Source organism: Podarcis cretensis (assembly GCF_951804945.1).
Source record: "Podarcis cretensis genome assembly, chromosome: 8".
Lineage (NCBI taxonomy): Eukaryota > Metazoa > Chordata > Lepidosauria > Squamata > Lacertidae > Podarcis > Podarcis cretensis.
In genome coordinates, this window is record NC_137177.1 from 88,320,077 (window position 1) to 88,441,818 (window position 121,742).

Sequence of the window (121,742 nt, forward strand, 5' to 3'; positions counted from 1 at the left end):
CTGATTTCCTTCAGAATGGATAGGTTTGATCTTCTTGCAGTCCATGGGACTCTCAAGAGTCTCATCCAGCACCATAATTCAAAAGCATCAATTCTTCGGCGATCAGCCTTCTTTATGGTCCAGCTCTCACTTCCATACATCACTACTGGGAAAACCATAGCTTTAACTATACGGACCTTTGTTGGCAAGGTGATGCCTCTGCTTTTTAAGATGCTGTCTGTCATTGCTTTTCTCCCAAGAAGCAGGCATCTTTTAATTTCGTGTCACCATCTGCAGTGATCATGGAACCCAAGAAAGTAAAATCTCTCACTGCCTCTATTTCTTTCCCCTTCTGTTTGCCAGGAGGTGATGGGACCAGTGGCCATGATCTTAATTTTTTTGATGTTCAGCTTCAGACCATATTTTCTGCTCTCTCCTTTCACCCTCATTAGGAGGTTCTTTAATTCAAAGAGGCTGTATGTATAACTAAACCATACATCATAAAGACACCACCGTCTCCGCTGTGTCTCATTTCCAAAAAGAAATACAGACCTTGGTATGTGTTCCTAGTACCCCTGGAATGTCGCACTGCTCCGAGATTAGGGTGGCGTGTAACAATATTCTTCCCCACCGCTCCTGCTTGCATCTCCCTTACTTTCTGCTGTCGTCTCCTATGCCAATGTTTAAATTGTAAGCTCCTCGGGACTGGGATTGCACATTGTGAAACACACGAGAAATGCTGATGTGAACACAGGAAGCTGTTATCACCTACAAAATATTTCCCAGATCTGCCTAGAAATGCAAATCAGGGGTTTGATTATAGAGCTAGACTTTTTCTCTGTGGCAACATCTCCAAAAAGGGTTTTGTGGTCCTAGGCTCACAGGTGTTGGCTGTCCGCAGGGAATCCAGTGCCTCAAACCCCTCAAAAGTCAAGCCCTGAAGCAAAGTTTGCTAGTTTCTGATAAAGGCTCTGGAAAGTAGGTCAAGTGGTCAGGGTAAGGGATTTCTTCAGAGCAGCCTGTCCTCCTTTGTGGCCCTGATTCTTCCATTTCCCCTTGCCATGTTATCGACAAAAATCAAGAACCCTTCATATTGCTTAGAAGATGACATTAAATCAAGGTAGAATATTGTATGTTTTTATTTATATTAATTACATATTCTGCAAGCACAAATTAAAATCTCATTGCATACATCCTCTTTTGCATTCTAAAAGCTGTGTAAACCTAGCGTGGAATCCAGACTTAAGCAGAGGTTTAGACAAAACAAAAGGAACTCTTATTGTGCAGACTAGGATTTTTCTATGTATACAGTTCAGGAACACTGCATAGCATTTAGACCAGCCTCCTCTAAAGGTAGCACTTTTTCCTACAGCTCTCATCAACCTTGCATGGACTGGCTGGGGCTGATGGACATTGTAGTCCAAAACATCCAGAGGGCACCAGGTTGAGGAAAGCTGATTTAGACAGTGGACAGAACGGACAAGTACAGCATCTTTGAATAGTTGTGTCCCACTTGACAACAGTTTTTGAATTCTGCCGGGTGGGGGGAGAGATGTAATAGGAAACCTTTTGGCATGGTACCTGGGAAAGAGACTTTAGCAGGGGTTGGAACTGATCTAATCTGGGTCAGCCAGACAGAGGTGTGTCAACTTTGGTGTACTTTGGATCACCCACAAAAGTGAGAGACTTTGTCGGACATGGCTTACAAAAGTGTGTGCATGTGTTATTTTTTTAAAATGCCTTCTTATACTGTTTCTTTTTTGCTCTTGAACTCATTGTTTGAGAGGAAACAGTGTGTGTATGCCATGGAGCACATGCTTTTTCTGGGTTTTCAGTCTTTTCTCTATTTTTATGTATCGCTTAGTTTTATGTTGAACCACCCCGGGGCCAGTTCCCAGGAGTGAATGGCAGCATCTTGCAGCCCGAGTCACGACAGCTACACACCACTTCCAGATTTGTGCTCTCGGGATTCTACAACAGATTTCACAAGAGTTTAGCAAAGTATCATCAAGGACTAGTAATTGGGCTTCTTGGTAAATGTCGTGTTCTAGGTGGTGTTAAAAGCCACCGTCTATTTTCCTTAAATTCTGACCGGCTCCTTAAAAGGTTAAATTGCTAGACTGCCTGAACAGATTTCTTGGTCGCACAATCATTAGCCACTACTTCCAGTTCTCGCTTTGCAGATGTTCAGCTCTAGATAAAAAGTCAACTCAGAAGAAATACCAACAGACTTGGAAAAAACCGAAACAAAAACACCTGAGTTTCTTCCTCCCCCTTAAGCTCACGTGTCTCCATATGGAACTGGGCTAAGAGACACAGCTGCATTTGCTGCCCAGAAATAACTTCCCATCTCAAAGAAAACATGTTTCCCCTGACAGCTGCTCACATGATTTGCTTTGCATGATGTGGCAACATTCTCCGCTAAATCAAAGGGAAATTCTGCAGAAACCCCCATTTTCATTTTGTGGTTTTTGGTTTTTTTTTGCAAAAGTTGCAAAAACTCTTCCTAAGAAAAAGCTGTGTTCTGCCATCTTCTAGTCATCAAAATCAGGAATGTCGTCATAGGAATAGCCCCTGTAGCCTTTGGAAGCAAAATACGCAATACGCAAATGATAGAAGCCAGGAAGGAACACCAGGATTCCGATGATCAGGACAGGGATCGCTCGATCGGTTCCCTGGAAAACAAAAGAGAATAAGGGCTTTTTCACACCTTGGCCTGGAACAGCTAGCCTTCTCTATACCAGGCAACATGCAGCTAGATGTGCAGACTGAGGTGAGGAGATGTGAAAGTTCTGCCTGCAATGGCCCATTCACCTATTCAAAGTTGCAGCCATCATCTGACAAAATATTGCACAGGAAAACCAGCACTAAGGCGGTGAAAGCCAGAGGGGGCAGAAGGCCACCCAGTCCAAACTGGGACCATTCACACCAGCCCCCTTTCTTGCTTCCTCCCACATCACCCCAACCACAATGTACTTTAAGTGGGTACAGGTACAGTACTTAAAACATTGCAAGGGGTTAGACTAGATGACCCTTGGGGTCATTTCCAGTTCTGTAATCCTGGATGTTTCCTGAAGGAATGATCGCTGGGTGTGGAGCACACTTCCCACAGACAGGCCTCAGCTGTCTGACCGCGTGACCTTCGGGTGTGAAGCACGCTTCCACCCACAGACAAGCCACAGCTGTCTGAACATCATGCCCTCTATCTAACCTTTGCTCTCTTAGTGGCCTGCCGTGCCCTGTCTGTGACCTTTGTCTCCTTCGTCATACATTGTTCAAGGGGAAAATGGTGGAAACAGGTGCCAAAATAATTTTGTACCACCCCTAAATCTCGGGATTGGAAGATGTGTAAAGGTCACAGTCCAAAATGTATCTGACTGGTTTTGCATATTGTGCTAATAAAAGGAGCTTCTATAGAGCTAGCTGGCAGCTTGCTCCCTTGCCAGCTTGCTTATGCACAGCTCACCTGATGAACAAAACCTGACTCGTGTCCTTTACTTCAGTTTCCAACACCACACACATATATTAGAAAGGAACACAAACTCTCTCCAAGGTCACTACCAAATCAAATTTGGGGGTGAGGGTATTCCAGTATGCAGAGATCAGCTAAAGACTCTGGACAGACTCTATACGGCCTAGGACCCACGTACCTACGGGACCGCCTCTCCTGGTACAGTGGTGCCTCGCAAGACAAAATTAATCCGTTCCGTGAGGCTCTTCGTATAGCGGTTTTTTCGTCTTGCGAAGGAAGCCCATTGACAGCTCAGCGGATTAGCGCTATTAGCAGTTTAGCGGCTTTTAGCGGATCAGCTGATAAGCGGCTTAGGGCTTAGGAAAAGGGGGGGGGGAAAGGGAAAAAACCCAGCAGGAACTCGCAAGACATTTTCGTCTTGCAAAGCGCCTCCAAAACGGAAAACCCTTTCGTCTAGCGGGTTTTCCATCTTGCGAGGCGTTCGTCTTACGGGGCACCACTGTATGTCCCACTGAGGACCTTACTGTCTTCAGACAAAAACATCTTAGAGGTCCCGGGCCACAGAGAGGTTAGGCTGGCCTCAACCAGAGCCAGGGCTTTTTCGGCTGTGGCTCCAATCTGGTGGAACGCTCTGTCACAAGAGACTAGGGCCCTGCGGGACTTAACATCTTTCCGCAGGGCCTGCAAGACAGAACTGTTCCACCAGGCCTTTGGCCAAGGTACAGCCTGACCCCCCCCCCTTTGGTAATTCTTCACAGAACTCTAGCCCAGTGATTGCCATCTATTTGATTTGAACTGATTTTATAATGAATTGATTTTAGAATGCTGTGTTATTTCACTGTTGTTAGCTGCTCTGAGCCCAGCTTCAGCTGGGGAGGGCGGAATAGAAATAAAATATTTATTATTATTAATTATTATTATTATTATTATTGACAAAAGCCACTCACTCCAATATCCCCAAAGAAAAAATGACGTTGTCTGGAAATCCATGCCACTAAGTAGCCCAGCTCTTGATGCCGATGTCATGAAAGAAATGCAAGGGAGAGAACCCCCAAGATCAGCCAATGACATTCTAAAGGAGTGTGGGGCAGCACCAGTGTGTGGTCAATGCCATGGCACTTATGTGCTGCTTTCTGGCTTTCAACTGAGGCATCTGGTTTGCCACTGTGAGAACAAAGTGCTGGATCAGTTGCAGGAAAGAGAACTCTCCTCATGTGCTCAAGTGCCTGAAGCGGAGCGCTGCATTCCTTCCTCCATGAGGAAATGTGGATGGCGCAATGTCTCCACATGTGGAATGTGCCCATCCTCAGCTCTGGGCTTTCAAAAAAGTGTGAGAAAAGGAAGCAAAACTCACTTGGATTCCCCCTCTGCTTCACCTTAGTTCATAACATCCAAACTGTTGTCAGGCCCATGGAACGGCCTGAAGGAACACGACACACACCAACTTCTAAAGGCTAGCAAGTTAACAACTTGACACCTGTATAACTACAAGATCACCTTCCCCCTGTATGTGCCCATTGGGCTGCTCGATCAGCGGAACTGGCATTGCTATAAGTGCCACATAATGCCTTTCTTGTATTTGTAAAAATTCAATCTTTTAGTGTGGCAGTACCTACACTCTGGAACCCCCTGCCTATTGACACCAGGCAACTGCCTTCGCTGTACCCTGTTCAGTGCCTGCTAAGAACATTCCTGTTTAGGCAAGCCTAGCCAGATGTTTAGAAATTTACGCAATGTGCTGTCACTTTATTGTTGTTAATTTTTCCTATTGATAATTTTATCGTTTTATCTTTTCTGTAAACTGCTTTGAGGTCTTTTTGCTTTTTACAATTAAGCGATGCACAAATTTTGTGAAATAAATACCTAAGTCTAGTCCCAGGATGGGAGACCTCTTGGTGGGTGAGGAAGCCACTATTTGCAAGCGCTGTAACAGGTCACCAACTATCACTTTTTCAAAGCACACATAGATACCCTACTGGTCAAAACTGAGACAAAATGGCAGCCCCTCCGTTACCATGCCCCCAAAGTCCCTTCCAAATCCTGCATCCAAAATAAATGACTCCTATGTACAGCTGCGCAAGAATGCAATTTTGATGTCTTGTATCTCAGTTAGCTTATGATCGTTCCAAGGCCAGGTCAGCCCTGGCAGAAGTGCTGAGCCACTTACTCCTTTGCTGATGTATCCTGCCAGGAGCAGAGCCCCAATGATAATTAGAAGGGTGCCAATCAGGAACAGCACAGTGGCCAGAGCAATGGCCTTGTAGGGGATCTTGGGGGGGCTCCTCTTGAACTAAAGGAGGAAGAAGAGACAGGTCAGCATTCAAAAGCATCAGTGGCCACTTTCAACCCGGTTATGAAAGCATCACACTTCCATGGAACCACTAGAGCCGCCAGCATGGATGGCTTTGGCAGGAGTAGACAAACGTGTAGAAGTCTTTTTAAATAATATTAAGAGTTTAAAGATTACAAAAAAAGAAAAGAAAAAGAATTAAACAAATCAATATAATACAATACAAAAACAAAAACACTACACAGAACATTGAATTAACAAAACAAAACAAAAACAATTAAAAACACTTCCAATATTTTCAATCTTAGCTTTCATTCACTTGTTTCATTGACTTCCTCACGCCTCCCTTTTTGTATTCCACTTCAATTAACTGTTTCAGCAATTCCTTTCCATCTTCCTCTGTTTTCTGTCCTGTAATTAATCTTAACATATTCTAACTTTGTTTTTTCCCTTTAATACATTAACAATCTATCTGTACCTAGTTCCTTATGACATTTCTGCCAAAGCCATATAACTTCATTCCACCATTTTTCTAAAGCTCATTAATTTTACAATATTTCTGTAAATAATCTTTAAATTTTTTCCAATCTTCTTCCACCGACTCTTCTCCCTGGTCTCGGATTCTGCCAGTCATCCCCGCCAATTCCATACAGTCCATCAACCTCATCTGCCACTCGACAAACGTGTAGAAGTCAGGCTGATCAGTGGCAGATGAGAGGAACCTGCATGTTCACACATAGGATGATTCTCAAGGATCTGATGACGGGGTTAGTCCATCAGCATCAAACTCCACTGAGAGTTTCAGAACAATGGGCTAGACATACTCTGGGCCAGATCCAAACAAGGTCACTGAGAGGGGCAATTACAGCTCCCCCCCCCCAAAAAAAGTGCTACGTACCTTAGCTGCAGGTAAACAATGGGGATACAAGTTGGAACCCAACTCCTTCAGATAAATGTTGAATAGTACTCCAGTGCCAGTGATGTAACCAGGCAATGGAGCCATTGGTATGGGTGGGTGGCTTTCGGGCTTCATCTAAGCAGTCCAAATCAACTCTGTTTTTAGCACTGGAACAGCCCAGCAAAAAATACCCCCCCAAAATTAAAAAACCCCTCCTTGCATGGGAAAGGGAGCAACCTCTTCCACTGGTAGGAGGAGTACATTCAGATTCGATTATCCTGGAGTTCTCCCAACACAGGTGCTGCCCATCCAGGAGGGCTTTGCTGCACTGGCTGAAAGTGTCACTGCCAATAGGGGGTGATGGTAGAAGAACAGGTAAAAAGCATAACCTAAGGACACAGGCAGGGACGCGGGTGGCGCTGTGGGTTAAACCACAGAGCCTAGGACTTGCTGATCAGAAGGTTGGCGGTTCGAATCCCCGTGATGGGGTGAGCTCCCGTTCCTCGGTCCCTGCTCCTGCCAACCTAGCAGTTCGAAAGCACGTCAAAGTGCAAGTAGATAAATAGGTACCGCTCCAGCGGGAAGGTAAAAGGCGTTTCTGTGCGCTGCTCTGGTTTGCTTAGTCATGCCGGCCACATGACCTGGAAGCTGTCTGTGGACAAACGCCGGCTCCCTCGGCCTATAGAGCGAGATGAGCGTGCAACCCCAGAGTCGGTCACGACTGGACCTAATGGTCAGGGTTACCTTTACCTTTAAGGACACAGGCAATTGCCAGGTCTCCAAGGAAAAGCCTCCTAGGGAGCAAATGTTACAGAAAACTCTGCATGAAACCTGGGATAAATGCTGCCAGCCTGGGCTGGACAGCCCAGCGGCCTGCCTTCAGTACAAAGCTACTTTGTACGTTCAGCCAATATAGCAGGCAATTCCAGGTCTGCTTTAATGCTACAACCAGCCAGCGTGACAATGCTGCCTCCAAGTGGCCCACTTTTAATGCATCTTCATAAACACACAAAACACAGGAAGAGCGAAAACCCCAACCGACCCTGGAACAGAAATGAAACGTTCTGGGTGTGTTTGCCACCCTCTCACCCCAAAACCCAACTATCTCCATTTGGGACTGGCTTGCTTTTCATCCCTTTTCTGAAATTATCACCTGCAAATATCAGCTCCCCATTTAGACCTGAATCTCCTCCTCTGGTCTTGGCAAACCAGGATGCTTGAGGGAGGAAGGTGCCCACCCACAGTGAAGTTACAGGGAAAGCTTCCTCCTCTGGAGCCAACACCCCACCCCCAAGAAAGAAAGAAAGAAAGAAAGAAAGAAAGAAACCCACCTTTGTCCATCTTACCTACAGGACCGCCTCTCCTGGTATGCCGCGTGGAGGACCTTAAGGTCCACAAAAGACAACATTTTGGAGCTCCCAAGTTGCAAGGTGGTTAGATTGGTCTCAACTAGGGCCAGGGCCTTTTCAGTACTGGCCCCAACATGGTGGAATGCTCTGTCGTAAGAAACTAGGGCCCTGCAGGACTTGACATCTTTTCGCAGGGCCTGCAAGACAGAGCTGTTCCACCTGGCCTTTGGTTTGGACTTAGTCTGACCCTTATGTTTCCCTCCCCTTATGGTTTTGATCTATGGGCTACTTTTAAAATGAGGCTGCATTTTAAATTGCATTTTAACCTGTATTTTAAATTGGTCCCCCCCATTATGATTTTACTGTAATTTTACTGGTGTTATCCACCCTGAGCTCGGCTCCGGCCAGGGTATAAATTATTATTATTATTATTATTATTATTATTATTATTATTATTATTATTAGACACTGAAGGAACAGTGTGAACAGTTGTGCATTTGCACCAGTGCCCACAAATCTTGGCTTGGCTTGGAATGGTGGGGTCATCTACCCCTCTACTCTCCTGAGCCTTCTGTGAAGAGGAATCAGGAGAGCCAGGTGGGCTGTCTCTCTTACGCTGAAGTTTTGAGAAGAGAAGGCACAGCAGAAGAGGCTCCTGCTAACGCTTACATCCTCTAAGCTGCCGTGGAAATGCAACCTTTTGGAATGGAGGAAGAGGCAGGCATGTCTGAGCTCTCAGGAAATGAGCAAGGAGGCCAGGCTTAAGCGTACAGGAATTGCTCAGTCTTTAACCTTTCAATAGCAACCCCAAGATGTTGACTGGGTTAACACTAAAGTTCCCAAAGTACAAAACCCCTTTGGGTTATACAGAATGCTCCAGTCCCAGTAAATGGCTAAATGTAATAGCAGGAGGATACTGCCGCCTTGTAAGGAATATCTGAACTCAAGTGAGGATCACGACACAAGTGGTGCTTCTGAAATGCAAGGAATTCATTTTGTCCTGGTTCTCCCCACCCCCCCACCCCCCATTTTACCTGAAGGTCAATGTAGCCTTCATCTGTGCTCGCAAGCTTGGAATATTTCACTTTGCTGCTGGGGATCGAAGCTGCCAGGTTAGTTCGGGATGGCATCTTTACCAGTAGGAAGCATCAGCATCTACAGCCTGGGAGAGAGAGAAAAAGATCTTGAGGGGACGGGAAGAGAGTGGGAACAGCGGATTTTAATGCAGGAGAGGAACTGAGACAACAAAGAAAAGCAGCCTATGTTACTAAGGGCTTGTTTACATTTGAGCATTAGTTTAATTGTTAATCCGTAAGAACAGCGTGCTGGATCAGGCCAACGGCCCATCTAGTCCACCCTCCTGTTCTCACAGTGGCCAACCAGATGTCTGCAGGAAACCCATATGCAGGATTTGAGCTTAAGCCCTCAAACAGAGAAGTCCCCATCTGCATTGGCCCACAATTTAAGTCACAAAGAGGCTTCAAACGAAAGGAACCCAAAGAAAATTCAGACCATATAAAGGAAGGTCTGGACTACTTTCAGCCATAGATGAGGACCTACAAGGTGTAGAAATGCAGTTGTTTTAAAGCATGCATGGAGAATGCAGGGCAGACAATCCTGCTTAAAATCAGAGTTGCTCCTGGCATAGATATGCCGCTAGAAGCCAGAATGGCCCTGATGGAAAGGCTGAGCCAGTCGCCTGGGGAAATGGCCAAGGAGGTTTGGGGGTGAATAAGTCCTAGCCCTCCACCTGCTGTGCTATTTTAACACTGCAAACCACTTTGACCTTGGACTTTTATAAAGCCCTGTAATTTCTTCCTGCTGGGGATCGAAGCCCTGTGGTTTTTATGCCATTAGCAAGTTACATTGTAAGCTATATCCACAGAGCTTGAATCAGCAGCTTTTGTTTTCGGGGTGTGGGGCAAGGCTTCCAGGGAGCAAAAACATCCAAGGAGTGAAAACATCTCACCCAGTGCATTCATCTGATGCCATTACAGCCGCAATGCACTCTCTCTCTCTCTCTCTCTCTCTCTCTCTCTCTCTCTCTGTGTGTGTGTGTGTGTATATAGGAGGTTCTTCCTGATGTGTCAAACGGTGTTTCTCAAACTTGGGTCCCTAGCTGTTGTTGGACAATAACTCCTATCATTCTTAGCTAGCAGGATCAGTGGTCAGGGTGATGGAAATTGTAGTGTGTTAACAGAACACAAGCTGACACCACCCCAATCCCTGTGAACAGGGGAATTACATTTGAAAAAACAGGGGAAAATACATCAGGTATTCTGGCCAGGGCTAGGCTAACACGCTCATCAAGAATATATTGTTTTGTTACTTCTAGCTCACCCTTCCTCTTGATAGCTATCCATGAAAGCTAACAACTGTAGTTAAACGTAACTCATAAAAACAATAATTAAAATGCATCAAAAATTAGCAAGAAAAATAAATTAAGATCTGGAAGGCACAAGGAAGGTGTTTGTTCAAGTACCTTTGCCCCAATGTGAATGGAGCCTGGTAGCTTTAAGGCAGCCAACATTAACCGAAGCATTTCCCTTTCTCACTGCGCAAGAAGCCCTCAGATCAGTTTAAATCCCACTTCAGCCGCAATGATCACTGAGGTAACAAATATGACCTTAAAATCAGTTTGATCATTCAAAGCAATCACACACAGTTTCATTTTTTAGTTACTTACACAACGGTCCTATATCTCTACAGACACAAGAATAATTCTGCTCCAATGTGAGAAGCAGCATTGTCCCCTCTCCTTACCACTCCCTGCCACACACACACACACACACACACACACACACACACAGAGATTCCATGAGACTCCAGCCATTTCAGACCCAGAGCGGACCTTTTTCTGCAGCCAGCAACATCTCAAGTGGTGTCAGGTATCCAGCTTCCACTCTGCTAGCTTAAGGAAAAGCTCGAATTTCTCCCTGCTTAAAAAAAAAACTCGGAAAAAACTACTAAGATGACAGCTTCCTAGAAACAGGTAGCCAGCCGTGTTGGTCTGCCGTAGTCAAAACAAAATTAAAAAATTCCTTCCAGTAGCACCTTAGAGACCAACTAAGCTTCTTAGAAGTCACTGAAGTGGCAAATTCTCTTTTTATAGGTTCTATTTCTGAAAATCACAATTTATATTAGGGAGGCTAACAGCTGCAGAAACATATATTGAAAGGCACTACAGAAATGACATTACTACAGTGGTGCCCCGCAAGATGAACGCCTCGCAAGACGGAAAAACCACTAGACGAAAGGGTTTTCCGTTTTGGAGGCACTTCGCAAAACGAATTTCCCTATGGGCTTGCTTCGCAAGACGAAAATGTCTTGCGAGTTCCTGCGGGGTTTTTTCCCTCCCCCCCTTTTCCTAAGCCCTAAGCCGCTTATCAGCTGATCCGCTAAAAGCTGCTAAACCGCTAATAGCGCTAATCCACTAAGCTGTCAATGGGCTTCCTTCGCAAGACGAAAAAACCGCTAGACGAAGAGCCTCACGGAACGGATTAATTTTGTCTTGCGAGGCACCACTGTAAATGAAACAAACTAGTATTACTAAGCACTGGATTCTAATTCCTCTTACTGTGCATTTATGGAACACAACTCTCCACATTCACTTTAGGAACAATGTATTAAAGGCCATTGTCTCTTGAGAAGGTGACCCCCAACCCATTGCAATATTAATTCGAGATCAGATTTCACACACAGATCCACATAAGAAAAAGATGAAAATATAGAAGGGCTTTGCCTTTCTTCCAAGGGCAGTGCTTTTATTCTCTCAACAGTCACGTGAGAGAAGGTGGTGACTGACCGCAAACCAACTGACAATTTCCATAGATGAATTTGGGAGGGGGGCCCCCATCTTAATACTCTATCCACCACACCTCTCCCCCTCTCTCTGGATCAACTTATCCTAGTCATCCGTGTCACACTAAGGAGTTAACAGAGCTTTGCTTTTGGAGTTAAGCTTTAAGAAAGCTGGAGGGCTTGATCCATTCAGTCCCGTTTTGGAGTCAGGAAGGTGTTCCTGGAAAAGTGTGCCCACTTTCAAAATCCCTTTAGAGCACCACACCAGCAGTTTAGCACCCAAAAGCACCTTGGAAGTACCTCCCAGGGCAGAGGAATGCAGAACCTGCATGCAGCAGATCCTAGTCTGACCCAAACCACAACACTATGCGCCTACGCACCTCACCTCTATGTGACTCAAGGCAGCAAAATAGAGGAGAAAGCTTTGCCAGAGCTTCTGCTGTTGTTCACACTAGGAAGGAGAAGTTCAAAGAGGCATTTGTGGGTGGTGAAGCCAGTGATCCTGGTCCTTCAGCCCCACCCTGGTGCAGTTTTAAAGGGCAGCCCCTGTTTTCACTGCTGCTCCAGTGCACAACAACTCAGTTATTTCTATTCTGGCCAAGTTAAGAGCATAAGACAGGCCTACAAGAGCCCATCTAGTCCAGCATCCTGTTCTCATATGGTGAACCAAATATCTGTGGGAAACGCACAAGCAGGATTCGAGCACAAGAGCACTCTCCCCAGTTGGGAAAAATCTTGCTCCAAAATGCCCCACTTCTAAAACGATATGCACTGGGGTTCTTTTAAACTTCTTTCTGCAATTATAAGCCTACACCCAATTTTAAAACCAGTAACAAAAATCAAGATACCATTATCATCCAAAGCTACATCGTTTTGTCAATGGCTGAAGACTGCATGGAACTTTAGAAAGAAAAACTGGAGCAAAACACGCTTCCAAACGACGAGTCAAAACAAATGAGAGATGCCTACAACTTAAGCAACACCAGGCAGCAGAAGAGCCCCCACATGGATTCCATTTACAAAAATGCTCTCACCCTTGTGGAGCTTTAGGCTGCTCTTTTCCCTTTTTAAAATCATTATTTTTATTCTACAAGCCACCTAGATAATTTTATGTACAAAGGTGACCATAGCATCAACTTAATAGTAAGTAAATGCACCAGCAGCAACAGTAGCCCTTTTGGAGCTACTGTTCAAGTTCCACAATGATAAATAATAATAATAGTAATAATAGTAATAGTAATAATAGTAATAGTAATAGTAATAATAATAATAATAATAATAATAATACTTTATTTATACCCCGCCCACCTGGCTGGGTTTCCCCAGCCACTCTGGGTGGCTTCCAACAAAATATTAAAATACAATAGTCTATACATTAAAAGCTTCCCTAAACAGGGCTGCCTTCAGATGTCTTCTAAAAGTCTGGTGGTTGTTTGTCTCTGACATCTGGTGGGAGGGCGTTCCACAGGGTGGGTGCCACTACCGAGATGTTCAGCACCTTAAATTGTTTTAAAACCCACTCCTGCAATCCGGTGCCCCCAGATGCTTTGAATGACATCTAGAGAGGACTGGGGTAGAGTGCCAAACTAGGATCTGCGTAAACTAAGGGGTCAAATCACAACTTCACCATGAAGCTCTCTGGGTGACACAGGGCCAGTCACACTCTCTCACAGGGTTGTTTTGGGGATAAAATGGAGATGAGGAGAACTATGTAGGTCACCTTGAGCTCCTTGGGGGCGGTATAAATATAGTAAGCAAGTGAATTTTGATTTATTTTATTTATTTATTTTTGTTGTGGGTGCTGTTTTTAAGCAGCAAATCAAGGATCCTGGCGCCAGATGCAGAATGCAAACAGGCACAGACAATGGCTTCTGAGAGAAGAGCAGCTTTTTCCCAAGAAATAAGCAACACCCCCCCCCCAAGAATATGAATATATATATATATATATATTAAAAATTAAAACAAAACATATTATCCAGAAACATATCATCCTTATTTCCCCCGCATTCTTCCTCCCTCCCCCCGCAGAACCCACCCCCAACTTCCCTCAGTTCCAGTCTTTGATTTCTCTAAAAATGCTGTTTTCTGCATGTTACACAGTTGTATAGATCCTCAAACTATTTAGCTGATTATTATCAATAAAATGTGAATGTTTATTCACAATGTTTATTCACAGCCAAGGAGTCCAGTCCCAAGAAAATAAATAAAGGAAAACCCCACGGCTTCTGCACCACTGGGCGGGCATTTTGCTTTCAGCCCGCCTCTTTGGGACCAGGGTTCAAATCACCCCCCTCGGCCACGGAGCTCTCTGAGTGACGCAGGGCCACACTCTCACAGGGTTGTTTTGGAGATGAGGAGAACTATGTAGTTCACCTTGAGCTCCTTGGGGGGAAGGCGGGGGTATAAATGTAGTAAGCAAATTAATTTTGATTTATTTTATTTATTTATTTTTGTTGTGGGTGCTGTTTTTAAGTAGGGGGGAGGCGGGGGTATAAATGTAGCAAAGCAAGTGAATTTTGATTTATTTATTTTTGTTGTGGGTGCTGTTTTTAAGTAGGGGGGAGGTGGGGGTATAAATGTAGTAAAGCAAGTGAATTTTGATTTATTTATTTTTGTTGTGGGTGCTGTTTTTAAGTAGGGGGGAGGTGGGGGTATAAATGTAGCAAAGCAAGTGAATTTTGATTTATTTATTTTTGTTGTGGGTGCTGTTTTTAAGTAGGGGGGAGGTGGGGGTATAAATGTAGTAAAGCAAGTGAATTTTGATTTATTTATTTTTGTTGTGGGTGCTGTTTTTAAGTAGGGGGGAGGCCGGGGTATAAATGTAGCAAAGCAAGTGAATTTTGATTTATTTATTTTTGTTGTGGGTGCTGTTTTCAATTAGCAAATCAGGGATCCTGGCGCCAGATGCAGAATGCAAACAGGCACAGACAATGGCTTCTGAGAGAAGAGAAGCTTTTCCCCAAGAAATAAGCAACACCCCCAAGAAAATATATATATAAGCAAGTGAATTTTGATTTATTTATTTTTGTTGTGGGTGCTGTTTTCAATTAGCAAATCAGGGATCCTGGCTCCAGATGCAGAATGCAAACAGGCACAGACAATGGCTTCTGAGAGAAGAGAAGCTTTTCCCCAAGAAATAAGCAACACCCCCAAGAAAATATATATATAAGCAAATGAATTTTGATTTATTTATTTTTGTTGTGGGTGCTGTTTTTAAGTAGGGGGGAGGTGGGGGTATAAATGTAGCAAAGCAAGTGAATTTTGATTTATTTATTTTTGTTGTGGGTGCTGTTTTCAATTAGCAAATCAGGGATCCTGGCGCCAGATGCAGAATGCAAACAGGCGCAGACAATGGCTTCTGAGAGAAGAGAAGCTTTTCCCCAAGAAATAAGCAACACCCCCAAGAATATATATATATAAGCAAATGAATTTTGATTTATTTGATTTATTATTATTATTTTTGGTTGTGGGTGTTGTTTTCAATTAGCAAATCAGGGATCCTGGCACCAGATGCAGAATGCAAACAGGCACAGACAATGGCTTCTGAGAGAAGAGAAGCTTTTCCCCAAGAAATAAGCAACACCCCCAAGAAAATATATATATAAGCAAATGAATTTTGATTTATTTATTTTTGTTGTGGGTGCTGTTTTTAAGTAGGGGGGAGGTGGGGGTATAAATGTAGCAAAGCAAGTGAATTTTGATTTATTTATTTTTGTTGTGGGTGCTGTTTTCAATTAGCAAATCAGGGATCCTGGCGCCAGATGCAGAATGCAAACAGGCACAGACAATGGCTTCTGAGAGAAGAGAAGCTTTTCCCCAAGAAATAAGCAACACCCCCAAGAAAATATATATATAAGCAAATGAATTTTGATTTATTTATTTTTGTTGTGGGTGCTGTTTTTAAGTAGGGGGGAGGTGGGGGTATAAATGTAGCAAAGCAAGTGAATTTTGATTTATTTATTTTTGTTGTGGGTGCTGTTTTTAAGTAGGGGGGAGGTGGGGGTATAAATGTAGCAAAGCAAGTGAATTTTGATTTATTTATTTTTGTTGTGGGTGCTGTTTTTAAGTAGGGGGGAGGTGGGGGTATAAATGTAGCAAAGCAAGTGAATTTTGATTTATTACTATTTTTGGTTGTGGGTGTTGTTTTCAATTAGCAAACCAGGGATCCTGGCGCTAGATGCAGAATGCAAACAGGCACAGACAATGGCTTCTGAAAGAAGAGAAGCTTTTCCCCAAGAAATAAGCAACACCCCCAAGAAAATATATATATAAGCAAATGAATTTTGATTTATTTATTTTTGTTGTGGGTGCTGTTTTTAAGTAGGGGGGAGGTGGGGGTATAAATGTAGCAAAGCAAGTGAATTTTGATTTATTTATTTTTGTTGTGGGTGCTGTTTTCAATTAGCAAATCAGGGATCCTGGCGCCAGATGCAGAATGCAAACAGGCACAGACAATGGCTTCTGAGAGAAGAGAAGCTTTTCCCCAAGAAATAAGCAACACCCCCAAGAAAATATATATATAAGCAAATGAATTTTGATTTATTTATTTTTGTTGTGGGTGCTGTTTTTAAGTAGGGGGGAGGTGGGGGTATAAATGTAGTAAAGCAAGTGAATTTTGATTTATTTATTTTTGTTGTGGGTGCTGTTTTTAAGTAGGGGGGAGGTGGGGGTATAAATGTAGCAAAGCAAGTGAATTTTGATTTATTTATTTTTGTTGTGGGTGCTGTTTTTAAGTAGGGGGGAGGCGGGGGTATAAATGTAGCAAAGCAAGTGAATTTTGATTTATTTATTTTTGTTGTGGGTGCTGTTTTTAAGTAGGGGGGAGGTGGGGGTATAAATGTAGTAAAGCAAGTGAATTTTGATTTATTTTATTTATTTATTTTTGTTGTGGGTGCTGTTTTTAAGCAGCAAATCAAGGATCCTGGCGCCAGATGCAGAATGCAAACAGGCACAGACAATGGCTTCTGAGAGAAGAGAAGCTTTTCCCCAAGAAATAAGCAACACCCCCAAGAAAATATATATATATAAGCAAATGAATTTTGATTTATTTGATTTATTATTATTATTTTTGGTTGTGGGTGTTGTTTTCAATTAGCAAATCAGGGATCCTGGCGCCAGATGCAGAATGCAAACAGGCACAGACAATGGCTTCTGAGAGAAGAGAAGCTTTTCCACAAGAAATAAGCAACACCCCCAAGAAAATATATATAAAAGCAAATGAATTTTGATTTATTTGATTTATTATTATTTTTGGTTGTGGGTGTTGTTTTCAATTAGCAAACCAGGAATCCTGTGGCCAGATGCAGAATGCAAACAGGCACAGACAATGGCTTCTGAGAGAAGAGAAGCTTTTCCCCAAGAAATAAGCAACACCCCCAAGAAAATATATATATAAGCAAATGAATTTTGATTTATTTATTTTTGTTGTGGGTGCTGTTTTTAAGTAGGGGGGAGGTGGGGGTATAAATGTAGCAAAGCAAGTGAATGTTGATTTATTTATTTTTGTTGTGGGTGCTGTTTTTAAGTAGGGGGGAGGCGGGGGTATAAATGTAGCAAAGCAAGTGAATTTTGATTTATTTATTTTTGTTGTGGGTGCTGTTTTCAATTAGCAAACCAGGGATCCTGGCGCCAGATGCAGAATGCAAACAGGCACAGACAATGGCTTCTGAGAGAAGAGAAGCTTTTCCCCAAGAAATAAGCAACACCCCCCCAAGAATATATATATATATATATATATATATATATATATATATATATATATATATAAGCAAGTGAATTTTGATTTATTTATTTTTGCTGTGGGTGCTGTTTTCAATTAGCAAATCAGGGATCCTGTGGCCAGATGCAGAATGCAAACAGGCACAGACAATGGCTTCTGAGAGAAGAGAAGCTTTTCCCCAAGAAATAAGCAACACCCCCAAGAAAATATATATATAAGCAAATGAATTTTGATTTATTTATTTTTGTTGTGGGTGCTGTTTTTAAGTAGGGGGGAGGCGGGGGTATAAATGTAGCAAAGCAAGTGAATTTTGATTTATTTATTTTTGTTGTGGGTGCTGTTTTCAATTAGCAAACCAGGGATCCTGGCGCCAGACGCAGAATGCAAAGAGGAGCAGACAAGGGCAGCTTTCCCCCCTAGAAATAATCACCCCCCCCCCCTCGGCCTGGCCCGCCTCGCAGGGTTGCTGTGCGGATTCAGCCTGGAAGCCGCCCGCCCCCCCCCCGAGCTCCTTGGGCCCAAGGCCTGCCGGCCCCCGAGGCCAGCCTCCCCTCCCTCCCTCCCTCCCTACCTGCAGGCCAGCGCCATCTCTCCGCTCCCTCAGGCAGCCAGACCCGCTTCCGTCGCGCCGATTCTGCCGACTGTCCCCCGACACCCCGGCCGGAAGTTTACGGTCCTCGCGCCAGAGCTGCTTCCGGGTCAAGGCGCCTCCGTCTTGATTGGACGGTGCCGAAGCTTGGCCCCCGCCCTCGCACGCCACAAGGGGGCGCTCCACGCCCAGGGATTTGCCTCGCCTCGTTTGCGCCGCTTTTAGGAACTACCGTATTTATGGATGCTTTTGATACCGTATTGCGCTGTAATAATGATAATAATATTCCACAGCCACTCTGGGCGGCTTCTGACAGAACACTAAAATACAATAACCTGTAATGATGTAAATGTATTATTATTAAAACAAAAAAAATTCCTTCCAGTAGCACCTTAAAGACCAACTAAGTTAGTTCTTGGTATGAGCTTTCGTGTGCATGCACACGAAAGCTCATACCAAGAACTAACTTAGTTGGTCTTTAAGGTGCTACTGGAAGGAATTTTTTTTGTTTTGACTATGGCAGACCAACACGGCTACCTATCTGTAACTGTATTATTATTATTAATGGTTGCTTTTGATACCATATTGCGCTGTAATAATAATAATATTCCCCAGCCACTCTGGGCCGCTTCCGACAGAACACTAAAATACAATAAGCTGTAATGATGCAATTGTATTTTTTAAAAAATTAATTATTATTATACCATATTTATGGATGCTTTTGATCCCATATTGCGCTATAGTAGTAATAATAATTTATTATTAATACCCCGCCTTTCTGGCTAGGTTTCCCCAGCCACTCTTGAGGACTCAAAGGTGAAGGGTTGATAACAAGTAAATGATTCAATTTGCTTTTTTGTTTAAAATTCAGCCGCTGAACCCAATTCAAAAAACAAAGGCTCTTCATTTCTTTGCTTTGATAAGAGTTATGAGCTTGGGGGATGGGGGGGGGATGCAGCAGATGTAGAGTATATCTTGATTTCACTGAGGCTTTTTGCAAATTCCCCCATGAAATTCTCTTCCAACTCCACAATTCTGATTCTGTAATTTATCAGCGGTCCCTGCAGCTCAGCACACTGCCACATCATAAGGTTATTTTTAAAAGACCAATAAATAATCCCCTACAGGGCAGATAGGACTGATTTATGGAGCAGTTAAAAACTATGAAATTCTGTCCTCCAGAAGGGAGCGATAGCCACCAACTTGAATGGCTTTAAAACACAAATGCATGGAGGGCTAGTAATCATGATGGCTAATGCTCTACCTCCTTTGAAGGAATAGTTTCAGAGTGGTAGTTGCCAGAAGCCGCAGGAGGGGCTCATGTTCACATCCTGCTTGCGGGCTGGCCACTGTGAGAACAGGATACTGGAACAGATGAACCACTGGCCTGATGCAGCCAGCTCTTCTTATGTTCTTCAAATACAAACGTTACAACCCTATGCCTGCGGTTCAGGTGCGTCATTTAACTCAGTGGGACTTCTGGGTAGGCATGCATAAGATTCAGTGTTTTAGGGCAGAACCCAATGCAATTTTATATTGTGATATTCTTCACAGGTCATGGAAAGTATTGATGTCATTCCATTTGAGTTGCATTTGAGAGTTCTGCAGACCAGAAATTGAGATCTAAAATTGACATTGTCCAGAGGATGGCACATAGGAGACAGCCATAGGAAGTGTAAGAAGAGTTGGGACTAGTCATACCTTGGTTACAGATAGGTAGCCGTGTTGGTCTGTCATAGTCAAAACAAAATAAATAAATTCCTTCCAGTAGCACCTTAAAGACCAACTAAGTTAGTTCTTGGTATGAGCTTTTGTGTGCATGCACACTTCTTCAGATACCTTGGGTTACAGATGCTTCAGGTTTCGTTTTTTCGGGTTACGGACCCGCTGAAACCCGGAATGGGTTACTTCTGGGTTTCAGGGGTCACGCATGCACAGAAGCACTAAATTGTGCTTTGCGCAAAAGTGCCAAATCACAACCCGTGTGTGCATCCCGGATCACGTTTGCAACCCAAGCGTCCACTGTATTTAGCTTGGAAAAACTAAAGGGCTGTCACAAGTACAATGAACATTTTTTTTTACTTATTATTGGGGGGGGGGAGAGATCTGGACCAATGAATTCATTCAAATCCTTATGTTAGGAAAGCTTCGTTTTCTTCAAGTGAAACAAATTGCTTCAGGAGATGGAGGGCTCTCCTTTCCCAAGGTTTTTTAAGACGCTGGACAGCTACCAGAAAGTTCCCATATTCCCTGTAGCAGCCATGGCTGATGAACCAACTTGAGGCCCGTGGTAAAGTTCACAAAGTCCACTTAACACCCACTGCACAGCAACACATCTAGTCCTCTGCTGGCTATCCCACAGCTTTGAGTATGAGGTTGCGGTCCAATTAAAGCAAATTATTTTCAGCATTGTAAGTTAAATCTGAGAATTGTCGGATATAGTTGGTTTTATTTCAAGCAGTAGTTTTGGCTGCTGTCACCCACCCTGCAACATTATGGTGAAGGACAGATAAGAGATGTGGGCAGTGCTGGACTAGGAACTGCAAGACTTAGGTTCAAATCCCCACTCAGCACAAAACTCACTGGGTTGATCTTGGGCCAGTCGCTGCCCCTCAGAGGGTTGTAAGAATAAAATGGAGAGTGGGGAAAGAGCCATGAACACCACCATGAGCTCTTCAAAGGAAAAGTGATAGAACGGTAATTTTTTAAAAAAAGTATTAAGGGAATGTTTAAGGTACAGGTATCAATTAACAAGGCACATTCAAAAGTTCAGAAAGACAAGCAATAAGTTGTCTTGAAACCATTCTGGAGCATGGCTTACACATACATTTGAAATTTGTGGAAATGCCACTGGCAGACTATAGCAAAGTGGCAGCATGCTGGAATTTTCTGGATAAAATATTGCCATACTGTAGCTCTAAGTTTGGGCTCCAGGACAAAGCAGGCTACGTTTCATCACTGTGGCGTTAACTTGCTTTCTAAAGATGGAAAGGGGGACAAAATCAGTCATCCAGCTACCACAATTGGCCTTCAAACAATAGAACCATTAAAAAAAAAAAAAAGGCACCCAACATTCATACACTGACCCCAAAACTTCCAAGTATGTAGGTAAGACTTCACCTGCTAGATAGGAATGGGCTGTCATCACTGCCTGCACTGGCGGAAACTGCTCAGTTTTGAGTAGCCACCTATCATCACACATTTTCCATAATGCCCTGGCATGTACAGCACAGCACCTCTGGACGTGTAACAAATTAAAATGGCACTGCTTCCCAGGACCAGATCTTGGGTAACCCACCCCCCTGCCCCACAACATGGAACCAGACACAGCTTTAAGCCTCCTTAAACTCCCTCCCTCTCTCTGTTCAAAGCCAGGCAGACACAAGTTAACAAACTGAATATTCTTTATTGACAAGTTTTCAGCTCCAAGGATTCCTGCTTCAAGACAAATAATTAAAATCCAATTTCTCTAATCATTATTACTTTTAGAAATCGAACAGCAGCCTTACTGTGAAGAGATTGCCACAGAACCTCCTTGTCTTTTTAAATACTGTACTCCCTTTCTGGAGTAAAGGGTTAGCTATAAAAACAAGGTATAAAAGATAGGGGGAGGGAGAGAGAGGAATTTTCAAAACAAGTGAAAAAAGTATTTACACAGATATCTACAATTGGACCTAAGTGCATATATGACAATTCCATGCACCAAGACGGAATGGTGAACAGGCTTCCAGCAGAGGTTCTTCTTTCACAAAACCCTGATTCTTTCCATCAAATTCTTAAGATTCTTCTTGATCTTCAATCTTTGGAGCCAAATAATATTTCAAATGTCCCATGTCTGCTATCTTATATTCAACAACTGCAGGAGACAAATAAACAAAACTTAGATTTAAATTGAAACCAAAGTTAAAACCAAGTTAGTTTTCAGAGATGAATGAAACTTACCTAGTGGGACACCTGCAGACATACTGAGGGTAACTGTAGAAGACAATGGTGTGGCTTTGGTGAAGAAGTTCAAGTATCTCAAAGCAAAAGTCAGCTGGACTGCCTCATTCATCTCTATTGTAACCTACAACAAATTAAATTTGAATTAAATATTCTATAACACACTGTTTTAGAAGTCCAACAAGCTTAACAACTGCATTAGAAACAGCTTTATCACAAGCAAGGTAGGCAAACTGTTCTGCAAGTTTATGGAGGGGAGAGAAGAGATAGTAAAGGACAATTAACATCTCTACAACCTGCAGTTAAAACTTCACCAACTTACAGATTCTTCCTCTTTATCCACATCACTGGTTTGTGACAGTTTTATATTTCCACTTCCTAGCTCTCCAGTAGCAGAAAATTTAACACCGTCTTTTGCACAAGAGATTACAACAGCATCTCCAATGTGGCTAAGATCTCTGCAGATGCGAGCAAATTCACCAGAAGGCATTTTCACCACACAGCTGTACTCTTGTTCCTGAAAGAGCAACACATCGCCTTACTTTGAGGAGCATTTTCAGAATGTTTGCAGGAGCAATTCAAACCAAAATATTCACTAAAGCAAAACACAAATAGTTCTGTTATTCATTAAGATCAGACGAGCAATAAAAATGTGCCTTCCTATGAAAAAATAATAATCACTTGCTTCAATCCTCCTTGCAAGTCTCCTTCAATTCAGTTTAACAATTCCTTATGCAATCAGATGGAAATTATTCATGAAGATGGAAATACTATAATCCAACAAACGCTTGCTTAAATAGGAAGACAATGAAGTTCTGTAAGCAAGGAATAGTTTTGTTAACTATTTTCACAGCACAAGCTTATATTTAAGCTCAGTTAATTACAATAAATTTGAATCCAAAGTGCACTTACTGGAATTCCAAGCTGTTCTACGTCCAAGTCCATTAATTTCATTTCATAGTCAGACACCTTCTCCTGATCTATGGGGAAAATGGGAGTATTAGTCAAGTATCTAATTATGATGCTTAACTTAAGAGATGATCTCAGCCTAAATAGTTTTACAGGAAGTGCTTACTGGCCAACCTTTCCCATAATATTTTAAAACCTTCTTTCCAAGGAGAGACATTATGACGTTAAACCCAATGACAAGACCACAAGGCTCCTTCTATAGTGTTACTAGCAGAATTCATGTTGATTTTGCTTCTGGTGCTCCTATAGTGGTGACAATTCTAACAAGTTGTGTGTGTGTGTGTGTGCGCGCCAGGAATCTACTTTTTCAAGAAATTATGATCACTTCATCTGTGATCCTAAAGTAGCTTAGGTAGTTCATGTAGGCAAGAATTTTATGGCAGTGGCAACTGATCTGCTCAGATAATCATCAAGTAGCCATCCTTGTTAGGAAGCTGAAGTTACATCTTATTGGCCAGCTCCAGAATTAGAAGTTTAAAACAAAACATATTTGCAGCAGCCACTTGCACAAGTTTCTGTGGATCATTCTGCATGCATGGGCACTGGACAGGGATGGCTGTGAAGAGCCTGCTTCATTTTCCTGTGGGGCACTTAGCAGCTTATTACATTGTCTCAGAAAGAAAGGAAGCAATTCTGCAAGTCAAATTTGTTAATGTCTCTCATCTCTCTCTCTCTCACTTTGCATGGCTGCAGACTGACAGAGGCACACTCTGCAAATGTTCAGAAGCAAAGAGAAGCATCACAATTTCCCATTAGCCTGAACAATAAGACAACTCAAGAGCCGTCTGATTTGGGCAAGTGCCCTAAATAAATAATACCTCCAGATCAAAACTTAGCTATTTTGCATCCGTGAAGTTTCAGTTACTTACTTGGTGTCTCAAACACCAAAACCAGTGTGTCTGCACTGTCTTCTGCTCTCAGGGTGATGATATCATCATTACCTGCACACTTCAGTATTTTGGACATACTAGGAAAGGGAAAAAAAGGACACATTCTTATCTTAAGAAAGCATCACCACTGGAAGCATATGAAGATCTTACAAAGGGGAATGAAGGGAATGACTGCTCACGCCAAAACACCAGCAAGAAGCACTATGAGATGGTTGTTTTCAGATTTGTGTGAATATCAGGCAAGGACGTCCCAATCAAGAGCGTGTATATGTATACATTACTGTATATGTATATGAATCAATAGCAAACGCCTTTTGTGCCGGATTTTTCTTTCATCCACATTGTAAAACAGGGAACACCAACAAGGCAGATGCAAACCTACTTGAATACAGTGGTACCTCGGGCTAAGTACTTAATTCGTTCCGGAGGTCCGTTCTTAACCTGAAGCACCACTTTAGCTAATGGGGCCTCCCGCTACCACCGCAGCACGATTTCTGTTCTCATTCTGAAGCAAAGTTCTTAACCTGAAGCACTATTTCTGGGTTAGCAGAGTCTGTAACCTGAAGCGTATGTAACCCGAGGTACCACTGTATTTGCCCGCTTAGGTGCTGTCAATGGGGGGGGGGGGTTTGCTACTCAGGGGCAGGAGAAAAAAAGCTTGGCAAATGCGCCAGTCAAATTTTAAGGGGCCAGGAGCCTCATTGCCGGCAATGAAGAGGCCTGCCTCCTTCGCGACCATTCAAGGACCACGAGGTCCCGCCAAATCTCTTTTCAAGGAGCAGCAGCAGCAGCAGGCTACGCCCGCCTGTATTAACTAGAGGGGGAAACAAGCCACGCCCAACGACAGGCCGCATCAACCAATCAGGGGAAGACCTTGAGGACGGAACCAGCCAATCGGCCCCGAGATTCCAGCGCGCGCCAAACGGCTTTCTCCCCCCCCCCCCCCGCCCTTTTAACAGAGGCAGACCCCGCCCCCTCCCGCGCGCTTTTCCCGCCAATGTCAAGAATGGCGGGACGCTTCTATTACACGTCACGCGACCGGCGACGCCGCCGCTGCCGCCTGAGAGGATTTGGCGCGCGGGGCCTAAGCCTCCCCCAACCCAAGTGTGAGGGAAACTCCCGCCTTTTACGCGGCCGCCATCCTCCTCGTGAAGGGAGGGAGGACCGGCCGGCCGGCCGTCTGACAGGCGCGGCGCTTCTCTTCACCTGGTGAGATTGACCCCCATGGCGATGTTCCGGTCGCAGCGGTAGGTGTCGAAGCCTTCGGAGCGGAGCGTGAGCTGCACCAGGGAGACGTGCGAGGAGTCCATGCTCTGCAGGCTGATGCCGCCCGAGCCCAGGTCCCAGCAGGCCTCGGTGATGAGGTCCTTGAGGGCCTCCAGCACCTTCTTCAGGACGGAGCCCTGGATGAGCCGAGCCTCGAACATCTCGTCGCCGGCGGCGGAAGAAGACAACGGAGAGGCAAAGAAGCGCGCGCGCGGCCCTCCCAGCAAAAGCAGCGAGCGCAAAGGAAGGCGAACGCAGTTTGGCGCCGGCGGGTCCCGCACGGCCGCTTTTATACCTCCCCCCGCCCACACGCGCCACGCTCCGCCCACCCGAGACTGGCCCCGCCTTCTCGCGAGCCGCTCTTCCGCCGTAGGCCAATCCGGAGCATCCCTGCAAACGGAAGGCGGGCGCGAAAGGAGCTCCGGCGCGCACGCGCCGCCTGTGCAACGCCCCCAAGAGTTCTCCCGCGAACAAGCGCTTTTGAGCGGGAGATCGGCGGTGACGTCGTTAAGCGGAGGAGCCAATCGCATTTCACAGGAGTTGGTCCGCCCTCCCTTAATCGGCCAATTAGAGGGAGGAGGAGGAGGAGAAGGAGGTGGGAGCTCCAGTTTCCCTGCGCGCTTTGCCCAGGCTTGTCCGTGCCTGGGCGCAGGATCCCTAGCCGACAGAGGGGTGTATGCGCGTGTTGACTTGCTGCGATTTTATGCACATATTGGAAAGCACTTTGAGGGGTTTAAAGAAAAAAGGAAACAATCAAGCAGTGTCTAAATGTTATGAAATAAATTTAAAAAATATATTTATGCATAGAGATGTGAAAGCCTGGGTGGGGGTGTAGGGAAAAACTGGATTCCTCCACTTTTCCCCATCACATTAAATTATTTTTCACAGCGATTTGTAAAGCGGACCTACAAAGAACCACTGATGAGACACTCTGGAATGGTCTCTGGACGAAGCTTTCCTTAAAGCCTGTATCAAACCAGGATCCAGGAGCCCACTCTCAAAATTGTTTTGAGATTGCACTGGACTCTCGAGAGACTTTACCAAGCAATGAAGTCCATGCCCCCTTACTGCTTAAGAAAATGTGGGGAGTGAGGCTCGTTTCTGCATATGTGGTGGGAATGCAAGGTGTTTAACTAATTTTCTTTTTTTAACATCAAAGCCTCAGTGCCTAGGGCTTGCTGATCGAAAGGTCGGCGGTTCGAATCCCTGCGGCGGGGTGCGCTCCCGCTGCTCGGTCCCAGCGCCTGCCAACCTAGCAGTTCGAAAGCACCTCCGGGTGCAAGTAGATAAATAGGGACCGCTTACCAGCGGGAAGGTAAACGGCGTTTCCGTGTGCGGCTCTGGCTCTGGCTCTGGCTCTGGCTCTGGCCAGAGCAGCGATGTCACGCTGGCCACGTGACCCGGAAGTGTCTCCGGACAGCGCTGGCCCCTGGCCTCTTAAGTGAGATGGGCGTACAACCCCAGAGTCTGTCAAGACTGGCCCGTACGGGCAGGGGTACCTTTACCTTTTTACTACTCAGCAAAACATGCTTCCTGACTCCTCTTAGCTGTTCTCTCATTGGAGAGCGATGCCAATCCCTCCAATACACAATAATTTTAATGTTACTAGCGGCCGCCGGATTAGTTATTGTCCACCATTGGCAGTCTCCTGGCTCTTTGCCGTGCGATGCATGTTTCACCGATCATCACTTTGTCAGAACGCTTGACCAGGCACAGTCTATGTTAGGGGAGGCTGCTGCAGCCGAAGAGGCCAGTCGCCAAGGCAGGTGAGAGGAGGAAGGTGCACTGCTGGTGGCAGCCTTTGCAAAGGCAATCAGCCCAGCCCAGGCAGGCAGCGCACCCACATCCGGGTATCCGCGGGGCGGGGCTAGAGGAGGCTTAGGAAAGTGGCAGCAAGAGCATGCATTCAGAATAGGAAGAGTCGCACTGTGCGCGGCAGCTTCCGAGTTAGCTTTTTTTAAAAAAAAAAAAAATTATTCAGAGTTTTGAAGATTACAAAAAGAAAAAAGGAAAATACAAAATACAGAAAAAATACAGCAACAAAAAAGAAAATACAATCATTTTAAAAAAAGAAAAAAAAACAGATTAAACCTTTACATAACTTTCTTCCTTTACTTATTTCCTTGACCTCCTCACACCTCCCATTTTTGTATTCTAATTCAAGTTGTTATTTCAGCAAATCCTTGCAACCTTGTTTTTATCTTAATAATTTGTTTTAATATATTGTAGTTTTATGTTCTCTCTTTCATCAATTTCATCAATGCAATTTTACTTAATCCTTTATATCATTTCTACCAAAACCACATAGTTTTCTTTTTCCAACATCTTTCTAACAATCCTTAATTTTACAATATTTTTGAAGATATACTTTAAATTTTTTCCAATCTTCGTCTACCAACTCTTCTCCTTGGTCCCGGATCCTGCCAATCATCTCAGCCAATTCCATCACCTTCGTCTGCCATTCTTCCCGGGTGGGTAGATCTTGTTTCTTCCAATACTTTGCGATGAGTATTCTTGCTGCTGTTGTGGCATACATAAAGAAAGTTCTATCTTCCCTTCTCACCAATTGGCCGAGTTAGCTTTGTGCGTCTTCTCCTGAAGCATTCCATAGAATGTCCATAGACATTCAGGATTACAGCGCAGCTGAGGTTTGGTTATTATTTTGTTGCATTTATACCGCACCTTTCCACCCAGGAGCTCTGGGGAACATACATAGTTCTCCTTCTTCCCATCTTATCCTCACAACAACCCTGTGAGGTAGGCTAGACTAAGAGACAGTAACTGGCGCAAACTGGTGCAAGGTCACCCAGGGAGTTTTATGGCCATGAGGATTCCAACCTTGGTTTCTCCCAGGTCATAGTCCAACACTCTAACCCAGGGGTGCACAACCTGTGGCCCTCCAGATGTTTCTGGACTATAACTCCCATCAGCCCCAGACAGCGATCAGGGATGATGCGAGGTGTAGTCCAGCAACGTCTGGGAGAATAATGACCAATACCAAGATGGTCTATGAAACTTGTGTGTTGAGCGCACTGCTTTATGGAAGTGAGTCATGGGCAACTGACACCTGCCAGAAGCAACACCTCAGTGTATACGGTTTCAGGAAGGTTTGGGGCATCACATGTCTCAAAGAAAGATATGCTCTCCCAAGCCCACATTGGCAGCATGCTGGTGTGGTGTAGTGGTTAAGAGCGGTGGACTCGTAATCTGGTGAACCGGGTTCGATTCCCCGCTCCTCCACATGCAGCTGCTGGGTGACCTTGGGCCAGTCACACTTAAGGCTCCTTTGGGTAGTGATAAAGCATGATATCAAATCCAAACTCTTCTCTTCTTCTTCTACAGGGAGCTTCCTTCAGGTACCAGGCCAGCTGGCAAACCCTGTGTTACAGAGATGTCTGCAAACATGATGCAAAGGCTGGCGGCATCAACCCCACCATGTGGGAATCCCTTGCAGATGACCCCAGTGCCTGGAGATAGTATCCACTCCACAGCAGGGACCGGTGAATGAATGACTGTGGGGAGGAGACTGCAGAGAGCATCTGCAGCAGCACAGAATATGCCTACATCTGCCCCAGCTGCAACCAAACATGTCTCTCTACAACCACAGCAGGCGCTGTAACTTCCCAGCGGGTTGACTTCATTCCCAAAGGTGCACTCGTCTCTGGGAGACAGAAACGAAATAGCGCCTGAAGAAACCAGGAAGTTGCACCTCCCTATAATGGACTCGCCCCTCTACACTTTTTTTTTTTTTTATTGAAAGATCTATGGGTAGAAGAGCGAACGGGAGCTTCCTATTGGCCCCGGCCGCCTTGGCCCCGCCTTAATCCCCGGGCCCGGCCATCTCGCTGGGCGGCTCGCGCTGCGCTCGCTGCTGTTGCTGCTGTTGCTGCTGCTGCTTCACTGCGCGGTGGGAAGCGGAGCGGAAGGCGAGGGTGGAGGAGGCGCAAGGGGAGTGCAAGATGAGCGAGCTCCGGCAGAGGCTGGGCCGGGATGCCGACGGGCAGCAGCAGGACTCGGAGGGGAAGGTGAGCGGGCTGGCGGGCGGCGGCAGTGGGTGGGATAGGATCCCGGCATAGGATCCCGGCCGCGCGCGGCGCCGCTTACTAAGCTTGCACGAGTAGCCTCCGGGGGTGCAGCGCTGTCTCGTGGGGAGGGGGCGCTGCTCCTGCTTCCCATTGTTGCAATGCTGAGGAGTTGTTTTGTAACGAGGAGGGCCGGGGGTCCTTCCTTCCTGCCCGCTTCTCCTCTCGGCAATGCTTATAAGTTTAAAAATAACGTGCGTAGGATAACGGATGCTTTAGCCTTCATCGTGCGTTCAGCAGCTTCCGAGATCGGTGTCCCCGGGGATGGGGGAGGGCCGTGCAAACAGGCGTGCCTTCGGTTGGGGGAGCTGCTGTGCAATGTGACAAACGCCAAGCCCCTTGGAAGCTGCTGCTCTCGCCAAACTTGTGTCAAGGCCTCGAAGAAAACTTGATGATTATATATATATATATATATATATATATATATATATATATATGTGTGTGTGTGTGTGTATACTGTATATATGTGCATGCAAAAGTGGTCTGAATTTTTCCATGTTTCCGCCACCCCAGGAGCTTCTCTGTTTACAGTTCATGAGGGCTAGAAACATGGAGAGCTCAAATGCACATTGTTCCATTTTGAGATGAAGTTTTCATGCCACATGCCATGAACCAATGCAATATATTGGGAAATTTAAATGTCTGAGCAGCGTGTGGTCATCTGTGTGTTTTGCTCAACATTTGCCGTGCTTTCAGTTCCCATTTCTAACCTGTTCATGGTTTAAATGGTTTTTGAGGGCAAGGTTATATATATATATATATATATATATATATATATATATATATATATAGTGCTTATATACCACCTTCTTGCTTCCAAGAAGCTCAAGGCAGAGTGCATCGTTGGCCTCATCACAACAACCCTGTGAAGTAGGTCAGGTTGAGAGGCAGCTACTGGCTCAAGGTCACCCAGTGAGCTTCATGGCTGAGTGGGGATTTGAACCCATGGTCCCAGGGCCCAGTCCAGCACTCTTAAGCACTACTGGTTGTTGTTTTTTCCCCCCAATGCAAAATTACAACAAAAATTACAAACATTGAATCCAAAATAAAACTATACAAACAAGAAAGAAAAACGAAACACAAAAAGGAAAAAAACAACAAGAAAAACACACACATCTACAAACACTACTGTTTTTATATTGAGTCAGACTTCCAGCACAATATCATCTACACTGCCAGTTCTCAAACTCCATGGTTTCAGAAACCACTCACTGAACATTTTTTCTTTAATAGTATTTATTCAAATTTTAAAGATTACAAAGAGAAAAAAGAAAAATAAAAAAGACAGAAAAAATACGAACAATTAAAGAAGCACAAATCAAACCTTTACATAGCTTTCTTTCCTTTGCTTGTTTCCTTGACCTCCTCACACCTCCCATTTTTGTATTCTAATTCAATTTGATATTTCAGCAAATCCTTCCAACCTTGTTTTTATCTTAATAATTTGTCTTAATATACTATAATTTTACATTCTCTCTTTCACCAATTCATTTTTACTTAATCCTTTATATCATTTCTGCTAAAGCCACATAATTTTCTTTCACTCACTGAACATTTTTTCCCTTCACTGCTGGCATCATGGCCTAAAAGTGGCATTTTGGGAGAGTCACAGACTCTAGAGTTGGTTGCTAGGAAGTGCCCCATTTAAATGGTCGGCCTTTGGCCGGGGGGGGGGGGGACGGGGACATCACCAGCACCATACTATGAAAATTATGGCCCCCAACTGGGAGATTGTTAGCGTATTTAGTATTCTGTTCTGGTGAAGGTGGCTTTTATGTCAGTCGTCAGGAAAACACATCAACTGTAGGGCCAAGTAGAGATGTTCCTGACAGACCCACAACTTTTTCGTGGCCTAAATGGAAATCCTGGGCCTGTTTAAGAAACCTGTTTATGAAACACCTCAGCTTTCTAAAGATGGCTTACACCTCGCTAAAGGTCTGGTTTGAAAAGTGTGACTCCAAGAACTGGCCTTGCTCTTCCAGGTTTGTGAAGCTTGCCTGGAGATGCTCTAGTGTACAGTGGTAACTTGGTTTAAGAACAGTCCGGTTTAAGAATGATTTGGTTTACAAACTCCACAAAACCAGAAGTAGTGTCCCGGTTTGTGAACTTTACCTCGGTCTAAGAACAGAATCCGAACGGTGGAAGGTAACTGGTAGCGCGAGGCCTCATTAGGGAAAACATGCCTTGATTTAAGAACGGTTTTGGTTTAAGAACGGACTTCCGGAACAGATTAAGTTGGGGCTCTTGCGTTTTTTTACCACTGAGGTTGCATACCTTTAAAGCGCACGCGCACGCGCGCACACACACACACACACACACTGGAACCGCAAGGAATTCTGGGCACTGTAGTTTGCTAAGGGTTGCTGGGAATAGTAGCTCTGCTCACAATTCTCTGAGGGAAAGAATGTGATGTAAAAGTTATTGTGTGATTGCAGCCTGAGCCAGAGGCCTCCCTTCCCTGCAGTCTGATGAAGTGTAATCTACACTGATGGCTGTGATTTATTCAGAGTAAACATGCGTAGGACTGGACATAATGGGTTGTATCCAGTGCTAGTCCTACTCAGAATAGACCTGTTGAAGTTAGTGGACGTGACTGAGTTTATGTTCAGTGGTTTCGAGTTGCCTACTCTGAGTAGGACTAGTGTTGGATACCAGCCTGTGTCTTGATTCCTCCCCTGGCTGAGGATGCTCTTTGCTCAAGGCCGGTCTTACCTGCAGTGTTGCAAGTAACCCAACTGCACCAGTGCAGCCAAGAAGTGTGTGATCCCGAGTAAGCAATGCTCTCTGCTGCTCCAGAGAAGCGGACACGGAGCAATGGTTCCAAACTACAAGAAAGAAGATTCCACCTAAACATTAGGAAGAACTTCCTGACAGTAAGAGCTGTTTGACAGTGGAATTTGCTGCCAAGGAGTGTGGTGGAGTCTCCTTCTTTGGAGGTCTTGAAGCAGAGGCTTGACAACCATATGTCAGGAGTGCTCTGATGGTGTTTCCTGCTTGGCAGGGGGTTGGACTCGATGGCCCTTGTGGTCTCTTCCAACTCTATGATTCTATGATTCTAGGGGCATAGGAAAAGCAGTGGTATTATTTATGACTATTTATTGCCTTTATATCCCTCCTTTTCCATCCAAGGTGTTCAAGGTGGCATATGTAGTTCTCCCCCTTGTCAGTTAATCACCACAACAACCCTGTGAGGTAGGTTGGGCTGAGAGGCAGTGACCGGCCCAAGGTCACCCAGGGAGCTTCATGGCTCAGTGGGGGTTTGAACCCAGGTCTCCCAGATCCTAGCCTGATACTCTAACCACTGCACCATACTGCCATTCAGCATCTAATTAACAGTGCCATGATTGGGAGACGCACACATGCACCATTTAACCCACAAAAGGGGGCGTGCTGGGACCTCAAAAGCGCCACGCAGCTTGCAGGAAGGCCTTAGGTAGCTCATTCACCACCTTCTGGCTTTTTTTCTCACCTAGTGCTGTTCAGGTGAACAAGAATCCTGGCGCCTTGCGCCTCTGGGAATGAAAGGGAGACCGTGTGAAATGTTGGTTAACAATGAATTTCTGCAAACATTTTCAGGTCTGTGGTGCCTCATCTTTCCCAAACTCAGCTGTGAATCTTATAAGAGCGAGCAGAAGCCGAACATCAACTTGCTTATCTTTAAGAAAAGTGTTTCTGGTGCAATTTAAGGTCTGGTTTGGTGGAAGAGACTCTGCTGCTACTGCTCTGGTACAGTGTGGTGTCCAGAACACAGATGTAGGCTGGTGTCTGCCCAGAGCAGTGAGGCCACAGCTAGAGCAACCACAGGATTCAACCAGGGCTGGTTTGAGGGCAAGCTGTCTGTTTGCACTGGGCTCTCCTCTGTTTAGGGGGGCGAGCTCAGTGCCTGGTGATCTGAGAGGTGCTGCTTTTGGAATGCAACTCTGCGTCTCCTCCCTGCCGGCCTGATCGAAGGCTGAGCAACAGTTGGAAGTTATATTCCAGCCTTCATGCAGCGCAGAGTTAAGATATAGAAGTCTCCCCAATGGGAGGCAGTGATGGCCACCAACCCAAGATGGTTTTCAAAGAGGATTGCACAAATTCATGAGGAGAGGGCTATTGATGACTACTAACCATGATCGAATCCCCGTGATGGGGTGAGCTCCCATTGCTCGGTCCTTGCTCCTGCCAACCTAGCAGTTGGAAAGCACATCAAAGTGCAAGTAGATAAATAGGTACCACTCAGGTGGGAAGGTAAACGGTGTTTCCGTGCGCTGCTCTGGTTTCGCCAGAAGCGGCTTAGTCATGCTGGCCACATGACCCGGAAGCTGTACACCGGCTCCCTCGGCCAATAAAGCGAGATGAGCGCCGCAACCCCAGAGTCGGCCACGACTGGATCTAATGGTCAGGGGTCCCTTTACCTTTAACCATGATCGCTATGGTCTGTCTCCACAGTCAGAGGCAGCAGTGCTTCTGAATAGCAGTTGCTGGAAACCACAGGAGCGAAGAGTCGCTCTTGTGCTCAGAACCTGTTTTTGGGTTTCCCACTGAGGCATCTGATTGGCCACTGTGAGAACAGGATGCTGGCCTGGACGGGTCGTTGTCCTGATCCAACTTCCTTGGCATATCAGTGGATACAGAAAGGATCCATTGAAGGTGGAAAATCTGAAATCTGTGGTAGCTCAGGACGGAATAGCAAAAACAAGCCAAGCAAACGCATGGCTTATGCATTGTTATTTTTAAGTTATTTTGGGGAAAGCTATGCCCTATAAAGGCCAGCTTTTTCTAAAAAGAGGTCAGATGCTACATTACTCAAAGTTCACAGCAGTCCATCTTGAATAAAAACAACGGCCTGTAGCTGGCAAGCTAAATATTTTCCCCTTCTCTCTCTCTCTTTCTCTCTCTCTCTCTCTCTTTAAAAAAGCATAGCAATTTCCCCACAAACATACTGCAGGTTACTAAAGCCCAAGTAGATGGAGGATCTGCACCAGAGATCCTTCCAGTTAAGTCAGGCTCAGCAGCAGTAAAATTTTGCCAAAGCATTATAACTTAAATCATAGGGCATCAGTAAAGCAGTTATTTTAATTCCATCAGTTGGGAAACTGCTTTTTAATAAGAATAAAAAACAGATCTCTGGGTTGTATCCAAATGAATTATACTCAGAGCAGAACCACTGAGTTTAGCTGTGTCTGTTAACTTAAATGAGCTTACTCTGAGTAGGACTAGCATTGACCATCCCCCTTTAGTCTCTCTCTCCCTTTCCTTTAAAGAATAGCAATGATGAGTTCAAGTCAGCAAACATTGAGTCATCATTTAACTTTGCACAAGCTGCCAAGTGCCAAAGCTGGTCTTAGCAATGCCATCACGAGAAGATGTCACAGTAACATTGTTAATTGCCAGACTGTGTGATTTTATAAGCTGCATATGCGCACCTAAACTGGGAAACAAAACCCCTCTGCGCTTGCTAGAACTTATGCCCAAGTAAACATGTGTAGGACAGAGGCATAAAGGGATTTGAATATCATTTCCTGCAATTCCTGGCATGTCTTGGAGCCAGAGATCGTGAAGTAGCCAGCCCCATGTGACCCACAGGCTCAGGCCCACAACTTCACAGGCAATTCACTGGGCTCCAACAGGGGCAGGGGGAGGACTAACATAAGACTGGTCTTAAAAGACCTACATTGGCTCCCAGTACGTTTCCAAGCACAATTCAAAGTGTTGGTGCTGACCTTTAAAGCCCTAAACGGCCTCGGTCCTGTATACCTGAAGGAGCATCTCCACCCCCATCGTTCTGCCTGGACACTGAGGTCCAGCGCCGAGGGCCTTCTGGCGGTTCCCTCACTGCGAGAAGCCACGTTACAGGGAACCAGGCAGAGGGCCTTCTCAGTAGTGGCACCCGCCCTGTGGAACACCCTCCCACCAGATGTCAAAGAGAACAACAACTACCAGACTTTTAGAAGACATCTGAAGGCAGCCCTGCTTAGGGAAGCTTTTAATGTTTGATGCATTACGGTATTTTAATATTTTGTTGGAAGCCGCCCAGAGTGGCTGGGGAAGCCCAGCCAGATGTGCGGGGTATAAATAAATTATTATGATTGTTGTTGTTGTTGTTATTATTGTTGTTGTTGTTATTATTATTATTATTACTAATCAGCCTCTCTTGGAATCCACCTGCCTTGAGGGACAACAGAGTCTTGGGCACGCTTCTTGCTCAGGGTTTAACAAATCTTGTTTTGCTCTAAGATTGGCTTACTCGGGTTCTGCCATTCTAATCTGCTTTGCGGCCAACTAAAATTAGCCAGGTTTAAACTGAAATAAGGATGACAACTTGCGAAAAGAAGTGTCCATGCGGTGAGCTTTTGTGCCTCTGTTTATGGGTTGGTTTGGAGTCGGATGGGACACTTCAGAGGCGATATATGGAGTGCTCTGTGGCTGTTCACATTCGCTCCAAAAGGGTTCAAACCAGCACAGCGCCTTAAGGATTGTGCAAATGCCCTCTCAAAACCACAGGCTTTATGAGGCATTATGAGCAGGGCTTGGGGGCGAAAGTGTGGGTTCCACCAAGCCCTGCTGAGGCTTTGAGATGCCCCACTGAATACCTCTTTCCAAGGAGTCTGTAGTCAGGCTGGTGTGAGTGCCAAGCAGGGCAGCTCCAGTAATTGCAGGAGCTTATCTTCTTGGGTACAGATTAGAATAGCTTGTCCTGTTCTTCCTGAAAGACGCACTCTGCGAAGGCAGCCGAGAGCCCAGTAGGCTACAGATTGGCCATTAGTCTAGGCTGCAAATCCTAAGATTTTAGAATACGCGAGATGGTTGGCTTCAAGGCCCGGAAGGCTGTTTCCCGCACCAAAGACCTCTTGAGCTTGCACTTCTTCCCTGTGGGGCATCAGAAAAACGTTTCCATCCATTGGTGGAGTGCTTGCACCCCATTAACATCTCCCCCTCCGGAGATCTGTTGGCTCTGCTTCACGCTTGTGTCTCCTTGTCCTTGCAGCTGGGTAAAGGCAAACAGGACAATGCATACACACCCTAGACAGGCTTTGGAGTCTCCCCATGGCACAGAGTAGATTTCTCCAGGGGAACAGCAGCTCAGCAGACTTGGGCATCAAGGACCCTGAGGCAGGAGACCCTTTGGGGGTGGGAGCTATTCCTCTCGCTCCCTTTACAACTCTGTGCACGGAATCACTGGTGGGGTGGATCTCTGTAGTAACAGCACCCTCCACATTCAAGGCACGTCTTCTGGCCACAAGCCCCCCTCCCTCCTTGCCAAACCCTGACAGGGAGCTTAGAAGAGGAGGGAAGGAAGAGACAAGGTTAATGAGGGCTGCAAACGGAGTTACTTGTTCGGAGACTTATTTTAATCTGAGGATGCAGGGACAGGCTCTCAGCGGGCATTTAAATCTTCATACTTCTTTTTAAGGTTGCTGTAAACCGCTTTGCTCTTTAGACATGTTCTATGTATGTAATTACAAGGGACGCGGGTGGCGCTGTGGGTTAAACCACAGAGCCTAGGGCTTCCTGATCGGAAGGTCGGCAGTTCGAATCCCCGCAATGGGGTGAGCTCCTGTTGCTCGGTCCCTGCTCCTGCCCACCTAGCAGTTTGAAAGCACGTCAGAGTGCAAGCAGATAAATAGGTACCGCTCTGGCGGGAAGGGAAACAGTTCGTCATGCTCCAGTTCGTCATGCTGGCCACATGACCCGGAAGCTGTACGCCGGCTCCCTCGGCCAGTAAAGTGAAATGAGCACTGCAACCCCGGAGTCAGCCACAACTGGACCTAATGGTCAGGGGTCCCTTTACCTTTAACTTTACCTTTATGTATGTAATCAACATGTTAGCTGCTGATAAAAGGCCTTGTAAGCTGGTCGTTTTCCCTGATCTCTTCTCTCTTTGCAGCAGTCTGCATCTGCCCCTCTAGTTCAGACTTTCTGTTTAGCTTCTGCAGTCAGAATTGGTAAGGAACACGTTTCCTTTTAAGGGCTTGTGCTTTTGTTCCTGATCTTGTGTTTGTGAAAATAAAGCCAGGAGCTCGAGTCTTCCTTCCGCTACAAATGTCGTGAGTTTCTGCACACAATGAAAGGATGCGCGTCAGGCGTGGTGCAGCAAAAATGGAAATGATTATCTGTCTCTGTATGTCGTCCCCCCCCCCCCTACTTGTTAGACAAGGGGGCAGGTGGTAGTCGGAAACCAGATGTGGCCAGCCTGGGCATCCATGCAGCACTTGGCTTTTCCGTGGTCCTGGATTGTTTGAAGCAAGCTTTCCAGAAAGGCTCTCTCTCTATTGGGGAAGGCTGCTTTAGATGGTGGTGATTTATTTAATTTTTGCTTTATTTATCACCTGCTTGTTGTTGAATATTTTCAATGGAAAACAAAGTAATAAAAATAAACAGAAAAGCAACAATATATTTAAAAAAACCACTTATAATATAAGGCAGTCCAATAAACAAGAAATTAACCATTCTGTCGTAAGGCAAACATACGTGGTGGCGATGTGCCTGTGTGGCAGTTCATAATCAAAGCTTCCAACGTGTCCAGAATTGAGTAACAGCTTTCAAAGGTCTACAGGATTGGCTTTTGAGTCGCTATACCCGTGCCTCTGATGAGATAAGCAAGTCACCGGGTTATCTTTTTTTTGTTTTCTTTGAGCTGATGGGAACTGCAGTCCAAAAGGTTTGGTTGACCTGGGCACCCAGAGTGGCAAAGCCTGGCCTGTGTACGGCTCTGAGCTGTTAAAAGGAGTGTGAGAGCTTGCAGGGTAATGAAAACAAGCTGCTGGGAAAAGACAAATCTTCAGTATATTCTTCCTTAGTATAGCAATGAAAGCAGCCTCAGTATATTCATCTTGAAGCTGCACTTCTAGACTCAAGGTGGCCAGCGTGATACTCTCCATACTCCTGCCCCATCCTCCCTGACCATTGGCCATGCTGGATGGGAACTGCAGTGTCTGGAGAGCACCACACTGGCTCTCCCTGTTGCAAATGGTCCCACAAATATCCCCACCAGTGGTAAGTGTCGATTCTGGCCCTGCCAAGCCCCCAGCTCCTGGTGGAGTACAGGGTCAGGTTTAAGGTGCTGGTTTTGACCTTTAAAGCCCTATGCGGCCTAGGACCCACATGCCTACGGGACCGCCTCTCCTGGTATGCCCTGCGGAGGACCTTAAAGTCCACAAATGACAACATTTTGGAGGTCACAAGGATGTTAGATTGGTCTCAGCTAGGGCCAGGGCCTTTTCAGTACTGGCCCCAACTTGGTGGAACGCTCTGTCACAAGAGACTAGGGCCCTGCAGGACTTGACATCTTTCCGCAGGGCCTGCAAGACAGAGCTGTTCCGCCTAGCCTTTGGTTTGGACTCAGTCTGACCCTTATGTTTTCCCTCCCTTTAGGGTTTTGACTTTTAAACTGAGGCTGCATTTTAAATTGCATTTTAACCTGTATTTTAAATTGCTGTTTTTTTTTCTTTTTATGTTTTTACTGAAATTTTATTGGTGTTAGCCGCCCTGAGCCCGGCTCTGGCCGGGAGGGCGGAGTATAAATAAAATTTTTTTATTATTATTATTATTATTATTATTATTATTATTATTATTATTATCATCATCATCATCATCATTATCATTATCCTGCTTGGCTTTTTGCTGTTGAGGCAAGGTGCACCTCAACAAACTAGCCTTTCAGAGGTGTTGAATTACAAGTTCCTAATGCTTTGCACAGGCATTGTTTTTCAAAAGCATGGCAGGCAGGAGAAAAGAGGGTCCATTCTTTACGAGGTGCTGAGTTCATGCAGCTCTCCTGGAATTCTGCTGAAGACTGCAGAAGCATTTGAGCTTTCAAGCTCTCTTTTTTAGCGATTGTGAAATGGCTAGAGGCAATGGTTTTAGGGCAGTTGCGGTTTCCTAGTTAAGTGCTACCACTTGAGACTGCACTGGAGTGTGAGGCTGCCTTGCATGACTTAAATGTTGCTCCATAGCTAAGAAAATAAAGCAAGCACAGTACGTTTCCGAGCACAATTCAAAGTGCTGGTGTTGACCTTTAAAGCCCTAAACGGCCTCGGCCCAGTATACCTGAAGGAGCGTCTCCACCCCCATCGTTCTGCCCGGACGCTGAGATCCAGCGCCGAGGGCCTTCTGGCGGTTCCCTCATTGTGAGAAGCAAAGCTACAGGGAACCAGGCAGAGGGCCTTCTTGGTAGTGGCGCCTGCCCTGTGGAACGCCCTCCCATCAGATGTCAAAGCGATAAACAACTACCTGACATTCAGAAGACATCTTAAGGCAGCCCTGTTCAGGGAAGTTTTTAATCTGTGATATTTTAGTGTATTTTTGGTTTCTATGGAAGCCGCCCAGAGTGGCTGGGGAAACCCACCAGATGGGCGGGGTACAAATAATAATTAATAATAATAATAATAATAATAATAAGCTTGTCAGGGTCCTTGGCTAGCCTGTTCCCCAATGTGTTCATTTTCTGCAAGCAGGGAGTGCTTCTTGTGTTGTGCAACAATCCTTGCTGTGAGCCCTGATGAGGCACAGCCCAGGTGGGCTGCCTTGGGGAGAACTTGGCTGGTGTCACCTGCTGCTCTGAGTAAGTCTACAGGTGGATGCTCAGCACTGTTCACCAACCTCACCATGGCAAGTGCTTTCTACCAGCTTTTCCTGGTTCAGCAACTATGGCCGTTCCTGGACAAGGATAGCCTGATCATTGCGGTCCATGTGTTGATAACTTCGAGGATGGATTGCTGCAGTGTGCTCCAAGTGGGGGCTGCCCTTGGTTCTTGTTTGAAAGCTCCAGGTGGTGCAGAATGTGGTGGCCAGGTTGCTGATCAGAGCTTCTGGCTGAGAACATGTGGCGCTCTTGTTGAAGCATCTTCTGTTGAGCCAGGTTCATGGTCCCTGCATTACTTTACAAAGCCCTGAACAACTTGAGTCCAGGGCACCTGAGGAATCTCCTGAACTCTCATATTGCAGCTCAATCACCGTGATCATCTGCAGGAGCATCGTTCGTTGTTCCCAGAGTCTCTGAGGCTCCTTTCACAGCAAGAGAGGGAGCCTTAAGCCAGTGTTACCGTCCCTGTCCTGTGGAACACTCTGCAAGTAGAGATTCAGCAGGTGTCTTTTCTGCCAACTTCTAAATGCCTGCTGAAAATCGTCCTGTTTAATCAGGCCTATGCTGGCAATCCAAGAGTGAATCTTTCCACAGTGCTTAATTGATGCCTGTTTTAAACTTTTTTATGGGTTTTATTGTACGGTTTTTATTGTTGTAAACCACATTGATGTAGGTTTTATGACATGGTGGTAAAAAAATACTATTTTTTTAAAAAAATATTTTTTAAAAAATAATAATACATAAATGATCTGGCCACCCTTTTTCTCTTTGGCTTTGCTGCCATTTAGAGGCTCCTCCTGTAGCAAACATCTGTATCCACCTTCGAACTTGGGGTTTCTGTTTGGGCTGTAGGTTTTAGCATTGCCTTAAGGGTAAAGGGACCCCTGACCATTAGGTCCAGTCGTGACTGACTCTGGGGTTGCGGCACTCATCTCGCTTTATTGGCCGAGGGAGCCGGTGTACAGCTTCCGGGTCATGTGGCCAGCATGACTAAGCCGCTTCTGGCGAATCAGAGCAGCGCATGAAAACACCATTTACCTTCCCTCCAGAGTGGTACTTATTTATCTACTTGCACTTTGATGTGCTTTCGAGCTGCTAGGTTGGCAGGAGCAGGGACCGAGCAACGGGAGCTTATCCCATCGCGGGGATTCGAACCGCCGACCTTCTGATCAGCAAGTCCTAGGCTCTGTAGTTTAACCCACAGCACCACCCATGTCCCTTTAGCTTTGCCTTACTGGCAGCAATGGTCATCAATTTGGTGTTAGGGTATAATTCCGTTCCACCTTAAAAGGGTACAGGCATGACTATTGTGTGTCACATGCCTGTTTACTTCCAGCACAGATCTGCTGGGAACTTCCGTTTGTATATAGCTTTTGTGTTGCTGCTGTTTTGCTGGAGACGAAGGGAAGCAGACATGTTTTCCTCTGTTCCTGAACTATGCTGAATAAAATGCTGTACATTATGCTTACACATTTCTCTGTCCGCCTCTTCTGCTGTGAGAAGATTTACACACTCTGCTGACAGTGTGTGCATGGGTCTCTAAACGTATCTGAGGCTCGTGTTGCTGATTGATGTTTTCCAAGGGAGACCGGTGATCGGCCAGCTGCCGGCCGGTGGCTGAAGCCAGCTGGGGGCGTCTCCCCGGCAGTATCCCAACACTTGGATGGCTTTACTAAAGGATTGGACAAATTCAAGGAGGAGGAGCAGGTTATTGATGGGTACTAGCCACAATAGCAATGCTCTGCCTTCATGGTAAGAGGCAGCAATGCTTCTGAATATCAGTTGCTGGAAACTGCAGGAGGGAAGCGTTGCTTTTGTGTTTGGTACCTGCTTGCTGGCTTCCTATAAGAGGCATCTATTGGCCACTGTGAGAACAGGATGCTGGACTAGATGGGCCATTGGCCTGATCCAACCACCTCTTCTTAAGTTCTTATGTAGTCCTGCATCATCTGGAGGGCCAAAGGTTAGCCACCCCGGTCTACTAGCATAGTAATGATTCTCAGGTCAGCTCTGCTCAGCTCTGAACTCACTTCGAAATTTTGGATTTCATGAGGGTTACTGTGGTGAATCAGGCTTGAGTCACCTGTTTGTAGTTTCTCGTGGAACGTTGGAATCTAGAAACAGCACTGTTCCAGACCATTGGTCTATCCATCTCTGCAAATTCTCTCCATCTTTCCCTCCCTCCAGGTGATGAGGATGGAATCGGGCACCCTTTGCAAAGCAGCTGCTCTTCCACCAAGCTGCTTCTCTTTCTCTCCCCGTAGGCTGCTGGTGAAAGCACAACTGTTTGCGCGCATGATTTTAATAACAAATCACCATAATTCAAATTCTCTGGATTGATAATATTGACATTCCTCCTGGGTCCAATCAGAGGGGTTTTTTTTGTGCGTGTGTGGGATTATAATGCTTCGTGTTTGTGCATTGACCCAGTTGTGTAAGAATTGCCAGGAGCAACGGAGCCATTTTCATCCTGGCGCGTGAGAGCAGGAGGTGGTTGCCATAGAAACTTCTGGGATGGACCAGAGCACAGCACATCAGAAAGCAGCCAGCTTGGTTCCCTGATCAGCTGCTTGAGCCAGCGATTTGCAGAGGGACAGCTGCGATTTGCATGGTGATGGAAAGGTTGGCAATTAGCAAGCCCCTCCACTTCCGAATTTTTACTCCTCCCACCCACCTCTCCCAGTCCTATATTAAGCACAGCTCTGAGTAATTAGCAACAGCTTTCTAAGTCAAGAAATCAATCCTGACATCTTTTGTTTGGGTTTGTGATTCTTCTTTATTCAGTTCCATTTCCCCCACCCACTGTTGATTTTATGTATCTACCGTATATTTCGCCCCATAGGACGCACCGGCCCATAGGACGCACCAAGTTTTTTTGGGGGGAAATAAAGAAAAAAATTTTTATTTTCCCCCCAGGCACTTGTGGGGCCGGCAGCGGGGAGAAGCGCTCTTCTCCCTGCCGCCCGCCTGCAGACCAGGTCCGGGGACAGCGGGAAGACGCGCTGCGCCTCCCCGCTGTCCCCGGAGCTTGCGGGGCTGGCAGCGGGGAGAAGCACGCGTCTCCCCACCGTCAGCCTCCTAACCACATCGGGAGACAGCAGGATGGCGGCGTTCCGCCTCCCCGCTGTCCCCCGACCTTGTGGGGCTGGCGCTGCGGCTCTCCTGAAGCCTGGAGAGCGAGAGGGGTCGGTGCGCACCGACCCCTCTCACTCTCCAGGCTTCAGTGAAAGCCTGCATTCGCCCCATAGGATGCACACGCATTTCCCCTTCATTTTGGAGGGGAAAAAGTGCGTCCTATAGGGCGAAAAATACGGTATATCTTATGTCTCCCACCTTTCCCCCCAAGGTGATGTACACAAATTAAATCAACACAGATGCCATGCATACTGCAATTCTGAATAATCCTTTTTAGAGAGGAGGGGAGGGGGCAGTGGGGATGAGCCCATGAAACCAAGGAGGCCCCCCCCCCCCCCGAAAAAACCTTGGGAACCGCTGGCTTAAACTGTGGTTTACGTGACATGCAAACTGGACCAGTGTTTGTCCTTTGCTTTCAGTTGTGAAGTTTTTATTGATTGCTCCTTTTTATGTCAGCACAAATTTATATTTTGGGGGATGGAATGTTCCTTTGGATTCTGGATTATCTTTGCGCGGTCGGTCAGTGGCGTAGCGTGGGTTGTCAGCACCCGGGGCAAGGCAAGTAATTTGCGCCCCCTAACCCGTGGATTTTAGAGTGAGTGAGCCAGGTAGGGGCAGAGAGCTGCGAGTGCGAGCGCGCGCCCCCCCAGATGTTGCGCCCGGTGCGGCCAGCCCCCCCTGCAACCCCCACGCTACGCCACTGCGGTCGGTTCGGAAACGACTTCTTTTTGCAGCCAAGACATTGGATAGTGGGAACTTGGCTGTCCTTGTCCATTCCAGATAGAATACCTCAGAAGATAGTGATCTCTCCTTTCTTGAAGGATTTTAAGCGGAGGTTTGGGTCGCCACAAGGGATTCTTGAGCTGGGCTGCCTGCATTGTCAGCGATTGGATGAGATGGCACTTGGGGGTCCATTCCAATTTTACTTATCTAATAATAATAATAATAATTTATACCTTGCCCTCCCCAGCCAAAGCTGGACTCAGGGCGGCTAACACCAGTAAAATTACAGCAAAATCATAATAGGGGGTGGAAAAAACAATTTAAAATACAGGTTAAAATGCAATTTAAAATGCAGCCTCATTTTAATAGTAGCCCATAAATCAAGACCATTAGGGGAGGGAAACATAAAGGTCAGACTGAGTCCAAACCAAAGGCCAGGCGGAACAGCTCTGTCTTGCAGGCCCTGCGGAAAGATGTCAAGTCCCGCAGGGCCCTAGTCTCTTGTGACAGAGCGTTCCACCAAGTCAGGGCCACTACTGAAAAGGCCCTGGCCCTAGTTGAGGCCAATCTAACCACCTTGCGACCTGGGACCTCTAAAATGTTGTCATTTGTGGACCTTAAGGTCCTCCGCGGGCCATACCAGGAGATATGATTATGGCTGCTGTTGCAATTCCCTGATGGCTTGAGGCCATCTTTGCACTTTGGGAAGCTGGTACAATGACTCTTTCCGTTGCTGATACGAAGGAGAACTGTGGCTTTTAAATGAGTACATAATATACAGTGCCAATGCCAGCATATATATTATATCTCATTTTCTGTTGATGTTATCAATTTTCTACCTGGCGAGGGCCTCCTGAGGTAAATGCATCTACATAATAATGCAGTTTAAACCTTGCTGGAAGGAAGAGCGGCTGATTCCTTCCTCCCTCTGGTCCTGATCTCCTCTCAGCATTTGAGTTGGTGCTGAGGTCTTGTACATTTGCATGCACCCATCTCGCTCTGGGACGAACCCCTTTTCTTCCTCCTTCCCATGACTTGCTTTAACCTAAACAAGGTTTGAAGAGGGTCATTGCGGCGATCACACAGGGTCCCCGGACGTTTAACGGTCTATTGATCCCTTTGCCACCACTGTGCTCGCTTCCCTGCTTCCACCAACCAGTTACTCTCTGGTAAAACACTGAGTCCAGTCAGTTGTTAAAAGCGAACCAAAAAAACCACCAAGTTTACAGTGGTACCTCAGGTTACATACGCTTCAGGTTACAGACTCAACAATAGAAAATGTCCTTTCATACTGCAACACGGTGTGGGACGCTGGTTTGACATCAACTGATAGGAAGTGCCCACAGAGGGTGGTGAATACAGCACAAGATATTATGGGCTGTCCCATGAATCCGCTGGATAACATCGCGGAAGAACGTTGCCTCAGGAGAGTGAGGAAAATTCTCAGGGATGATTCACACCTTGGCCGGCACTTTCTTGATCTCCTGTCCTCGGGCCGAAGATATAGAAGCATGACTAGTCACACCAACAGGGTAAAGAACAGCTTCTATCCATGGGCTGTTAGGCTGCTGAATGAAAAGATAACAACAGGGCAACTGACTTTTGGGTTTGGTGTGTGTGTGTCAGTAAACAAGTGGAAATTAAGACTAAGAGAGCTGAGTGGGGGCTGCTCGTGTAATCTCACTGTATACAAGTTGTACAATAAAGTATTTAAATTTAAATAACAGCCTTTGCATGTGTGCAGATGGAAGTCCTTCACCCTGACCCCCCTTGCTTCTTTGCATTAAACCTTTGCCTCTCTCGTCCTGCAGGAATCAGAGTTTGAAAGCAAGCTGGATGGAGAAACGGCGTCGGACAGCGAATGCAAATCGGAGATTGCCCAAGCAGCGCCGGTGGATGACACCCCAGAGGTCCTTAACAGGGCTCTCTCCAACCTGTCCTCCAGGTAAATGCTGATGTCAAAACACACTCAGGCATTTTGCAGCAAAGCCCACTTTTTATTTATTTTATAAAATTTATATACTGCTTGATATTGAAAAAAATCACAAAAAGCATGGTTTACAAAGAAAGGCAAAATAATAAAAGGATGAATAAGAAGAATCAATAATGATTTAAGACATTCAAAAACTTAAAATTGCAGTGGGCTGAAAACAGATTAAAACTCGCACCAGCTTCCTTAGCATCTGGGTAGGCTTGTTGGAACAAAAAAAGCATTTAGCCGCCACCAGAAAGAGTACAGCTCTATGATATCCATAGGCAGGGAGTTCCAAAGTGTAGGTGCTGCCACATTAAAAGATTAAAGTTCTTACAAATGTGGAACAGGCGTCATGGGGCACCTGTGGGACTGCCAGCTCCGTAGACTGGTCAAATGGAGTAGAGTGACCTTGCAAGCATTTCTCCCTCCCAAAGGGGGAGCTGAAAGGGTGCTTTATCTAATAGTTGTGGTGTCATAGCTCAGCTGAGGAGCGGGTGCCAAAATGGCAGTGGCCTGTATGCAACCAGGACACCCCACCCCACCAACGTCCCCATATTTTATTTCAGAAATCCTACAGACGTGTTATGAGAGGCTGGGCCCCCACAAACAGCACAGGCATATAGGAAGCTGCTTTATACAGAGTCAGACCATTGGTCCATCTTGCTGAGTATTGCCAACACTGACTGGCAGCTGCTCTCCAGGGTTTCCAGCAGCCATCTCTCCCAACCTTGCCTGGAGGTGCAACTGGGGGTTGACCAGGGGCCTTTTGTTCGCAAGGCAGATGCTGTACCACTGAGCTCTGGCCCTCCCCAACAAATACTGCTTGGTCCCCACTCCCATCAAGGCTGGCCCAAGATGCTTTGGGGGTGCCGGAGGCAAGAAATTGATGTGGCACCTCTCTGCCCACCCCCTGCCCCGTCTACTAAGGAGCAGGGGGCATAATCTGCCTGGGCTCTCCATTGCTCATGGCTTGTGTCTACAGAAGAGGTGTATCCATGCGACGGTCACCTCCAGGCTTGATCATTGAAATACTTTATTGTCCCTTGTACAACTTGTATACAGTGAGATTACACGAGCACCCCTCCCCCCAATCAGCTCTCTTAGTCTTAATTTCCCTCATTTACTGACGCACACCCACCAAACCCGAAAGTCAGTTGCCCTGTTGTTATCTTTTCATTCAGCAGCCTAGCAGCCCACGGATAGAAGCTGTTCTTTACCCTGTTGGTGTGACTAATCATGTTTCTGTATCTTCTGCCCAAGGGCAGGAGATCAAGAAAGTGCGGCCACGGTGTGAATCATCCCTGAGAATTTTCCTCACTCTCTTGAGGCAACGTTCTTCCGCTATTTCAGCCAGCAGATTCACAGGACAGCCCATAATATCTTGTGCTGTATTCACCACCCTCTGTAGGCACTTCCTATCAGATGATGTCAAACCACCATACCACACTGTGATGCAGTATGATTATTGTAACTCACTCTACGTGGGGCTGCCCTTGAGACTGACCCAGAAACTCCAGCGGGTGCAAAATGCCGCGGCGAGACTCCTTACGGGGTCCTCGCCCCGGGATCACATTCACCCGGTGCTATACCAGCTGCACTGGCTCCCAGTGGAGTACAGGATCAGGTGCTGGTTTTAACCTTTAAAGCTCTATACGGCCTAGGACCTTCGTACCTACGGGACCGCCTCTCCTGGTATGCCCTTACGGTCTACAAATAATGACACCTTGGAGATCCCGGGCCATAGGGAAGTTAGGCTGGCCTCAACCAGAGCCAGGGCTTTTTCGGCCGTGGCCCCAATCTGGTGGAATGCTCTGTCACAAGAGACTAGGGCCCTGCGGGACTTGACATCTTTCCGCAGGGCCTGCAAGACAGAGCTGTTCCACCAGGCCTTTGGCCAAGGCACAGCCTGACCCCTTCCTTTGGTAATCCTCACAGAACTCTAGCCCAATGGTTGCCATTAATTTGATTTTAGAATGCTGTGTTACTTTTATTGTTGTTAGCCGCTCTGAGCCCAGCTTTGACTGGGGAGCGCGGGATAGAAATAAAATTATGATCTAGATCAATGGAAGTAATAGTGCCACTGTATTCTGCTCTGGTCAGACCTCACCTGGAGTACTGTGTCCAGTTCTGGGCACCACAGTTCAAGAAGGACACTGACAAACTGGAGCGTGTCCAGAGGAGGGCAACCAAAATGGTCAAAGGCCTGGAAACGATGCCTTATGAGGAACGGCTAAGGGAGCTGGGCATGTTTAGCCTGGAGAAGAGGAGGTTAAGGGGTGATATGATAGCCATGTTCCAATATATAAAAGGATGTCACATAGAGGAGGGAGAAAGGTTGTTTTCTGCTGCTCCAGAGAAGCGGACACGGAGCAATGGCTCCAAACTACAAGAAAGAAGATTCCACCTAAACATTAGGAAGAACTTCCTGACAGTAAGAGCTGTTCGACAGTGGAATTTGCTGCCAAGGAGTGTGGTGGAGTCTCCTTCTTTGGAGGTCTTTAAGCAGAGGCTTGACAACCATATGTCAGGAGTGCTCTGATGGTGTTTCCTGCTTGGCAGGGGATTGGACTCGATGGCCCTTGTGGTCTCTTCCAACTCTATGATCCTATGATTCTATGATTCTATATTATTTATATTATTATTATTACCCAGTGGGATGGGCCTCTTCCTGCATGAGCCTGCCTGTGCCCCCGGGGTGTCAACAGATGCTGTTCTCCATCGGCCACTTCACTCTGGAGTGCAGAGGGTGACTGCGATGGAGAGGGCCTGGAGTGGTTTGCCTGGCGCCTTCTGTGATGGCCCCTCTCTGCCAATAAAACCTCTTTTTTGTTGTTCTTCTCTTAGGCCTGCTCTCATTAGCCTCATGCAAGACTGATCTTGACATTTGGCACGTCTTCTGCAGTGGCTCATATGCTTTTAATGAAAACCCTTTAAGAGAGTTTTATTACGCTGAGTGGGATTATGTGATGAATTTAGTTCTCCATATAATTAGGCACATTTCCTCCCCCCGTGATATTTTTATTGCATTGTATAAGTTTGCAAAGCAAAAAAGAAAGCAATGTAAAGCATAAGGGCATCCGTATACAGGATGTTTCTTGTCTATTATTATTATTATTCCTTATTGTTTTCATTTTCAGCTTTGCAAACTTACAAAATCGATACAGGAAAACTTAACTGGGTGAATTTGAGAGAAGCCATGTTTTGTTTTTGCTGATTTGGCGTTTACATTGTAGCGTTTCCGTTGTATTATTTCTTTGTCGTCGTCATCATAAACTTTATTGCACTAGCCAAAGGCCATGGCATCATTCACAAAGGGAACAAAGAGAGAAGCAACAATAACCATAAAAACCATAAGAACATTAGGCACTGCAGATACAAAGAACCACAATCACTTCTCCCAAAAATTATTTATTGCATACGATAGAGTGGCAAGGGGTTCTCAGGTAGAATGTGCCAGCTTAAATGTCCAAATCACCTTTGCAATTGACCGCTATTTTATCTAGTTCTTTTCTCCTGATCTTCTTAGCTGCCAACGCATATAGTACTACTTTATAAGTTACGAAGTCATCAGTATCACTCAGCAGCCATTTCCCCCTTTCCGCCCTGTTCAAGTGTGTTCTATTCGTGAGCAGGCGTTTTATAAATCGGTCTCTTGGTTCTATATATAGCGGGCATTGCAATAAATAGTGGTGCAGGTCCTCTACGTGAGGTTGCCCACAGAGTCTCTCCTTGTACTGTATTTTGCCATACTGACCATCCACCACCACCAAGGGCATCGATTGGAATCGTAATTCTGTGAAAGCGATTCTTAGTACGGCAAGTGGGGGCTTTGTCAGATAACTAGCTCGGATGTGCTCCGTTTTGATAAGTTTATTTCTTTGTCATTCCTAATTTCTGCTAAACTTTTTTTTGTACACTGCCCAGAGGGCCGAGTTATGGAACAATGGCCAAACAGTAATAATTAGTAATGACTTTAAATGATTTGGAGCATGACGGTCCTCGTTTGCACGAGTGATGCTCCTGGGTTGCAGGGGGTTTTCCTCGGCCAATACTTGCTAGATGGAGGCTGTCACTGAGCTGGGGCCCTCCTCCCCAGGGCTCACTTGTTATTTACAGTGGTACCTCGGGTTAAGTACTTAATTCATTCCGTAGGTCCCTTCTTAACCTGAAACTGTTCTTAACCTGTAGCACCACTTTAGCTAATGGGGCCTCCCGCGCTGCCAGAGCACGATTTCTGTTCTCATCCTGAAGCAAAGTTCTTAACCTGAAGGACTGTTTCTGGGTTAATGGAGTCTGTAACCTGAAGCGTATGTACCACTGCATTTACTACTCAGCCTTCACCCTAAGGTCCCAGTGTGGGTTACAGCATTAAAAAAACAATACGAAAAGCAATCTAAAGCAACTTACAGTCAGAAAAATAAAAACATGCACCTCAGCTGCCAAAAGCCAGGGGGAGAGGTGCATCTTCAACATCCTCCAAAAGCTGTACATTGAAGGTGCCAGGGCCACCTCTCTGGGCAGGGAGTGGCATAGCTTAGGGCATGGGTAGGCAAACTAAGGCCCAGGGGCCAGATCCGGCCCAATTGCCTTCTAAATCCAGCCCGCCGACAGTCCAGGAATCAGCGTGTTTTTACATGAGTAGAATGTGTGCTTTTATTTAAAGTGCATCTCTAGGTTATTTGTGGGTCATAGGAATTTGTTCATCTTTTTCCCCCCTCCAAAATGCAGTCCAGCTCCCCACAAGGTCTGAGGGACAGTGGACTGGCCCCCTGCTGAAAAAGTTGGCTGACCCCTGGCTAGGGCATGGGTAGGCAACCTAAGGCCCGGGGCCGGATCCGGCCCGCTTGCCTTCTAAATCCGGCCCACGGACAGCCCAGGAATCAGCGTGTTTTTACATGAGTAGAATGTGTGCTTTTATTTAAAATGCATCTCTGGGTTATTTGTGGGGCATAGGAACTCGTTCATCTTTCTTTTTTTCCCAAAATATAGTCCGGCCCCCCACAAGGTCTGAGGGACAGTGGACTGGCCCCCTGCTGAAAAAGTTTGCTGACCCCGGGCTTAGGGGCTGCCACAGTGAAGGCCTTTTCCTAGGCTGCCACCATCCGCAAACCTCAGGGTGGAGGAATTATCAGGAGGGTCTTCTCTGCTGATCTCAGCACCCAAGAGGGTCTGCAAGGAGAGAGGTGGTCTTTCTGTTTCACTCCCATTATTCCGACCTTATTGGGGGCCCATGTCTGCTGCCTTCCCCTTCCCACTCCACTCCACCCTCCTGGTTGAGCTGCTTTGGGCTTTGGATTGGTGCCCCCAGAAGCCCCAAATCATATTTGACTTTCTTGGAGACCAGGAACCTGGTGCAGTTTTGGTATGAGCCTACAGTACTTTTTATAAAGTTTTATTTATGACGCACTTAAGAGGATTTTTCTTCCACCTTTCCAGAACGTTGCAAGGCAGCTCACAGCAAAAACCACAACAGCGGCAAAAACACACACACCCAGCTGTAACATTAAGAAACACTAAAAGCAGCCAGTACAGTTTGAAATGAGGCAGCAGATAAAAGCCACTTAAAAGGTGCATTTTGAAGCTAGCATTGCAAGGAAATTAAAATGCGAAAGCGTTATTATTGTGTTCCTGCATGTCAGTTAGATAGTTTAAAATGGGGAGGATCAGAAGCGGCTAGAGGCGACAGAAGAAAATGGTTGCACAAGTGAGAATTTTGTTGTTGTTTCTCTTGTATCCAGGAAATATTTTCCGGTTTCGGAACTGCTTATGACACCTCCTTGTTCACCACCCAAGCAGACCAACAGGGTATCCTGTGTCTGGGTATCAGGCAGGCTCTCCTGTGTCTGGAATGAGAACTTTGCATATGGAGATGGGCATTTAAGAACCTAAGAATCTAAGCAGAGGCTGCTGGATCAAACCGGTGGCCCATCTGGTCCAGCATCCTGTTCTCACAGAGGAGGCCAACCGGGTGCCTCTTCTGGGAAACCTGCAAACAGGATTCGAGCATGTGAGCCCTCACTTCCTGTCAGGGAACTGACATCGGAGCCAGAAGTGGAGGCAGGGCTCCCAAGCGATGCCAGAGAAGGGCCAAGCAGGGAGAGAGGGAACTCATCGGCTGGGGAAGGAAATCAGCGTAACACCAGGGATAAAGGGGGGCGGTTGGGGGAATCGGAGAGGACTCTTCGCTGGAGACCAGCGGGGAGAGCACACCCACCCTGCGCAGAAAGACTTCCGCGCAGGGAAAGTAGGTGTAGACTTGGCGTCAAAGAGCTTTTGTGCTGGAAGAAGTTTAAGAAACGCCCACTGACGGATTCTGCTAGCGACTGAACAGCCACGAAGTGAAGGGCTGTCCAGTCAGGAAAGGTTTAACCAGGCAAACTAGCCAGGCATGGTGGCAACTTACGCACGAGCAACCCCCATACATTCATTACACTTCCCTCCTGCAGTTTTACAATCCGTACATTTTGTATACGTCAACTGATGCACACACAAAAGCTCAGGTTCATTATATTCAAGGTTGTTAGACCAGGGGTCAGCAAACTTTTTCAGCAGGGGGCCGATCCACTGTCCCTCAGACCTTGTGGGGGGCCGGACTATATTTTGAAAAATAAATAAATGAACGAATTCCTATGCCCCACAAATAACTCAGAGATGTGTTTTAAATAAAAGGACACATTCTGCTCATGCAAAATCATGCTGATTTAAAATGCAAACAGGCAGAGGCAGCAGGTAAAAGCCACTTAAATGCTGATTCACGGACCGTCTGCGGGCTGGATTTAGAAGGTGATTGGGCCGGATCCAGCCCCCGAGCTTTAGTTTGCCTACCCATGCCCTAAGCCAGGGGTCAGCCAACTTTTTCAGCAGGGGGCCGGTCCACCGTCCCTCAGACCTTGTGGGGGGGGCAGACTATATTTTGAAAAATAAATAAATGAACAAATTCCTTCGCCCCACAAATAACTCAGAGATGCATTTCAAATAGAAAGACACATTCTACTCATGTAAAAACACGCTGATTCCCAGACCATTTGCGGACCGGATTTAAAAGGCGATTGGTCCAGATCCGGCCCCCGGGCCTTAGTTTGCCTACCCATGTGTTAGACCCTCCCATGAAGAGGCATTTTCCAATTCCCCCCGGGACTGTCCAGCTCTGACTGCCTTGATCAGCCTGGAAAGAGCACTGGCAATGTCCACAGGTGGTCCATCTCAGCTTTCCAGTGATGTCAGCCTGTTTTGACGGAGGCTGTTGCCGGGGGGGGGGGCGGACTCCAGGTGTCAGAAATATGAATTGTTGCAGGCATGATACATTTTTGGGGGGTGATGCTTCCTCAGGGACACCACAGGGTGATGTAGTGGTTAGAGTGTCTGCCTAGGGCCTGTGAGACGTTGGTTCAAATCCCCACTGAGCCCTGAAGGTTACTGGGTGACCTTGGGCCTCTCACTGCCTCTCAGTCTAACCTACCTTGCAGGGTTGTTGTGGGGATTAAATGGAGAGGAGGAAAACCACGTATGCCATCTCGAGCTCCTTGGAGGAGAGACGGGGTAAAAATGCAATAAAGAAATAATACATAGGAAGGGGTATAAAAAGGTAAAGGTACCCCTGACCGTTAGGTCCAGTTGCGAACAACTCAGGGGTTGCGGCTACCGGGTACAGCTTCCGGGTCATGTGGCCAGCATGACTAAGCTGCTTCTGGCAAACCAGAGCAGCGCACGGAAACACCGTTTACCTTCCCGCCTTAGTGGTACCTATTTATCTACTTGCACTTGAGGTGCTTTTGAACTGCTAGGTTAGCAGGAGCAGGGACCAAGCAATGGGAGCTCACCCCGTTGCGGGGATTCGAACTGCCGACCTTCTGATCGGCAAGTCCTAGGCTCTGTGGTTTAACCCATAGCGCCACCCGTGTCCCAGGAAGGGTATAGTGAGCCCAAAACGCGATGAAGTAAAATGCTACATTTTCACCATGTCATTCCAAAGGAATGCCACACAAAAATTACGAAGTTGCTTCTCACATACAGTGGTACCTCGGGTTACAGATGCTTCAGGTTACAGACTCCGCTAACCCAGAAATAGTACCTCGGGTTCAGAACTTTGCTTCAGGATGAGAACAGAAACCGCACGGCGGCGGCGGCAGCGGCAGTGGGAGGCCCCATTAGCTAAAGTGGTACCTCAGGGTAAGAACAGTTTCAGGTTAAGAATGGACCTCTGGAACGAATTTAAGTTCTTAACCCGAGGTATCACTGTACTGTATATGGAAAGTCACCAAGGGAATGAAAAATGTATAGACCTATATCAAGAAAAATACAAACACACACAAAAAGGACACCTTAACAAAAGAAGAATTTTTTGGGTGGGAGGTGTCTGTCAGTGGTACTGTTTATTCTCTATCTGCTATTGTTGGCTCCTAGCCACAATGGCTGTGCTCTGTCTCCACAGAAGCAGCAAGGCTTCTGAATACCAGTTGCTGGAAACCACAGGACGGGAGAGGGCTGCTTTTGTGCCTGGATTCCTGCTTGTGGGTCTGGGGCATCTGTGAGGACAGGATGCTAAGCAAGGTGGGCCACTGGCCTGATCCAGGAGACTCTACTTACTGTATTTTTCGCTCTATAAGACGCGCCAGGCAATAAGATCCACCTAGTTTTTGGAGGAGGAAAACAAGAAAAAAAAATATTCTGAATCCCAGAAGCCAGAACAGCAAGAGTGATCTGGCTCCTGGGATAGCCCGCAAAGCCTCTGCAGGGCAGCGAGATGAAGGCTCCCCACTGCCCTGCACAGGCTTCGCGCGGCTCCTGCAGGCTTTTCTACGAGGGGGGAGAAGGGACTGATGTGGCCAGTCAGTCCCTTCTCCCTCCGGAGAAAAGCCCCCAAGAGCTGTGCGCTCTTTTTAAGGGTGCACGGTTCCTGCGGGCTTTTCTGTGAGGAGGGAGAAGGGAATGCCTGCCTCATCAGTCCCGTCTCCCTTCTTAAAGGTAAAGGTAAAGGTACCCCTGCCCGTACGGGCCAGTCTTGACAGACTCTGGGGTTGTGCGCCCATCTCACTTAAGAGGCCAGGGGCCAGCGCTGTCCGGAGACACTTCCGGGTCACGTGGCCAGCGTGACATCGCTGCTCTGGCGAGCCAGAGCCGCACACGGAAACGCCGTTTACCTTCCCGCTGGTAAGCGGTCCCTATTTATCTACTTGCACCCGGAGGTGCTTTCGAACTGCTAGGTTGGCAGGCGCTGGGACCGAGCAGCGGGAGCGCACCCCGCCGCAGGGATTCGAACCGCCGACCTTTCGATCGGCAAGTCCTAGGCGCTGAGGCTTTAACCCACAGCGCCACCTGCGTCCCTTGTCTCCCTTCTTGGGCACACACATTTCCCCTTACTTTTTAGGAGGGAAAAAATACGTCTTATGGAGCGAAAAATACAGTGCATTCTTACGTTGCGCTGCCCTTGGGTTGTGTTTCAGTCTTGCATCTGTTAGTGTGTGTGTGTGTGTGTGTGTGTGTGTGTGTGTGTGTTTCACAACGGCATCTTCTGCACAACGTTTCCCTTTTTTTAAGGGAAATTCCCCTATTCCAAATAGGATTCCTTGCAAGAAAAGGGAAAAGTTGACAGCTATGCTTCTGCAAGCCTCCGTTTCTCTGGCAGTGTCTGGAGTGTGACCTTCTGCCAAGAGACCCCCGAGGGAGAATGGACGGGGGCCGTGTTCTCTCAGGAAGCAGCCTGGTGCCAGAAATAGCAGTTGCCTTTCGCCCTTGCTAAGAATGTGCCAAAACTTTGAAAGCCATCAGGGAGCGGATCTTCCGATTCTGCAAAGAGTAAATTTCCACAGCGGGGCTTCTGTTTCTTCCCCTGCAAGCTCTCTCATAGACTCAAACAGGGGGGATTTGATTCAAATCAAATCAATTTAAATCAGTAGTCAGTAAGACGTGATTTAAATCATTTTTGTTTTACAGGAAGGTTCAACCTTGCAGGCATTCTCTTAATATTTACAACCAGATGAAAGTTTCATTTTTGGAATAATAAAATTTTCAGAGTAGTTTTTACATCTATTATCAAAAATTACTGCTTTGTTATACTATCAGAAATACATAGATAATTATGAAATGATTGTTTATATTTGGACAACTTTTCTGCTGTACTTTGTTGGAAGGAGAAAAATAATCATTTCCTTAATAATAATTTAAACAATTTATTTAACTAAAACAATAACGTTATAGCATATGTATCCATGTTTGTTAAGCAATGTAGTTAAATGATTTTTTAAAATAAAATTTAGCACACATGAAAAACTTTAAACAAATCCTTATTTCCTGATGAGTAGCCTTTGGACTATAATGTAACTTAAATAGAAAATTATCTTTAGAAAGATTTTTCCTCCAAAAACATTTCATTTTAAAAATCCGATTTAAATTTTTTTAAAAAACTGTTGTTGTTTTTAATCATAGTTTTTTATCCACCCGGGACTCAAACGGTTGTTAAGTTGGAGAGATACCAATCTATTTTTTTTTAATAAATTTTTATTAAGGTTTTAAAGATTACAGAGAGAAAAAAAAAATAACAATCAATGATAAAAAAGAAGAAACAATACATATATATATATAAAAAAAAATCCTCAAAAGCCAGAAAACAGAAGAAAAAAAATAGAAAAACAAAATCAAACCTGTACATCACTTGCTTACATTTACTTATTTCCTTGACCTCCTCACACCTCCCATTTTTGTATTCTGATTCAATTTCTTATTTCAGCAAATCCTTCCAACCTTATTTTTATCTTAATAATTTGTCTTAATATACTATAATTTTACATTCTCTCTTTCACCAACTCGTTTTTACTTAATCCTTTATGTCATTTCTACTAAAACCACATAATTTCCTTTTCCCAACATCTTTTTAACAATCCTTAATTTTGCAATATTTTTGAAGATAAACTTTAAATTTTTTCCAATCTTCTTCCACCGACTCTTCTCCTTGGTCCCGGATTCTACCAGTCATCGGAGAGATACCAATCTAGTCCAACCCCCTACAATGTAGGAGTCTCAGCCAAGGAATCCCTGATCTCTTTTGATGTTTTCCTTCCTCTGCAGATGGAAGAACTGGTGGGTAAGAGGCATCCTGACTCTGGCGATGATCGTCTTTTTCTTCATCATCATCTACCTGGGACCCATGGTCTTGATGATGATCGTAAGTCTTTGCGGTCTTTCTGGAAGCTGATCTTTTCCCGATGGAGGCCTGGGGGTTCGGGAATGGCCTCCTCTTGCCGGAAGGCAGGGCTGGATCCCACCTCCTCGCGAGTTTAAAAGGCCATGGGGAAAGAGGAATGCTTTTGTCTGGAGCCTAAAACTATGTACAAAAGGAATCCGTCAACAAATTTGGGATGTGGAACTGCAATGCCACGTGAGCGAGATGAATAAACACCCAGCAATAAAAGATAATGGGAGAGGATTTACCCCAGCAAATTATTTGTCAAAATTACAAATACCCAAATACAGACGATCATTTACCCTCACTAGATTCAACATGCGGCCATCTGCCTTATTGCAGGACAGATTCGAGGGTAAACCGTATGTGGAACGAGTCTGCCCCTGCGGTTTGATGGAGGTAGAAACTGTCTCTCATGTCTTGTTATGCTGCCGTTTCTACGGGGATATATGCTCGGTATTTATCACTCCTGTTATACAAAATCTCCAAATGGGTCCGAACTTCAATTTCTAAAACTCCTGGTAGAGGACAAGTGTCTAGACATCACGCTAAGGGTGGCCAAATTCTGTGCGACTGCCATAAAACTTAGGGAACAAGCTGTACTACCAAAATGATTAAGGTTTTACATGATAATTTTAGGTTATATTTTAGTGATCAAGATTTAATATATTTTTTAAACTGCCGATATATCTGAATTGTCTCCCAATTGCAATTCAGTGTATTCCTGTTGTGTTTTATGATTTTCCTGATATTGTAACTGAGCCGGAACTGGTCTGTGACCGTAATAATAAAATTCTATTCTATGTACTGAAGGCTCCAGGCAAGCCTCTGTGGGGAGATAATTCCACAAGCAAAAGGCCATCTACTGAGCTCCTTGGAGAACAGCATGGGATATAAGTGTAATAAATAAATACAAAAAAATAAATGCAAGAATGCTTATTGTTCTCTTGAAGTGGCCTGGAAATTTATCAAAACTCATGCCCCCCTGCTGTCTGTCTGTCTGTCTGCAAAAGCATATTTAGGGGAGCATAACTGGTTTGCTCGCACTGGGCGCAGAGTCTCAGGGGCATCACAACTATGATGTAGAATAGAAGTTGTATGTGAGTGCCAAATTTTGGTGTTGTACAGGGCACTTAGGGAATTTGAGACCCCAAAGTCTACTGCTGCTGTCTGTCTGTCTGTCTCTCTGTCTCTCAGGTAATGTGTGTGCAAATCAAGTGCTTCCAGGAGATCATCACCATCGGTTACAACGTTTATCACTCCTACGAGCTGCCCTGGTTCAGAACCCTAAGTTGGTAAGTGGAATCAGAGTTTGTGCTATCTGAGTTAAGCTCTAGAAGAAGTCTGGTTTCCTTGTTTTCCATGAGGATATCTCTACGCAGCTCTATTCTTCTAAACAGCTCAAGGTGGTGGCTGTTGTTAATGTTTTCCTTTATGACTGTAACCCAACAGTGTGGGGCAGTCCATCATACCATATAGAAAGCAAACAATAAACAATAAGAAAAAGGAACCAATATAAATCAAGGCTCCTGTGTTTCCCAGGCTGGCATGGGTGGTAAATGTTGAGCATCTAAGTCTGAAACACAGGAAATAAAACCCCACCAGATGGCATAAAAGCCTTCTGGACCCTCCATCCCCCTGGGGACACACAGTTCATGTATTATCTTTTCCTCACTGGCCAAAGTCCATAAGTTACTAAGCCAGTGTGGTGTAGTGGTTAAGAGCGGTAGTCATGTAATCTGGGGAACCGGGTTCGTGTCTCCGCTCCTCCACATGCAGCTGCTGGGTGACCTTGGGCCAGTCACACTTCTTTGAAGTCTCTCAGCCCCACTCACCTCACAGAGTGTTTGTTGTGGGGGAGGAAGGGAAAGGAGAATGTTAGCCGCTTTGAGACTCCTGAAGGGGAGTGAAAGGCGGGATATCAAATCCAAACTCTTCTCTTCTTCTTCTACCACATTTTTTGCTCTATAAGACGCACCAGACCATAAGACGCACCTAGTTTTTTGAGGAGGAAAACAAAATATTCTGAATCCCGCCTGCATTTGCTCCATAAGATGCACACACATTTCCCCTTACTTTTTAGGAGGGGCAAGTTTGTTTTATAGAGCAAAAAATACGGTAGGCCACAAAGCTAGATGCAGATTTTTCAGGGTTTTCCATTGCTGGGCTATTGAAATCCTGGCTGCAGTCCACATCCATGCCACCAGCTGGCACTGCAAACAGGGGTGGGCCACCCCCCAAGCAACTCACTTTTCATTGGCTCCACCCACTGTCACTCCCTTCCCCAGCCACTGCTTTCTCTCTCTTTTTTTTTTATAAATATTTTTTATTAAGTTTTAGAGATAACAACAAACAAAAAAAAGAAAAACAAATACACAAAAATACGAAGTTATAAAATACATAAGAAAGAAAAATAGTTTCAAAAAAGGAAAGAAAAAACACATTTTAAAACAAAGAAGAAAAAACACAAAAATCCCTCTTTTTACTTCTCCTCTTTGATTCACTTATTTTCTTGACTTCCTCACATCTCCCTTTTTTGTATCCCTGTTAAAAAATTAATTCAGCAAATTCATATCCTATTAATTTGTCTAATTATCCATCCAATCTTATTTTCAGCCTTGTTGCTAGAACCCCTTCAATCCATTTCAATGCCATTAACATTCAAAAATTTTACAATATTTCTGTAAGTAAATTTTGAATTTCTTCCAGTCTTCTTCCACCGACTCTTCTCCCTGGTCTCAGATTCTGCCAGTCATTTCCGCCATCTCCATATATTCCATTACTTGCATCTGCCATTCTTCCACAGTGGGTAGATCTTGTGTCTTCCAATGCTTTGCGATGAGTATTCTTGCTGCTGCTGTTGCGTACATAAAAAAAATTCTATCCTTCTTTAACACCAATTGGCCGACTATGCCCAGGAGTATGCCCACTGCTTTCTCTCTCAACCATTCTCTGCACAGAGTGTCTCATTCCAACGGCTGGTGAGAGTTCCATGTCTAGCAAATGTCTAGCTGGGCTCTCAGCTGCCTTCACCTCAAGTCTGGAGGTTGGCTGAGCCAAGTGGTTCATACCCTTAATTCCTAAAGGTGTGGCGGGGGGAGAGTCTTGACCTGGATGTGAGGAGCTTCTGAAGAGTCCATGTGGGGGGGGGGCTGTTTGGGGAGCACCAGCTACTGCATCCCGTGGATTGCAGGGGGTTGGACTAAATGGCCCTTTCTGTCCCTTCCAACTCTACAATTCTATGCTTCTATGGCCCTATTTGCATATCAACAAGAGTGGTTACCATTGATGTGATGCGCACATATCCTGGAGCCATTGGCTGTTAGAGGCAGGTAGACCTAGACTAAGGCTACCAGATTTTTTTCAAAGAATCCAGAGACACCCCCCTTTTTTTTGAAAAGAGAAAAAAAATATTTAAAAAGTTATTTTTTATAAGAAAAATAAGAAGTAATATCTTCTCTTCTGTGGTCTCCTCTGTCGTGCGGCCTTCCTCTGGGCCCCAGCCTGCTCTCTTGGAGTGCTGGCTGCCATGGAGTAGGCTTAGGTCGGGCCTGGGCTCGGCCACATGTCCTTGCCCTCCTGGTGCTCTCCTACGTCTCCTCAGCGGCAGTGGCGCGGCACGGTTGGGGCTCCCCTCTTTTTTCTCCTTCCTCTTTCTCTCTCTTCCTTCTCCTCCTCCTCTACTCCATCTCCCTGTGTTGGCTCCGGGGTTTTCCTGGCCCGGAGTGCCACCGGGCAGTCAGCCGGGTGGGTGGGCACTCTCACTCCTGGCTCGATTTGGGTCGTGGCGGGGGGGAGTCAGTGGGTCCCCCAGTTGACGCGCCGGGCATCCCCATTTTCCCCTCAGCAGTGGCGGTGGCAGCGGCAGTTTCAGCAGCCCAGAGCCAGCCTGGTAGCGCAGTTGGCTCTGGCTGGCTTCAGGAGCTGCTCACTGCTGTGGCATCTGCCATTTTGCCGCGCCAGAAGTCCCCATATGACGTGTCTCATGCCGTTGAACCAATCACGCAACATTCATCCCCTACTAATAAATCTACAACACTTAAAATATAAATCCGGGGACATTAAATGAAATCCGGGGACATTCCGGGGACGGATTTTGTAAATCCAGGGACTGTCCCCGGGAAACAGGGGTGTCTGGTAACCGTAACCTAGACCAGCAATATCCAACTAGTCAACCGCGATCGACAGGTAGATCGCCAAGGTGCTGCCGGTCGATCACAGGATTAAAAAAAAGTGATTGCCTGGTTGCTCCTTAGCGATGGCTAACAACTTAGGCTCGGAGTACCTCAGGAACCCTCTGAACCCTCATATCCCAGCTTTGAAATGTTGTACAGTGGTACCTCGGGTTAAGTACTTAATTCGTTCTGGAGGTCCGTTCTTAACCTGAAACTGTTCTTAACCTGAAGACCACTTTAGTTAATGGTGCCTCCGCGCCACCGGAGCCCAATTTCTGTTCTTATCCTGAAGCAAAGTTCTTAACCTGAACACTATTTTGGGTTAGCGGAGTGTGTAACCTGAAGCGTATGTAACCTGAAGCGTATGTAACCCGAGGTACCACTGTATTCCCTGCAGCGGACTGTTGGTCAAGGAATTTTATGTACAGTGGTGCCCCGCAAGACGAAAAACTCGCTAGACGAAAGAGTTTTCCGTCTTTTGAGGTGCTTCGCAAGACGAATTTCCCTTTGGGCTTGCTTCGCAAGACGAAACGTCTTGCGAGTTTTCCCCTTCCCCCCCTTTTTCTAAGCCGCTAATAGCCACTATAGCGCTAAGACGCTAATAGCCGTGCTTCACAAGACGAAAAAACCGCAAGACGAAGAGACTCGCGGAACGGATTAATTTGATCTTGCGAGGCACCACTGTAATCCTTTCCCAAAAAAAGCTGAACAGCTATGGTCAACCCCCCACCCCAAAGAAAGCTTAACTACTCTTGCCAACCATTCCTAAAAAAGGCTCCACAACTCTGGTGTCTGCCCCTAAAAAAAACTCAACAACTATGGGCAATGACAATGGATAGATCACTGCCAGTTTTATTATACTGGGAGTAGATCACAGTCGCTAGAGAGTTGGATGTGCCTGACGTAGACAACCTTCTGGTGTTTTCGAAGACTAGGATCCGATTTGTAGCTTGATCAGCTCATTCAACCGGTTGAAGAAGACTTTCCAAATTTGGTTGATGTATTTCTCATGAAAGAAGCCTTAGGAGCCTCTCTGAAAAAGATGACGTATATTCTTTCAGGTACTTCCTCCTCTGTGTGAACTACTTCTTTTATGGGGAGACCGTGACAGATTATTTCTTCACTTTGGTCCAGAGGGAGGAGCCCTTGAGGATCCTTAGCAAATATCACCGCTTCATTTCCTTTGCCCTGTACTTAACAGGTAAGCAGGACTCTGGTCTCACATTCGGGACTTAATGGCACTTGAAGTGGGTTCTTCAAGGATTCCTGGAGCCAGGCAGCAATATGGAGACACAGTGTCCTTTTCTCATTGGGTGCCATGTTTTGATAGAAACACAGTCTAGACCAGTGTTTCCCAACCTTTGGTCTCCAGCTGTTTTTGGACTACAACTCCCATCATCCCTAGCTAGCAAGACCAGTGGTCAGGGATGATGGGAATTGTAGTCCAAAAACAGCTGGAGACCAAAGGTTGGGAAACACTGGTCTAGACCAATCACCCACTTGGTCTGAGGCCAGCCCTGTGATTGGCCAGGGTGTACTGAAGGGGAGGAACACCAGGTTCTCATTTAATTATTTTCTCTATTTCTGCAGGCTTCTGCATGTTTGTTCTGAGCCTTGTCAAAAAGCACTATCGACTCCAATTCTACATGGTAAGAGAGATTTTCTCTTTTCAGAGTTAATAGCTTGTGAAGGGAGAGAGAGAGAGAGAGAGAGAGAGAGAGAGAGCCTTTGACTGGCCTTCCCCAACCAGATGCCCTCTAGATGTTTTGACTACAACTCCCACCAGCCCTTACCAGCGTGGCCATTGGAGGCTACCAGCTTGAAGAAAGCTTTTTTCTTTTCTTTTTTGCATTCCTTAAAACACTTTACGTATTTCCTTTGTGTGTGAACAACGGATTGAAGAACGGGGAGGCCCACAACTCCTGCCAGTCTTAAAAGTTTATTTTGCAATAGCCTAAATCATCTTAAGAGGGGCATGGGTGGCGCTGTGGGTTAAACCACAGAGCCTAGGACTTGCTGATCAGAAGGTCGGGGGTTCAAATCCCCGCGACAGTTGAGCTCCCGTTGCTCAGTCCCTGCTCCTGCCAACCTAGCAGTTCGAAAGCACGTCAAAGTGCAAGTAGATAAATAGGTACCGCTCCAGTGGGAAGGTAAACGGCGTTTCCATGTGTTGCTCTGGTTTGCCAGAAGCGGCTTAGTCATGCTGGCCACATGACCCGGAAGCTGTACGCCAGCTCCCTCGGCCAATAAAGCGAGATGAGCGCCGCAACCCCAGAGTCGTCAGGGGTCCCTTTACCTTTAAATCTTCTTAAACACCTGAAAATGTATGCTAATACACAAATGGATTAAGCATGAATTAATTAAACATGAGTTTCCAGGTAAACTCAGGCTTGAAGATGACCATCCCAGTGCCCAAATTATGAATGTAGTCCATGCCTCGGTAATTTTGGGGCTGGATTACTGCAACATGCTCTTTGTGGGGCTTCCCTTGGGTCTTGTTTGAAAGCTCCAGGCGATGCAGAATGCAGTGGCTACGCTGCTGATCACAGCTTCTGGCCAATAAGATGTGGGACCCTGGTTGAAGCATCTGTGCTGGCTGCCCATCTACTACTGAGCCAGGTTCACAGTCCTTGTATTAATCTACAAAGCCTGTAACAACTTAGGCCCAGAGTACCTCAGGAACCCTCTGAACCCTCATATCCTAGCTTGATGACCAAGATCATTGCTGGTCATTCCCTGAGTTGGTGAGGCTCATTTGACAACAGCAAGGAACTGAGCCTTTAGTGTCACCGGCCTAGTCCTGTGGAACTCTCTGCCACTAGAGATACAGCAGGCACCTCCTGTGCCAACTTTTGAACGCCCGCAGAAAACTTTTCTATTCTGCCAGGCCTTGGTATGCAATTAAGAATAAATCATCCTGCAATGGGTTTACTGGTGTCTGTTTTAAATTTTTAAATGATTTTTATTGAACAGTTTTGTGTTTTTATTGCCGTACAGTGGTACCTCGGTTTAAGAACAGTCTGGTTTAAGAGCGATTTGGTTTACAAACTCTGCAAAACTGGAAATCGTGTCTTGGTTTGAGAACTTTACCTCAGTCTAAGGACAGAATCTGAATGGTGGAAGGGCAGTGGGAGGCCTCATTAGGGAAAGCGCGCCTCGGTTTAAGAACGGGTTTGGTTTAAGAACGGGCTTCCAGAATGGATTAAGTTCGTAAACCGAGGTACCACTGTAAACTATGTTGTTTTTTTTAATGCCACAGAGGCACACACATGTTTTTATAACTAGATTAATAATACACAACGTACAAGGTTGTGAAGAGGCAGCAAATGTTCCCACTTCTATTACTGTGGCTTTGGCCAGGCCAACCCTTCAGCACCACCAGCTCCCGACCCCCGAGCACAACCAAAGGCTCAGGCCATGGCTGTGAGAAGCTAAAGGGAAGACCCTCCCTGGGCCTCTGCTGGAGAGGAAGGGGCTATGGAGTGCTTTGCCCGTGTCTCAGGTTGTGTGGGAGGATTCAGTGGGCAGAGCCAACGTTGCTCTGGGGGCAACCACCCAGATGTTGCTGGACTCCACCTCCCATCATCCCTGATCACTGGCCATGCTGGCTGGGGGTGATGGGGGGAGCGGTCCAACAAGATCTCTGGACCTCACATTGGCTCAGTTCAAAACAAGGCCTCTCTCAACAGCTGAACTGCTGATCAGAACCCTGAGGATGCAGAAATATTTGGATCTGGTCTGCATGGGAGAACGAATGGTGGGTGGACCTTTGGTTTTTTGTTTGCAAGAAAGCCATGGACAGTGGACCTCCTGGGAAGCGATGAGCAGTTTTGGAAGGGGCTCCCTCGATTGCAGACTAGAGACAATCAGCCGTGTGTGTGTGTGTGGTCTTTTTGCTAACTCTGTGCCTATCATTGGGGTGGCAAATTCCCTGATGTTCTCTCTCTCTCTAATCAGCATTTTGGTGTGTGTTTTTGAGAAACGTTGTTTTTTGCCCCCTGCAAACTGGATTGCATGCTGTTCTTTCTTTCCAGTTTGGCTGGACCCATGTGACTTTGCTAATAGTTGTTACCCAGTCCCACCTCATCATTCACAACCTGTTTGAAGGAATGATCTGGTGAGTTGGTGCTGCTTACTGACTTTCTGCTGTGTAGCGCAGGCCGCCGGGATGCCTTGAAGGACAAAGAACATAGCATGGGGACAGGCCTCTTGCATGGGGCGTCACTAGTAGGAGCAGGAATCAATGGGCCTCTGGCTCATGCCTTGGGGCAACTGTTTGGGTTGGCATGATGAGATCTGGGGGGGAGTTTTCCTGGCATTAATCAGGCAAAAAGGAAGAATCCCAGTCCGCTTTGCTGTGCATGCATGTGCTCTTTCTAAATATGAGGCAGCCACTCAGTGAGCCTTGCACAGGAACTGCTCTCTGCTCAGCAAAAAAGCAGGTACGCTTCGGGCATTTTCCTGCATGAGGCTTAAAGTTCAGCTCTTGCTTCAGTCTGGTTTGTAAGGCCAGCATAAGTCCGGTTCTGAATTAGTAGCGCACGAGAGGCCCAGAGGCGACTAAAGCTTCTTGTCTGAAAATGCCCTTGCAACCTGAATTGTGTGGTCTCCATCATTTCTGTCCTCAGGATGCACACCTGCTCTTTTAGGGGAGTGCAACCCCATCCAGGACAGGGACGCGGGTGGCGCTGTGGGTTAAACCACAGAGCCTAGGGCTTGCCGATCAGAAGGTTGGCAGTTTGAATCCCTGCGACGGGGTGAGCTCCCGTTGCTCAGTCCCAGCTCCTGCCAACCTAGCAATTCGAAAGCGCGTCAAAGTGCAAGTAGATAAATAGGTACCGCTCCGGTGGGAAGGTAAACAGCGTTTCCGTGCGCTGCTCTGGTTCGCCAGAAGCAGCTTAGTCCTGCTGTACGCCGGCTCCCTCGGCCATTAAAGCGAGATGAACGCTGCAGCCCCAGAGTCATCCGCGACTGGACTTAACTGTCAGGGGTCCCTTTACCTTTAACCCCATCCAGGACAGGCTGTCTACTCCATTCCCTAACAAATTGCATGCTTGGTGGCCTAAATGAAGCCACCAGCAGTTTGAAAAACTGCAAAGACCCCCTTGGGGCCCACGGTCTACTACTCCAACTTGGTCCATCTAGGAGAGGCCCAAATGGCAATGAGTGCCGTCACCTAATGTGAGACCTGGTCCATGTGTCCCAACTTCTCCAGATTATCTTCTGGGATAATTCAGCCTAGCAGGAATCCCCACCCCCACCGCAAATAGATCCATTGGCTAACCTGTCCTAACGGCTATCTCAGAGTGAAACACTCACAGTTGGAGGGAGATCATTCTCATTTTGCCAGGTGCCAGAACAATTAATAACCATTGAAACCATGCCAGCATGAAATGATAACACATCAAGGTTCCCACAACCAGTGTCTTTTCAGCTGGCTCTCACTTTTGCATAAATTGTAATTTCATTTGTCCAGAGGATAAGGATGGTTTTGGCACTTAGCAAGGGAGCCATCTGTAACATGGCTATCAAAATACATTTAGAGTAGCTTGTCAGTCAGCATTACAAATGCAGCCACTGGCAGGATTTTATTTTATTTTATTTTATTTTATTTTATTTTATTTTATTTTATTTTATTTTATTTTATTTTTGCAGATCAAACCAATATTCACACCCTTTAAGTGAAAACATAGCAACTAAAGGCCAAACTAGGCATGACATTCAGAAATGTCAACCTTAAAAAGATGCACCAGCAAGGGTGTTGGGAAAGCAAGCTAATAAATGTTGGGAGAGAGAATTTAACAGTATCCTTCCTGGAGAAAACTCTTCCCACAAAACTAGTATTTGCAGGCGTTGGTGGGAATCCCTCTGGACACTAGTGGGAAATTTCCTTTCAGGGCAAATAGAAGCTTCCAGCTGTAGCCTTTAGCATCATGTATAGTTAGTCCCTGAATGATAATGATAACTATCCAAATACTTCTCTGAACCATCATGTAAATTACAGAGATGTGCTTAGAACAGAAAAGCAAAATCTAGCTTTGGCAGCTAATATCTTTGAAAATAACCAAGGGGAGGGGTGTGAAAATCCATACACTTGAATGAAACTTGTGGTTTCTGAAAGCCGAAAGATCTCCTTACCAGCATGTAAATTCTCATTTAAACTGAGGTTCGAGAGAAGCTCTGGGCCTTAATTTGCGTCAGGAGTTCTTTCTATAAAATGAAATTATGAAAGCACTATTAGGAGTGGGAGTTTTGCTGATTGAAATGGCGTCTGCTGGTTCAAATGAACGCATTCATCCACCCATCAGGGGACAGGCTTCCAGAGTGCTATTTCTAAATTAGCAGTTCGAACTCCCTGCTGGCAAGGAGATCTCTAGATCTGAGCCACAGCTGTGGGCTGCTGCCCCTTGCTGTCGTCAAGTGTCTTTCTCTCCAATCCAGACAGGTCCTTTGAGTGGTTTATCTAGGTCTTTTTTCCTTCCCCGCTATCTAGGTTTATCGTCCCAATTTCCTGCGTCATCTGCAACGACATCATGGCCTACATGTTCGGCTTCTTCTTTGGACGCACTCCGCTGATTAAGGTTGGTTCTGGTCCCCAGATGGATGAACAACTCTTAGGAAAAGCTGTTTTCGGCATTGGGTTTGAATGCCTGCCAGGGCATCCGGCCTGATTGTGCTGTGTGAGTGTGTGGAGTGTGTTTGGCAGGTGCACTGGAGCACAGGAGTGTAGAGAGCTGTGTTAGATGCTAGAGATGGAGCCTGGGTCCTTCTGTCTGCAAGGCAGATGTGCCACTGACCTATGGCCCTTCCCCAACACTAATAATAATAATAATTTATTATTTATACCCCGCCCATCTGGCTGGGCTTCCCCAGCCACTCTGGGCGGCTTCCAACAAAATATTAAAATACAGTAATGCATCAAACATTAAAAGCTTCCCTAAACAGGGCTGCCTTCAGATGTCTTCTAAAAGTTTGGTAGTTGTTGTTCTCTTTGACATCTGATGGGAGGGCGTTCCACAGGGCAGGTGCCACTACCGAGAAGGCCCTCTGCCTGTTTCCCTGTAACTTGGCTTCTCGCAGTGAGGGAACCGCCAGAAGGCCCTCGGCGCTGGACCTCAGTGTCTGGGTAGAACAATGGGGGTGGAGATGCTCCTTCAGGGATACTGGGCCGAAGCCATTTAGGGCTTTAAAGGTCAGCACCAACACTTTGAATTGTGCTTGGAAACAAAACTTAGTTTGGGGACTTCTGTCCCGTCTGATGGAGACTCTGGCGGCTTCTGCATCTCCTCCCTTTTAACGTTCTTGCCTGTTCCTGTATCTCCAGCTCTCCCCAAAGAAGACCTGGGAAGGCTTTATTGGAGGGTTCTTTGCCACCGTGGTGTTCGGCCTGCTAGTAAGTTGCTTCTTTCCCTATTGATTAAGAACAAAAGTTGTGTTGGGCCTTGGAGCAAGAGGCAGTGGTGTTACCCATAAAGCAGCCTCATGGAGATGGATGGTGGAAGTCTGGGGTCTGTTGAGGGCGACGGGCCTGCCCCACAGAGCACCGTCAACCCACCAAGAAGTTCTCTGAATGGTAGCCTGCTTTTGTGAATTTACAATCATCACCTGAGGCCCTTCTCCATGTGCTCCCTCCATGGGAAGTACGGAGGGTGGCAACATGAGAACGGGCCTTTATAGTGGTGGCTCCTCATTTCTGGAATGCTCTCCCCATTGGGGGGGGGGCTACTGGCGCCAGGCAAAAACTTTCCTCTTCAACCTGACCTTTGTCTTGTAACTATCTTTTTGCCTGGGTAGGATGTTTTTATGTGGGTGGTGCTTGTTTTGCTTCAGATATTGCAAGTCACTTGGAGTTGCTGTGGCAAAAAAAAAACAAAAAACGACAATTTTAATAATAATAATTCAGTTCAGGAATCCAGAACTGAAACACCCAAGTAGCTATCCAATAGAACAATAATATTTGGGCTCAGAGCCTGAAGGAAATGGGAGATTTCACCCCTCCCATATCCAAGAATCTCCTGACGAGTCTGCTGATTCTCCAGAGAGGAGGAGCAGTGTTTTGCTTTCTACTTATTCAGCTCCAGCACCAAATCAGTCAGTCAGTGTGTCGGAGAGAGAGTGTTAGAGATCGTGTGTAGAGATAAGGTTGCTGCTAAGAGCAGCTGCAGACACTCAGAGTAGCATTCATTTATGCTTAGACCTATTTAGCTCTGTATACAGTTTTGTATTATAGCTGTAGTTACAGAATAAAAGAAGATATTCTACAGAGCTGCTCCCCGAGTTGTTTATACACTGCCAGACTCTGCTATACTCTGCTGTGCGACGACTGTATTGTGGAAGTGAATCCGGTGCTCACAACTCTAAGCTGTGAGTCCACAGCACTTTGACCTGGTGGTCTCTGGAAGTGCTACCCAGCTCGCCTAGCCCAGTCGGGGTTGAAGTGCATGAGTCCAGTTGGTGACACTGGCTCAAGGGCGATGCTGACAGGCAAAGCATGAGAATAATTCACACATTTCTGTCATGTCTGGTTCCCAAGGCTCCTAGCCCAGGGGTCAGCAAACTTTTTCAGCAGGGGGCCGGTCCACTGTCCCTCAGACCTTGTGGGGGGCCGGACTATATTTTTAAGGGAAAAAAAGATGAACGAATTCCTATACCCCACAAATAACCCAGAGATGCATTTTAAATAAAAGGACACATTCTACTCATGTAAAAACATGCTGATTCCTGGACCTTCCATGGGCCGGATTTAGAAGGCGATTGGGCCGGATCCAGCCCCTGGGCTTTAGTTTGTCTACCCATGCTCCTAGCCATCCAGCTGGTCCTCTTAAAATAAATATCTGAAGGGCTGTCCCATGAAAGACAGAGCAAGCTTGTTTTCTGCTGCTCCAGAGGGTAGGTCCTGAACCAGTGGATTAGAATGACAAGAAAGGAGATTTTAAATAACCTTTAAGAATACAGTGGTACCTCAGGTTACAGACGCTTCAGGTTACAGACTCTGCTAACCCAGAAATAGTACCTCCGGTTAAGAACTTTGCTTCAGGATGAGAACAGAAATTGTGTGGTGGCAGCGGGAGGCCCCATTAGCTAAAGTGGTACCTCAGGTTAAGAACAGTTTCAGGTTAAGAACAGACCTCCAGAACGAATTAAGTGCTTAACCCGAGGTACCACTGTATTCTGCTTGGAAGAGTGATTTGACAATGGAACAGACTTCATTGGTTGCTGATGGAATCTCCTTCACTGGAAGTTTTCAAACAGAGGTCAGATAGCCATGTTCACTGAAACCGGGAACCGACTTGTCTGTTTTGACTGTCGGACCCATCTTCTTCAGGAAATGCAATGGCGCCCAGCACGCTTTCGCTGCCCGGTGCTGAGTCATTCCGCTTCTCCCGGCTATGGCAGAGTTTCTTCGGTAGCAGTGTGCCTGTGTGTAAGGATTTAGCATCACGGCAGTAAAACTCTCGTACACAGCTTCTTCTATTCTACGAAGCTTTAATGTACATCAGCAAAACAGTAACGGGACGCGGGTGGCGCTGTGGGTTAAACCACAGAGCCTAGGACTTGCTGATCAGAAGGTCGGTGGTTCGAATCCCCGCGACGGGGTGAGCTCCCGTTGCTCGGTCCCTGCTCCTGCCAACCTAGCAGTTCAAAGCACGTCAAAGTGCAAGTAGATACCGTATTTTCCTCTCTATAACACGCAGATTTTTTCTTCTAAAAAGGAAGGGGAAATGTCTGTGCGTGTTATTGAGCGAATGTGTGGTCCGTCTCCTAGAAGGGAAACCTGAAAAGAGGAAGCGGCTGCTTTCCTGCATTCTGCCTCAGGGTCTTACTGCCCACCCATCTCTGTTTCCTTGCTGTGTTTGCTCAAACGGAACAAAGAACAGGGAAAGCCCCTCCCCTCCAGGCAAGCAGAGGGGAAAGCAGAGTGTCTCGTGCTGCTGAAAACATGCAGGAGGGAGAGAGAGAGGGAGAGAGAGAGAGAGAGAGAGAGAGCTGGCTGGCTTGGGTGGATAGGTGAGGGAAAACTTTTGCCTTCCTTTCCTCCGTCACGTTATACCCCTCTCCTGCATTCTTAGCCAGCTGCTTCTCTGCACACCCCTCTCATGCTCCTTGTCCGTTCTGTGTTTTTCCTTCCCTCCCCACTTAAAATGTGGTTAAAAAGCATGGATCCTCATGGATCCTCAGGATCTTTGCATTGGGTCACCCCAAATTCACCATCAGATCACATAGCATGTCCATGGCTACATCCTGCCCCCCCAAAATCACGCACCCACTGTTGCCTGGGGCTGCAATGGTGCAAAAACGTGGTTAAAAAGCATGGATCTACATGGATCCTCAGGATCTTTGCATTGGGTCACCCCAAATTCACTATCAGATCACATAGCATGTCCATGGTTACAGCCTGCCCCCCCAAAATCACGCACCCACTGTTGCCTGGGGCTGCAATGGTGCAAAAATGTGGTTACAAAACATGGATCCACATGGATCCTCAGGATCTTTGCATTGGGTCAGCCCAAATTCACCATCAGAGCACATAGCATGTCCATGGCTACAGCCTGCCCCCCAAAAATCACGCACCCACTGTTGCCTGGGGCTGCAATGGTGCAAAAATGTGGTTAAAAAGCATGGATCTACATGGATCCTCAGGATCTTTGCATTCGGTCACCCCAAATTCACCATCAGATCACATAGCATGTCCATGGTTACAGCCTGCCCCCCAAAAATCACGCACCCACTGTTGCCTGGGGCTGCAATGGTGCAAAAATGTGGTTACAAAACATGGATCCACATGGATCCTCAGGATCTTTGCATTGGGTCAGCCCAAATTCACCATCAGAGCACATAGCATGTCCATGGCTACAGCCTGCCCCCCAAAAATCACGCACCCACTGTTGCCTGGGGCTGCAATGGTGCAAAAACGTGGTTACAAAGCATGGATCCACAGGGATTCTCAGGATTTTTGCATTGGGTCACCCCAAATTCACCATCAGATCACATGTTTGTGGCCACAGCATGAAGCACAAAAATGATACATCCACTGTTTCATTCATAACGTTTTTTCCCTTGTTTTCCTCCTCTAAAAACGATGTGCGTGTTATGGTCAGGTGCGTGTTATAGAGCGAAAAATACGGTAAATAGGAACCGCTCCAGCGGGAAGGTAAACGGCGTTTCCGTGCGCTGCTCTGGTTCGCCAGAAGCGGCTTAGTCATGCTGGCCACATGACCCGGAAGCTGTAGGCCGGCTCCCTCGGCTAAGAAAGCGAGATGAGCGCCGCAACCCCAGAGTCGGCCACGACTGGACCTAATGGTCAGGGGTCCCTTTACCTTTACCTTAGCAAAACAGTAAGTCAGCTAGGAGAGAGCAATGACATGTTGCCTCTCCTTTGCAGCTAAAACAGAAAGTAAAAGTAAATTCATATTCGTATGTGATGTCATTTCCCTTGAGCTATTAACCCTGTAAGCTCTGGGACACCTCACAGGCCACCTGCCAGGGATTCTCTAGCTCTCATTCCTGCTTGCAGGGGCTTGGACTAGATGGCCCTTCCAACTCCGCTGTGATTCATATCAGAGTTCCTTGGCAGCGATTCAACTTTTGCCTCTTCCATTTCCCCCAACCCAGCTGTCGTATGTGATGTCTGGATACAGATGCTTCGTGTGCCCCGTGGAGTTTAACAACGACACCAACAGCTTCACTGTGGACTGTGAGCCCCCCGAGCTCTTCCAGCTGCAAGAATACAACATCCCCTTGGTGCTTCAGTCTGTCGTCGGCTGGGTAGGCATCCAGGTCAGAGCGTTCAGGTTTGGAAAACTTCTGAGAACATGAGGAGAGCTTGCTGGATCAGGCCAAAGGCCCAGCCTGTCCAGCATCTTGTTCCCATGGTGGCCAACCAGATAGGTAAGCCAGGACCCCCGAGCACAAGGGCACTCTTCCCCTTCATTTTCCAGCAACTGGTATTCAGAAGCATTGTTGATTCCAGCCTAGTAGTCATTGATAGCCCTCTCGTCCATGAATCTGTCTAACTCTCTTTTAAAGCCATCTAGGTTAGTAGCCATCACTGCCACTTGTGGGAGAGAGTTCCATAGTTGATAACTATGTGCTGATGCATGATTTCTTTTACTATTATCATTAGTTCATTTATATCCCACCTTTTTCTCCGGGGAGCTCAAGATGGTTCTCCCTCTCCTCGTTAAATTCCGCACAACAACCCTCTTGTGGGAATGTTAAGGGATGCAGGAGAGGATATACTGTTTGATTATATTCTTTTCCAACTTGTGTTAACAAGTTCCACAGTTTAGCGGAGTAACATTCCCCTTTTTAAACTTGCACAGCGGATGTGTTTGCTCAGGCTCGCTAAAGCCTCTATAATAACTGTTCTGGTATTTTCCCCTTATTCCCTCAGAAAGGATAAGACACGACACAGTCTTCTATAAAAGTATAAAAAGAGTTTACTCACATTCTGTTCACAGTTGGATCCCAGAAGGCAGACTTAGCTTAGAAAAGTAACATGCACCAGGAAACTATCTCATAAGGAGACAGTCCCTTTGTCCTCTCTTGGCTGGAAGTCAAGAGAGCATCTTTGGCTAAGCAGATGTTGCTTCTTCCTTGCATGTAGTGAAAGAGAGAGAGATGGCTGCCCTGCCCTGTGCTTTTGTCATTACCTGCACAGGTGAGGCCACGTCCACCTCTAGTCACATGCGGAGGAAGTCTGTCCCAGCCCAGAAGGAAACAGGAAGTTTACCTGCTGGCTGGACAAACATTCCTCCCCATGTGTAAACATGTCCACTCTAGGAATGTTGTACTTGACTGCTCTTGGGTTTCACATCCCACACCTCTGAGGTAGGATAGGCTGAGAGGCAATGACTGGGGCCCTGAGCTTTATGGCCAAGTGAGGGTTTGAACCCTGGTCTACAAGGTCCTACTTCAACAACCTAACCATTGTGCCACACTGTTTTACTAAAGCAGGTGTGTGCGATGATTGACAGCTACCAGCTTATATGTTCAGCAGAATCAAGCACAGCTTTCCCTGGACTGTACCAGGGCAAGTGAGGGACGATTTGAATCTACCCTACAAAAGCGAGCTCCTTCGTTGAGAAAATGAGGGCGTTTGAGAGAAATGTTCTGCCTCTGCGTTTTGCTATGTGCCAATGTTGTGGGAAGGGGAGGTGTGCGGGGGGGAAGGATTTGTGGGGAGCACATAGTGCTTCCTCCCCCTACACAATTGCAGTCCAAAAATGGTACAGTCCAGAAAAAGAGCAATTCTGCTGAACTTGTGGACACCCAAGGAAGCTGAATTTTGGGTGATTCAGGACCGATGAAGGAAAATGTTTCTGCACACATTGTTAAACTAGGGAACTCGCTTCCACAGTAGGCACTGATTCAGCAGGCTATCCTTACGTTCTTATAGAAGCATGACTAGTCGCACCAACAGGGTAAAAAACAGCTTCTATCCATGGGCTGTTAGGCTGCTGAATGAAAAGATAACAACAGGGCAACTGACTTTTGGGTTGGTGGGTGTGCGTCAGTAAACAAGGGGAAATTAAGACTAAGAGAGCTGAGTGGGGTTGCTCGTGTAATCTCACTGTATACAAGTTGTACAAGTGACAATAAAGTATTTCAATTTCAGTTTAAAGTCAGTCGTAAGACTGCAGGATTTGCAGAACTGTTTTCCAGCTCATCTACCCGCCGGTGTGAGGTTCTGGCGTGGCAGAGCTTCTTCAACTGACAGTGACCCCCACCCCCTTCTCCTTTCTCCAGAAAACAGTTCGGATGTACCCCTTCCAGATCCACAGCATTGCACTCTCGACTTTCGCCTCTCTCATCGGTCCCTTCGGAGGGTTTTTTGCCAGCGGATTTAAAAGAGCTTTCAAGATCAAGGTATGGCACAGCTGGAAAGAGAGGCAGCCTTGAAAGAGCACGGTCAGAATGGCAGGTCTATTGAACCCACTTCAGTTCTAATAAAACGTTTCCTGGAATATATTTGTTATCATTATATTTCTCTGTATCCTGCCTTTTCCCCAGACTCAAGGCAGCTTACACAGATTAAAACAAGACAGATAGAGAAAAAAGAAAGCTAAAAACATGTAAAATATTTTAAGTAATTAAAACTCTAATGGAATAGTTATCTAGATATTATACCCCACTTTTATTATCTACACATCAAAATGTCTTGCAGTGATAAAAATGTACAGTTTACAAAACTTAAAACAGTTTTTACTGTATATGTTTATATAAAATATAGGAGTTTGATTTCAAAAACAGAAATGCTTCTCCTGAAAGTGGGTTAGTAAACAAGAAGTGAAACAATTTAGATTCCATAACTTCCAGTGGAGTGTGAACAGACTGAGGACTCTTTGTTTGGTAGGGACTGATGGGGGTGGAAATTAGTGATGATTTTTTCCTCCTTCCTGTTTCGTGGTGTCAAGAGGGCAGGTGGGTTTGGATCAGGAATCCCCTCCACCTGCCAGGGCATACACACTCTCTACTTTTCTCCCTCGATTGCGCAGGACTTTGCCAACACCATCCCAGGGCACGGAGGCATTATGGATCGGTTTGACTGCCAGTACTTGATGGCCACCTTTGTGAATGTATACATTGCAAGCTTTATCAGGTGAGATGATGGTTTGGTTTGGTTTGGTTTGGTTTGGTTTGGTTTGGTTTGGTTTGGTTTGGTTTGGTTGCGGGTCGCACCATCAATCCTTGGGTTCTCTTTTTCTCAAAGTACAGTGGTACCTCGGGTTAAGTACTTAATTTGTTCTGGAGGTCTGTTCTTAACCTGAAACTGTTCTTAACCTGAAGCACCACTTTAGCTAATGGGGCCTCCTGCTGCCACCATGCCGCCGGAGCACGATTTCTGTTCTCATCCTGAAGCAAAGTTCTTAACCCGAGGTACTATTTCAGGGTCAGCAGAGTCTGTAACCTGAAGTGTATGTAACCCGAGGTGCCACTGTATATGTTTATTTGGCTTTTGAAAATGCAGCTGTAAAAAGGCAAAGAGATGTACAGATCATTAAAAGGAGAACACAGAACCACAACTGTGACTGAACAGAGTAGAGAGGTTTTTTACAACATTATCGATATTAAGAAATAAACATGGAGTGATGGGTCAGAGTGAAATCAGAACAGAAGCCATTAGTAAGAGAATTAATTGGTTGGAGAAGGGAGCAGTCAGAAACAAGTCTAGGCTAGGCAAAATAAATATCCATCAAGAGAAAGGCAAATATCCCTCAAGAGCTATGCGTGATTCATTGGAGGTTTGTATAATACGCTATTAGTGCTTATAAAAGTTACAAATGACTATCTTGAATGGGTCTGGTTTAGCCAAACCTCAGTTGATTCTGGGATGGTGAATCAAATATTCTGACGGTACAATTTCCCCACACCATCTCTAATCATCTTTGTGTTCTCAGTTCAGAAGATAGGAGGGTGGAGACAATGTGAGGCTGGGATCAAAGGGATTCCTCGCTCAGTGTCAAAGGAGAGCCTGACGGTGGAATTGAAAGGAAGACTTGCCTTAGCCATTAATCCCAGTAGCAACATAAAACAAGGCATGGGTCTACAGCAGGGTGTTCCAATCCTGGGTATCCAGCTGTTTTTGGACTACAACTCCCATCATCCTTAGCCAGCAGTACCAGTGGTCAGGGATGATGGGGACTGTAGTCCAGCTGGCCACCCAATTTTGGGAAACCTTGGTCTGTGGGAAGCCTCCCCTTCCAAACGTTCCCAGCCTGGCGAGGTAACATGATTGCCTTATTCTTCTTCACTAGAGAGCCAGTGTGGTGTAGTGGTTAAGAGCGGTAGTCTCGTAATCTGGTGAACCGGGTTCGCTTCCCTGTTCCTCCACATGCAGCTGCTGGGTGACCCTGGGCTAGTCACACTTCTCTGAAGTCTCTCAGCCCCGCTCACCTCACAGAGTGTTTGTTGTGGGGGAGGAAGGGAAAGGAGAATGTTAGCCGCTTTGAGACTCCTTCGGGTAGTGATAAAGCGGGATATCAAATCCAAACTCTTCTCTTCTTCTCACTCCAGGGGTCCTAATCCGAGCAAGCTGATCCAGCAGCTGCTAACTCTGCGACCAGATCAGCAGCTGAACATCTTCAACACGCTAAAGGCCCACCTGGTGGACAAGGGCATGCTGGCTGGCTCTGAGGATGCGTAGGCACCTGTGCTGCCAGGATGGGACTGAGCATGGGCAAGCCGCTCACCCCGCAGAGGAAACCCTCTCCCAGCTTGCCTGATTTAGGACAATAACCAAGCCTCATGTCTCTCACTTCCTTTTCCATATAAAAGGTTTGCATTTGTGCATTTTAAAAAAGAAATGTATCTATATCTCTGTGGCGGTGGTTTGGAGCAAACAGAGGGGAGCTTTTAGCTGGGAAGGAACTGTGGCCCGGAAGGAGGCGCTCGGCTGATGGTTTAGGAAGGTGGTTTTACCCCTCGGATCTGCCCGGTGGTTTTTCTTATTCCCAGATGTGTATAGAAAGTCGTGCAAGGCTCATTCTACTCTCAGAGCAGCGGTGCTTTTGTAGCAGGGAGAGGGAAGAGACAGGAAAGAGTGCCAAATAGTGTGGGTTAAAAAAAGAAAGAAGGCAGGGGTGTTGAATCAAAATTACCTGGATTATGCACTCCTGTTCCACCATCCTGGCTTCCTTATCCGTGAGATGGATCCGGTGCTGCGTATTCCATTTGGCAAACGCCCAGGTTCCTAAGTCCAGTGAAGTGAGCGCCTTTCCCCAATCTGCGTCCCCGTTCACCACACAAACATCCAACAATTTGGTGGTGCAGAGAGCCATCCTTAGTGCCATGTGTATAATACTGAGTGGGTTTTCAGAGAGATGGGTCGGAGATCTTGCCCACCCCCAGGCCAGCCAAGGAAATTGGGATCCAGGAGCCCTTTGCTCACAGAAGCAGCTCGAGAGCCAGGAAGACTCAAGGGCAGCGATGCCAAATGTCCTAAGTGGTGCTTCTGCAAGCGGGTGGGGGCAAGGGCTACCACCCTGCCCTGGAAACAGCTGCCCTTGTCTCGTTTCCGTGCAGGGGAAATCCCTGCCAACAGGAGAAGGTGCTTCCTCTTCTAACCCAGTTTCCTGCACAGGAATGGATGCATGTTGCTCCCTGTCTTTGTGGCGTCACCATAATTTCTTGCATTGCTGGTGGAAAAGGATGCAAAGTTCACCTGCTGCTGTGCTGTTCTTGATAAGCAGGGAAGATTGGGGCGTTTATCGTTTTGTGGCGAACCATTTGCCACAGAAAAAAAATTGGAAGACCATGAAGGCAAATGCATTTTTATTTTTTTATTTTTAGGTTTTATTTCACAAATCCTACTGAACATTTTGGGGTTTTTTGCTGCTTCTTTTTTTAAGCCTTCCTTCATTTTGGAGGAGAAGTACCTGAATAGATGGATGTTGAGGCAGGACACCTGGCCTCCTGGGAACTTTAAGGGGTTGTAAAGGAGCAGAGTCTGGCCTGGGTGCCCAGCCATTGCATTGTCCAGCTCATGCAGCTGTTTTAGTCCCTGCTGTTGTGAGGCTCCTGTTTGTCTTCTGCCCCCTCAAACGCTCCCACTGCAGTCCTTGTTCCCAAGGCACTGGCCCCACTTTCAGTTGCAGAAAGGGACTCTCATGACTGAAAGCTCATGCATAAAAAAAGGCATTATCAGGACTCAGAAAGTGAGAGGGTGAGGATAAAGATTCTGTTAGTTTTCCATTTGAAGGCGTGTGTGTGTGTGTGTTGGAGTTTATTTGAGGGTTTATTTGTTTTGGGTTTTGTTGGAAGGAGGAAATTTCAACCACGTTGAGACCCTATCACAGCCTGAAGTGGTCCAGCCTTGATTCAGATTTACGCATGCTTTGAGATCTGGGCCTGAGTCACTGAGCAGCTGCTAGCTTAGGTGTAATACCACGCAAGTGTCTCTTGACGTGGTTCCACTTCAGGGTCAGCCTTGACCGTCTGTGCTGTCACTTCCTCTGTTACAGAAGAGAGAGCGTGAGGAGCACTTGGCAGTAGGCTGAGTAGCTTTTTCTTCTTCTTTTAAGGTGTATTTTTGAGAGCTGCTCACTTATACTGTTTTGCTGCCTCTTCTGGTATATTCCCTCATCCCATCTGCCCCAAACGCTCTCGGGTTTGGAGTCCAGGTATCTGAAACCACATGGTGGGAGAAGCTTATTGAGTTGAGGGGGGGGGGGTTGCAGGGAAAGATTTTTGCCCCACTCTTCCTTTTCCTCTGCTGTCAATACGCCCCCCCTCCCCAAAGGAAACAGTCTTTATTCCTGATCTAACAATGGCCTTTTAACCACAGCTGACCCCAAAATTGGACATGCCTGCCATTGTGATGGGAAGTTTTGGGTTTTGATACCTAAAAAAGGGCAAGTGAGTGTGTGTGTGTGTGTGTGTGTGTGTGTGTGTGTGTGTGTTTGAACTTAGTGTTTTGACCTTGGGGGAAGCAGGACAGAAAGCAGAATGGGTATGTGGGGCAACGAGTGGCCATGCAACAGTAATTAATTAATAAACAAAATTGGGGGAGGGGCTTCAAGTGGGGTCTCTGTTTCATTGACATTTCCTGATTCCAGCTAAATTCAGCTATTTGGCTGGTGGCCACAATCCCTTGCATCCTGCCTCCGAAAGGGAACTGGAAAAGAACAGTGTATCCTAGACCTATATATATATATATATATATATATATATATATATATATATATACACACACACATATATAAACCTGCAACAGCCAACAACACTTCTAATAAGGCTCGCTGTGTTCCCTCTGTCTGGATAGTTGCGCACTGTTCTGGGATTGCTTCTCATGTCAGTGCAATTCAGGTACTGGGTGGGTTCAGTGTCCCAGCGCATGAGTGACATGCTGGACACCCCTGCAGTCTACAGATCCTTGCAAGAGCCAGTCTTGAGTGTAAGTCAAACAAAGTGCTGGCATTTCTGTTGCAAAGACACCACAGGATCACTCCTGAGAACTGACACTCATTTAAAGTTACCCAGAACAGGAAGGATTCACATACTGGTTTTAGTCATTAGATGACAACATTATGGATGATTTTATGTTCGATACCTTTTTCTTTCTTTTTTAAGTTTTCTCTTTCGGGGAGTTCAAAGAGGGCTGTGACCCAGCCATATTAGAAAAGGGCCGTTCAGGGATGCAGCACATTAACCCAGAGACAGCCGGTTCCTCCAAGGGGCTGAGTGGGAGAAAGTCTCTCCTTCCCAAAGGGAAGCCTGTGGGTTTTCCTTCAGTTGCACACAAGTAGCAAAGGTCTGGCGCCTGGTAAGGGGAGCAGTAGGTCACAAAAGGCAGTTTGGTATGCAGTGGAGTTGCTTAAGGGGTCGTTAGCAGTGTGGGTGTATTTGCTGGTGCAAAAACCCTGAGTTGGCCTGGAGTTGAGCAGGATTAAATTGGGGCGCCGTAGCTATTACTCAGAGGAGTGTGTGCTCCATATTCTAAGCCTAGTCAGGCCAAAGTGTGTCCCTTTTCCATGGTTGGCTGGCCTTATTACCTGGCACACGGAGCTGGAGGTCTGTTGTGTGTCACACCTTAGCCAGGTGACCTTGGCCCACCTCCCCACAATCCCAGTGGTAGCTGGGCCCTACACACCTCTCACGGGATAGGGAAGGTGGATCCAGAGGGGTTGTGTGAGGAGGCTGGATTTCACAGGGGTTGGAGCTGGCCCAAGTCCGGATTCTGCATTCTTGGGGGCTAAACTCAGTCAGAAGAGAGACACCGACACAAAGCAGTGTCTCTGGAGTGGAAGCCGGGCACTCACTTGCGAGGCGGTTGTGATGCTTTGAGTGGGGATCTGGAAGGCTGGCTGAGTGGAGTTGGGGGCAGAAGAACTGGAGAACACTGGTCAACTCTCTCCCCTCCCCCAATTAAAATACCCTTTGCTTAACTAGTACTGGTTGCTTAGCAGAAGTATGAGATTTAACGTTTCAGGAGCTCGAAGGCTGACGTCCTCATAACTCCCCTTTGTTATATCAAAGAGGGGGTCCCAGGGCATATATTTTGGGGTGCTCTGCCGCATGTATCTGAGGGGGACTCCTTGCCCCACTTGCTAGCAAGGGCTCCCAGAAGGAATCCTTAACTGCTTCTAGACAACAGACTTCCCAAGCGCCAAAGCAGACTCTTCACCATCCCTTTCCAACCTTTCTCAGTCCCTCCCTCCCCAATTCTTTCTGCTAACAGCTCTGTATGTTTGGAGGGGTAGCTTAGGTTGACAGAAAAGTCCCACATTCACAATATCTAAAGCTGGCAATACAACCATTGTGCTCATCGGCATGTCTGTGTCAACGAGAACTTGTGAACCCCTTTGATGCCCCTGTGTGACCTCTTTCTGCACTCACAGACTCTCCCCTCCTGTTTTTCTTCTTCTGATGCGGATGTGCTTATCCCTTCCACAAATCCTCTGCTTTATTTCTCTGTGCTTTTGTCTTCTACAGGGGGAATGTTGGTGGTTGGTTTCTTTTTGGGTTTTGTTTTCTTGCAGACACTTGTAGGCTTGCCTCTGTTACTTTTTGGTTCATTTGACTGTCAGAATGTGAAATATTATATAAAGGTATTTTATCCTATTTATATACGGTAATATTGTTAAATAAAAATGTATCTAAACTGTTTGTGTGCGTGTGCGTGCAGTTATTTACACCACGCAGAAGGGTTCGTTTTATTCTATTTTTTGTTTTTTAAATTTTTATTTGCATTTTCAAAAACAGGAACAGAGAGCATATTTAACCCCCCTCCCCTTCCCACCCCATCCCACTTACAACTTTGTACCAAATACAGCATATATACTACTACTACTACTACTACTAATAATAATAATAATAATAATAAAATTTTATTTATATCCCGCCCTCCCCAGCCGAAGCCGGGCTCAGAGCAGCTAACAACAGTAAAAATAACACAGTTTACATAAAATCACAATCAATTAATTGAAATACATTCTAAAATCAATTCATTCTAAAATCAATTCATATATACTATATGATTGCCTGTCACTATACATATACTATACGACTGATTGTCACTATATTAAATGTCTGTTAAGATGCGATTGTACTCTACAACAGCAGGTGGTTGTGCTGGTCGGGGGCGCTGTTGGGAAGTCCAAAATGTCTGGGGAGGCTGATCTCATGGAACACTGTCTGTGAGAGTCCCATGGACTGCAAGAAGATCAAACCTCTCCATTCTTAAGGAAATCAGCCCTGAGTGCTCACTGGAAGGACAGATCGTGAAGCTGAGGCTCCAATACTTTGGCCACCTCATGAGAAGAGAAGGCTCCCTGGAAAAGACCCTGATGTTGGGAAAGATGGAGGGCCCAAGGAGAAGGGGACGACAGAGGACGAGATGGTTGGACAGTGTTCTCGAAGCTACAAACACGAGTCTGACCAAACTGCGGGTGGCAGTGGAAGACAGGAGTGCCTGGCGTGCTCTGGTCCATGGGGTCACAAAGAGGCAGACACGACTGAACAACAAAAAAATTGACATTATTTTTTAGGGAAAAAACCTAGTCTTGTACCCGGGAAAATTCGGTATATATAATTATTATTATTTTTTTTTTACATAATTTTACACATTTTAATTTTAACAATTTCAAACATTAAAATAAAAGGTTCATTCAAACCTTCGGAGCTCCTTCCCTCCCTCCATGGGTTCCGTGTTTAAAATAAAGTATTCTGCATCTTTTACCCTTATCCATCTATTATATATCCACAGTTATCATAGTTGATTCCACATTACAAGTGTCATTACATCCCTGCCAAAGGTTTAACTGTTTACAGTAGTCTTTTAAATATGTGGAAAATATACTCCAGTCTTTTAGGAATACTTGATCTTCCTGGTTTCTGACCTTCCCCCTCAGTTTTGCCATCCCTGCATACTCCATCAGTTTAGTCTGCCATTCTTTTGTTGGTAGTTCTCCTTCTTTGGGCTAGAAGCATTCTCGCTGCCATCGTTCCATGCATAAAAAATCTTTTATCTTCTCTTGGTAGCTCTTCACCTATTATACCTAGTGGAAAGGCTTCTGTTTTTTAAACAAATGTATTTTTAAAAATTTTATTTCGTTTATTAAATACCATTTCCCAGACAGCCTTTACCAATGTACATGTCCAGCACGTATGGTAAAGAGTACTGTTCCCTTTACATTTCCAACACAAATTTGAACTAGTTTTATAAATTTTCGCAATTTCAGTTGGTGTTGGATACCAATGACACATCATTTTCATATCATTTTCCTTCAACGAACAGCACGCAGTAAACTTTATGTCCTCTTTCCATAACTTTTCCCAAGATGAAAATTGTATATTATAACCAAAATCTGTAGCCCAGTGTATCATCACTGCCTTAATTTCTTCATCCTTTTTATACCCTTCCAAAAGCAATTTGTACGTTTTTGATAATGCAAATTTGTAGCATTGTTCACAGTCTGGTCTAAAGGCGATGCCACGCTCATGTTGCCAGACATTTCCCAGAATCATGAGCTGAGTTGCACACACAAAACCCGTAATACTGTCTGGTTGTAATCTCCCTCCACCCCCAGGGCCAAATATAGGTTTGATGAGGCCCTGAGTTACTGAAGGTAATGGGGTCCTTTATATGTCCTGCTGTCCTTTGTCAACAACAAATTGCCGCTGTTTTTTTTGTGTTGAATATATGCTATATAGGAATTTATGGACCTAATAGGTATCTAAAGCCATTTGTACATGCAGAATGTAGGCATATAAAAAGGTAAAGGGACCCCTGACCATTAGGTCCAGTTGTGGCCAACTCTGGGGTTGCGGTGCTCATCTCACTTTACTGGCTGAGGGAGCTGGCGTTCAGCTTCCGGGTCATGTGGCCAGCATGACTAAGCCGCTTCTGGCGAACCAGAGCAGCGCACGGAAACGCCGTTTACCTTCCCGCCAGAGTGCTACCTATTTATCTACTTGCACTTTGATGTGCTTTCGAACCCTATATATAGAAATGTGAGCAAACCAGTGATATTTTAGGGAGCAGGCTAGCAGGCCATTACTTACATCATAGGAGCCTAAAGGTAAAGGACTCCTGACAGTTGAGTCCAGTCGTGGACGACTCTGGGGTGGTGGCACTCATCTTGTTTACAGGCAGAGGGAGCCGGCGTTTGTCTGCAGACAGTTTTTCCGGGTCATGTGGCCAGCATGACTAAGCCACTTCTGGCGAAACCAGAGCAGCGCACGGAAACACTGTTTACCTTCCCGCTGGAGTGGTACCTATTTTTCTACTTGCACTTTGATGTGCTTTCTAACTGCTAGGTTGGCAGGAGCAGGGACTGAACAACGGGAGCTCACCCCGTCGCGGGGATTTGAACCGCTGACCTTCCCATTGGCAATCCCTAGGCTCTGTGGTTTAGACCACAGCGCCACCCGCGTCCCCTCATAGGAGCCTACACAACACAAAACACTGTTGCTGCATGTAGGTTTTATTTTATTTGTTTTTTATCTTATATATTGGAAATATACATCCAGGTTTTTTTCCTTTAAATTTTTTTGGGGCCCCCAAGAGAGAGGGGCCCTAAGCTATAGCTTGTTTAGCTTATACGTAAATCCGGCACTGCCCACCCCCCACCACATGAGTGATGTACAAGCTGTAGCCCCCACTTCCTCAAATGCACTAACACAGCAGCACCCATGTAGCTCCATGAACCAAGCCTGCAAACTGTTTCAGGGTGTGTGCATGTGCTGGTCTTACTCCACGTTTGCACGTTAGTAGGGAGCTAAATGCAGCTAGAGCTCAGGTGCTCTCCAAAGTCCTTGGAGGGATGGGGGGGTGCAGGTTGGAAATAAACTGATATTTGCATTGCACCTGGAAATTGAAGAGACTGAACTGGAAAATAAAAAAAGAGAAGTCCTTTGGGTTTCTCACAGAAGATCACAGGAAGTTGTTGGCAAACCAACGTCAACCGAGACTTTTTTTCTTCTTTCAAGTAAGCCCAGAAGGAAATTAAATATATATATAGCACGCACGCACAATCTGTGGAGGAAATTCAGACCCGCAGTTCAGACACAGTTGCGCAGACTTTCCCGCCGCTGGAATTGGAATGTCTCTGAAGCTGCCACGGAATTGGGATCTCAACCTGAAGATGGACATGTCTAAAATAGGTAGGGCTGTTTTTTCTTGACTACATTTCTAGATGGTCCTCCCTCATTTTGTCCTCTCAACGACCTTGCGAGGGAGGCCAGGCTGAGGCAGAATGACTGGCCCAAGGTCACCCAATGAGCTTCCGGGCTGAATGGGGATTTGTACCCTTGTCCAACGCTCTTGCTGCTCTTGTTTCCTTAATCTCTTGCGTGTATCAAGGACTGCTTGGGTTTCGTGAGAACTTGGAAGTGAAGCTCCCCGTTTTAGCCAAAGGTGGACTGCTGTTGCTGTTTACAAACCTCTGCACAGCATTTTCCCCAGGCCGTTTTGGGCCCAGGGGCCACGTCTACAAAAAGATTTCCAGATTAGCTTGCCTCCTTATCTCAGACACGTTGCTTGTCTTTTCTACGCATCTTATGATCTGATGCAGTGTCAGCGTTTCAGCTTTTAATTTTTCTACGCATCTTATGATCTGATGCAGTGTCAGCGTTTCAGCTTTTAATTTTTTTATATATATAAGAAGGAGGAAGTTGGATTTTTCACCCTTTTGATTCTGCAAATGAGCAGGCGGTGATCACTCAAGGGATGAAGTTTCTGTACTCTGAAGTTCTGTCCTCCTCTTTGAGCTCTTCCCCCCAAACTTTGCCACTCCGTGCTCGACTACATCATGTCATTATTCCTCAGTTTCACCTGTCCTTCTGGCCACCTCACAGATTCTGAACAGAGGGAGCAAATGTTTGTCCCCAGGGCCTCTGTGAATATAGGGACCCCGGGCAGAAGGATTAACCACAGCAGTTCTGCAAGAGAAAAATATTTGCATGTCTGTTGGTATCACTTGAATAAGCCGCTGAGGGAAGGGAGAAATCTTGTAGCAGCAAGGTCCTAAAGGACATATTTCTCCCTCCTGCTGCTCCCTGGTCTCTCTCTCTCTCTCTTCACACAGGTGAGGCTCTAGGGCCTCATAACTGGGGTGTGAAAGTAGCCACCCCATCTCCCATCTCTCCTCAGCACCTGACACTCTCAGATCTGCTGCTTCTGTGAGTTGAAATGCAGGACCTGCTACAACAGCTTGTAGCCATGGTGGCAGCGGGCCATATTTGGGGCTGGTCTACCTGTGTCCTGTGCTCTTTCCAAGGTGGAAGAAGGTGCCCCGGAGCCAAATCCTAGGGGCCAAGGGAGCTTTGGTCCCCCCAATAAAATATTTGAGGGGGCTAGACTGGTGACTGGGAGCGGCCGCCGAGACCATATAACACCGGTCTTGAAAGACCTACATTGGCTCCCAGTACGTTTCCGAGCACAATTCAAAGTGTTGGTGCTGACCTTTAAAGCCCTAAATGGCCTCGGTCCAGTATATCTGAAGGAGCGTCTCCTCCCCCACCGTTCTGCCCGGACACTGAGGTCCAGCTCCGAGGGCCTTCTGGCGGTTCCCTCACTGCGAGAGACCAAGTTGCAGGGAACCAGGCAGAGGGCCTTCTCGGTAGTGGCACCCGCCCTGTGGAACGCCCTCCCATCAGATGTCAAAGCGATAAACATCTACCTGACATTCAGAAGACATCTGAAGGCAGCCCTGTTCAGGGAAGTTTTTAATATGTGACATTTTAGTGTATCTTTCATCTTTGTTGGAAGCCGCCCAGAGTGGCTGGGGAAACCCAGCCAGATGGGCGGGGTACAAATAATAAATAATAATAATAATAATAATAATAATAATAATAATAATAATAATTATTATTATTATTATTATTATTAAAATGGTGTGTGTGCACCATGTCATGTGATTGATTATGTTGGGTGGGGCTTACCTGCCCCCCAATATTTTATTCAAGTTGGCACCCCAAGAGAGTGTATTACCTTTGCTACCTGCTTTGCACGAACCGTCTCTTTTTGGAGGTGGGCACACTGTGGAGCAGGGACGCGGGTGGTGCTGTGGGTTAAACCACAGAGCCTAGGACTTGCCGATCAGAAAGTGGGCGGTTCCAATCCCCGCAATGGGGTGAGCTCCCGTTGCTCAGTCCCTGCTCCTGCCAACCTAGCAGTTCGAAAGCACGTCAAAGTGCAAGTAGATAAATAGGTAAATGGGAAGGTAAAAGGCGTTTCCGTGCACTGCTCTGCTTCGCCAGAAGCGGCTTAGTCATGCTGGCCACATGACCCGGAAGCTGTACGCCGGCTCCCTTGGCCAGTAAATCGAGATGAGCGCCGCAACCCCAGAGTCGTCCACGACTGGACCTAATGGTCAGGGGTCCCTTTACCTTTTCCTTACACTGTGGAGCAAAACATTCTTCTGCATTAGTGCTGTCAAACATTCGGATTTTCTGCCATTCTGTCTACCGTATTTTTCGCACTATAAGACGCACCTAGTTTTTGGAGGAGGAAAACAAGAAAAAAAATATTCTGAATCTCAGAAGCCAGAACAGCAAAAGGGATCGCTGCACAGTGAAAGCAGCAATCCCTCTTCCTGTTCTGGCTTCTGGGATAGCTGCGCAGCCTGCATTCGCTCCATAAGATGCATACACATTTCCCCTTACTTTTTAGGAGGGAAAAAGTGAGTCCTATAGAGCAAAAAATATGGCAAGCTTCTAAATGTGACCAAACCAAGTGTCCCCCCCAAAGCACAGGAGATGCATGAGGGGTGATGATATAGCAGCAGGGTGTGCAAAACAAGTAAGTCTGTCTCCTCCTTCTAACGCTGCAATCAATAAACCCACTTCAGCTGTGCTAAATCCAGGGGCACTTTATTCTGAGTAATGGCACCAACCATCGTGCCATTTAGCACGTTCTGTCTGCTTCTCTTGACGTGGAGAAGGTCATCACGAAATAAACCGAGAAAAGGTTTCACAAAATAGCAGATGTTTCCAGCACTAAGGTTTTTTGCTGAGCGCCTTGAAAACACGAAGCGCTGCTTCTTCCTGCTTGTGTTTTGAGAGCCTGCGACAGGAAGCTCCCGGAAATGGCCTGCAGCCGACATTTCGTGCCTGAGCCGTTTTTTTCAGTGTGCAGAAAATGCCATCAAGGCATGTGCAGGTTACCTGCAGTTGCCTCTCAAATTGAAATATGAGGTGCACATTTTGCAGCTCTCTTATGAACTTGCTCTTACATCTGTAAGTTCTCCAGCTTGTAGCTAAGCATCTGTTGCAAGCCTATTTGCATTCGTTCCTCCATTGTTTTCGCTGTCCGTTCTTTTGGAATCAGCGGTGGGCTGGGGGGGGGCATCAAAGCAGTCCAGAAGGCAGCCCACGGGTTGAGATTTCCTGCTGCATGGAGATCATGCATGGGTGAAGGGGAGTGGGGGGCATGTGGGAAATATACATGGAAAGTGTGTACAGTGGTACCTCGGGTTACATACACTTTAGGTTACAGACTCCGCTAACCCAGAAATGGTACCTCGGGTTAAGAACTTTGCTTCAGGATGAGAACAGAAATCGTCCGGCGGTGGCAGCGGGAGGCCCCATTAGCTAAAGCGGTACCTCAGGTTAAGAACAGTTTCAGGTTAAGAACGGACCTCCGGAATGAATTAAGCACTTAACCTGAGGTACCACTGTACATGGAAAGTGTGTACAGTGGTACCTCGGGTTACAGACGCTTCAGGTTACATACGCTTCAGGTTACAGACTCTTCTAACCCAGAAATAGTACCTCGTGTTAAGAACTTTTCTTCAGGATGAGAACAAAAACCACGTAGTGGCAGCAGGAGGCCCCATTAGCTAAAGTGGCACCTCAGGTTAAGAACAGTTTCAGGTTAAGAACAGACCTCCAGAACAAATTACGTTCTTAACCTGAGGTACCACTGTATTAGAATGGCAAAACAAACTCTGCGAATTGGTAGAAATGGCAAAATTGACAGCAATTATTAGAGGTCACTCAAATCAGAGAATAATCAAAAAGTGGGATGGAGTGAAGGAATACATGAAAAAATATTATTCCGGAATTGAAATATTAATAGAAAATGTGTAAAACGTGCAGGGGTAAGCAAGAAAATAACAATAGAAACAATTGAATAATTATTAAATTATAGCAACACAATAAGATGGAAGAAATAAAATAATGAGATCACGCATGGGTGAAGGGGAGTGGGGGGCATGTGGGAATCTATAATATTATTTATAATATAAATTTCTTAACTGCGATGTATTTACATATAGCAAAGGGAAGCCTAGAGTAATCATGTATATTTTAATTTAGGTAATCTATGTAACAGACTTATGTTAGAAAACAAATATGGATTTTGAATTTGAAAAAAGAAGAAAAAAAGAACCACAGTTCTTGAGCAACTTGTTTGGAGAGATGGACTTTGTGCAGAACCGGGGTGCTAACCTTAGACCAGCTAAGCAGCTGCTAGAGCAGGGGTGGGCAAGGTTTACTGGCCATGCGCCGGATCACTCCCATGGAGATTGCCCGTGGGCCAGACTGGCGCAGCACGATGCTAGAAATCGCGTTTGCGCATGTCTGCAGCGCCAGAAATCACTTCTGCACATGCCCAGACACTGAAAATTGCGCCTGGGCAGAAACACTTTTTGGTGTCTGGACATGCTCAGACGTGATTTCTGGTATCTGCACATGCGCAGATGCGATTTCCAGCGCTGCTTGGTAAGTCCCCGCACTGATTTAATGCAGCATGGGGGGGGGACTCGCCGAGCTGGTGGCTCGGTTTGGGGGCGGTTCGTGGGCCGGTAAAATGGCCTTCGTGGGCCGCATCCGGCCCAAGGGCCACACATTGCGTACCCCGTGCTAAGAGTGCAGACCTCAGAGAGGCTCAGTTACTGACCTTTGAGTGGCACAGTTTTATACAGATTAGTTTTTATTATATCCTATAAATTTCGGATACTTTGTTTTTATTTTATATTTTGAAAGCTCTGACTTATAAAATAATAATAATAATAATAATAATAATAATAATAATAATAATAATAACAACAACAACAACTTATTCATATCCCGCCCTCCCCAGCCAAAGCTGGGCTCAGAGCAGCTAACAACAGTAAAAATAGCACAGTTTACATAAAATCACAGTCAATTAATTGAAATACATTCTAAAATCAATTCAGAATCAAATTAATGGCAACCACTTGGCTAGAGTTCTGTGAGGATTACCAAAGGAGGGGAGTCAGGCTGTGCCTTGGCCAAAGGCCTGGTGGAACAGCTCTGTCTTGCAGGCCCTGCAGAAAGATGTCAAGTCCCGCAGGGCCCTAGTCTCTTGGGACAGAGCGTTCCACCAGATCGGGGCCACGGCCGAAAAAGCCCTGGCTCTGGTTGAGGCCAGCCTAACCTCTCGGTGGCCTGGGACTTCCAAGATGTTTTTATTTGAAGACTGTAAGGTCCTCCATGGGACATACCAGGAGAGGCAGTTCCGTAGATACGAGGGTCCTAGACCCTATAGGGCTTTAAAGGTCAAAACCAGCCCCTTAAACCTGATCCTGTACTCCACCGAGAGCCAGTGCAGCTGGGTGAAAGTGATCCTGCAGCAAGGACCCTGTAAGGAGTCTCGCTGCGGCATTCTGCACCCGCTGGAGTTTCTGGGTCAGTCTCAAGGGCAGCCCCAGGTAGAGCGAGTTACAATAATCCAGTCTGGAGGTGACCGTCGCGTGGATCACAGTGGCTAGGTCAGGGCGAGAGAGGTAAGGAGCCAACTGCTTAGCTTGGCGGAGATGAAAAAAATGCCGCCTTTGTTATAGCTGCACTCTGCGCCACCATAGAAATTCCTTGGAATGCTGGAAGATTCAAGAGAGATAAAGCCCTTCCATAGCTCAACTATAGAACTTGCTCCCATAGGACCAACCTAAATGGCTTTAGAAGATGAATTCGTGGAGGGGAGGGCTATTGATGGCTTTGCTCTGCCTCCATAGTCAGAGGCTTCTGAATACCAGTTGCTCTGAACCTCACAGGAGGGGGAGAGTTGCCCTTGTGCTTGAATCCTGCTTGTGACTTTGCAACAGGCCACTGTGAAAACAAGATGCTGGATTAAATGGGCCATTGGCCTGATCCAGAAGACTTTTTTTTATGTTCTTAAAAACAACAACAGCCCTTTTTGCTGCAATATTTTCCACCTCACCCCCCTTGCAGACATTTGTGCTTCTGGGAAATAAAGAGTGTTTTCTCCAGCAGATGAAACAGCTTCAAACCTCTGGGAGGTTTAGATCAGAAAATGGTTCTTCTCTGGAAGGTTTCTTTTCTTTAAAGGAAAAGACCTGATTATGGATCTCTGGTGTCTTGCCTTGATTGGGGCTTTGTGAGACAGATCAACGAAGCTCCCGCTTCACAAAAGCTGGGTGGCTCATCCTGTCGCCATTTGTTCTTCCTGCAGCCTTTTCAGCCAAAAGGTTGATCATGACAAAGGCAATGAACTTCAAATGCCGAGTATCAGAGGAAGGAGACAGTACGTTAATTCCACCTTACTTGATAAGACAAAAAATGGACTCTGAGCTTACAAAAGAAACACAGAGTGCAAATGAGTCAAAGCAGGCCAAAGGTGCCTGCGTCTCACTTTCTCTCTCCTGCCTCCGTTACCACAGTTGTGTGTGTGGTTGATCAATGACTCAACAAGCATTTGGACTGTTTGGAAACTTCACTTGCAGCTCAGATGCATAGCTGTCAACCGTCCCTTATTTGGCGGGAAAGTCCCTTATCCCAGCGCCATGTCCCGCTGCTGTCCCTTATTGATGATGTCCCTTAAATTCCCCGGGTTTCAAAGGAAGCAGCTCCTGTCCCTCCTCCCTGCCGGCCAGGGAGGAGGGAGGCTCCAACTGTGTTGCTTGGCTGCGTTGCTCACCCAATAAGGAGTCTAAGAACGACTGGGGGTGGAGCTTGCATGCCTTGTGCCAATCAAATCGGCCTCGTTGCCTGGGGACTCGCCTTTGCTCAGCGCTTCCCAGCAGAGAGGTGACGGTGGTTTTCCTTGCTGCTCCCCCTTTGCCGGTTTGCTGCGCTGTGGGAACCACCACTTGAGACTTCGTTTGGCTGCTGGGCTGGCTGGGCTTTTTGCCTTTGGCTCGGGAGCTGGTTGACTAAATTCCCTTATTTTGGCTGCTGGTCCCTTATTTTCAAGGCTGCTGGTCCCTTATTTTCAAATCTGTAAGTTGACAGCTCTGCTCAGATGCCGTTTCTGGACATTGGAAGCTGCCCCATATGGAGTCTGATCCATGGTCCTTCCACGACAACCTCCCCCAACTGCATGCCTTCCAAAAGCTTGGGACTACGACTCTTTTCAGATCCAGCATCCTAAAGTTGAGCTGGGTGGGGCTGATGGGAGTTGTAGTTCAAATCAACATCACCATAATTTTATCATTTATACCACGCCCATCTGGCTGGGTTTCCCCAGGCACTCTGGGCAGCTCCCAGCACGGAAAAATGTTGTTTTTTGTGAGAAAAGAAAAGAGTCAACAACATCCCCAAGAACATCAGTGAGGTTACAGGGAACCAGACAGAGGGCCTTCTCGGTCGTGGCGCCCGCCCTTCAGATGTGAAGGAAATAAGCAGCTATCTTATCTTTAAAAGACATCTGAAGACAGCCCTGTTTAGGGAAGTTTTTAATATTTGATGCTGTATTGCTTTTAACACTCGATTGGGAGCCACCCAGAGTGGCTGGGGAAACTCAGCCAGATGGTGGGGTATAAATAATATATTATTATTATTATTATTATTATTATTATTATTATTATCTGAAGAATCAGGTCAATGGCCCATCTACTCCAACATCTGGTTCTCATGGTGCTCAACCAGATGCCCCAATGGGGAAACCTGCAAGCAGAATTCGAGCAGAACAGCCCCCTCCCCTCCTGTGGTTTCCAGCCAGGGGCATAGGAAGGGGTGTGTGGTGGGTGCGGTCCACCCTGGGTGTCCCCATTGAGGGGGGTGACAAAATGGCGGCCGGCACTCACCGTAGGGCCTGCAGCGTGCCAGAGTTACACGTCTCAGGCACCCGCAAGCTCCATGATGTCTGCCCACTGCTTCCCCAGCTATAGGGCAGCTGAGGCCTTGGCCCCCGTGGCACACCCCATCCCTAAGGGTGCCGTGCCACGCCCCACGCCCTGTCCTGTCCCTATGGGCACCGCGCACCCCATCCCACTCCTCCCTAAGGGCGCAATGCACCCTGTTCCTATGGGTGCTGTGCACCCCGCCCCTATGGGTGGTTCACCCCACACTGGGCGCCCCAGCCCAGGTGCCCAAGAAGCTTTCTCTGCCACTCTTTCCAGCAACTGGTATTCAGAAGCATGGCTGCCTTGAACTGTGAAGGAAGAACATGGCCTTTGTGGCTAGGAGCCCTCAATAGCCCTCTCCTCCTCCATGAATTTGCATGGGTTTTCTGGTGCGAAAGGAGCTTTTAAATTCTCTGCCTTGCTTGCTGGGCAAGGCCTGTTCAGCACTCAGACTTTAGAAGGCAAGGGGATTCTCTTTTTCTCATCCTTGCACCCGCCTCACCACGGGGGCAGCTCCAAGGGTTTAGGTATACAGTGGTACCTTGCGTTAAGAACTTAATTTGTTCTGGAGGTTCATTCTTAACCCGAAACTGTTCTTAACCTGACTTTAGCTAATGGAGCCTCCCGCTGCCACGCGATTTCTGTTCTCATCCTGAATCAAAGCACTATTTCTGGGTTAGCGGAGTCTGTAACCTGAAGCATCTGTAACCCGAAGTACCACTGTACACACTTTCCATGTATACACAGAACCCTTGTTGGAACAGAACACCTGTGTAAGATGCGTTTGCACTGCGTTGAATTCACATAATAATAATAATAATAATAATAATAATATCTTTATTGTCATTGCCCCCTCTCAGGGACAACGAAATTTACTTGGCTGCTCCATCCACCCAGGTAGGGCACTCCACACAAAATCAGAACAACTATAAAAACACTAATTAAAACAATACAATATAATACAGCAAGGAAGATTAGATGACTTTCAAAGTCCAGGTTTCCCATTCAGGGCCGAGATCGCTCTGGAGAAGAAGCTGTTCTTGAGACGGCTCGTTCTTGTCTTCATCGTCCTGTATCTCCGTCCCGACGGCAGGAGCTCAAAGAGACAGTGACCAGGATGTGATGGATCTTTTACTATGTCCAGTGCCTTCCTATGGCACCTTGTGGCATAAATCTGCTCTAAGGTGGAAAGTGGGCAGCCAACAATGCTCTCTGCTGCCTTAACAACTCTGCACAACCCCATCCTGTCCTGGGTAGTACAGCTTCTGTACCACACACATAAGCCATAAGTGAGCACGCTCTCAGTGGCGCAGTGATAGAAGGCAAGCAGCAGTTTCTGCGGAAGATGGTTTTTCCTTAGGATTCTCAAAAAGTACAGTCTCTGCTGCGCCTTCTTCACAAGCCCCCTTGTGTTGACACCCCAGGACAGATCCTCTTGTAATTCAATACCCAAAAATCTGAACGTTGTTACCCTCTCCACACAGACCCCATCAATCAAAAGTGGCTGGACATTGCTCTTCTGTCTCCTGAAGTCCACCACAAGCTCCTTTGTCTTCCTTGTATTTATGAGCAAGTTGTTAGCTCTGCACCACTCTGTCAGCCGCTCCACCTCATCTCTGTAGTCCGTTTCACCCTCCCTTTCAGAGATGAGCCCAATCACATCTTACCCACAACCTGATCCACAAGCCTCCAGCAGAGGGAGCTCATTAGCTATTAATGATACTTAACATTTACAGAGTTGGGGAGAGTTTTATGCATTACCTGGTGACAACAGCCCTGTAGAGCAGGTCAGGCCCCATATTACAAGTACTGAACCTGAGCAAGAGCCCGCGTGACATGGGCAGTTGAGTCTGCCTAGTTTCTTGCTCACCTCTCAGCAGCTGCAGAGTCGCACTCAAATCAGTTTCGTTTCCACTTTGCATGGCTGCTGTGTTTCTGCCGAAGCAAATATTTGAATGGCCTAATTTAGCCCTTGACACTTTGGGGAGGAGCCTTAGCCTGAGAGGGCTGTTGCTGTTGTTGCCTTGGCTTCAACAGCATCTCCTGTTAAGGGATTTGGGGCAGCAAACTTGAGGAATGAACGGCCTGAATGCAGGGCCAGATTTAGGTTTGATGAGGCCCTAAGCTACTTGCCGATTGAAAGGTCGGCGGTTCGAATCCCTGCGGCGGGGTGCGCTCCCGCTGCTCGGTCCCAGCGCCTGCCAACCTAGCAGTTCGAAAGCACCTCCGGGTGCAAGTAGATAAATAGGGACCGCTTACCAGCGGGAAGGTAAACGGCGTTTCCGTGTGCGGCTCTGGCTCGCCAGAGCAGCGATGTCACGCTGGCCACGTGACCCGGAAGTGTCTCCGGACAGCGCTGGCCCCCGGCCTCTTGAGTGAGATGGGCGCACAACCCCAGAGTCTGTCAAGACTGGCCCGTACGGGCAGGGGTACCTTTACCTTTACTTAAGCTACTGAAGGTAAGGGGGCCCTTTATATGTCCAGCTGTCCTTTGTCCACAACAAATTGTCACTGTTTTTTGTATTGAATATATGCTATTTGACGTTTTCATCCCCAAAAAGTTTTTGATTTGAGTTTCTTCTGAAATGAGGCTGCATCTTAATGTAGTATTTTAATCAATTGTTTTTATACCCAGTGTTAGCCGCCCTGAGCCAGGTCTTGGCTGGGGAGGGCAGGGTATAAATAAAATTTATTATTGTTGTTGTTGTTGTTGTTGTTGTTATTATTATTATTATTATTATTATTATTATTATTATGTAATTTATGGACCTAATAGGAATCTAAAGCCATTTTATTTGTTTTTTTATCTTATATTTTGGAAATGTACATCCAGGTTTTTTTCCCTTTAATTTTTTGGGGCCCCCCAAGAGAGTGGGGCCCTAGACTATAGCTTGTTTAGCTTCTACGTAAATCTGGCACTGCCTGGATGGAGATCCAGATAACACAACAGAAATATAAAAAACTGCATGGCATGGAGAAAGTGGATAGAAAAAGGTCCCCACCCCACCCCACCCCATTTCCCATAGGAGGCTGTTATGGCCACCAGCCAAGATGGCTTACAAAAGTTATTGGCATCTGTCTGTCTCAAGAGATAATGGAGTGCACCTCCGGGGATTAAGTTAAACTGCTTTGTTACATGCTACAACCAAGTGATGGGGCCCTGCAGACAAATGAATGGATCTTCCCTCCACAAGCACCCATAGCTGCTAGGAAGGAGAAGAGCCAGCGAGACGGTGGGTGAGCTGAGCTGGAAGATGGCTGGCAGCTAGAGACACAGAGACCTGCTAGTTCTGTGCTGAATCCAAAGCTGCAACTAATGGAGAAGAAAGATCTGGGGTGTGAATGCCGTGAGCCCCAGTTTTATGCTCAGGTTGTGTGTTGTCAGCATCTGTCTGTCTTGAGAGACAATGGAGTGCACCTCCAGGGATGAAACCAAACTGCTGTGTTAGCAGCACCGAAGTGGTCTCCCTGGGGCACAAGCCATCCTGGTCTGCCCAGATGCCAAGACCCCACTCTCAGCCTCACTGATGTGAGAAAGCAGAGCAATACATTTAGCACCAACAGGAGTTGCTGGAAGGAGGCGTACAAGGCACCATCCGATCGCCTTAGGGACTTGTTATGTACTGAGTTGAATAGGATCCAAAATGCAGCAGTCTGATTGGTCCTAGAACAATAGGATCCAGAATGCAGCAGTCTGATTGGTCCTAGAACAATAGGATCCAAAATGCTGCAGTCTGATTGGTCCTAGAACAATAGGATCCAAAATGCAGCAGTCTGATTGGTCCGCAGGAGCCACCCAATGCAGCTCCAGGTGGAAGTGAATCCACAACCTGATTGGCCTACAGGAGAATCCCGGAATTAGCCCATTGTGTAAATAATGTATATAAGGCAGACATTCTGGGGGAACTTCCATTCCTCCTCACCATTATGAGCTGAATAAAGAGCATGCAATCCACACTTGACTCCGAGTATATTTCAGGACTCCACTCCAGATTTGTATAGGGTTTACTCCTTGGCCTTTTCTTCTCTTGAAGATATCCTGCAAAGCAGTGGAGGTTTAGGACCAGAGTTTTCCTTCTCCTAAAGGGCTTCCTTCCCAGGGGGATGAGCCCCATCTGCCCCTCATTTCCCTCCTACAGAACATGCAGAAACCACCCTTCTGACCATTGGATCCACTCTTGGTCTCATCCCCTCAATCTGCTGCATGTGCAGGGGGACGTCCCAAACTCACTGAGGGTTTGAGGCCCACTGGCCACCTTCACCTGGTTTAGTGGGCCAGTGAGAGCTGTTTCCTGGGCTGTGGCCACTGTCCCACGCTGACAGCCTTTAGGAGTCACAGGTGAGAGCTGGGGGGGCAAAAGTGTGCAAACTCCCCCAGAAGGAACATTCCTCCTCTCACACCCCCAAAGATAAAACAATAAAATTATCAATGAGAAGAATGAACAACAATAATTTTAAACATTCAAAAGTTAAAATAACCGTAGACTAAAAACAGGTTAAAACTCCCATCAACTTTCTGAACATCTGATTAGGTTTAGAATCATTCAGTTGGAAGCAGCCCTGAGAGTCATCTGGTCCAACCCTTACAATGCAAGAATCTTTTGCCCAGTGTGGCATTCCTGGCACGGGACACAAATGTCCTGCCCTGATTTTTCTTGGTGGCTGCCAAGGAAGGCCCCCAGCAGGTCTCCCTCATTCCTGAACAGCCGCATTTAATAAGAAAATCTGATGTCCTGGTTGGCAGCTTCTTTCGGTTGCTTGCCTGCATTTGTGAAGACGAACGCCCACGCAGGAAAAAGGAAGTCCATTTGAACAAATAGCTGCGGTGGCTTCCTTTCTCAAAGCTACGGGCTGCCGCGAGCCCCGCCATCCGCCAGCAATATCTCCTTGGACTCACTCCTCTGCTCTTTGCTCCGTCTGTGCAATGGTGGGTTTTCCTCCCTGACGGACCTGAGCCACTTCTGGGCCAGAAACGCCCCCTGGCTTTGCTCTCTCTCTGTGTGTGTGTGTTCTCCCTGCTCCAGCTCATTGCCTCTTGCTTCTCCCCCAGTCCGCTCCCAGAGCATGATGGCCGTCGACCCGAAGGGCTCGGGGAGCTGGCCCCATCCTCCCAACCTTCTGGAGCGGCCCCTGAAGACCGGCTGGCTGAAGAAGCAGCGCTCCATCGTCAAGAACTGGCAGCAGAGGTACTTTGTCCTGAAAGGCCAGCACCTGTATTACTACAAGGATGAAGAGGACCTCAAGCCCCAGGTACTGTTCAGGAAGAGGGTCCAGAGGGATCGCCCTGGTGGTCTGGGCTCTCCATGGTCCAGGGGGAAAGAGCTCAGTCTCAGGAAGAGATGGCCCAGGATGTTCTGCCACCTGAGGACCAACAGCCACCTGAGGTGACTGAAAATGGCCAGGGGTTGAACCCCCGGTGCTCTGAATGTGGAGAAAAAAGGAAGCTGGAGAGGAGCAGCTGGTGGGGCAGTGGGCGACAAGCACAGGAGGTGGCGAAGGGAGCGCCCTTGAGGCCCCCAGATCTGCTGCCCCTACCTACTGTCCCAAGCCTGCCGCCTGAGGCAACTGCCTCACAGAGCCCCATGAGTGGGCCGGCCCTGGTGGCAGGAGAGGCTGTGAAAGCAAAGTCAGTGAAGTTCTTGTGAGGTGAGCTTGGGGGGGGGGGGAAAGGGCTGATTATATTGTCACACCTCAGTAGAGAGAGGCAAGATGGAGCAGCCCCCGAATTCTTCCCTGGCTCAGATTGAAATCCGAGCCGGAGAAGTGATTCTGGCTTGACTCCTGCAAGTTCTCTTCTGCCCCACCTGCAAACTAGTGGAGCTGCTTCTCTTTGCTAGCTTGTATGGGGAGGAATCTTGCAGGGGCAAAATCCAAAGGGTGGCAGGGGGGCTCTTTTTTTTGCCCCTGTAGTGCAGATATGGGAAGGACAGGGGAGATGGGCAAGCCACTTTCAGAAACCATGGTTTGATGTAGCCTTCTTTTGAAACCAACCAGTGTTTCCTAAAAACCATGATTCCTGCTCTGAACAATATGACAAACTAAGATTCAGGGAAAGTGGGCAAAAGGGTGGGGGGAGCTGGCTGTGAGGAGGGGCTGGGGCAGGGCTTGTGGAGGCTCCTCCTTGCTTACGCAGATCTCACTATCCTGCAGCTCTCATAAAGTGTGAACCAGATTCTGAACTTTAAACTTCTTTGGTAATGTTATCCAATATAAGGCCTTGTTGGTTTCCTCTGCATCTAGTGGCGCCCCACTGCTGACGTTGGTAGTTGGCCACAACCTATATCTATCCTGTTGTTGCTTATGGAAAACTGCATTTTGATACATTTTCCCCGCCAAACCAGCTTCAATCTGAATTGAGAAGAACGATGACACAGCTGCATTTTTAGCTGGCAATGTGTACACAGCCTTGGTGGCATTTTCATGTTTTAAGTGCTGAACAAGTTGCCGGCGTCATAAGCTAAATATATACCCAGCTTCCTTCCCCATTTCACAGAGCAGCTGGTATTACACTGGCGGACTATAAATTCTCCTTCTTTCATGATGTAGATGAAGATTCACGAAACCAGATTTTGTGACGCCGTCACCAGAAAGTTTGCTAGAAAACGTTTGTAGAATGTTTGCAAAATAATAAGCTGCCCCCTTAAATGGATTCTACCATTGGGCAGCTCACTCTCACAAGCTTTAGCCTTGGGCAAATGTTTAACGGCGTGAATGAAATTCACCAAGGACAAGTCTTTTCAAAGGGCTCCTGAACAGAACCTCCATCTTCAAGAGAAGTCTATCTCTGAGTTTTAGATGCTGGGCACAAAGAGCGGGAGAAGGTCACTGTTGCCTTTATGCCTCTGCTGCTGCTGACCACAAAATGTGGGGCTAGAATGATGCACTTTGCTCTGGCTCACCAAGACAGTTCTTTTATTCTTACTTTTCTGCACAGTGCTGGGGGTGGGGGAAAGGCCTTTCCAGTGGTGTCCAAACTTTTTTCAAAGAGGGCCAGATTTGATGAAGTGAAGGGCCGTGGGGGCCAACCAAAGTTGTTGACCTTTTTTTACGATTGATGTTTTTAAGCTTTGTTGAGGTTTTTTTAGGATTTTATCCCAGGAAATAACCTGACTGGCGGGCCAGAATTAAGCCCCCGAAACGGACTTTGGACATCCCTGCTCCCACCCCAAACCAAATTACCTCTAAAGACCCTCACTCATTGGCAGTGATCTCGCCAGCCCCTGCTCAATAAACTCTTCACTAAAGGTGCTGACTGACTTATAATAAACAATGTGCCCCAAACAAATCAAGACCTGCTAAAATAGAAAAACATGGGCCCGGATCCTGTGCTTCGAGCAGCAGGTGAAAATCTGCAAAGATCAATAGGTAGAGTCACCTAGAATCACAGAACTGTAGAGCTGGAAGGGAGCCCTGAGAGTCATCTAGTCCAACCTGTTGTAAACAAAATTGCCCTTTTCCCTTATGGGGTATCCAAGAGCCCATATAGAGGTTCCCTATTGGTAGGAGAAAATAACAGAGGCCAACCAGAGAATATTGAGAAGCAAAGCAGCTAGTAAGCTTGATCTTTATTGATCTGTTGCAACAGGGTGCTCCCCTCACATGCAGGAAAGGAGGAAGGACCCAGAAAAATGGTGTGCAAGGCCTTATAAAGACTTTTGAAATTGCCACCCTGTAGATCAAGACGCGGGTGGCGCTGTTGGACGCGGGTGGCGCTGTGGGTAAAAGCCTCAGCGCCTAGGGCTTGCTGTTCGAAAGGTCGGCGGTTCGAATCCCCGCGGCGGGGTGCGCTCCTGCTGCTCGGTCCCAGCGCCTGCCAACCTAGCAGTTCGAAAGCACCCCCGGGTGCAAGTAGATAAATAGGGACCGCTTACCGGCGGGAAGGTAAACGGCGTTTCCGTGTGCGGCTCTGGCTCGCCAGAGCAGCGATGTCACGCTGGCCACGTGACCCGGAAGTGTCTCCGGACAGCGCTGGCCCCTGGCCTCTTGAGTGAGATGGGCGCACAACCCCAGAGTCTGTCAAAACTGGCCCGTACGGGCAGGGGTACCTTTACCTTTTTAGATCAAGACCACCCCCAGAAACATCATACATACATCACAGAAGGGGTGTAACCTAAGACCACCCCACAGATACATCATAGCTACATCACAGAAAAGGCGGTCTAAACAGAAATTTAAATGTTGTTTATCTCTTGTCCTTGTTTATCTCCTGTCTGGCAGGTTACTTGATTGGATTTCCTGGGTAGCCTGGTCATTCTTTTGTAGTGATAAATACTTAGTTCCTGGGCCAGGTCACAGGCTCACACCCTATTCATATCTTAAATGCGTCCTTAAGACAGGATTTGTGAAGGAAAGGACAATGGGGAGGCTTTTCCAGTTTGACCTTGCAGAGAAAACATTTGCTCAGTTTAGGAATCAAAATGGTTCCAGGTTGGCCCTCCCGTGCTGATCTATGTATGTGCATTGTTGGTTCACTTATGAGCAGTAAAGGTAAAGGTAAAGGTACCCCTGCCCGTACGGGCCAGTCTTGACAGACTCTGGGGTTGTGCGCCCATCTCACTTAAGAGGCCAGGGGCCAGCGCTGTCCGGAGACACTTCCGGGTCACGTGGCCAGCGTGACATCGCTGCTCTGGCCAGAGCCAGAGCCGCACACGGAAACGCCGTTTACCTTCCCGCTGGTAAGCGGTCCCTATTTATCTACTTGCACCCGGAGGTGCTTTTGAACTGCTAGGTTGGCAGGCGCTGGGACCGAGCAGCGGGAGCGCACCCCGCCGCAGGGATTCGAACCGCCGACCTTTCGATCGGCAAGCCCTAGGCGCTGAGGCTTTAACCCACAGCGCCACCTGCGTCCCATATATCTAAGACCATAAAATTCCTATCACAAACCCCTTGCCATGCAGGAAGAAGCATTCATGGTGTGGTGGAGATGAACTGCCATCAAAGGAGCAGGGGCTGGTTAAACAGTTGGCAGTGTTGCAGTAATTTATGTATAGGTTGGGGGGGTTGCCCCTCCAGCAGATATCATGCACATGCAGCCCACTACCAAAATCAGCACAATCACTTTTGTGACTGTTGTGATTTGTCCTCACAAAACACTTCATCACAGCTTCTTCCTATCTATTCAAAGGGCCTTTGCTGCACAATACCAAATGTAAGAATTCACTGATAAATGTATCTATGTACTGGCTCACTGGGGAAACTTCAGAAATTCATATAGACATGTGAGCTCAGCTACTCAGCTGCCCCTCTGCCTGAGTGATAATTCCTGGCATCCTCATACCTGAGGGCCAGACAGGTAGCCATTCCAGAAATAACAAACCCAGATGAAGACAAAAGGGTGTGATTAACTTGGCTGGGAAACAGGGAAATATAAATACAGTCGTACCTCTAGATACGAACAGGATCCATTCCGGAACCCTGTTCGCATCTAGAGGTAAACGTAAGTAGCGATGGCACGTCTGCGCACGCGCGCTTCGCTTTTCGCCACTTCTGCGCATGCGCGTGATGTCATTTTGAGCGTCTGCGCATGCGCAAGCGGCGAAACCCAGAGGTAACGCTCTCCATTACTTCCGGGTTGCTGAGGAGCGCAACTCAAACACACTCAACTCAAAGCATATTTAACCCGAGGTATGACTGTATCTCTTTTATTATACTTGATGGGTGTTTGGTGGAGGGCAAGGGGAACCATGGGGCAGGGTCCAGGATGCTCACATTACTGCCACCAGACCTTCCCTTTCATGATGTAACAATGATGTATTAGTGATGTAGTTTTGGGGGGGTGTAACATGGGGATTGGACGCAGGTGGCGCTGTGGGTTAAAGCCTCAGCGCCTAGGGCTTGCTGATCGAAAGGTCGGCGGTTCGAATCCCTGCGGCGGGGTGCGCTCCCGCTGCTCGGTCCCAGCGCCTGCCAACCTAGCAGTTCGAAAGCACCTCCGGGTGCAAGTAGATAAATAGGGACCACTTACCAGCGGGAAGGTAAACGGCGTTTCCGTGTGCGGCTCTGGCTCGCCAGAGCAGCGATGTCACGCTGGCCACGTGACCCGGAAGTGTCTCCGGACAGCGCTGGCCCCTGGCCTCTTAAGTGAGATGGGCGCACAACCCCAGAGTCTGTCAAGACTGGCCCGTACGGGCAGGGGTACCTTTACCTTTACCTTTAACATGGGGATTAGCAGCTAATAAAAGTTTGGGTTCTCTTTTGTTTGGGGCTTCCATCTTGTTCCAGCTTGTGGCAGGTGGGAGTCCTGTCGCGACAGTCTTCAATAAAGACCAAGCCTACTGGCTGCTGTTTTGCTCTGGTATTCCTGGCTGGTGTCCTTGTTCTTTGTCCAAGGGAGCCCTCGGATTTCTCCGTTAACAGCAGTCTCATCTGCCTGAATCTGCTCGGCTTCTCTGCCCTCACCAATATAGTTCCTCTCTTCTGATTTCACTTCCCATTTGCACAGGTCCGTCCTGGGTCTCGCTCCACCCACACGTCTGCTTCAACCTCCTGCTGCCTTTGGCTTCTGCCACAATGCTTCCTGTGGCAGGAAAAGACCCTGCAACCCCACACACTTAATCTGTCACACCCACGAGTTATCTGGCAATGATGTGCAATCTTCACGATAAAAAATACTTTGCACTTTTTTTATTTTTAAGTGCAATACAGTTGAGTAACCATGAAAACACCCAAGGCAGCCCTTGCTACCAGTTTGGCTCAAGTCATCTGCCTTTTCCTCGTGACTGCCCTGACTCATGACGTTGTCGTTTGAGCTCTTCCTTCGGCATGAAGAAAAGGCTGGATCTCCCTTCATTGGGGCAGGGTTGAAATTCCACCCTGCCTGCCCCCGCCACCCAGTTTCCCAAAAATATTTTCCCCTTGCAAAAAACAGGGACTGATTTTCTGTTCCTTTCTGGAGTGGGGAGTAATAGAATTATAGAATCGTAGATTTGGAAGGGACCCTAAGGGCCATCTAGTCCAACCCTCTGCAGTGCTGGAATCACAGCTGATGAATCAGTGACGGGCATGGCCATCCAAACTCTGTTTTAGAATCTTTCAGCAAAGAAGAGTCCACCATCTTCCAAGGGAGTCCATTCAACGGTCAATAATAAAATATTGCTTTTTTTTGTTTTCAAAGATCTTTATTGAAACTTACCATATATACATAATAACCAAAATTCCCAATGATTCCCTCGCATAAAATATAATATCTAAATTACAACAGTTGCATAATTATACACTTAATTATAAAACCCATCACCCACCCTCTACTTCCCTCCACAGCAATTAAACTTCTGTATATTTCTTTCTACCTTTCCCCCCTTGCATTCTATAATAAGTTATTTTTGTTAAATTCTGATTTTTCTTTCTTTATTTGTTTCGTTATTGCTTACATTTTTTATTCTAAGCCTATTAACATGTCATTTTTAGAACAAGATTTTGACATATAATCTTCGAAATACTTCCACTCCATTCTTAACTTTTGATTTGATTGATATCTTATAATTGAAGTTAATTTTGCCAATTCTATATACTCACTTAATTTACAAATAATAAAATATTGCTTTATGTTTCACACTTGCTGCTGTTTCTGGTTTCAGGGATCAATACGCCTTCATGGAAGCTCCATCAGGGAGGTGGCAGCCACAGGCTCTGATGAAATGGGGAGATTTATCTTTGAAATCATCCAAGGTGAGCAGCCCTCAATGACATGGCAATTTCAGATACAGGTAGGTAGCCGTGTTGGTCTGACACAGTAAGGTAAAGGTAAAGGGACCCCTGACGATTAGGTCCAGTCACTGACGACTCTGGGGTTGCGGCGCTCATCTCGCTTTACTGGCCGAGGGAGCCGGCGTACAGCTTCTGGGTCATGTGGCCAACATGACTAAGCCGCTTCTGGCAAACCAGAGCAGTGCACTGAAATGCCGTTTACCTTCCCGCCGGAGCAATACCTATTTATCTACTTGCACTTTGATGTGCTTTCGAACTGCTAGGTTGGCAGGAGCAGGGACTGAGCAACAAGAGCTCACCCCATCGTGGGGATTCGAACCGCTGACCTTCCGATCAGCAAGTCCTAGGCTCTGTGGTTTAACCCACACTGCTCCTCTGAGTCACTGCCATATTTTACAGGCAAAAGCCTGTGGGGGAAAGACATTAGTAGGGAGAGAAATCCATCTGCAGTGGTTTCTGCACTTTCCAGGATGAGTAACTTGCTTTTTTCCACCCCCACGCAGGCATCTCGGGAGACCAGAATCGAGCGGGACAAGACTCTTACGTGCTGATGGCCAGTTCCCAGTCTGACATGGAGGACTGGGTGAAATCCCTCCGCCGCATGGTGGGGTCTCCCTTAGGAGGTAAAGGGGGATGCAAAGCTCTTTTGCATCAACATACTGTTGGTTTAATGCACTTTCCATTCATTTCAGTAGGACAAGAGACATTCCCACCTTTTAGCTTTACATCTTCATCACTGCGGGATGTCGCAGGATAAAATTTCCTGTGATGGAGGTTTCTGAAACTCTGAGGATGTGAGAAAGCTGTGGGATTGCAGCATTGTGAGAGCTGTGTCGTAGCCAGCCTCAGCAATGCACGAATTGTTGTTCTGCTATTCATTACCCGCCCTTCACCCCAAGATCCCAGAGTGGGTGGCATCATTAAAACACAATACAGTGGTACCTCGGGTTAAGAACTTAATTCATTCTGGAGGTCCATTCTTAACCTGAAACTGTTCTTAACCTGAAGCACCACTTTAGCTAATGGGGCCTCCTGCTGCTGCTGCGCCGCTGGAGCCCGATTTCTGTTCTCATCCTGAAGCAAAGGTCTTAACCTGAGGTACTATTTCTGGGTTAGCAGAGTCTGTAACCTGAAGCATATGTAACCTGAAGTGTATGTAACCTGAGGTGCCACTGTATTAAAAACAATTAAAAACAATTTGCAATCTTAAAAATCAGATGAGTCCTAAAAGCATACATGCACACTGAAGAGCCACGTATGAGCAAGGTGCTTTTGGCACTAAGGATGTGGGTGGCGCTGTAGTCTAAACCACTGAGCCTCTTGGGCTTGCCGATCGGAAGGTTGGCGGTTTGAATCCCTGCGATGGAGTGAGCTCCCGTTGCTCGGTCCCTGCTCCTGCCAACCTAGCAGTTCGAAAGCACACCAGTGCAAGTAGAAAAATAGGTACTACTGCAGCGGAAGGTAAAGGGTGTTTCCTTGCGCTCTGGCTTCCGTCATGGTGTCCTGTTGCGTCAGAAGCGGTTTAGTCCTGCTGGCCGCATGACCTAGAAAGCTGTCTGTGGACAAACGTCGGCTCCCTTGGCCTGAAAGCGAGATGAGCGCCGCAACCCCATAGTCACCTTTGACTGGACTTAACCATCCAGGGGTCCTTTACCTTTTACCTTTCCATGCTGGAAAATTTGTGTGGAAAATCCGTATTTAGCCCCTGATTGCCAGTTGAATGTTCCTGGGGTGGGTGAATGAGTCATGTAGGGGTTAGTGTTGGACTAAGAACTGGGAGACCAGCGTTCAAATCCCCATTTGGCAATGACACTCGCTGGATGACCCTGGGGGGCGGTCACTGCCTCTCAACCTAACCTACCTCACAGGGTTGTGGGATTACACGAAGACAGGGACAACCTTGGAGGAAAAAAGTAGGACAGAAATGCAGCAAATAAATAAAACAAATATGCATTTTATTTACCGTATTTTTCGCTCTATAAGACACACTTTTTCCCCTTCAAAAATTAAGGGGAAATGTGTGTGCGTCTTATGGAGCGGATGCAGGTTCCTTGGCTTCAGTGATAGCAACGCGAAGCCTCCAAAGCGCAGAGGGAGAGCTCCCCCTGTGCTCCGGAGGCTTCGCGCTGCTTTTGCTGAAGCCGCCTGAAGCCCCCGGAGCGCAGCAGGAACTCCCGCTGCGCTCCGGGGACTTCAGACAGCTATCCGCAAACCTTCGGAGCGCAGCGGGAGTTCCCGCTGCGCTCCGAAGGCTTGCGGATAGCTGCCTGAAGCCTGGAGAGCGAGAGGGGTCGTGCACACCGATCCCTCTTGCTCTCCAGGCTTTGCTTCGCTGGAGAGGTGCTGCACAGTTTTCCCTCTCTGTGCAGCGCCCCTTCAGCGAAGCGGAAGGAGAAGTGGAAGGGGCTATTTGCTGAAGGGGCGATGAGCAGAGAGGGGGAGAATTCCCCCCCCCTGTTTTCCCTCTCCTATGGTCTGGTGCATCCTATAGAGCAGAAAATACGGTATACGCCATATTTCCAACAAACTGCCTCTGTGGTGGTATGCAAAAGAAAGCATGCATAATTTTGTAATTAGTTTGGCCTTGGCAACAAGAGGCCACCTTAGTGGTGAAGACAAGGAGGCCTTGATGTGACGAGGACCCAGAGACGCTTGCGCCTGTTACTGGCAGATGGCTGGGCTTCCCCAGGCCACCTCATGAAGAGCCCATTCAGAGCCTGTCTGTTAGCCACTCGTCACTGTAGACCTTGATTCGACTGCAGGCTTCAGAGCCCTGACTCTGACATGGGCAGCGTCATCACTGACACAGCCGTATTCCTGTTGGAGAGACGTTGGGCTCCAGCTCGATCATCCACGGAGCATATTGATTTTTCAAAGTGCTTTAGTCTTTGGCCTCGTAACAACTGGGGGAGGCAGGCTGCGGACGCCCTCCCTTTCGAAGGCTGTGCCATAATTTCAAGGCAGAAGGCGAGATGTGATCCCAGGCCCCAGACTGACTAGCCCTGAATCGTGACGCCGTTTTGGAGGGAAATGACTGCCTCTTTCTTTTGCTGCAAAGAAGGGAGCCGTGATGTGGAGAGGACAGCTTCAGCCTGAGTGAAGGAAGTCATATGCAGGAGTAATGGAAGGAAGCACCCGTTTACTATGTACAATGACAGGTTTATAATGGTTCTCTAAAAGCCAAAGAGCTCTTTGTCAGATCCTTGCCCCTCTCGACGTTCCTGGGAAGAAGGATGTGTGGATGCTGGGCTGATTTGGAAAGGGAAGAGACTCCAGGATTTCCTTCAGAATCTGGAACCAAGGATGAGAACAGGAGCCTGCCTAAAGGTGTAGAAGCAAGTTCTGAAGTCCTTTCCTGGTTGGAACTTGGACTTCTCTGCCATCCTCTTCCTGCCTTGACTCCCGATGAAGGGCTGGGAGTTGGGTTTTTGCTTTCCAGACCTGGAGATGTTCTTTTGCTGGGAGTACAGGAAGAAGCAGCAGCCGCCCATGGCCCACAGGAAAGGTACTTCTGCCTCCTTAAATGCCAGCCTCTTAGAAATTCCATGCACAGCGCAAGCTGCCACAGAGTGGGCTTCGTTTTGACTGGTGCAGCAGCAGTGCCCACAAATGCGCCAGGAGCTCTCTGAAGAGGCGGATTTAGGAGAGCGCAACCGGTTTGCCTGCCCTGGGCACTGAGCTAAAAGGGTGTTGCAGGGGACACTGCAAGAATGACGATCAATGGAAGGCAGGGGGTGGGGGCCTGAATTTTGGTGTTGCACAGAGTGCTGCTGAAATTTTAAAGCCCAAAGTCCGCCACTGCTCTCTGTGTGTTATACAGCAGGACTTGACTTGCCAAATGCCAAGAGCCACTGAAAAGCTTTTGTCTCTAAAATGGTGAAATAAACTGGCAGGAATGGCTGAGTGTGAGTCAATGAAGACTCTAGTTCAAATCTCACCTCTGCAATACTCAGTAGGTGGTCTTAGAAAAGCTACTATTCTTCCCCCTCTCATCTACCACAGGGGGATGAAAGGAGCTCACATTGCAGGGCTGTTGTAATAGGTAGTAAGGTTTTTTTTGGTGTTATCTCATCATTTGTACTCTCATATTTTTTAAAATGCAAAAGTACTTTGTTGTTTCATCATTTGCACTTCTGTATTTTGAATTCCACAGAATTTCAGTTAAGGATCATCTGTGTCAGACTTGCCCCAACCTGGTGCCTTAGTGGGTTGTGTAAACCACTGTTCTGAAAGATGCTTTTTATAGGGTAGGGTGGAGTCGGGGGGCACTGGGGGTGAGTTTATGGAAACAAGGGGGCAGTGGTCTGAAAAAGGTTGAGACCCACTGTTCCCAATTTTGGATTACAACTCCCATCAACCCATCCCTGCTCCCGTCAGACCAGCATCATGTGGCTGATGGGAGTCTTAGTCTGTAAAATCTGGGCAGGGATGCAGAAACAGAACTGAGGATTAAGTGGGCTGGTTCCAGAATAGGACCTTGTGAGAACCTATCTTTCTTTTTGTGTCTTCTTCTCTCTCCCCCCCCCCCACAGTGGTTTTTGGCCAACAGCTGGTGGAGACCATGGTGTATGAGCAGAAATTTGGAAAGCATCAGGTCCCCATCTTGGTTGAGAAATGTACCGAGTTCATCAGGAAGCACGGCCTGAACGAAGAGGGCATCTTCCGACTTCCTGGCCAGGACAACCTGGTGAAAGAATTGCGGGATGCCTTTGACGCGGGAGAGAGGCCGTCCTTTGACCAGTAGGTGGCGCATTTCTCAAGGGAATCCAAGGCTGCCGGTTCTAGGATGGGATTGACCTTTAGATTTCACACCCCACATTCTCCCCACAGCCAGGTGTCAGCAACCTTTTTCAGCCGTGGGACGGTCCACCGTCCCTCAGACCATGTGGTGGGCCGGACTATATTGGGGGGGGGGGGTAATGAATGATTTCCTATGCCCCACAAATAACCCAGAGGGGTTATTTAAATAAAAGGACACATTCTATTCATGTAAAAACATGCTGATTCCTGGACCATCCGCAGGCCGGATTGAGAAGGCGATTGGGCCGCATCTGGCCCCCGGGCCTTAGGTTGCCTATCCCTGCTTTAGGCTCATATGCATGCCTTCAGAGAAATGCTGGAATAAAAGTATTTTTATATGGTGTTCTATTGGTGCTGAATTATGCCCCATTTTTGAAGTTCCCATGGGATGCGGGTGGCGCTGTTGGTTAAACCACAGAGCCTAGGACTTGCCGATCAGAAGGTCGGCGGTTCGAATCCCCGTGACGGGGTGAGCTCCCATTGCTCGGTCCCAGCTCCTGCCAACCTAGCAGTTCAAAAGCATGTCAAAGGGCAAGTAGATCCGGCGGGAAAGTAAATGGCGTTTCCATGCACTGCTCTGGTTCGCCAGAAGTGGCTTAGTCATGCTGGCCACATGACCCGGAAGCTGTACGCCGGCTCCCTCGTCCAGTAAAGCGAGATGAATGCCGCAACCCCAGAGTCGGCCACGACTGGACCTAATGGTCAGGGGTCCCTTTACCTTTACCTTTGAAGTTCCTTAAAGCGAAACCTAGAGTTACATAGGTATGACATGTCCCCAGTTTTCCAGCACTGTTTGTGGGGTCTGCTCCTGCCAGTAGCAAGGTCTTTTGCATGCCTCTCTATCTCCTTTTCTTATTTTGCAGAGACACAGACGTGCACACGGTGGCTTCTCTGCTTAAACTCTACCTCAGGGAGCTCCCTGAGCCTGCCATACCTTGGACACAGTACGAGGACTTCCTCTTGTGCGGCCAGCTTCTGACTGCCGATCAGGCAAAGGTTCGGAATAACGCACCTCTTGTCAGTATTCTCATGTTACTTTCCAGGATGCAGTGAATGTGCACACTTTTGTATGGGTTATGTAAACAGCCTGAGCTGCCTTGGGAAACACCTCCAAGGGCAGTACAGTGGTACCTTGTAAGTCGAATGGAATCCGTTCCAGAAGTCCGTTCGACTTCCAAAAAGTTCGGAAACCAAGGCACGGCTTCCGATTGGCTGCAAGAAGCTCCTACAGCCAATCAGAAGCCGCAGAAGCCCTGCTGGGCGTTTGGGTTCCAAAGAATGTTCACAAACCGGAACACTCACTTCCAGGTTTGCAGCGTTTGGGAGCCAAAACGTTCGACTCGCAAGGCGTTTGGGATCCAAGGTACGGCTGTCTTCACTTTCTCTCCCTCCCACAGTCCTCACAAAAATTGCACCTCCAAAGCTGCTCTTTGCATTTCACAGGAAGTTCCTATTGATGCCAATGAAGTCTCCCATTGAAATGCAAACAGCACTTTATGAGATTCTTGCCAGTGCCTTGGCAAGGAGAAAAAGAGAGTTACTCTTTTGACCATGGCCCCCCTGAAGCTGCTCAGGCTTCCCCCTGCCCAGCTGCTATTGGCATAAGGAAAACCATGTATGTTGACTGCGTTCAAAGACTTAGGGCTCACCCACACTTTTGCTTGCTCTGCTGCACCCCACCCCCAAACCCGCTGTTTACTGCTGAATCTCGAGTTTTCTCTGGATCAATGTTTGCTCCAATTTACTGCCAAGAAGCGGGTTTTCTGGGACAAAGCAGTGGGGCAAAACCACTTGAACCGATGCTTTGTAGGGACAAGTGCAAGGATAAGAGCTTTTGATATTGAAAAAGACTCCCTCAGGAGGTTTTTAAAGGAAGGTTTGGTGGTTGTCTGTTCGGGATCCTTTAGCTGTGATTCCTGCATCGCAGAGGGCTGGACTAGATGGGCCTTTGTGTCCCCTTCCAAGTCTACAATTCTATGAAATGACAATGTTATTTTGTGCTAGGGATAAATGCTTGTGACAACTGAAAACCCAGCCTTATACTCTTTCTAGGGTCATCGTCAGCTAGTGAAGCAGCTCTCTCTTCTCCCTCGGGACAATTACAACCTCCTCAGTTACATCTGCCGGTAGGTGCCCATTCACTGATGTATTCGTATCTCGCCATTTTTTTAAAAAAATAATATTTATTAAAGTTTTGAAAATGTTACAAAAGTGAAAAAGAAAAAGAAAATAAGAAAAATACAAAATACAGAAAAATGAAAACAATTAAAAACATTTCAATCTTTCCATATCTTGTCTTTCATTTACTTGTTTCCCTGACCTCCTCACACCTCCCTTTTTTGTATTCTCATTCAATTAGCAGTTTCAGCAAATCCTTTCCATTTTTGCTTTTATCTTAGTAATTTATCTTAATATATTGTAACTTTACATTCTCACCTAATCCAATTTTACCTTATTCTATAACATTACTGCTAGAAATTTGTGTTACTTTATTTAACCTTATCTTGCCATAAAACACCTTGAAATTTAAAACTTAATGCTTATTTATACATAACTCCTTATATCATTTCTACTAAAGCCAGACAGTTTCATTCCAACATTTTCCCTAATATTCATTAATTTTACACTAATTCCCCAAATTAAAAAATTTTCTTTATAGACTTTCCAATTTTCATCCAACGTCCCTTTTTCCTGGTCTCGGGTTATGTCAGTCCTTACTGTCCATTCCATCTAGTCCATCAACCTGGTAGTCTTATGTCCGAGGCTCTTAAATCTCTTCCATGCCCCTTCTGCAGATCTTCTTCTTCTTGTTTATACTCATTGAGGAGTAGGTCTCTGGGGAATTTCAGCCCATAATTATCTCCATCTCCCCTCATCAAACCAGCCCATTCCCCACAGTCCCACTCCCCACAGTCATCAATATAATCCAAAAAATATTTAACAACATATTTCAAAGTCCCTCCAAGTTTAAGAGCCTCCTCAGGTCCAGACTCCCACTGCCCCATTCCAAATTCAATCTTCCAAAACAACGGCTTATGCTCCTGCAGGGCCTCAGATCTCTCCATTTGTATTGCTTGAGGTACCATCACAACCTCTTCCATTATCATCTGCCCTTGCATTTGCACAGTCGAACCAGTTTCCTGAGTTGGTCTCTGTATAATTTCTGCGTCAGTATTCCCTATTTGTTCACATTCCCTGACTACAACAGTCATCAAATCCAACTTCTCATTCATCAAATCCATCTTCTCATGCAGCTGCTCCAACAAAGCGCTCGTCTTGCAGAAAGCAAGCACCAAAACTTCCTCCAAACACATTTTTATTCAAGGTCACTGTCTGCTTCCACAATCTTAATCTCGCAGCTGTGAAGTCCCAAGTAAACTGCAACAACAATTTGACAAGCTCCCTCTAGAGGAGACAGTTTCTATTTGTAACCGTCTTTTTAAAGCATATCCAACAAAAGAAAGTTACTTTCAATTTTCAAGTATTTTGTTTCTTTAGAATGCAAAAGGCAACATTGGAATCAATTTGTTTCTCTTTTTTAGCTATCTGTCAAAATGTTCCATTCACAGTCAATGGACGTCTCAAACAATTTCTGTCTCTGACCCCCGTTCCCAGGTTTGAGACGGTGGAAACTTATTTTTCTTTACTCCCTCTCCTGCAGACTTAAACAGTCAAGTTGGGGATTTTAGTGGTTATAAATGAAGGAAATTTTGACCTTTACAAAACAATTTTCCAGGCTATTAGCTTACAAGGTTTTTGCTTCAGTCTGTTTACAAAAAGCGGAAGGTGGACTTCCTGTTTTGAACCTTCCCGCTTCGGTGCCAAATTAGGATGTTTCTTGATCCAATTTTCCGTTTCTACTCACGGGTACTTGTTTAGAGTCCAATTGTCAACAGGAAAAAGTCAGCGCTCTCCGGCAATGGCTATGCGGCTTCCCTCTGTGAAAGTAGCAATCAGTTCGCAGCACCGCGCCGCTCACCCTATTTCGCTCCGGAGCCCCAAAATGGGGTTTCCCGCGAGTAGGGGAGGCGCTCCTGGTGCTCTGCCGAACCCCACGTTCCCAGGCTTCCTCTACCTGGGATTTCTAGCGGGTCCCCGCCTTTGCCGCGGCGGAAAGACCCAGTTTCCACGGAGCCCGTTCCTCCAGTCGGAGGAACTCTGCCATTCGCCGATGGCGCTAACCCGGAAGTCCCGTATCTCGCCATTTTATACCAGGAGATGTACAAGTTGCCACATCCAAACCCTCTCGCTGGCAGGGCACTCATTTGCAGACCATAGCGTGCTGTGAATTTCAGTTCCAACTTTTGAGACCTTCACATTGTTAGAGGTAGAAATATTAATCTTCTGTTTGTCCAAGAAAGAAGTAAGCAGAAACATTTGGTAATTTTCAGATTCTTCAGGACTGGGACAAGCCCCCTAAGTAGCAAGAACATGTAGAGCACTGGTTTTGTTTTAATATGTATGTTTTGCTCTCGTTTTGTATTTTTATGTTGTGAACTATCCTGTGATCTTTGCATGGAGGGCAGTATACAAATTTTAATAATAATAATAATAATAATAATAATAATAATAATAATAATAATAGGTTCCCAAAGTGGGCACTGGAGATATAAATGACAGGTATCGTTTATAAGTTTTGTTGAATTAATTGTTATATGTAAAAAAGCAATAAAATACATTTTTTTAAAAAGAGTTGGCGCCGGGAGGCATGCTTTTCTCAATACACAGATGAAGCATTTGCACAGGCTAAACTCAGAAAGTGCTTTTAAAAAAATAAAATAAAGTCGAATGCAGTCAATTTGCAACTCATGCATGTGTAATTTCAGCTTTACGTGCTGCCAGCAAGCCGGCTGAAATTGCACAAATTAAACTCAAATTGCACAAATTAAACTTGCTTGAGGGGGACAAGACCTTTTTGTCATGTTGGGTCTGGGAGGTAAGATTTCTTGCACAGTTGCGCTTCCAAGTGGTTGTTTTGAGTACCTACGTACATACATAATTTTATTTGTATGCTGCTTCTAGATAGTTGAAACCATGTTCAAGGCAGCTTACAACATGAAAAAAACCCAAAATCACAACATAACAAAATTACGGTCATAAACAATAAACAAAACTTCAAAAAACAAACAGCCAAATTGAACAATTTCCACATGAAATCTAAAGATCTAAAACAAAGATACAAAAATTCATATCAATAACAGCAACCCCCCCAGCCCCCTAAACAATACTCCAGCCCAAGAGTTGGTTCAGCTGCTTTTGTAGTTGGAGTCAGTCCGGACCCACCTTCCCAGGCCAAGGGGAAAAGGCCTGCAAGGCGCAGGGAGCAGGTCTTGCAGGACACGCGACTCGCCCCACTGCCCTAAGCATCACCGCCGTGCAAATTGTGAGTTGACTGTAATCATAATAAAAAACAAACCTATGGACCTGTTGTTGCTGGACTCTCACTTTCCGATTTTCTGGCCTCTGGATTCTGGCAGGTTCCTACATGAAGTCCAGCAGAGTTCCTCCACCAACAAGATGAGTGTGGAGAATCTGGCGACAGTGTTTGGAGTGAATCTCATCAGACCAAAGATAGAAGACCCTGCCACCATTATGAGAGGTGCAATGGGGTGGAGCGGTGGGGTGTTTGGATGAAATGAGGTGCCCCATTTATCCAACAAGGGGCACCCCATTTTGCAAATGTTCACATACCATATTTTTCACTCTATAAGACACACCTTTTCCCTCCTAAAAAGTAAGGGGAAATGTGTGTGCATCTTATGGAGCAAATGCTTTTCTGGCTTCTGGGATAGCCTCTTCAGGGCAGGGAGAGCCTTCATCCCACTGCCCTGAGGAGGCATCGCAAATTTGATCAGGATGCCCTTAAGTCCATCATCCAAGTCGTTGATAAAGATGTTGAATAAGACCGGGCCCAAGACAGAACCCTGTGGCACCCCACTAGTCACTCTTCTCCAGGATGAAGAGGAACCATTGATGAGCACCCTTTGGGTTCGGTCAGTCAGCCAGTTACAAATCCACTGAGTCAAGTCCACATTTTACCAGCTTCTTTACAAGAAGCTGGCTTAGCCCCTCAGTCCCTTCCCCCACCTCCCGGAAAAACCCACTGATGGGCTGCCCTTCTCCCTCCTCGGGGAAAAGCCCCCAAGAGCCTCACACACGCTCCATGCGGCTCGTGAAGGGGAACGCTGAGCAGAGCCTGGGATACATACAGGCTCTGCTCAGCGCTCCCTTTAAAGAATATTTTTTTTCTGGCATTCCCCCTCTAAAAACTGGGTGCGTCTTATGGTCAGGTGCGTCTTATGGCGCGAAAAATACGATATGTTAGTGCAACCTACATTTCTATATTATTAAATGAAGCTGATATTGTAAAATCAGTGGCTCCCAATTGGTGGTTTTTGGGCCCCAGGGGGTCTCCATAACCTACCCAGGGGGTCCGGGGCACCATTCCCCCTGCCCCAGGCTTCTACCTAGCACGATCCTTTGGTGTGTTCCTCCCCCCGCCCCCCCCCCCCCGCAGGCACTCCTCAGATCCAGAAAGTGATGTCAACCTTGATCAGCGACCATGAAAAGCTCTTCCCTGTATTGAAAGACGTGGCTCCTGCTCCGCCTCTGCAGAATCGTGACTCCAATAAATCTCCAGTTCCTCGCAGCTCCGTCGGCTGGGATGCTGCCCAGAGGCCGCTCATGGCCAGGGCGGGTAGCAGGACTCTCCTGCGGCAAATCGTGAGCAGCCTTTATTATTATTATTTATTAATTTGTACCCCACTTTTCCTCCAAGGCGCTCAAGGCTGCGTACATATTTCTCTCTCCCCCCCCCCCATTTTATCCTGGCAACCACCCTGTGAGGTAGGCAAGGCTGAGAGTGAGTGAGTGGCCTGAGGTCACCCAGTGAACTTCCTGTCCGAGTGGGGATTTGAACCCTGGCCTTTCAGGTCTCAGTCTGACACTCTGACCACTGCACCACACTGCCTCTCCGACTTTCTTTGTGGCCTCTGCGTCTTACCCATGCGCCGCAGGGTGTGTGATGCACATTCATTTACATTCATTTAGATGCTTGCAGAATCGACGAAGTGGCTTCCAAAATAACAAAAAAGCAACATGAAATCTAACACAATGCAGTAGGGATGTGAAAACAAATAAAGAGAGGCAGAGCGCAAACGCAAAATGAGCCGCAGCACTTCACTAGTGGCAAATAGAGCCGAAATGGTTTCCAAGGCATAAATCTCAGAGGAGCCTGCTGGATGAGGCCAATGGCCCATGTGGGGTGAACCGGATGCAACCTATGGGAAACAAGCAAGCTGTGGGAAGGTGCAGGGTGGCAGGAGAGGATATATTGTTTATTAATATCCTTCCTAACTTGCACTAACAAGTTCCTTTACTGAGCAGAGTTTACATTCCCCTTTTTACACACACAGCAGATAGCTGGTTGCAGGCTTGTGTAAGCCTCTCACTATTATACAATTCAGTCTGTCTCTGACTGAGTTGTTCGTTCCTGGTAAGTTCCCTTGAATCCCTCTTAAAAGAATAAAGAGAATAAAATCTTATTCAAAGTCAATAAAAGAAGTTTACTCACATCAGTTCACAGCTGGATTCCTGAAGGCAGACTTAGTTACAAATATGTACATGTGGATCTACCCCATATGGGGGAATAATCCCAGTGCTTCTGCTAGGTGAGAAGCTGGTCAAACGAAGAACGAAGTGGGGGGGGGGAGAGTGCTGCGTGACTCCTCCTTTTGTTACCTGGACAGGTTAGGCCACACCCACCTTCTATCACATGCAAAAGGAAGGATGCTCCAGCCAGGAGGAACAGGAAGTTTCGACTGGCTGGACCAAACATCCCCTTGCATGTCCACTCTAGGAAAACAAGGAATGTTGTATTTGACTGCTCCCAGTGGATTACATCCCACACAAGCAGGATTGGCACACAAGACGATTGGCACACCTCTTCTCTCCCGTGGTTTCCAGCAACTGCTTGCTATTCAGAAGTATTGCTGCCTGCAACTCTGGAGGCAGAGGGTAGCCACGATGGCTAGAAGCCATTGATAGCCCTCTCCTGCTCCATGAATTTGTCTACTCTTCTTTTAAAATCACCTAGGTTGGTGTCCATCACTACCTCCTGTGGCAGTGAGTCCCACAGTTTTAACTCTGTGCTGCATGGAGAAATCCTTTCTTATATCTTTCCTGAATCTCCCAATATTCGGCTTCATTGGATGTCAATAGAGTTCTGGCAGCATGAGAGAGGGAGAAATGCTTTTCTTTATCTACTCTCTGTAGGGGATGCGGGTGGCGCTGTGGGCTAGACCACAGAGCCTAGGGCTTGCCGATCAGAAGGTCGGCAGTTCGAATCCCCGCAATGGGGTGAGCTCCTGTTGCTTGGTCCCTGCTCCTGCCAACCTAGCAGTTCAAAAGCACGTCAAAGTGCAAGTAGATAAATAGGTACCGCTCTGGCGGGAAGGTAAATGGCGTTTCCGTGCGCTGCTCTGGTTTGCCAGAAGCGGCTTAGTCATGCTGGCCACATAAGCCAGAAGCTGTACGCCGGCTCCCTCGGCCAATAAAGAGAGATGAGCGCCGCAACCCCAGAGTCAGTCACAACTGGACCTAATTGTCAGGGGTCCCTTTACCCTTTACCTTTTATCTACTCTCTACAATCCATGAATAATTTTATAAACTTCTGTCATGTCACCCCTGAGGGCTTATCCACATTTACTTTTCTCTGCTCCTTCCAGGTATGGTTCATGCTTTAAAACTCCATGTCAGAATGCCCCCACCCCTTTTTTGTTCCAGAGCTTTCCCTGCAAAAACCTGCTCTTTAAAGCTTACTTGGAGCAAACAGAAATCCACAGAAAACCTGAATTTCCATTTGTTGAGCTTCAGCTTTAAAGATCGGGTTTTCACTGGGAGAGGTCTGGGAGGAAAAAAAAACGCTCAGTCACGGAGCTTTAACGTGTGGACCAGTTCCTGGAAAGTGTGGGGCAAATTAAGTGTGGATGATTGATTGATTGATTGATTGATTGATTGATTGATTGATTGATTATACCCCACCCATCTGGCTGGGTTTCCTCAGCCACTCTGGGCGGCTCCCAACAGAATTAAAAGCACAATAGAACATCAGACATTAAAAACATTCTAAACAGGACTGCCTTCAGATGTCTTCTAAAAGTCAGATAGTTGTTTCTTTCCTTGACATCGGATGAGAGGTGGGCGCCACTACCGAGAAGGCCCTCTGCCTGGTTCCCTGTAATCTCACTTCTCGCCGTGAGGGAACTGCCAGAAGGCCCTTGGAGCTGGACCTCTGTGTCTGGGCTGAACGATGGGGATGGAGATGCTCCTTCAGGTATACTGGGACGAGGCCGTTTAGGGCTTTAAAGGTCAGAACCAACACTTTGATTTGTGCTTGGAAATGTACTGGGAGCCAATGTAGGTCTTTCAGGACCCTACTAGTCCTTTCTCAAAACTTAGAAGTCCTGAATGCTCCAACCTTTCTTCATAGGGGGTCTCTCTCCACCCCCTTGATCATTTGGGTCGCCCTTTTCTGAACTTTTTCCAGCTCTATAATATCCTTTCTGAAGTGAGGCGACCAGAACGGGACGCAGTATTCCAAGTGCGGTTGCACTGATTAGCCTGAAAAAAAAGCCCTGCCTTTCCAGTGTCTAGTTTGGCCTCGGCATTTGCTTGAAGGTTTCTCTCTTCTCTTTCAGAAAGACAACCCTGACGTCTCCATCTCCGAATCGGCTGCCAGGTCAGCTGAGGTGGCAGAAGGTAACGGGGAGATGCAGCCCAACGATGTTCTGGGGACGTGGACAGAAGAGCCCAGGAAAAGGACTCAGACACTACCCAGCAGGAAATGCTTTTCCTTCCTTTCCTCCAACAGAGGGAACCAAAGCACGGATGGAAATGAGATTTTCAACAGTGAATTTTGGCCCTCGCCTTCCCCAGCCGGCCTGCAGCCTGTTTCTTCTACAGGTGCCCACAAAAGGACACTTTCAGGAGGACTGTCCAAGTGGTTCAATCTCCCACAGGCTTCCAGCTCCCACACCCCCAGTGGTTCAGCGATGGAAACGAGGAAGGAGGCCCACAATGAGAGACCATTGGACCAGATTAGTGAAATTTCAGGACAGGGTTCTCCAATACATGACATTCCTCATCCTGGGCAGAACGGGGCAGTGGTTGCAAACCCCAGTCCTGAAAACAGGGGCTGCCATTCAGAGGACCCCGAGGTACTTAGGAAGATGATTGTGGAGCTGAAGGAGGAGATGGAGTCACAGAAAAAGGACTATGAAGAGCAAATTAGGAGGTAATGTAAAATATCTCGGTTGAGTCTGTTTCCCTCTGAAGCTGATAGTTTTATTTTATTCTTTATTTGTTCCATTCCCATCCTACCTTTTTCTCCATGGAGCTCAAGGCACATGGTTCTCCCCCCATTCCTCCTTTAATCACCACAACAATAATATTATCGGGGGGGGGGGGGTTGTTATTGTTTGTTATTATCGTATGTATTTTTTTTCTATTTCATCTAATCCCAATGCCCTGCAGTCATCAAAAAGAATGCACATTCTCTCCTCCCCACCCCAGCAATTTCCCCAAAGAATTATGGAAAACAAGTGTCATTTATATATCATTTCTTACTCCCATCAAATTGATCTCTTAATGGATAATCCTGCAAATACAGAATGTGGCTGTTTGCCTGGTGCTTGAACCATCTTCAGCATCCTGCCTGAAGTTTGGGCTCTCCTGATCTTTAGGACTTCAACTTCAACCAGCCCTAGTGTCCACCCAGCCATTTTCCCATCGGCTACAGCATCCTAGGGCTGTGCTGGGTAGAGCAGATGCAAGGAGCAGCCCAAAGCTACCAGAGAGAGAACCATGTTGAGGAAGGCAGAACAGTAATAATACCACAGAATGGCTGTGTCCATCCTCCATGCCCAGCCCACTGGTGTGCACATGTGCCCCGGCTACCAGCAAACCACGCTACGCTGCTGACAAGATGGCATCTCCCATTCCATGTATAGAAACTAAGTGGATTGACAGTTCAAATTAGCTTCAGCGCTGGCAATGGGATAGTTGCCCCTGAGGGTAGCAGGCCAGTTTAAGGCTGCGTGTGACAGGCCTGCTTTGATCTCCAACAGAATGGCTAAGGGCACAGGAGGAAGGGCTGGGGAGAAGTGGGGAAAGCTATCGCTGAAATCCTCCCATCACCTGCCGCCTGAGGCAATTGTCTCACTCTCCTAACGGTAGGGCCGGCCCTGCCTGTTGACATCACTTCCCTTTTTTTTTTTTTTTTGCAGCCTTGAGAAGGAGAACTATGAGGTCTGGGCCAAAGTGGTAAGGCTGAACAAAGAGATCGAGGAAGAAAAGAATAGATTTGCCGAGCTGGAAAGTAAGCTTCAGAGCGTCGAGCGTTCCCAGGCTGACGTTGAAAAGAAGAACAAACTTCTGGAGAACTCCATAAAGTCCATGATCCAATCTGCAACGAAAACTGACTAAGGGGAAGGGCCGCTCATTCTGAACAGAAACAAGCCGTGCTCCTTGCAAGGCAGGGGGCGGTCAGAGGCTCTTTTGAGCACCGTGCCTGCCTTTCTTCCAATGGCCTGATGTGCTGGGTCACGGGTCAGGCCTGGTGGAGACTGGGGGGGTCCCAGGCGGCTGATAGATGCTCTTAGGAGATGCTGGAGAGCTGCAGGCTTCAACGTCCTCCCACGCCCAACTCTCTTCGCAAGAACCGCACAGCGGCCTCAGGCCATTTTCCTTCCTGACCCCCATTGATTAAACATCCCGTTCTTGTGGCCAAACTGCAAGAGCTGCCACCCCAGCATTCTTCCACTTGCTGGCTTTTTGTGTGTGTTTTCATTCCATGTTATATTTATTTTGCCAGGACAGAGTTCAGCCCTCCTTTTAATCCTGCTTGATTGCAGGACTATGCATGCGGTTCCCATACCCCAACATATGCAAATAAGAGACCAATGAGGCTGGTTTTTGGGGTTACAACAGGCCACAACTTTATTGAATACAGATGAAAGATGTTTGGCTTAGGCATGGGGCAATCAAAATACTTCCGGCCTGCCCACCGGAAGTGATGCGTGGTCAATCCAGATGGGGGTTCCTAAGACTTACATCCAATAGGGTGGCTGTGGCGATCACACAGGGTCCCCGGACGTTTAATGGTCTATTGATCCCTGTGCCACCACTGTGCTCACTTCCCCGCTGCCACCAACCAGTTACTCTCTGGTAAAACACTGAGTCCAGTC

General features: G+C 46.7%; 4 protein-coding genes and 1 long non-coding RNA gene across 6 annotated transcripts; 2 read left to right on the forward strand and 3 right to left on the reverse strand.

The window, feature by feature from the left end:
• Nucleotides 1-1,094: 1,094 nt before the first annotated feature.
• On the reverse strand, nucleotides 1,095-18,206 carry TMEM230 (transmembrane protein 230). Its single transcript, XM_079987639.1, has 4 exons — nucleotides 18,080-18,206; nucleotides 9,023-9,150; nucleotides 5,619-5,741; nucleotides 1,095-2,654 (listed from the first exon to the last, which is right to left on the reverse strand). The coding sequence occupies exons 2-4, from the start codon at nucleotides 9,116-9,118 to the stop codon at nucleotides 2,514-2,516; spliced, it is 360 nt and encodes a 119-aa protein (XP_079843765.1). The 5' UTR covers nucleotides 9,119-9,150; nucleotides 18,080-18,206; the 3' UTR covers nucleotides 1,095-2,513.
• A 3,277-nt stretch (nucleotides 18,207-21,483) lies between these two features.
• On the reverse strand, nucleotides 21,484-25,414 carry PCNA (proliferating cell nuclear antigen). Its single transcript, XM_079987562.1, has 6 exons — nucleotides 25,105-25,414; nucleotides 23,878-23,975; nucleotides 22,952-23,019; nucleotides 22,362-22,556; nucleotides 22,040-22,163; nucleotides 21,484-21,953 (listed from the first exon to the last, which is right to left on the reverse strand). Exons 1-6 carry the CDS (start codon nucleotides 25,323-25,325, stop codon nucleotides 21,874-21,876), a joined length of 786 nt encoding a protein of 261 aa, XP_079843688.1. The 5' UTR covers nucleotides 25,326-25,414; the 3' UTR covers nucleotides 21,484-21,873.
• A 3,570-nt stretch (nucleotides 25,415-28,984) lies between these two features.
• Nucleotides 28,985-79,660, forward strand: CDS2 (CDP-diacylglycerol synthase 2). The gene is made up of 13 exons (XM_079987533.1): nucleotides 28,985-29,189; nucleotides 45,483-45,616; nucleotides 56,711-56,807; nucleotides 58,023-58,120; nucleotides 62,062-62,201; nucleotides 62,591-62,649; nucleotides 65,035-65,117; nucleotides 67,494-67,581; nucleotides 68,325-68,393; nucleotides 72,614-72,766; nucleotides 74,750-74,869; nucleotides 75,499-75,602; nucleotides 77,018-79,660. Exons 1-13 carry the CDS (start codon nucleotides 29,124-29,126, stop codon nucleotides 77,145-77,147), a joined length of 1,341 nt encoding a protein of 446 aa, XP_079843659.1. The 5' UTR covers nucleotides 28,985-29,123; the 3' UTR covers nucleotides 77,148-79,660.
• Nucleotides 79,020-81,601, reverse strand: LOC307222417. The gene is made up of 2 exons (XR_013841745.1): nucleotides 79,697-81,601; nucleotides 79,020-79,642 (listed from the first exon to the last, which is right to left on the reverse strand). It is a non-coding gene; the product is annotated as an uncharacterized lncRNA (long non-coding RNA).
• A 2,920-nt stretch (nucleotides 81,602-84,521) lies between these two features.
• ARHGAP25 (Rho GTPase activating protein 25) lies at nucleotides 84,522-121,317 on the forward strand. 2 transcript variants are annotated; one of them, XM_079987487.1, is made up of 11 exons: nucleotides 84,522-85,105; nucleotides 98,042-98,241; nucleotides 104,568-104,658; nucleotides 105,201-105,320; nucleotides 109,230-109,437; nucleotides 110,361-110,493; nucleotides 111,550-111,623; nucleotides 114,975-115,096; nucleotides 116,015-116,220; nucleotides 119,196-119,791; nucleotides 120,783-121,317. In XM_079987487.1, exons 1-11 carry the CDS (start codon nucleotides 85,045-85,047, stop codon nucleotides 120,979-120,981), a joined length of 2,010 nt encoding a protein of 669 aa, XP_079843613.1. In that variant the 5' UTR covers nucleotides 84,522-85,044; the 3' UTR covers nucleotides 120,982-121,317. The 2 variants fall into 2 exon arrangements, with proteins under 2 accessions (XP_079843613.1, XP_079843614.1); XM_079987488.1 differs by lacking the exons at nucleotides 84,522-85,105; nucleotides 98,042-98,241; nucleotides 104,568-104,658; nucleotides 105,201-105,320 and adding an exon at nucleotides 107,266-108,202.
• Nucleotides 121,318-121,742: the final 425 nt, after the last annotated feature.

Excerpts from the sequence above, each read along its gene's own strand:
- ARHGAP25 (XM_079987487.1), top strand. The coding sequence starts at position 85,045 with ATGTCTCTGAAGCTGCCACGGAATTGGGATCTCAACCTGAAGATGGAC. Across the intron at positions 109,438-110,360 it reads GAGAGGCCGTCCTTTGACCA|AGACACAGACGTGCACACGG; the intron begins GTAGGTGGCGCA and ends CTTATTTTGCAG. Across the intron at positions 115,097-116,014 it reads CCCTGCCACCATTATGAGAG|GCACTCCTCAGATCCAGAAA; the intron begins GTGCAATGGGGT and ends CCCCCCCCGCAG.
- PCNA (XM_079987562.1), bottom strand. The coding sequence starts at position 25,325 with ATGTTCGAGGCTCGGCTCATCCAGGGCTCCGTCCTGAAGAAGGTGCTG. Across the intron at positions 23,020-23,877 it reads TTTGGTGTTTGAGACACCAA|ATCAGGAGAAGGTGTCTGAC; the intron begins GTAAGTAACTGA and ends TTTTCCCCATAG. Across the intron at positions 21,954-22,039 it reads GTCTGCAGGTGTCCCACTAG|TTGTTGAATATAAGATAGCA; the intron begins GTAAGTTTCATT and ends TGTCTCCTGCAG.
- CDS2 (XM_079987533.1), top strand. The coding sequence starts at position 29,124 with ATGAGCGAGCTCCGGCAGAGGCTGGGCCGGGATGCCGACGGGCAGCAG. Across the intron at positions 68,394-72,613 it reads CCGTGGTGTTCGGCCTGCTA|CTGTCGTATGTGATGTCTGG; the intron begins GTAAGTTGCTTC and ends CCCCCAACCCAG. Across the intron at positions 75,603-77,017 it reads TACATTGCAAGCTTTATCAG|GGGTCCTAATCCGAGCAAGC; the intron begins GTGAGATGATGG and ends TTCTCACTCCAG.
- TMEM230 (XM_079987639.1), bottom strand. The coding sequence starts at position 9,118 with ATGCCATCCCGAACTAACCTGGCAGCTTCGATCCCCAGCAGCAAAGTG. Across the intron at positions 5,742-9,022 it reads AAGGCTACATTGACCTTCAG|TTCAAGAGGAGCCCCCCCAA; the intron begins GTAAAATGGGGG and ends TTCCTCCTTTAG. Across the intron at positions 2,655-5,618 it reads CAGGATACATCAGCAAAGGA|GGAACCGATCGAGCGATCCC; the intron begins GTAAGTGGCTCA and ends TTTGTTTTCCAG.